General features: G+C 35.6%; 3 protein-coding genes and 1 non-coding gene across 13 annotated transcripts; 3 read left to right on the top strand and 1 right to left on the bottom strand.

Annotated features, from left to right (window-relative positions):
• The first annotated feature begins 20,683 nt into the window (after positions 1-20,683).
• PLK4 (polo like kinase 4) lies at positions 20,684-39,042 on the top strand. Of its 3 annotated transcripts, none has more exons than XM_057706778.1 (16): positions 20,684-20,934; positions 21,594-21,689; positions 22,443-22,538; positions 22,620-22,734; positions 25,716-26,739; positions 27,480-27,580; positions 29,722-29,858; positions 30,728-30,832; positions 31,203-31,305; positions 32,574-32,723; positions 33,610-33,743; positions 33,839-33,930; positions 34,081-34,228; positions 34,996-35,136; positions 36,389-36,495; positions 38,430-39,042. In XM_057706778.1, the coding sequence occupies exons 1-16, from the start codon at positions 20,905-20,907 to the stop codon at positions 38,530-38,532; spliced, it is 2,682 nt and encodes an 893-aa protein (XP_057562761.1). In that variant the 5' UTR covers positions 20,684-20,904; the 3' UTR covers positions 38,533-39,042. The 3 variants fall into 3 exon arrangements, with proteins under 3 accessions (XP_057562761.1, XP_057562762.1, XP_057562759.1); XM_057706779.1 differs by lacking the exon at positions 20,684-20,934 and adding an exon at positions 21,003-21,135; XM_057706776.1 differs by lacking the exon at positions 20,684-20,934 and adding an exon at positions 21,228-21,458.
• A 52-nt stretch (positions 39,043-39,094) lies between these two features.
• Positions 39,095-85,443, bottom strand: MFSD8 (major facilitator superfamily domain containing 8). 7 transcript variants are annotated; one of them, XM_057705598.1, is made up of 14 exons: positions 85,348-85,443; positions 76,125-76,216; positions 71,508-71,551; positions 65,599-65,839; positions 64,679-64,792; positions 63,920-63,922; positions 62,955-63,023; positions 62,734-62,878; positions 61,962-62,017; positions 57,726-57,834; positions 54,855-54,989; positions 51,688-51,791; positions 51,353-51,600; positions 39,095-48,298 (listed from the first exon to the last, which is right to left on the bottom strand). In XM_057705598.1, exons 1-14 carry the CDS (start codon positions 85,410-85,412, stop codon positions 48,092-48,094), a joined length of 1,632 nt encoding a protein of 543 aa, XP_057561581.1. In that variant the 5' UTR covers positions 85,413-85,443; the 3' UTR covers positions 39,095-48,091. The 7 variants fall into 7 exon arrangements, 5 of the variants coding, with proteins under 5 accessions (XP_057561581.1, XP_057561576.1, XP_057561578.1 ...); XR_009048770.1 differs by lacking the exons at positions 62,955-63,023; positions 63,920-63,922 and having other exon boundaries at positions 39,095-41,613; positions 45,164-48,298; XR_009048771.1 differs by lacking the exons at positions 62,955-63,023; positions 63,920-63,922 and having other exon boundaries at positions 39,095-41,398; positions 45,164-48,298.
• Positions 85,444-85,622: 179 nt separating this feature from the next.
• Positions 85,623-126,379, top strand: ABHD18 (abhydrolase domain containing 18). Of its 2 annotated transcripts, XM_057706065.1 has the most exons (13): positions 85,623-85,903; positions 99,417-99,525; positions 100,167-100,251; positions 103,397-103,497; positions 104,809-104,887; positions 105,245-105,329; positions 106,903-106,930; positions 114,613-114,751; positions 116,846-116,935; positions 117,618-117,719; positions 120,923-121,301; positions 121,779-121,941; positions 124,132-126,379. In XM_057706065.1, exons 2-13 carry the CDS (start codon positions 99,434-99,436, stop codon positions 124,181-124,183), a joined length of 1,395 nt encoding a protein of 464 aa, XP_057562048.1. In that variant the 5' UTR covers positions 85,623-85,903; positions 99,417-99,433; the 3' UTR covers positions 124,184-126,379. The 2 variants fall into 2 exon arrangements, with proteins under 2 accessions (XP_057562048.1, XP_057562047.1); XM_057706064.1 differs by lacking the exons at positions 85,623-85,903; positions 99,417-99,525; positions 100,167-100,251; ... (1 more) ...; positions 104,809-104,887; positions 105,245-105,329 and adding an exon at positions 105,703-105,775 and having other exon boundaries at positions 106,913-106,930.
• Positions 114,815-114,951, top strand: LOC130835396 (small nucleolar RNA SNORA42/SNORA80 family). Its single transcript, XR_009048885.1, has one exon. It is a non-coding gene; the product is annotated as a small nucleolar RNA SNORA42/SNORA80 family (small nucleolar RNA).
• Positions 126,380-129,739: the final 3,360 nt, after the last annotated feature.

The following is a 129,739-nucleotide window of genomic DNA, read 5'->3' as shown; positions in this document are numbered from 1 at the left end:
TTACATAAATTTGCTTGGCAGTGAGGGGTCTGAGTAAATTGGCAAACTTTTTTAACCTTCCAATGATATTGATTCTGAAAACAACAATAGTAGTTTGCTAATATTGGAAGTGTTGTCAGAGAATAACTTGGCTTTATATTGGAAGAGAAAACCTAGCAATAAATGAATTAGAAGACTTTAGAAATTTTCAGTACACAAAGAGGAGCTCCCTGCCTAAGTTTCTCCTGACCTCTTTTTGAGAACTGCTATTCAAGGTGAAAATGTGTCAAATCACATGTTGGAATAAGAAAGCAACTGAGGTCCTCTGGTCTAGATTACAGCATTTGGTGCTGAATCTTCTAGTGCTTGAACAATTTGTGAGAATAAGAAGGATAATAAATCCTCAATCAAGAAAAATATACCCCCATGTAGTTTAAACTTTCCAATGAAATGGAAATAAAAATACTTTCAAAGTCTAAAAGGCTGAGCAATTAGCAGTTCATTCCTTTTCATCTCATATGTTGTTTCTACTACCTCTCATTTCCTTTCAATAATATTTTAAGTCATTTTTCTAGTGGTTACCCTAAGGATTACAACCAACATCTTACACTTATAATAATGTAGTTCCAATAATTATTAACTTAGCTTCAATAGTATACAAAAAAAACCTACTCCTTTATAGCTCCATCTCTTCTTACGTTGTTCCTGTCACAAATTATCTTTATACATGATGTGTCCATTAATATAGATTTATTATTATCACTTATGCATTTGTCTTTTAAATTATATAGGAAAAAACTTAACGAAAATGCAATATTATATTTTATACTTAACTATGTAATTAACCTTACCAGTATTCTTTATTTCTTCATATGCTTCAAATTACTCTCTAATATCCTTTCATTTTTTTTAACAAAAGGATTCCCTTTAACATTTCTTTTAGGCAGTTCTATAACCAAAACTCCCTCAGATTTTGTTTATCTGGGAATGTCTTGTTTTCTTATTTTGAAGAATAGTTTTGCCAGATATGGAAGTCTTGGTTTACAGGATTTTTTGGGGTTTTTTTCCTTTTAGTATTTTAAATGTCATCACACTATCTTCTGGTCTCCATGGTTTCTAATAAAGAAATCAGCTGTTAATCTTATTGAGGATCCCTTCCTTGTGGTGATTCACTTCTCTCTTGTTGCTTTCAAGATTTTCTCTGTCTTTGGTTTTCATTAGTTTGGTTATAATGTGTCTTAGTGTGGATCATTTTAAATTTATTCTTGAAGTCTGTTAAGTTTCTTGGGTGTAAAGGTTCATGTCTTTCAACAAATATGGGAACTTCTCAGCCATTATTTCTTCAAATATTCTTTCTGTCCCTTTTTCTCCTCTACTTTTGGGACTTTCATTATGCATATGTTGGAATATTTGATAGTCTTCCACAGGTCTCTTAACCTCTGTTCATTTTTCTTCATGTTTTCTTTCTGCTTCTCAAACTGGATAATTTCAGTTGACCTATTCAAGTTCATTGATTCTTTCTTCTCCCTGCTCAAATCCGTTGTTGAAACTCTCTAGTAAAATTTCATTACAGTTATTTACTTTTCAGGTCCAGAATTCACATTTGAATCTTTTTTATAATTTCTATTTCTTTATTAAGTTCTCTATTTGTTGAGACATTCTCAACATTCTCCTGGTTTTCTCTAGTTCTTGGTGTATGGTTCTCTTTAGTATTTGGAACATACTTAAGACATTCAATTCTTAACCCTTTGTCTACTAAGTCCAATGTCTGGGCTTCCTCAGACACTAGGACAGTTTCTGTTAATTTTTTTCCCCCTGTGAATGGGCCATACCTTGTTTCTTTGCATTCCTCATATTTTTTTTTGTGGAAAACTGCACATAGTAGTATTACAATGTGGTATGTCTGGAAATAATATTCTCTCACCACCCCCCTCCTCAGGATTTATTGTTGCTGCTTATGGTGGGTTGTAACAACTGTTGGTCTAGTGAATTTTCTAAATTATTTTTGTAAAGAATATACTTTTTTCTCAGAAGTATATGTTTCTTTAGCTTAGTGTTCAGCTAATGCTTTGACAGATTTCTGGATGCTGGAGCCAAAAAGACAAGATAAAAAAAGGATTCTTATGTTTTTTCAGATTTGAGGGCACTCCTTCAACATTTAGCCAGGCCATATAAAACACCACTCTAGCCTTCACTTCCTGCTTGCGCTGAGACTAAAGAGCAACCAGTATTGAAAGGCTAGGGTCTTCTCAAGTATTTTCTATGTGTCTTGCCCTGGTCATGAGGATGACCTTTGAGATTGCCTGGAATACAAAAGAAATTTTGAAAGGCCCTATTACCCCAAAGTATCTTATTCCCAGTTTGTCCTCTGAGGCTGTGTGACTACTGTGCAACTACTGCTTGTCCCAACTGTTATCTTTTGCCACAGCAGCTTATTCATTTGTGGCAGTGGTTTGTTAATCTGTCTCTCAGTGCATTTAAGGGATGCCTTCCATGGAGCGAATTCTCCACCCAGAGAGAGTTCCACATTGGGTGAAACAAAGGCAAACATCTATGTGCCACAGAACCAGAAGACAAGTCAAAACAGACAATCAAAATTCTGAGAACAAGGTCTGTTCTGTTCCCTCTGGGACCAGGAACCCACACCAAGAACACAGGTTGATGCCTTCAAAACGAGGACCAACCTGGGAACAGAGAAGTGTGGCAAAGGTAACTTAAATGCCACAGAGCTCTAATATGTGCTTCAGTCACCCTTTTCCTAATAAACCATTCACTTCATCACTATAAACCTTTGATTATCTTCCAGAGTTCCAATAAATTTGATCCTGACCGTTTTGCCAGTTTTGTGAGTGTTTCTAGGGAAGGACAAAACCCTAGAGTTTGCTATTCCACCATTTTCACTGACATTACTGGTCATACCTCTTTACCTTATTTTTTTATTTTTGGTTTTAGCAGTCACTCCAGGGATCACAATATATATCTTTAACTTTCAGAGTCTATTTGGAGTTACTTTTGTACCACTTCAAAGAACCTTGCAAACATACTTAATTTACTCCCATTTCCATTTACTCTATAATTGTTGCATCTATGTGCAGCATAAAGCTCAAAATAAAATGTTTTGCTTTTTACTTTAATTACTGATGTAAACTTTAAAGAAAGTAAGAAAATAAAAGTGACAGTTGTTTCTATTTACCCACATATTTCCCATTTCTGGTGTTCTTTATTCCTTCCTGACAATCTGCGTTTCTATGTGATATCACGTCCACTCAGCCAGAAAATGTTCCTTTGGCATTTCTTGTAGTGCAGGTTAGCAGGTAATGAATTCTCTTTGTTTCCATTCATCTGAATTAATATTTTGCTAGGTATAGAATTCTGAGTTGATAGGGTTTTCCTGCCAACCCAGCCTGAACACTTAATATGTCAATTCACTGTCTTCTTGTTCCTTAATATCTCATGAGAAGTCAGCATCATTTACATCATCGTTTTCCTGCAGTAGTATATTGCCTTTTTCTGACTGCATTCAAGGTTTTCTCTTTTTCTCTAGTTTTCATAGGTTTGATTATGATGTGCCTAGGTGTGGTCTTCATGGTATTTTTCCTGCTAGGGATCTAAAGAGTTTCTTGAATATGTGTACTTATTAATGTATTTCAAAAACTTTGGGAATTTTTGAGCCTTTTTTCCTCCATAAAAAAGAAACACTCCACCACACATTTTAAAAATTTTGTTGACTATTGGATATTATCAGTCTCTCTACTTTAGTATATCTGAAAAATTTTTACAGTAAAGAGGAGAATTAAATCTTCTAAAAAATAAGAGTGGGGGTGCTCTTACACATTTCACAGGTCAGCATTACCCTGATACCAAAACCAGACAAGGATGCCAAAGGAAAAGAAAATTACAGGCCAGTATCCCTGATAAAGAGAGATGCAAAAATCCTCAATAAAGTATTAGCAAACTGAATCCAAAAATACATTAAAAGGATCATACACCATCATTAAGTGGGATTTATTCCAGGGATGCAAGGATGTTTTCAACATCCACAAATGAGTCAATGTAATACACATATTTTCTTAAGAAAATGAAGGATTAATATCGTATGACCATCTGGGACTTCCCTGGTGGCACAGTGGTTAAGAATCCACCAGCCAGTGCAGGGGACATGGGTTTGATCCCTGGGCTCAGAAGATCCCACATACCACAGAGCAACTAAGCCCTGTGCCAGAACTACTGAGCCTGTGTCCTAGAGCCTGCAAGCCACAACTACTTGAGCCTGTGTGCCACAACTACTGAAGCCCACATGCTTAGAGCCTGTGCTCTGCAACAAGAGAAGCCACTGCAATGAGAAGCTCATGCACCACAACAAAGAGTAGCCTCCGCTCACCACAACTAGAGAAAGCCCACATGCAGCAACGAAGACCCAGCACAGCCAATAAATAAATAAATTTACTTAAAAAAAAAATCATGACCATCTCAACTGATGCAGAAAAAGCATTTATGACAAAATTCTCAACACAGCAGGTACAGAGGGAACATAACATAATAAAGGCCATATATTGACAAGCCCACAGCTAACATCGTACTCAAACATGAAAACCTGAAAGCTTTTCATCTAAGATCAGGAACAAGAAAAGGATGCCCAGTCTCGGCACTTTTATTCAACACAGTATTTTAAGTCCTAGCCAGAGCAATTAGTCAAGAAAAAGAAAATGCATCCAAATTGTACAGGAAGAAATAAAACTGCCAGTATTTACAGATGACATAATATGTATCGAGAACCAGAGGCTCCAACAAAAAACCTTTAGAACTAAGAAAAGAACTCAGTGAAGTTGCAAAATATAAAATCAATACACAAAAATCAGTTGTGTTTCTATACATTAATAAACTATCAGAAAAAGAAATTAAGAAAATGATCCCATTTACAACTGCATCAAAAAGAATAAAATGCTTAGGAATAAATTTGACCAATAAATTTAACATCTATACATTGAAAACAAGACACTCACTGGCAGAGGTGAATGAGCCAAACAAGACTGGCTGAGACCACTGATGAGCCTTCTTCTGGAGATGGACCCTGAACATATCATCACTTCATAACTAAAGGAAAGTAGGGTTGTTAACAAAAACGAAGAGGGAAATGGCTGCTAAGTGGGGAACCTATAGTATACCCAGTAGGGAGATATTTTGTTTAATGGAGTTCAGTTGCAGAACATGTTAATTGGACATGTGTATGTAAAACACATGCAATATGATAACCAAATGAGCAAAGTGGAAACAAAATTATGAGCCATGTGTACTTTAATTCAGCCCTGTCTACGTATTATCATTGAAACCAAGGCTAGAAACAACACAAGTTTAATGAGGAATGTTAAACCATGAAAGGTTGTTGGCAGTGGTACCTTAGGAAGATAAAGCTCTGAGCTAGCCATTATATCTTGTTAGGCTGGGTAAAAGCTGGAAGATATTTATGAACCTTTACTTTGAAAACTCTAAAAATATAAATATTAAACCAAATGAAAGTAAAAAAAAAGAAAAGAAAACTACAAGACACTAAACAAAGAAACTGAAGACACTTAATAAATGGAAATATATGCCATGTTCATGGATGGAAGAATTAATATTGTTAAAACATCCATACTATCCAAAGCAATATACAGATCAATGTAATACCTAACAAAATTCCAATGGTATTTTTCACAAAAATAGAACAATCCTAAAATTTGTAATGAACCACAAAAGAACCCACATAGCCAAAGCAATCTTGAGAAAGAATAAGAAAACTGGAGGCATCATGCTTCCTAATTTCAAACTATGTTGCAAAGCTATAGTAATTAGAACAGTATGGCACTGGCATTAAAAAAGACACATAGGGAGTTTCCTGATGATGCAGTGGTTAGGGCTTGGCACTTTCACTGCCTTGGCACAGGTTCAACCCCTAGTCAAGGAACTAAGATCCCACAAGCCAAGCAGTGAAGGAAAAAAAAAAATCATTGGGACAAAATCAAGAACCCAGAAGTAAACCCACACCTATACAATCTATTAATTTATGATGAAGTAGACAAGAACATAAAATGGGGAAAGGACAATGTGTTAATAAATGGTGTTGGCAAAACTGGGCAATCACATGCAAAAGAATGAGACTGTTCCACTATCTTACATCATACACAGAAGTTAACTCAAAATGGATTAAAGACTTGAACATGAGTCCTGAAACCATAAAATTCCTACAGGAAAATGTAGGTAGTCACATGCACTCCAATGTCCATTGCAGCACTGTTTACAATAGCCAGGACATGGAAGGAACCTAAATGTCCATCAACAGATGAATGGATAAAAAAGATGTGGTACATATATACAATGGAATAATACTCAGTTGTAAAAAGCAATGAAACTGGGACATTTGTAGAGACATGGATGGACCTAGAGACTGTCATACAGAGTGAAGTGAGTCAGAAAGAGAAAAACAAATATCGTATATTAACACATAAATGTGGAATATAGAAAAATGGTACAAACCAACTGGTTTACAAGGCAGAAATAGAGACACAGATGTAGAGAACAAACATATGGACACCAAGTGGGGAAAGCGGGGAGGGTTGGGGGGGAATGAATTGGGAGATTGGGATACCAAATAGTACACTCTAAATATATGCAGTTTATTGTATGTTAACTGTATCTCAATAAAAGTTCTTAAAAATATTTAAAAAAAAGAATTCTATTGATAACCAACAACAACAACAAAAAAGAAAATGTAGGTAGTGAGCTCCTCAACATAGGCTTTGGCGATGATTTTTTTAATCTGACACCAAAAGCAAAAAGCCAAGAAAAGAAAAACAAGTGGCAAAACATCAAGCTAAAAACCTTCTGCACAGCAAAGGAAACCATCAACAAAATGAAAAGGTAATCTATTGAATGAGATAAAATAATTTCAACTCATATACCTGATAAGGGGTTAACATCTAAAATATACAAAGAATTCACCAAACTCAATAGCAAAAAAAAAAGAAAAGAAAAGAAAAGAAAGAAAAGAAAAAAAGAAAGAAAGAAAGAAAAAAAACAACCCAGTTGAAAAACGGGTAGAAGATGTGAACAGACTCTTCCAAAGAAGACATACAGGTGGCCAACAGACACATGAAAAGGTGCTCATCATCACTAATCATCAGGAAAATGCAAATCAAAATCACAATGTGATACCCCACTTTATATCTGTCAGAATGGCTGTCATCAAAAAGACAACAAATAACGTGTCAGCAAGGATATGGAGAAAAGGGAACCCTTGTGCACTGTTGGTGGCAATGTAAATTGGTGCAATCACCATGGAAAACAGCATGGAATTTCCTTAAAAAACTAAAAATAGAACTACCAATTCCACGTCTGGGTATTTATCCAAATAAAAGCACTAAATCAAAAATATATATGCACCCCTATGTTCACTGCAGTATTATTTACAATAGTCAAGATATGGAAACAACCTAAGTGTCCACTGATGAATAATGAGATAAAGAAGATGTGGTATTTTACATATATAATAGAATATTATTTGACCATAAAAAAGAAAAAGTCTTGCATGAATTGATAACATGATGGACTTAGAGGGCATGATGCTAAGTAAAACAATTCAGTAAATCAGAGAGAGAGAGACAAATACCACATGATTTCTCTTATATTTGGAATCTAAACAAAAAATGAACAAACAAAAACAAGGTCATAGATATAGAACACAGATTGGTGGTTCCAAGACGTGGGTGGTGAGGGTAAGAGAAATAAGTGAACTATTTTTTTGTTGGTTTTTTTATTTTGTTTTGTCTTGTTTTAGTTTAACTAAAACAAAAATTTTTTAAAAAGAAAAAAAGAATAGGTACGGAAGGGACAATGGGTCCCTCCAATATAGGGGATACTGGAAAGTGCCTGAAAGGAAGGTATCCTACACTCTGGACCATGGAAGGTAGGGTCAATACCCCATTCCTGGGGTCACCAGCTTTATGTTGCAAGCAGCTGAGCCCCAAGAATATTCAGAAACCCCATTCAGAATCCTTTAGGAGGGACTTCCCTGGTGGTCCAGTGAGTAAAGACTCTGTGCTCCGAATGCAGGGGGCCCAGGTTTAATCCCTGGTCAGGGAACTAGATCCCACATGCCTGCCGCAACTAAAAGATCCTGAATGCCGCGCAGTGCAGTGAAGATCCCACATGCCACAACTAAGACTAGGAGTAGACTAAATAAATAAATAAATAATACTGAAAAACAAAAAAAACCTCTTAGAAAAAAAAAAGGGGGGGGGAGGGGAGTGTTGGGGAGGGTACCAAGAATATATGGCCTTAAGACTTCCAGTAGCCAATCTGACAAGTTCTTATGTGAAAACATCAGGCTTTTGCCATGTCCACACTATGGGAATGATAAGTTTCATTTATATTTGGTGATCTCAAGTAACAGTTTTGATACACTGGAGTTAAAAATGTAAGCTGCAGTACATATAATGATCCCGTTTCTTTAAGTAACAGGAAATATATATATATTTTTTATATATTTGTATAAAAATAGAAAGATACATAAGGAACTATTTCAAAGTTAATATTAATTACCTAAGAAGGAGTTACAACTGAACAAATATTTTCAAAGTAATAGTATATTACATACAAATTAAAATGAAATTTGAAAAAACAAGCTGGTGCTAGAGAAGTCTGAAAACCTTTCAGACAACAAAGGTGTACTTCCTTCTGTATCTTCCTTGCATCAAAAGGGGTATCTGTATTTAAGTGGCTGGGGAATTGTCCCCATAGTGCCCCAGGTTGGGAAATCTTCCTACAGGAGGAGACTACGATCAACCACGCCAAGTTGGGATGGGATTTTAAGTTGCTGGGCTGCAGGAGACATTCAGTGTTTTCCTAAATGTGGTCTGTGAAGGACTAGAGAGTCTGGGATAGCCTTGGGAAAGGGGAGTTATGAGCCTGATAGCCGAACTTCTGGGACCCCACTGTCACTGTCTGTTTTGCTTATTGGAATTTTCATTAAGCTTAGGATTCAGCAGCAACAAAAACAAAAAAGTTGAAAATTTCTGATACCAATGAAAGGGACTTTGAAGTCAAACAAAATTTATTTAATCTCCCTGGGTCTTAATTTCTTCATCTGTGTAATGCAGATAAACCCCTACCTGCTAGGGCTGCTGTGAAGATAAGATGAAATAATGCAGTTAATAAGCACTTAGCACTTAATAAATGGTTGCAAAAAAGAAAAAAGCGTTGCCTACCTTGGGGCAGAAAATGGGCTTGGAACATTTTACACTATACCACTGTCTTCAACATTCCCTGTCACCTTCAGACATAATGCATTTCAGAGACCTGGGGTAAACTGTCACCAATGTGCGCTCTGAGCACCTATTCATCCTGTGAGCTACCATTCTCTGTTTGAAAAAGTCATCTTATTTTGCAAGGTTAGGAACCTAAATTCTTATCAGCCTGGAGGGAAAGAAGCATGACAGAGACCTCTGAAGCTCATGTTTACTAAGCATCACAGTGGAGAAGACCACTTCTTGCATTCTAGGCCAGGAAAAAATGTGAGGCCATTACTGAACCAGACCGCCCCAGGCAGTGTCTTGATCAAAATGGGACAATAAATACATAGAAAGGCAGTTTGACATAGTGGTTCAGAACCCAAACGCTGAAGCTAAACTCCCTGGATTCAAATGCTGCCTTGACACTTACTAGCCATGTGACCCTGGTGAAGTTACTTGATCTCTCTATGCCTTAGTTTCCTCATCAATAAAATAATAACCATGGCATATGGTTATTGAAAGGATCAGATTAGTTAATGTATCTAAGGCACTTAGAATATAATAAGAGCTATAGAAGGGTGCTACATAAGAGCATATATGCTACATTCTCCATACACCTAGGTATATATAACTAACCAACGGCAGCAGTTTTTTCCAATAAATCTGTTTAAGGTCTCTGTATCCTTCTCAACAAAGACACTTCATGTAGTTGTTAACTGATTAGCTCATCAAATGAAAACTATTTTCACATCATAAAGTCAACTGGAATATTTGAATACAAGCAGTGGAGAAAGTCCGTTTACCCATACCAGTTTTCTACACCATTTTCTACACAAGAGTAAAATGTATCCTGATTAGAGGCAAATGATGCCATGTAAGGGAGACTGGCACTCAGGCCTGGTGGCCTGTTGTGTGGACACAAATGCTTTCAGCTGTCTGAGACAGCCTATTCATATCCTGGGACAAGTAGCCATGAAAACTCACTTTTGCCTGTCCTCATTCATCATTTGCTATAGAAAAAGAGCAGCTACTAAGCCACAGAACACACACAAAAAAATTAGTCTCATAAAATCACCATGGTCCTGCTTGAAGAAGCATGCACATTTCAAAGTCATCCATGGACAGATACACATAGGTGAAGGTGAGCCACTTGAGGACATCTATTTCAACTACAAGCATTTACCCTGAGTACACAGCCCTTGTGAGGTTAAAGAGAGAGAAAAAGAGAGAAAGAGAGAATTATGTTCAACATAAATATTTAAAAAATTATAGACTATAGAAGGTAGAAAATGAAGGTTTCCTACAATCCTCACATTTATTCATAATTCCTATATATAGCCAGTAGACAGATACATAAAAAGATAAAGTACTCATCTCTTGACTCAGGCTATCTCAGAGGGAAACGAACTGTCCTAAAAAACAACATAAGATATTTTTTCCAAGTTTTATTGAGAAATAATTGACATACATCACTATAGAAGTTTAAGGCAGAGATGCTCTTAAAATAGCTTTCTCAGATCTATACCTCATTGTTCTTTACATTGTTCAGAATACTAGCATTGTTTTGTATTCTTTTTAATTGCAAGGAAAACCAAAAGTTATGTATTGTTCAGAATACTAGCATTGTTTTGTATTCTTTTTAATTACAAGGAAAACCAAAAGTTATATACACAAAGGAAAAAGGATTTTATGTCTCAGTTGGGAGCCAGTAATAGTTACTTAATTATAACTGAATATTGAGATAAACAAAATTTATGAGGTAGCTACATTTGGAAGATGACATTAGATGAAGTAAGGACAGAGAAGGATGAAAGTAAAAACAACTAAATATATAATTCCTCATCCACAATAGAAAACAGATTTAAATCTAAAACTAAAAAAATCAATGAAGAACATAGCATGTTATTTAGTAATACTGAAGATGGTTCCATCTGAGGAACAGAAATGGATGTTTTTGTATGCTTCTTTGTTTGTTAGTAACATGTGATATGAAACATACGTGTGTGTTTTACACCAGTATCAGCATATCAGTAGTGATGCTATGGGGTAGAAATGGCTGGAGGCACTCACCTAGGCCCACACTGAGGCCACACACAGACATTTGCACTTTCAGAACCAATGCTGTGGCTGGACCAGCTCTTGTGGTTCTTAATATGATTGCAAGATGCCTTTAGCAATAAACATCAGGAAACTGAAAAAAACAAGGTATATGACTCACAGGTCCTGCATGGTACACAGCACTCCTGGGGCCAGAGAGTGAGGTCACTGGTAGAGAAATTTCTCTATTGTTCTTGTAACTTTTCTAAAAGTTTGAAATTATTTCAAAATAAAAAGTTTGGGGCAAAAAAATGCCTTGCAAAAAATATTAAAATAAGTTCTCTAGAAGATTAGGTGCCTGGTGAGAAACTGCTTCCTGGTTCACAGCTGGCTTTCTCACTGTGTCTCCACATGGTGGAAGACGCAAGAGCATTCTCTGGGTTCTCTTTTATATGGGAACTAGTCCCATTCATTAGGTCTCCACTTTTATGGCATAATCAGCACACAAAAGTGCCACCTCCAGGGTTTCAGCATATGAATTTGGAGGGTCACAAATATTCAGTCTACAGCAAAATTGTGCACTGTTATTTAAAAGTGGACTTAGATTAGTTGTCAATGTATACTGCAAATTCTGGGGAAAACACTAAAAAAAGGTTAAAAAAAAGTATAACTAATATGCTAAGAAAGGAGAGAAAATGGAATCAAATAAAACGATCAATTGGTAAAAAAATATATATATATATAACTAATTTGCTAAGAAAGGAGAGAAAATGGAATCAAATAAAACGATCAATTAAAACTAAAAGGCAGGGATTTCCCTGGTGGTGCAGTGGTTAAGATTCTGCACTCCCAATGCAGGGGGCCTGGGCTTGATCCCTGGTCCAGGAAACTAGATCCCACATGCATGCTGCAACTAAGAGTTCATATGCCACAACTAAGGAGTCCTCAAGCAGCAACTAAGGAGCCCATCTGCCACAACTAAGACCCAGTGCAACCAAATAAATAAATAAATAAAAATTAAAATATAAATGTTAAAAAACTAAAAGGCAGAAAAAGAGCAGAAGACAAAACTAGGAACAAAGTACAAAGGCAACAAGTAGAAAACAGCAACAAATATGGTAACTATTAACCCAAATATATCCATAATTACTTTGCAGCTCAATGGTCTAAATGCACCAATTCAAAGACAAGTGATTGTCAGAGCGAAAATCCAATTATATAAACTTATGTACAAGAAACCCACTTTATATATAAAGACTCAGATTAAAAGTAACAGAATGGAGAAAAATATATTACACTAATACTAGTCAAAAGAAAGCAGGTTATATTAATTTCCAACAAAGCAGACTTCAAAGTAAGGGAAGTTATCAAGGATAAAGAAGGGCTTTACATAATGATAAAGGGGTCAACACTCCAAGAAGACATAACAATTTTTAATCTGTGTACACCTAACAATAGAGCATAAACTGTGAGACAAAAACTGACAGAACAGCAAGGAGAAATAGATGAATCTATTTCTTTCAACACCAAGTCAAGAGACTTTCAACACCACTCTCTTAGAAATGAACATATCCATTAGGAAGAAACCAGTAAGGACAAAGCTGAAATTAACTGTCATTTAAAAAAAAAAAAAAGACTCCCTGTAAGCAAAAGTCTAGGACCAGATGGCTTCACTGGGGCATTCTACCAAACATACAAAGAAGAACTTACACCAATCCTTCTTAAACTATTCCAAAAGACTGAATATCAGGGAACACTCCCAACATCATTCTATGAAGTCACCATCACCCTGATAACAAAACCAGACAAAGATGCTACCAAAAGAGAAAATTACAGGCCAAAATTGTTGATGAATATAGATGCAAAAATCTTCAACAAAATATTAGCAAACTGAATCCAACAACACATAAAAAAGATCACACATCATGACCAAGTTACATTCATCCCAGGATGTATTCAACATATGCAAATCAATCAGTGTGATACACCACATCAAAAAAAGAAAAGACAAAAACCACATGGTTATCTCAACACATGCAGAAAGAGCATTGGACAAAATTCAACATCCATTCATGATAAAAACTCTTACCAAAGTGGGTATAGTGGGAACATATCTCAACATAATAAAAGCTATGACAAACCCACAGCCAACATAATACTCAATGGTGAAAAGCTGAAAGCCTTCCTGCTAAATTCTGGAACAAGACAAGGATGTCCACTCCCACCACTTTGATTCAACATAGTACAGGAAGTCCTAGCCACAGCAATCAGACAAGAAGAAGAAATAAAAGGTATCCAAATTGGAAGGGATGAGGTAAAATTATCATTATAGGCAAATGATATGATACTAATATATAGAAAACCCTAAAGACTCCACACAAGAATTACTAGAAGTGATAAAGGAATTCAACAAGGTAGCAGGACACAAAATTAACTTACAGAAATCGGTTGCATTTCTTTACACTAACAATGAAATATCAGAAAGGGAAAGTAAAAAAAAAATCCCTTTTAAAATGGCATCAAAAAAATAAAATACTTGATAAAAGATGTGAAAGACCTATATGCTGAGAACTATAAAACACTGATGAATGAAGCTGATGATCATTTAAGGAAATAGAAAGGTCTCCCATACTCTTGGATTGGAAGACTTAATATTGTTAAACTGGCCATACTGCTCAAAGCAATCTACAGATTTAATGCAATACCTATCAAATCACCCATGACATTTTTCAGAGAATTAGAACAAATAATCCTAAAATTTATATGGAATCAAAAAAGACCCAGAATTGACAAAGCAATCCTGAGGAAAAGGAACAAAACTGGAGGCATGGGACTTCCCTGGTGGTTCAGTGGTTAAGAATCCGTCTGCCAATGCAGGGGACACAGGTTCGAGCCCTGCTCCAGGGCGATCCCACATGCTGTGGAGCAACTAAGCCCATGTGCCACAACTACTGAGCCTGCACTCTAGAGCCCTCAAGCCACAACTACTGAAGGCTGCAAGCCTAGAGCCTGTGCACCACAATGAAGAGTAGCTTCCACTCTCCTCAACTAGAGAAAGCCTGTGCACAACAATGAAGACCCAATGCAGCCAAAGACAAATAAATTTATTTAAAAAAAAGATACAAACAAAACCTGAAGGCATAACACTCTCAGACTTGAGATAATACAACAAAGCTACAGTAATCAAAACAGCATGGTATTGACACACACACAAAAAAGACATGGATCAATGAAACAGAAGAGAGCCCAGAAATAAACCCACACACCTACAGTCAATTAACCTACAACAAAGGAGGCAAGAATATACAATGGAGAAAAGACAATCTCTTCACCAAGTGGTGCTGGGAAAGCTGGACAGCCTCATGTGAATCAATGAAATTAGAACACTCCCTTACACCATACACAAAAATAAACTCAAAATGGCTTAAACACTTAAAAATAAGACATAACACCATAAACCTCCTAGAAGAGGAGATAGCAAAACAGTCCTGACATAAATCATACCAATGTTTCCTTAGATCAGCCTACCAAGGCAATAGAAACAAAAGCAAAAATAAACAAAGGGGACCTAATCAAACTTAGAAGCTTCTGCACAGCAAAAACAAAACAAAACAAAAAAACCATAAACAAATTGAAAAGACAACCTATGAACTGGGAGAAGATATTCGCAAATGATGCAACCGACAAGGGCTTAATATCCAAAATACACAAAGAGCTCATTCAACTCAATAACAAAAAAACAATGCAATCAAAAAATGGGCAAAAGACCTAAATAGACATTTTTCCAAAGAAGACATACAGATGGCCAACAGGCACATGAAAAGATGTTCAACATCGCTAATTATTGGACAAATGCAAATCAAAACAACGAGGTACCATCTAACACCAGTGAATGGCCATCAGTAAAAAGTCTACAAATAATAAATGCTGGAAAGACTTATATGAGGTACTAGAATAGTCAAATTCATAGAGTCAGAAAGGACATTGGTAGATGCCAGGGGCAGGAAGGGGGAATGAGGAGTCAGTGTTTAATGGGGACAGAGTTCCCATTTAGGAAGGTAAATTCAGGAGATGGATGATGATAAGAGTTACACAACAATGTGAACATACTTAGTGCCACTGAACTGTACAGTTAAATATGGTTAAAATAGTATGTTTATTATGTGACTTTTACCACAATAAAAAAAATTTTTTTTTTAAATGCTGGAGAGGCTGTTGAGAAAAGGGAACTCTCCTACACTGTTGGTGGGAATGTAAATTGGTACAGCCACTATGGAAGTTCCTCAAAAACCTAAAAATAGAGTTGCTATATGATCCAACAATCCCAGTCCAGATAAAACTCTAATTTGAAAAGATACATGCACCCCAATGTTTACAGCGGCACTATTTACAGTAGCCAAGACATGGGAACAACCTAAATGTCCATCAACAGATGAATGGATAAAGAAGATGTGGTATATATATACACAATGGAAAATTACTCAGCCATTAAAAAGAATGAAATAATGCCATTTGTAGCTACATGGATGGACCTAGAGATTATCATACCAAGCTAAGTAAGTCAGAAAGAGAAAGACAAATACCCTATGATATCACTTATAGGTGAAATCTAAAATATGACACAAATGAACTTATCTATGAAACAGAAACAGACACAAAGACCTAGAGAACAGACTTGGGGTTGCCAAGAAGGAGGGTGAGAGAGGGAGGGATGGATTGGGGATTTGGGACTAGCAGATGTAAACCATTATATATAGAATGGATAAACAACAAGGTCCTATTGTATAGCACAGGGAACTATATTCAACATCCTGTAATAAACCATAATGGAAAGGAAAAAAATTAAATAAATAAAATAAGCTTCCCCCTCAGGAAACTGGGGGGGGGGGGGGGGGAGAGCAAATTAAATCAGAAGTAAGTGGAAGAAAAGAAACAGTAAGAATTAGAAAAATCAATGAAATTGGGACTTCCCTGGTGGTCCGGTGGTAAAGAATCTGCCTTCCAATGCTGGGGACACAGGTTCGATCCCTGGTTGGGAAACTAAGATCTCACATACCACAGGGCAACTAAGCCTACTGCACCATAACTACTGAGCTCACTCACCTCAACAAGAGAGCCGGCATGCCACAAAATACAGAGCCCACACACTACAACTACAGGGCCCACATGCCCTGGAGCCCACATGCCACAACTAGAGAGAGAAAAACCTTCATGCCAGAAGTAGAGAGAAGCCCGAGCACTGCAACAAAAGATCCCACATGCCTCAACAAAGCTCTCATGTGCTGCAACTAAGATCCAATGCAGCCAAATAAATAAATAAATATTTTTTTTAAAAACCAATGAAATTGAAAACAGGAAATCAATAGAGAAAATCAACAGAACCAAAAGCTAGTTCTTTGAAAAGATCAATAAAATTCATAAGACTCTAGCCAAGCTGACTAAGAAAAAAAGGGAGAAGTTGCTAATATCAGAAATGATAGAGACAACATCATAGGATTTGTAGATCCCATGGATATGAAAAGGATTTTTGTTTTAATTGAAAAGGATATTAAAGGAATACTTGGACCAACTCTAATGCCCACAAATTTGATAACCTAGAGGAAATGAACCAATTCCTTGTAACACACAATCTGCCAAAACTCACACAAAAAGAAATGAATAATCTGCTTAGAACTATATCTAGTAAAGAAATTGAAATAATAATGAATAACCTTCTAAAACAAAAAGCACCAGGCCTAGATGGATTCACTGGTGAATTCTATTAAACTTTAAAGGAATAAATTATACCAATTCTCTACAATTTCCTTCAGAAGACAGAAGCAGAGGGAATACTTCCTAACTCATTCTCTTAGGTCAGGATTACTCTAACACCAAAACCAGATTAAGACATTAAAAGGAAAGAAACTACAGACCAATATCTCTCATTAATACAGATGCAAAAATCCTCAACAAAATGTTAGCAAAATGAATTTAAAAAATATAAAAAGAATTATACACCATAACCAAGTGAGATTTATCCCAGGTATGCAAAGCTGGTTCAATACTCAAAAATTAATGTAATTCATCACATCAACAGATAAAAAAAATCAAATGATCATATCAATAGATGCAGAGAAGTTATTTGACAAAATCCAGTACCCACTGATGATAAAAACTCTCAATAAACTAGCAGTAAAGGGTATTGTCCTTAACTTGATAAAGAACATCTATAAAAAATCTACAGCTAACACCATACTTAATAGTGAGAAACAAAGTCTTTCCACTAATATCAGAAACAAGGCAAGTATGTCCCCCCATCATGCCTTTTCAACATCATACTGGAAGTACTAGCTAATGCAATAAAACAAGAAAAGGAAATAAAAGGTGTACAGGTTTGGAAGGAAGACATAAAACTGTCTTTGTTCACAGATAATAATACTATCTCCTATGTAGGAAACCAAACAAATCAAAAACAACAACAAAAGCTTCCTGATACTAATAAGTGATTATAGCAAGGTGCAGGATACATGGCTAATATACAAGTCAATTGCTTTCCTATTGAACAAGTGCAATTTTAAATTAAAAATACGAGATTTATAGTAGCACCCAGAAAGATGAAATAGGTGTAAATCTAACACAATATGTACAAGATCTATATGAGGAATACAACAAATCTCTGATAAAAGAAATCAAAGAAGAATCAGATAAATGGAGAGAGAGTCCATGATCATGAATAGGAAGATTCAATATTGTCAAGATGTCAGTTTTTCTGAACTTTGATTTATAGATTCAATGCAATCCGAATTGAAATTGCAACAAGTTATTTTATGACTATCAACAAGCTGATTCTAAAGAATGGACAGAGAGGCAAAAGACCTGGAACAGCCAATACAATATTGAAGGAGAACAAAGCTGGAGGACCAATACTACTCAACATTAAGGGTTACTAAAAATCTACAGTAATCAAGACACTGTGATATTGGTGAAAGAACAGACAAATAGCTCAATGGGAAAGAAAAGAGAGCCCAGAAATAGACCCACAGAAAAATAACCAATTAATCATTGACAAAGGAGCAAAGGCAATAGAATAAAGCAAAGACAGTCTTTTCAACAAATGATAAAACAACTGGATATCCATATGCAAAAAAAAAGAATCTATACACAGCCTTTACACCCTTCACAAAAATTAACTCAAAATGGATCATAAACCTTAAAATAAAACTATAAAACTTCTAGAAGATAACACAGGAGAAAACTTAGATTACCTTGGTTATGACGACTTTTTAGATACAACACCAAGGCACAACCCATGAAAGAAATAATTGATAAGCTGGACTTCTTTAAAATGAAACACTTTTGCTCTTTGAAAGACATTGTCAAGAGAATGAGAAGACAAGCCACAGTCTGGGAGAATGTTGCAAAAGAAACATTGATAAAAGACTGTTATCCAAAATACAAAGAACTCTTAAAACTCAACAATAAGAAAACAAACAACCCGATTAAAAAAATAAGGCAAAGAGTTCAACCATTACTTCACCAAAGAAGATACACATACAGATGGCAAATAAACATATGAAAAGAGGCCCTACATCATATGTCATCAGGGAAATGCAAGTTAAAACAAGATACAACTACACAGCTATTAGAATGGCTAAAATTGAGAACAATAAAACATCAAATGCTGGTGAGGATGTGGGGCAACAGGAACCCTAATTTATTGCTAATGGGAATGAAAAATGGTACAGCCACTTTGGAAGACAGTTTGGAAGTTTCTTACAAAACTAAAACGTACTTACCACATGATCCAGCAATTGCTTTCTTTGGTATTTACTGAAAGGAATTAAAAACATGTCTACAGAAAATCCTGCAAGTGGACATTTACAGCAGTTCTACTCATAATTGCCAAAACTTGCAAGCAACTACGATGTCCTTCAATACGTAAACGGGTAAGTAAACTGTAGTATATCCAGACAATGGAACATTATTCAGCATTAAAAGAAGTGAGCTATCAAGCCATGAAAAGACATGGAGGAAACTTAAGTGCATATTACTAAGTGAAAGAAGCTAATCTTTAAAGACTAAATTCTATATGATTCCAACTATTCAACATTCTGGAAAATCCGAAACTATGGAGAAAGTAAAAAGATCAGTGGTTGCTGGGGGGTGGGAGGGGAGATGAAATAAGAGGACAGAGGTTTGTAGGACAGTAAAAGTATTAATTATATTTTAATGGACATATGTCATTATACATTTGTCCAAATCCACAGAATACACAACACCAAGAGTGAATCCTAAGGTGAACTATGGACTTTACAGGATTATGATGAGTCAGGTAGGTTCATCCTTAATAAAAATGAACCTTTCTGGTGAGTGATGTTGATAATCAGGGAATCTATGCATGTTTGAGGAGAGGGCATATATTGGAACTCTCCATATCTTCCACTTAATTTTGCTGTGAACCTAAAACTGCTCTAGAAAAAAAAGTCTTTTTTTTTAAAGTCGATATAATTAACAGAATAAAGAATAAACACTACCACCTCCACCCCCACCCCCCAAAAAACCCTCATAATGACAGCAAATTACAGGAACTTCTGAAAGTTTAACAGCAAAAGCAAGTCTAATTGGAAAACTGGACTCGGAACCCACAGCTCAAGCATCATGACTTATAACTTTACAGAAGGATTTCCAGAAACGAAGGGAAAAGTTGACTTTTCCCGAACAGTTTTTATAACAGTTTGCAGGCACTCAAACCTAGCTAAACTTGATATATCCATTAATGTAGAGTAAAAGAGCTTTCCATTTAGAAACTGACCTAAGTTTGTGGAGTAGTTCTCAGTTTGTTACACATCTTTGATGGATACCGTAATCTCATCTGCATAAAGTGTATCACACCAACCTTAGAGGTCTTTTTTGATCAACACATTATCACAAGTGTGTGAGAGCTCTTAAATGTGAGTTATTATACAAATACCACTATAATTCATAAAAATTTACGCAAATACATGAGTCCATTTTCTTAAAGCGCCGTATCCATTATTACAGTTATGAAAAACTGGAGTAAGCATAGGCTGTCAGGTAATGATTTTTTTTCTCCTATGCTGTTCCGTCAAGTTTAAGCATTTGCAATTTAAAAATTGTTTTAAACCCTTTACAGAACTGGAAGAAGTAGCTTTTCAGACCGTGAAGAGATGAACTGATGAGCTGTAAATATCTCATATTTCAGGATACCTTTTTCACCCGTCTCGTGCTGGTCTCCCAAAACCCGAAACACCAACACTTGCAGCCAAGCCTCAGGCCGCCGCAGCACTTCCGGCCCTCGGCACAGAGGCGAGCGGTTAAGGAGGCTGCCACGCATGCGCGTCCCGGCGCAGCCTCTCCGGAGCCGCCCGCCTCGTTACGTCACCTCCAACCTCGCTCGGACGGCAACCGGCGGGAGTTTTTCAAAATGGGAGCGCGGAGGCGCCGCCCAGGCCTCGGAAGGTGCCCGAGAGACCTTTCGGTGGCTGTGCTGTCGTCGCCGGGAGCGGCGGCCTAGAGAGCCGAGCCTGATGGGCGCCAAGACCCGCTGGCTGCTTGGAGCGCTGCCTCGAAAGGACTGCGTGAAGGGAGCTAAGCCAGGGAGCACGGGCCGCGGCCTGGAAATATGGCGACCTGCATCGGGGAGAAGATCGAGGTGAAGAGGCTCGGCAGTCCTCAGTAGGGCGGGTGGGAGCCGGCGTGCCAGGACTCGAGACCCTGGCAGGAAGGGGAGAGGGTGACGCTAACGGCTGCAGGGCGGGCGCCGAAGCGCTCTGGGAGGGTCCCAACCGCCGGGGGCCCGGCTGTTTGAGGGCGGAGCGGCCCGCCCCTCGGAGACGCGGGGGCGGTGGGACAGGTGAGCGCTCGCGGCCCCGCCCTTCTGCCCCTAGACCCTGCGGCTTGTCGTCGGCGCTCCCGCCGGGGCTGCCGCGCTAGAGCAGGCAAGGCTGTCTCCCCCTTCTCCAGGGGGATGGCGGTTACCTCCGGCGGGAGCTGCGGCGGGATTCCGTTCGGGCCCATACCTCTCAGGGGTTGGCTGGAGGTGGGAGGAGGGTGCTGAGGCTACGCTGAGGTTGAGGAACCAGATCATTAGGGAGCTCTATCAAGAGACCAGCCTGGAAGCTCAGAGACCCGCAAGGCGTCAACATGTTGTCCACCCCAGACACCTGCTATATCGAGGTGTAATATCTGCTTGAATTTTGAATGCAAATTCTCCTCTCGATCTATTTTATTCTCTTTTTCCAGCCCCTTCCTATTTTCCTTGCTTTCTACTTCGAAAATCATCACACGTATTCTTTAATTTTAACTTTTAAGGATTTTAAAGTTGGAAATCTGCTTGGTAAAGGATCATTTGCTGGTGTCTATAGAGCTGAGTCCATTCACACTGGTTTGGAAGTTGCGATCAAAATGGTAAGAATATATTAATCAATTTCTCACTTCTATTTTGCAAGTAACTAGAGAGGTTTGCTACTTGAGATGTTAGAAACTACTTACCTGCCAGCCTTTTCTTTATGGTGTAAGAAACCCATTGCTTAGGCAGAAGATGGTAGTTCCAACAGTTGAACTTAAGGACCTCTTAGGAGATCCTTAACCAAGCTTAAATAAGTGTTTTATCTTTACTGATATTCATTAGATCTGGTATCTGTTCTAATTATGAATACTTGGGAGTAATTGGTAGAAATCAAAGAACAAATAAGAATTTGTTTATAATAAGAAAAATACACTTATGCATAGTTCTGTATTACACTGTAACCATTAAATACTGTTCTTGATTGTTAGAAGTCAGTCTAATAGGTGTAGCATAAGCAAATTAAGAAGCACCTAAACCAATAGGAAAAGAGAAGTTTTGTTTCAAAGCTTTGCTAAATTTTAGTTGTTGTTATTATTATAGATATGATAGTTGAGCTCTGAAATTCTTTAAGTTGGTAGAGTGTGTTAGAATGCATTGGTCAAGCTTATTGAATGTCTGCTCTGCCAAGCACTCTGCTAGGTGTGTGGAGAAAATAGACACCAGAATAATTTGATCTCAAAAAGAACTTCATAGCATTTTAAAGGACTGGCTTCAGAATATTTTAAAGTATACTTTCTCTTTTCAGAGTTAACATGACAGCTTCACATCTGAAAGTTTATCATCAACATTTAAACCTCTCGTGTTATTTTTAGATAGATAAGAAAGCCATGTACAAAGCTGGAATGGTACAGAGAGTCCAAAATGAGGTGAAAATCCATTGCCAATTGAAACATCCTTCTATCTTGGAGGTAAGATACAAATTTTATAAAAGTGGCCAAGGGCATTGAAACTTTCTGTATTATAATTTATTATGCCCTTTTACATTTCAGCTGTATAACTATTTTGAAGATAACAATTATGTATACCTAGTATTAGAAATGTGCCATAATGGAGAAATGAACAGGTATCTAAAAAACAGAAGAAAACCATTCTCAGAAAATGAAGGTAGGCTGTGCTTCTTTTTTTCTTTCTTTCTTTTTTCTTAAAAAAAAATTTTTTGGTAGATATGAATTTTACTCTTTGTAGTTTTGAAGAATGTACTATTTTATAATATTTAGTTTATAATACTTTATAATATTTAGTAAAACTGTTTCAATTATTACTTTAGGCTAGAAAAGGAGATTTTTTTTTCCCCCCCAAAAATTTAAAAAGCTGTTACTTCATATAAATAATTTCAGGCATTCAGAAGTAAAAAGTAGAAGGAGAAATTTGCTATCCATCTTTTCCCAAAACAACATTTTAAATTAAATCATTGGTCATAGTTTAATGTTTATCCTTTCAAATCTGGAAAAAGGTTTTCAGAATGCTATTGATGACTATAAAGTAGTTTCTAAGTCAAACACAAATATTTCTTGAAACTGTTTATTACAGAAAATGTCAAATAGTTAAGTTGAGAGAGTAACATATTGAGCCCCTGTGAACTTAGGGGCTTCCAAAACTATCAACTCATGGTCAAATTGTTTCATCTGTACCTTTCTTGTTCCCCCAGTTCCTCAGAGTATATTGAAGCAAATCATAGACATCTTTTTATCTTTAAATGATACAGACTTTAAAACAACAAAAAAAAAGTAAGCACAAAGTCACTATCACACCTAATAATTCCTTACTATTCATAGTCAGTTTCAGCTTCCCCAGTTTCTTTCATTTTTTTAAATAATAGATGACATCATTTACTTATTTACATATTTATTTATTTAGCTGTGTTGAGTGTTCGTTGCTGCACGCAGACTTTCTCTATTGCATTGAGCAGGGACTATTCATTGCAGTGTGTGGGCTTCTCATTGCAATGCCTTCTCCTGTTGCGGAGCACGGGCTCTAGGTGCGCAGCCTTCAGTAGTTGCAGCATATAGGCTCAGTAGTTGTGGCTCACGGGCTCTAGATTTCAGGCTCATTAGTTGTGGCGCACAGGCTTAGTTGTTCCGACCAGAGATTGAACCCGTGTTCCCTGGATTGGCAGGCGGATTCTTAACCACTGTGCCACCAGGGAAGTCCCTTCCCCAGTTTCTTATAAGTAACTTTTTTACAGTTCAGATCAGGCTCAAGTAAAGTCCATATATCATTAGACAAGTGATTGTTTTCAAATTATCTTACCCTGATAACTGAGTTTGCAGGAGAAGACTGAAAGCTAAGAAAGCTGGTTGTTGATAGGCTTTTTGTCCATTTGATTCTACATTTAACCCATTTGGAAAACAATTTGGTCATATGCGTTAAGAGTTAAGGAAATGTTCATATCCCCAGGCTGAAAATAAGAACATAATACATAATAAGAAAATAAATTCATATACATATTGATGAGTACTGGATTTTTCATAATACTGTATTATGAAAGGCCTTCTTAAATAAGGCAGAACTTGCAAAAGATAGGAAGGAAATGAATTACCAGTTTGACTAATTAAAATTAAGAATGTGTGTGAGAAAAGATACTGTCAACCAATTTAAACGTTAAAGATAGGAAGAAAATATTTGTAAAACAAATGGCTGGCCAATTAATATTTAAAATATAAGGCATGCCTAAAAAAATTGAATAGGAAAGTGGACAGGGGATATAAGCAGACTGTTCACAGAAGAGAAAGTATAATTGGCCAATGAACGTATGAAATGATGCTCAAAATCAATAGTAATCATAAGAATGCCAACTAAAATAATGAGTACCATTTTTTTTTACCCATCGGATTGAGACTACCTAATTTTACCACAAGGATGTGCTTGAAAATAACAGCCTTTTGGAGGGTGATGGGCAAGGTATTAAAATACTAAATTTTTTCTTTCAACCCAGTGATTCTACTTCTTGAATTTACCATAAAGAAGCACTCTGTATATATGCACAAGAAAACAAGCATGCACAAGAATGTTTATTGCTATATTTTTTATATTCTTGAAATGTCAGAAATGACCCAAATATCAATAGCAATTTAATAAGATGGAGATCTATGTGTACTGACATAGAAACATTTCCAAGAAATATTGTGAAGTGGCAAAAAAAGTAATAAACTATATTTTTATACCATCTTTTATTTTAAAAACATTTATTACAATGTATTTCTATAGATGTAAATGTATGTAAGCACACGGAAGAAAAGTTTAAAATAATATATATAGGACTTTCCTGTTGGTGCAGTGGTTAAGAATCCACCTGCCAATGCAGGGGACATGGATTTGAGCCCTAGTCCAGGAAGATCCCACATTCCATAGAGCAACTAAGCCCATGTGCCACAACTATTGAGCCTGCGCTCTAGGGCCCTATGCCACAACTACTGAGCGCATGTGCTGCAACTACTGAAGCCCGTGCACCTAGAGCCCATGCTCCACAACAAGAGAAGCCACCACAATGAGAAGCCTGCGCACCGCAACAAAGAGTAGCTCCCGTTCGCCACAACTAGAGAAAGCTGGTGTGCAGCAACAAAGACCCAATGCAGCCAAAAGTAAATAAATACATAAAAAATAAATCTTTTTAAAAAGTAAATAAAATAATACATATAAACTGTCAATAGTTGTTACTTTTTAGAGGGTTTGGGAGAACATCAAGGGAACTTCAGGTTGCTTTTCTTTTTTTCTCTTCTTTACAATTTGAATGTATTTATGAATTGTTTGTTTAATTATAAATATTTTCTGTTAATTTCTATGGACTTCTGGTTACCCTAGTCACTCCCAATTCCTAATAAAATTAAGCTTCCCTTAACTGTGTTTAGAAAACTCATCAATTGGAAAGGATAAAGATTAAAAGGAGGGCCTAGTTGTCTTAAAGGGAATAATTGTTAAAGAATATTTTGAAAGTAATCAGAGTGGTATTTTGGCTGGTAAAACTAAGCCACAGACCAGTTTACTAATTACAGTATTGGCATATGTACTTCAGTTTCATAATGTATTCTAAATACAGAATCTTCAGGTTTTCTAAATCTTAAGTTTTATTTTTTGCATCCTAACAGCTCGACACTTCATGCATCAGATCATCACAGGAATGTTGTATCTCCATTCTCATGGTATATTACACCGGGACCTCACACTTTCTAACCTGTTACTTACGCGTAATATGAACATCAAGATTGCCGATTTTGGGCTGGCAGCTCAATTGAAAATGCCACATGAAAAGCACTATACTTTATGTGGAACTCCTAATTATATTTCTCCAGAAATTGCAACCCGAAGTGCACATGGACTTGAATCTGATATTTGGTCCTTAGGCTGTATGTTTTATACGTTACTTATTGGGAGACCACCTTTTGACACTGACACAGTCAAGAACACATTAAATAAAGTAGTATTGGCAGATTATGAGATGCCAACCTTTTTGTCAAGAGAAGCCAAGGACCTTATTCACCAGTTACTTCGTAGAAATCCAGCAGATCGTTTAAGTCTGTCTTCAGTATTAGACCATCCTTTTATGTCCCGAAATTCTTCAACAAAAAGTAAAGATTTAGGAACTGTAGAAGACTCGATTGATAGTGGACATGCCACAATTTCTACAGCAGTTACGGCTTCTTCCAGTACCAGTATGAGTGGTAGTTTATTTGACAGAAGAAGACTTTTGATTGACCAGCCACTCCCAAATAAAATGACTGTATTTCCAAAGAATAAAAATTCAAGTGATTTTTCTTCTTCAGGAGATGGAAGCAGCCTTTATACTCAGTGGGGGAAACAAGAAGAAACCAGTAATAGTGGAAGGGGAAGAGTAATCCAAGAGGCAGAAGAAAGGCCACATTCTCGATACCTTCGTAGAGCCCATTCTTCTGATAGATCTGGCACTTCAAATAGTCAATCTCGAGCAAAAACGTATACCATGGAACGATGTTACTCAGCAGAAATGCTTTCAAAATCCAAAAGATCAGGAGTAGATGAAAATGAAGAAAGATACTCACCCACACATAGCAATGCTAATATTTTTCACTTCTTTAAAGAAAAGACGTCCAGTCGTTCTGGATCTTGTGAAAGACCTGACAACAATCAAGCACTGTAAGAATAATTCTATCAAAAGCATTTTACTTTTTGATAAACATTGTATTAGCACTAACATGAAGCTGTATCTCACTAAGGGGGGGGGTGTACATTTTTTCTAACCTTGTCAGATGTTCCTGGGGCACTTCTTAACTATGACTTCTATTTTTTAATAGGAAGAGAATCAGGATGATGATGTTGAATTATGGTTAAGAATCTCTTAAAATGAGTGTGTGTGCTCATGAATGTGTAGTATGTGTTTACTACTTGGGAGTTTTTAATGTCGTTTTTAATTTTATATGAAGCAGGTCTCCAGTGCAGTGTATCGTATATTGAACAGGTCTGATCCCTAAAGTACTCTTAACAGTAACTATATATACCCACACACAGACACACACACACAGAGAAAGAGAAGCTGAGCCTAAGTGATGAGTAATCATATTATTGACTGCTTCTCACATGAGGGTAGTTTTTTAGTGACTCGTATTTATTTTTTTCTTCTTCTGATCTTTGATTTTATGCTTAAATTACAAGAGGATAGTAGCCATATCAAAACACTGTCAGTGTCATGGGCATTTTGGCATGGGAATTTAGCTCCGTGGACACTAGTTATGCAAATGTTGGGTTTTACAGTTAATCTAAAAATTTTTAGGTATTCATATCAGAAGAGAACCCTCTTTTTAAGTATTTTATATCTTATAAAGTTATTACCTGATAATTTTTTATTAGTTTATGGGAATTTTTTTTCCTTTGTTTAGCTCCAATCATCTTTGTCCAGGAAAAAATCCTTTTCCATTTCCAGACCAGACAGCTCAGACTGAAATGGTGCAACAGTGGTTTGGGAATCTACAAATAAATGGTGAGTTTTTGATGGACTATTTAATAAAAAATTAATGACTTGGCCACTTACCATGCACTGCAATTTTCTCGTTGGGTTTTCTTAAGAAAATAATTCATTTTCAATAAACTATGTTACAATAATATAATAACTGTTAACACATTTTGAGTATTTACTGTGTCAGCCTCTGTGCTTAATGCTTAATATATATTATTAACTTATTAAATTCTCACAAAAACCATATGAGGAAGATACTATTATTAGCCCAGTCTTACAAATGAGGAAATTGTAGCACACAAAATTTAATTTGTCAAGCTGCACTGTCCCTAAATAGAAGAGACAGGAGTCTAACCTAAGCAGTCTGGCTCAGAGACTTTACTTTTAACCCTTCTGCTCTTGCAGCCTCTCTGTAATAAGTACCTACTATCGGTGCCTATAAGATAATCAAAAGATGGTTGACTTTAAGTAGAAGGTGATGTGGACAGCATAGTATACCAACAGGACCTTGCATACACTAAAGTACATAGCTACTAAAACCTAAATGTTTTTAAACAGCTGTCATCCAAGTCATTATTTTATTTACAAATATAGAGTTTGAGAGTTAAACATCCTCATTAATGAACATGACAGATTAACAGAAGGTGGGTTGGAAAATAATTATGGAAAAAAGAGAATAAAAAAGAAACATATGGGAGAAACATATGGAGAGGAGGAGACAATTTTTTACTGAGTATCATATTACCTCAGACAAAGTGCATAATTTGGCTGTAATTTAAGCAGAGACATGTTAGGTCACCTCAAGAGTCTATTTTTTTATGTATGTTAAAAGAGCCCAGAAGGGAATTAAGCTTCTCATGTATACTTGTCAAAGAAAATAATCCAAGTTTATGTTTTTTAAAACTACAGAACTGCCATGTGCTTAATCTTGCACTTCACCTTCTATTGTGTTTATAGATACTTTTATTTGGTAACATGGACATGTCTGAGGTGACCTTGTTTATAATACTCTATTAGTGCTGCTGCAATTTTAAAGTATATTATTTGATATAAGATGTTTCCTGTCAAAATGGGAGTGGGGGGGCACTTAAAAGTCATTTAAGGGGAGAACTGAGATACAGATTTTTAGAGTTTAACATTAAAAGAATTGCCTCACAGAGTTTTATATAGTCTAATAGTCTAATCATTTTAAGGGCTTTAAAAAAAAATAATGTTCCCATGTGAACTCTAAAACTATGTAAAATTTAAATGGGTAAAGTTCAACAAGAACTTTTTTTAGAAATGTGGGTCCAAATACATTTGTAATATTAAGTATTAATAATATTAAAGCTATTTCATATATTTTAGTGTGTTTTGGTTCTAGTTGCATATTTTGTAAGTAAAGATGAAATAGTCCTTAGCTTAAAGAGAGTAAATTTACATGTTATGGGAACTCCTCTCAAATTTGTATTTATTGCAGCATTGGCAGTTGCTTGTTTAGTATTAGTAGGTGACCCTAGTTGACTAGTTTTTGCTTTCACTGAAAAATTAATTTCATATTAATATCTTTTCTTTCTTAGTCTTAGACTAAAGGTATTCCTTTGCAGGCTGCCTTAAAATGTCCTTTTAAAGTCACTATTTTATTATGCCATATCTCTTCTTTTTTTTTTTTTTTTTTTTTTTGGCTGCACTGCGAGGCTTATGGAATCTTAGTTCCCTGACCAGGGACTGAACCCAGACCCTCGGCAGTGGAAGCATGGAGTCCTAATCACTGGACTGCTGGGCAATTCCCTTATGCCATATCTTAAACTGAAAAATTATAAGCTTTTTTTCTAACTAGATTTCTTTTGTTCCTCAGAGAGAAAAGAATGCTGTTGTAACCAGCATGACATTGTTTTGTGTAGACTTCACGTTTTAATTATTCACTAAATTGCCTTATTCTATGTATATTATAGCTCATTTAAGAGAAACTACTGAGCACAACAGCATTAGCCCAAACAGAGATTTCCAGGGCCATCCAGATTTGCAGGACACATCAAGAAATGCCTGGACTGATATAAGAGCCAAAAAGAGCCCTGATGCTTCTGATAATGTGCATTCTGCGAAACAGTTGAATACCATGAAATATATGACTGCACATCACTGTAAACCTGAGATAATTCAACAAGAATCTATTTTTGTCTTAGATCCTTCTTCTGAACAAAGCAAGACTAGGGGTATGGAGCCACCACTGGGGTATCAGAAACGTACATTACGAAGCATTACATCCCCTTTGACTGCTTACAGGTTAAAACCAATCAGACAGAAAACCAAAAAGGCTGTGGTATGTCTATTATTTTTCTAAATCACTGTATGATATTTTCCTGAGTATATGGTTTCTGGTATCAAACATGATATTTTTTCAGTTCCCTATAATGTCTCTCCCTGTATTTGTGATATGTGCTTAATAAACTCACTTAAAAGAAAAAAAACTGGGTGTTTATGGAAAAATAGCTATTATTTCCTTCTGGGTGTACTTTAAGGATGATGAATTGATACTAAGTTTTGAATTTTAAATTATTGATAATGAAAAACATGTAAAAGTATTACTGGCTAAATACTGTGTTAAATATTATTTCATTTACAATCCTAATCACTAAATTAATATTTAATATTATCATTTGCTTTTGTTTTCATTGTTTCTACATTTAATCTAGTCTCAAAAGGATAAACTAGAAAATATAACTTTTTTGGACATCTGAAACTATTTAAAGAAAAGGAGTATGCACAAAATTAAGTATAGGATCTTTTTTTTAATGTCATATGCATTGTGAATGATGATTTTTGTTTTTTAATTCTGTCTGCATCTGTTTATCCCTTCCTTGTTTTCCATTTTACCCAGTCTTGCCTTTATTTGGTGTGCTATTGTCTTTTCAAAACCCTTAAATTCTCCACCCTACCTTCTGCTTTCTTTCTGCTCACTGGTTATCATTTCACACTTCATTATACCTTTTTACCTTTGCTCCTTATGTTTCACAGTTGTTCTCAAATATACTTGTGGTCCAAACTATTGCAGTGAAGCAGCTATTTGATTTTTCCTTTAATTTTTGTTTCTGCCATGGTTAAGTACTTTTCTGTTAACTAATACATATGTCAGAACTGTTCTGGTAAATAAGAGAATTGTTATTGATTTTAGTTTTGTTTTTTTTTTAGGTGAGCATACTTGATTCAGAGGAGGTATGTGTGGAGCTTCTAAAGGAGTATGCATCTCAAGAATATGTGAAAGAAGTTCTTCAAATATCTAGTGATGGAAATATGGTAATGTGGATTTACTTTATTATCTTATAGCTTCGTGTCTTAAGCATTTAGCATTCTATTTGTCCTATAATGATATTTAAAAAACAATTTTTAATCACTTTTCCTGATATGATAGTGTCTCTGGAATTGAGAAACTAAAGTAGCATACTACATATATTTAAATAAATTTCTGTGGTTTAAAAAATAAAACTAGTAACAAAATGTAAACTTTAGGCTTAAGTTTAAAAAGCAAAAAAAATATTTTTAGAGAATATTTGGCATTTTCAATAAAAATAACATACATGGCAGCTCTCTTTATAATTTTAGTAACAAAATATAGTGCTCTAACTTAATGGCATATAATTAGAATTTTTAAAAATTTTTTTGGCAGATCACTATTTATTATCCAAATGATGGAAGAGGTTTTCCTCTTGTTGATAGACCGCCTTCACCTACTGACAACCTCAGTAGGTACAGTTTTGACAATTTACCAGGTATGTCAATTTACCAGAGAATAAATTTAGATAATGGATTTATATGTACATTATACATGTGGATATCATAAATTGTAAATATCTTGGCTTCAGTCAGGATGCAGGTTATATTCTTATAACTTTATATTTGGTGAGATGTCTGTACCTTACTAATCCAATGTTTAGTCATGTTCAGTGTTATAATGGTATTTTATTCTTTTTAAGTAAAAAGTAACTCTGGAATAATCTGGCACAAACATAATTTGTACATTTGTTTAGTTACAATTTGTCTAGAATCATGTTAAAAATTCAACTTTAAGTATCTGGATTTTAACTTTTGAAATCATTACTGTGCTACATAATGACCACTTGTAATTGTGGTTAACCAAATTTGACTCCCAGTTTAGCTTCTGGATATTATGAATTGGGAAATTAAGTACTGAGTAGTAAGACTTCACTAAAGTAACTTAGAAACAAATAAGAGAACCTATCTAATCTAACCCTATTAGAAATTAAAACAGGTAGACAAGGCTATTAAATACTATAAGTGACCATAGTTATAGGGAACTGCTAAAATTTACTATTGTATGCTTTACTAATATAAAAAGCACTACATTTCTTTTCCTAAAAGTCATTTGGTTCTGATATCTCAGGTAGAACTTTTTTCATTTCATTTATTAAAACTTTCCTGGAGTCATTATCTTACTTTTCATGAGGAGTTAGTGATTCAGAGAAAGAGATTTTTAAAATAATCATGATACTAGGACTTCCCTGGCACTCCATCGGTTAAGACTTCGCCTTCCAATGCAGGGGGCTCGAGTTCGATCTCTGGTCGGTGGGTTAAGACCCCACATGCCTTAAGGCCGAAAAACCAAAACACAGAACAGAAGCAATGTTGTAACAAATTCAATAAAGACTTTAAAAATGGTCCACATCAAAAAAATCTTTAAAGAAAGAAAGAAGGAAGGAAGGAGGGAGAGAGGGAGGGAGGGAAGGAAGGAAAGGAAGGGAGGGAAGAAAGGATCATGATACTAATCATCAGATTTTATTATATACTTCTTGGGAATTTTATTATACTCTCTCTAGTTTTCATTACAATAGTAGACTTAACATCTCTAAAATATTTTTATTTTGGTAATGGGATTATTAACCTTGGGTAATTGGATTATTAACTTGAATTTAACTTCAATTTTTGAGGAAGAATAGAAATAAATATTAGACTGTTATGGAATTTATGTCAATACTTTATTCCCTAATGTTAGGTAACTTTTTTTCTTTGCTCTCCCTAGAAAAGTACTGGCGAAAATATCAATATGCTTCCAGATTTGTACAGCTTGTAAGATCTAAATCTCCAAAAATCACTTATTTTACAAGATATGCTAAATGTGTTTTGATGGAGAATTCCCCTGGTGCTGATTTTGAGGTTTGGTTTTATGATGGTAAGTGCCATTTAGAAATGGTAATTTTTTCCCTTTAGTTTGTAACTTAGTAGTTGTGGATTTGTTTGTTTGTTTAATTCAACACAGTGGGTTTTTTGTTTGTCTTTTATGCATTTATTTTTTGGCCGCACAGCACGGCTTGCAGGGTTTCAGTTCCCCAACCAGAGATTGAACCCAGGCCACAGCAGTGAAAGCTCAGATCCTAACCCCTAGATCCCTAACCAGGGAACTCCCCAACACAGCGAGTTTGTGTGTGTGTGTGTGTGTGTCCATACATAAAAATTATACAGCACAGTATACTATATGTCACATGTTAATCAGAATTTATATATACTTTCTTGTTAATTTATTCTCTAATATATATATTAATTCTCTTTCCCCTTTTGGCTCCAATTTAACAACATTCTGATTGATACTATAAAAATATCGTGAAATAACCAATATCCTGTTTCTTATTAGAAACTTAAATGGACATATACCAAATTTTTAGAATAATAAATATCACAAAAGGATATGGTTGAACCAAAGAATCTTATTTTCTAAATCTATTCTAAAAAGAGTTTTTAATCTGTAAAGTTTCCTCTTTTAAGGGATACATAGTACATACACTCACACAGTACACATGATTATAGCTGTCCTTCACTTATGTTTTTGTAGTGGTTTTTTAAAAATATAAAAGTATCAAACTTAAGCCAGATATATGCAGAAAAGAAGAATGGCCTGTATTTATTGAATACTACTTTGAGAGCCTCATTTTATTAATGGCCAATAAGTGAACGTAAATGATACCTTGATCTGGGAGCCATTGTGCATGGGGGTGTAGTAATGATTATGAATCTAGGAATAGCTAAAGAAATGCTAAAGTATTTTCTGCTTAATTTTTAAGGAGCAAAGATACACAAAACAGAAGATTTAATTCAGGTGATTGAAAAGACTGGCAAATCTTACACCTTAAAAGGTGAAAGTGAAGTTAATAGCTTGAAAGAGGAAATAAAAATGTATATGAACCATGCTAAAGAGGTATGTAGCGACTTTTAGTAGGTTTTTTTTTACTAATTAATAATATTACAAATGACATAGATGAGGTAATGACAGAAAGCACTCTTTTGAAATAGGGCCACCGTATTTGTTTAGCACTGGAATCCATAATTTCAGAAGAGGAAAAGAAAAGTGGAAGTGCTTCCTTTTTCCCAATAATCATAGGAAGGTAAATGTTTGAAAATTTATTAAATATGGCTAAAATGTGTAGAAATCTTTTTTTAAAAAAACAGTTTAGTGTTTACATTATGAACATTCTTTTGTTTTCTGTAATTTGAAAGCTTTAAGGGAATATATTTGACATGTCTTTCTCCTTCAGAAAACCTAGTAGTACTAGTTCACCTAAGGCCTTAACACCTCCTCCTTCTGTGGATCCAAACTACCCAATGAGAGAGACACCATCTCTGAATAGAATGGTCATAAATAGTGCTGCCTCTCCAAAACAGGCACCGATACTTAGTCCTTCTGTAAGTAAATATATGTTACTCCTGTACTTTAAACTCTTCAGTGATTACGTAATGTCCTTGATGTAAAACTAAAACACCTTACTGTGACCTTACTATCACTTACCTACTTTTCCAGCCTTATCCTGAGCTACTTTACCCCACACTCTCTGTGCCTAGTTCTTTGATTAAGCCAAACTCTCAGGGCCTTTTCACATATTGTTCACTTGACATGGTACCCTTTTCCTGAACGCCTTAATGGCTGATTGTTTCTCGTCCTTCAGGCCTCAGTTGAAATATTAGCTCAGGTCTAACCTGACTCCTCTGTGGAAAACCTAAATATATTAACATTTATATTGTTTTATTTTTACTAGTAAAATATCATGATAGGATCATGGTTAAATAAATTTATATTTTTACTCAATGAACTATCATGCCAATGAAGACTATATAGCATTATAGTAAAATGCAAGATTAAAGAAATAGATCTCTGTGTGTATGTGTGTGTAAGCATGTACCCACATACTATACTCACATACATACTATAATTGCAGCTATGAAAATTTTACCTTGGGGGAAAAAAAGACAATGGAAATCTAGCAACATGAAAACAGCAATTGTGTGATTTTTTTTTTTCCTATTCTATACTTTTCCAGTTTTCTGTAATGTGATTATATTTTTTAAATTGTTTCTTAAAAATTAATTTAATGAAAATCCAGTCATCGTGTACTTTTGCTGAAGTTGGTTTATGAGAGTGCTGAGGAATAATATCTTCCTTTTACTGTTTGTAGATGGTTACAAATGAAGGACTTGGCCTTACAGGTGCAGCTTCTGGAACTAACAGCTCTCCTAGTAGTCTAAAAGATTGTCTCCCTAAATCAGCACAACTTTTGAAGTCTGTTTTTGTGAAAAATGTTGGTTGGGCTACACAGGTGAGAAGTTTTTAGGAAAGTGAATTTTCTAAGTATGAAGTAATTTGGTTTCCACAGTGATTAGACAGTTACCAAAAATATATATAAATCAAAGATTTCTCTTTGCAAGAAAGTTTTTACACCTTTTTTTGCATTGGGTGTATCATTAATAATTTTCATTTTTTATTTGTATATAGTTGGAAAACTAGATATTGTTGATAACAAATTGCCTGCCTAGGTCACCTAGGCCTGCTTTTTTCATTTGTTTTTAAAGTAGAGATCATGATAATGGCTTAACATTAGGTGCAGAGAATGTAAGTTTGTTTTAGAACGTATTGGTAATCTATATTACTAGAGTAACTTTAATTTGGCAGAAAATTATTTTTGCATTTAAAAGTTCGGTCTACATTGAGTTTCAAACTTAGAAGAATTTTATGTAGGTGTAAATCTATATTTGTACATTATCTGAAAGCTTGGATTTGGGAGACTTTTGAGAATAGCACATGTGATGTTTACTTAGCAGCAAAGCTTAGTCCTTTATGGGGTTAGGAAATAAAGGGAAAGGAACTCAGCATTTGTTGAGTACCTGCTATGTGGTACCATGTTTTCCACATACACTGTCTCATTATTTCCCAAAATAAAACCTAGTAAAGTTGATGTTATCTCCTTTCATAGATAGTAAAATTATGGCTCATAATGGATGGTTGCCTTGCACATTCCTACTAGTTAGTTTGTAGAATCTGGATGTAAACTCAGGTCTATTTGATTCCAATGTCCATGTCTTCTCTGTACTCTGTTTGGAGTGGCACATTGTAAATATCAGTGACTGAAGGAACAAATTTCAAAAGCAAAGATGTAACATTCTCAGGCAGAATAGAAACTCTTGTGGCCTAAGAACAAGGAATAGAGGGAAATCCTAATTTAAGAAAGTGTTGCTTGGTTATTTCCTAAATCTGTTCTTGGTTAGAAATATTATGGGAAAGGAAAAAAAAAAAAAAAAAACTTGCTCAGATATCCTAGTGGAAAATGAATGGGAAACAGAATTTATGTAGATTAATTTTATTTATGATGTTCCATCTATTAAAGGAATGATCTGAAAAAGATATTAATATTCTCAAATATTACTGCCATCACAGCCCCCAATTTGTAGTTACCTGAATGGGTGGTTTTGTTTTTTTTTTAAAGTATCTGAAAACCTGTTAAACATGAGTACCTTTTAAGACCTTCATATCCTCTACTGTATAGTAATTTTGCATGCTTATTACTTTTCTAGTTAACTAGTGGAGCTGTGTGGGTTCAGTTTAATGATGGGTCCCAGTTGGTCGTGCAAGCAGGAGTGTCTTCTATTAGTTATACATCACCAGATGGTCAGACAACTAGGTAAGTTCTTAAAATACTGGTTGAGATTCAGCTCTTTGCTCTAATTTTGTTTTCTCTATATGATGAAATAAATGACTTAATAAATTTACTATTTTCATGGTGACAAAGTTCATATTATTCCTTTAGTTTAACTAGGTTGGCCCTTTTCAGAAGTAATGGACGTCTAAGTTCAAAATAATGTACAGTTTACATAAAAGAACATAGAAACAAGGAATCTTTCTTTTAGAAGATAACCAGATTATTTTTCCCAAATGAAAGGCTGTATCCCCTGGTCTAATGTAAAGTGATTAATGTTTAAAAGACTTTTTTTTGAATGTATATATTCATTCTAAGTGAGGGTGTGTGCCAGGCTAATAGGTATGCCTCCAAGGAGGATCTGGCCATAGCAAGAATAAGCAGTGGTTTGGTTTCCACATTTCAAACCATAACTTAACTAAACAGAGGTAGGGTGTTGACGATACCAGTACAGACACGCTACTTTTTGAAAAGTGCTTATTGTAGAGAAAATACTTGGGACAAATATAAATTGGGGATATCTACCAACTGTTTTTGTGTGTATATATGTAGTGCCATCATTTAAAGAACTCATATAGTGAGAGGTTTTGTTAAATCAACTCTTTCAAAGCTCCAGAAAGTGGAAAGATACAGATATAAAATGGGTAGAACCCATGTTCAGATGATAAAAGTTCAGATTTTACTTGTCATGGTCATTTGAAAATTAATATTTAATAGAAATGTATTTATAATATGTTTAGCTTAGTATTTTATTTTTCTTTCTTCTCTTTCTTTCTTGTCTGAGTTGGGTCTTCATTGCTGTGTGCAGGCTTTCTCTAGTTGCAGAGAGCGAGTCTACTCTTCATTGCGGTGCTAGGGACTCTCAGTGCAATGGCTTCTCTTGTTACGGAGCATGGGCTCTAGACACAGGTTTCAGTAGTTGTGGCATGCAGCCTCATTAGTTGTGGCTCACTGGCTCAGTGGTTGAGGCGCACAGGCTTAGTTGCTCCGCAGCATGTGGGATCTTCCCGGACCAGGGATCAAACCCATGTCCCCTGCATTGGTAGGCAGATTCTTAACCACTGCACCACCAGGGAAGTCCCTAGTATTTTCTTTAGGGCTTTCAATTTAATGAGGAATCCAGATTTTCAGCTTGCTTTAGAAATTATAAAGTCCATTCAAGTTTTTTGATCTAATTTTCTTTTTATTATTTAAATACATTTAGAAATTGGTCTATTTTAAAAGGAAACAGGGACTTTCCTGGTGGTCCAGTGGTTAAGACTTCACCTTCCAATGTAGGGGGTGTGGGTTCAATCCCTGCTGGGCGAGCTGGGATCCTACATGCCTCGAGGCCAAAGAACCAAAACATATAACAAAAGCAGTATTGTAGCAAATTCAATAAAAACTTAAAAAAAATGGTCCACATCAAAAAAATCTCAAAAAAAAATAAAATAAAAGGAGGACTTCCCTGGTGACACAGTGGTTAAGAATCTGCCTGCCAATGCAGGGGACGTGAGTTCACATATCGAGGAGCAGGTAAGCCTATTGCACCACAACCACTAAGTCTGTGCTCTAGAACCTGCAAGCCACAGCTACTGAAGCCCATGCACCTAGAAGCCCGTGCTCCACAAGAGAAGCCACCTCAGTGAGAAGCCAGTGCACCACAACAAAGAGTAGCCCCCACTCGCTACAACTAGAGAAAGCCCATGCGTAGCAACAAAGACCCAACACAGCCAATAAATAAATAAATAATTCTAAAAAATAATAAAAATAAAAGGAAACAAATTGAGTATGCTTAAGTATTTAATAAATTTGGATAATCTTTCTGAAATGCCTTTTGCCATTGAAGAATTACTGGAAAGTATAATATGCCTTTGGTACTCATACAAACCAAATGACTAAGTTATGATTTTATCTTTTTTCTCTTTTGTTTCACTTAGGTACAGAGAAAATGAAAAATTACCAGAATACATCAAACAGAAATTACAGTGTCTTTCTTCCATTCTTTTGATGTTTTCTAATCCAACTCCTAGTTTTCATTGATTAAAGCTCCTTTTAGGTATATAAGTTTAATAAATAACATTTTTGTTGGCTTTCAAGTAAAATGACTTTTATTTTAAAAAACTTCTTCAGAAAGCCTTTCTATAAAAGAGAATTTTAATCTATACCATAACAGATGTATTCTGATGAGAGAACAAAGCAGAATGAAATTTGAGTCACTTACAAAATGTAGTGGTCGTAGACTAAAATAGGACACCTAAATTTACTCTTAGAACATATACCCCTAAAATTACTGTGTTCAATAATTTGTATTGAACAATCTCTTAAAGCAAAAATATAAATGGTATGTGGTATATTTGTGCTGTTGTTGTTTTCCTTACTTCTTAGACATGTTAAGAATCATGGAGTTTCTGAATTTTGAACATGTAAATAATGTGTATTTATGTTATAAGTAACATATGTAAACATGTAATTTGTTTTATATTTATTTTTGTAGCACAAGTTTGTGATGAAACATTTCCACAAATGCATTTTATTAAAAAATAATAAATACAGTGATAAGTTACTTTTTTTGATTTATTTATTTAATTTAAAATACGTTACATAGTAAACTCGTTTTTGATTTTTTGCCTGTTTAAGAAGAGCCAATTAAATTTTTTAAATTAATTTTTCAAATGGTAAGTACATTGTTTCTCTACGTTTATCTGAAAATATCTGTATATGTTAATGATATTTTAATTTTAATTTTAACACTGAAGAACTCAACAATACAATTAATTAACATGAGGAAAAAATATTTGATAGTGGGACAGCCATTCTTAATGAAATACTCAAGGTAAAAGAGGTAGAATGAAACTACTTAAATATGATAAAGACTATTACTGTTTCCTGCTGGTTTTTATAATCAGACAAATATTGGAGCCAATACCATTAAGTAGTCAGGAATACCTAATGTCACAATTACTCAACATTGTTTTGGAGGTTGTTGCATAAGGCAATGAGAAGAAAAATAATAATGTGTAACATAAATTGCACAGTTAATAAGAAAAAGACAACCCAATAGAAAAATGGACAAAAGATATGAACAGATAATTCACAAAGGAGAAAATTCATATAATGAATCAAAAGAAAATATACTTAACCACATCTATTGTTGGAGAAATACAAGATTGAAACAAAAATCATTTCCCTTTATCAAAGAGATTGGTGAAAAATAATAATAGTGCTACAATAAGCAGGGCATTCTCAGGTATTGTTGATTAGAGTGTAAATGATAAAGCAATTTGGCAATATCTATTAGAATTAACATTTTAATACATAGGTGATCCAACTTTGGGGAGGAAAATTATGTAAACCCTTCTCAGGGATAAAAATATGATTAGAAATAAGAATTTCCTCTTAAAAGTAGAATTAAAGGAATTCTTAGCTTAATTTTGAAAGCTAAAGACAAATACATTTTGCTTTGACAGAATTTAGGTGTATTTTTTTTTTTCATCTCAGTCTTAATGTGTATTTATGTTGCAGGTATTTCTCCTATACATACTACATAGCTGAATTTTTTCAGTCCAATATAATAAGCTCTGTAGTCTACTATATTTACATTTATTATCATTTCTGATTTATTTTCACTGTTTGTCATTACAGTTCTGTTGCCTTTATTTCCCAACTGATTCTGTTTCCTACTCACCATACTTGTTTGCTTTTATTTTCCTTTCCTCTTTTCTTTCACATTGAGTTTCCTTTCATATGCCTATTTAAATTTTCTTTCAGCAGATTTTTCTTGAATTAAAAGTTTTAGAATTTGTTCTGTTGCATTGCTTTTGGTTTTCTTCTTCAAGGACTTCTACTATAAGTATGTTAAATCATCTGTGCCTAATTTTTATATCCATCACTTTCTCCAAATCATTTTTATCTTTATTTTAATTTTCGTCCATCTTTAATTTCCCTTATGAGTTATCTAAGGCATCTTATTTACTCTTGTGTTCCAGTTTGTTCTTCATGTCTGAAATTATTTCTTATTTCCTGAGCTCTGCCAGCAATATTTTCATATCTTCCTCTTATTTCTCTAGTTCATTGGGAAATTTTCCCATTTCTCAGTTTTTCAAATTACAATTTGTCATTTTAACTTTCCATTACTTCATAATTTCTTTCAGCTCAATTTATAATACGTTCCATCTTTATATGTCTCATGGGCATGTCTATCTGACGTGCCTTTGTTGTCTATGAGAACATTAGTTCAACTGCACTCTTTTCCTGTTTCTCCTCAGAATTTAGTCCAGTAAGTGACATCTGCATCACTAGCTGTACATGTCAGAATCCTAGAACTCATTCTTAACACCATCCTTTGCCTCATCTAATCACCAGTTAATCCTCTCAACTCTACCTCTAAAATACATTTTATATGCTTTTAATTCCTAATTCCACTGTCAATTCCCTGATTCAAGTCACCAGCATCAATCATCTGAACTACTGCAATAGCCTCCTGCTTGTCTCCAAACAGCTACTCTTGCCTCCTGTATCACTCAGGGTTTTTAGTTGCAAACATCAGAATCTAACCTAGTTAGTTTACACAGAGAATATATTAAAGGATATCAGCTCACAGACCCTCTAGGAGGAATAGAGATTCAGGCTTTGCAGCTAGAAACAATGGCTGAATTACAATGCAGGAGCTGCCCCAGAAAAGACACCTTACCACCCCTGCTCAGCACAGATCCCACAGCCATGCTGATGAAACTAGGAGACTAGGTTCTGGGAGCTCTGATACTGCTTTCTCCAAAACTTAGCCACTGAACTTGCTCCCGCATCAAAGTCAATTGTGCTCATGTTGCTCACTTCCTCCTCTTGCTCCTTATGAAGTCTCACGTTGGAGGCATGTACTGGCAGAGCCAGAAACAAGCACATGCCTTGGCTGCAAAGGTAGATGAGAGAATGAATGCATCATGGCTTCTATCTAAGAGGAGAGGCTCAGTTGTGAGAAATTCTCCAAATGTAGAAGAGTCGTCAGGAAATGAAGAGTGGCCACATGCGTGATAAATGTCCTCCACATCCATTCGAATTCATACTTCACACTGCAGCCAGCTCATTCTAAAACACCAAGCTGTTCATGTCATTTCCTTACTTTAACTGTGGAAATTTAAAAGTACAGATATAACAGGATAAGTAACCTCCATGTGTCTCCCACCCAACGTCAACAAATGTTTTACCAATCTTGTTTCATCTAGCCTACTGATATCCTTCCCCCACTGGAGTATTTTGAGGCAAATCCCAGATATCATATAATTTCTATCATAAATTCTTTAGTATCTTTAACAGATAAGGAGCTTTTAAAAGCATAACCAGGGACTTCCCTGGTGCCACAGTGGTTAAGAATCCACCTGCCAATGCAGGGGACACGGGTTTGATCCCTGATCCGGGAAGAGGGAAGATCCCACATGCCACGGAGCACCTAAGCCTGTGTACCACAACTACTAAGCCTGTGCTCCAGAGCCCTTGAGCCACAACTACTGAGCCTGCGTGCCACAATTACTGAAGCCCACGCGCTGAGAGCCCGTGCTCCACAAGAGAAAAGCCACTGCAGTAAGAAGCCCGGGAAGCGCAACAAAAAGTAGCCCCCACTCCCCACAACTACAGAAAGCCCGTGCGCTGCAACAAAAACCCAACGCAGCCAAAAGTAAATAATTTTTTTAAATAAATTTTAAAAAATGAAAGCATAACCAATAACAAACATCTCAGAATTAACAGTAATTCCATCTCAGAATTAACAGTAATTCCTTAATATCATCTAATGGTGAGTCCAGTTTCAAATTTCTCCAGTTATCTCAAAAATACCTTTCTACATTTGAGTTAAGATCCAAAATAAGATCACTACAATGCATTTGACTTATATATCTCTGAAGTTTCTTTTCACCTATGACTTCTGATCTCTCAACTTTTATTTTTTCCATGCCTTTTTTTTTTTAATTTTAAGAAACTGAACCATTTGTCTATAGAATATATCACCTTCTGGGCTTAGATGATTACTTCCTAGAGGTGGCATTTAGTCGTATCTTTTGTATTCCCTGTAAACTGGCAGTTTATATCTACAAGCTTGTTTAGATTCTGACAATTTTCTTTGGCAGGAACACTCTCAGAGATGGTGCTGAGTGCTTCCTGCTGCATCAAATCAGGAGGCATGTAATGCTTACCCACTTTTAATGATGTTAAGAATGATCAGTGGGTTCAGGCGTTGTCGGCTTCATCCATCCTTTAGAAAGTTCATTAATCTTCCACCTAGTAGTTTTATCATTCATTGATGAATGTTGCCCATATCATCTATTATTTCACTAAAGGATGCTAGGTGGAGGTTTTTCTAATTCTATTATTCCCTTTGTATTTATTAGCTTGGATTATTCTATAGAAAATAATTTTCCCTCATCAATATTTTATTACCCAAAGTTTAGATTCAGGAAAGACAGAAGAGATACCCAAGTCTTTATTTTCTGGTTTTTAGAATAAAGAGCTAAAGCCCTAGCAACCTCCAAAGGTGACCAATGAGTTTTTTACTTTTAATATCATTATGAACTCATAGATTTTCACATATTTGATGTGCTTAAATCAGCTGCAGATATCATTTTCAATGCTTTAATTGTCTCATTTTTGGCTAGAATAAGTCCCTTTATTTGATTGCTTGTCCTGTTGGCAAGACTGGCCACAAAATGGAGGCTGCCTAAAAATAAAGTCAAACAGAGGTATGTTGAACTAAAAGAAAAAGACAGAGTCCTGATGACATTATTTGGACTCCTAGCTCCAATCATGCCTAAAGTTAGAATACTAAAACTTGCCACTTGAGAAGTCCTAATGCTTAGGGCCTAAAGGCCTTCCATTGTCCCTCTATAGCCTCAACTAACAGGACTCTTTTTCTCAATCACTATACTGCAGCCACCTTGTACCTATTTTTAGTTCTGGGAAAGCTCCAAGATCTTCCCACCTCCAGGGCTTCTCCATGCCTTCTGCCTGAAATGCACTTGTCCTACTCTTCATCAATCTAAACCATTCTCATCCACCTGGGCCTTAGTTAATCATTCCTTCCTTAGAGAAACATTCCTCAACTTTCCCATTTAGGTCAGAGCGCCCTCATAACTCCCGATACTTCTGTGTCATCACTCTTCCCTCGAGCATAATCAACTGTATAACCATTTGACTAATGTCTGACTTTCCTGCCAAAATGTAAGTCCCTTGAGGGCAGGGGCTCTGCATATTTTGTTTGCTGCTCTGTCCCCAACAATGACATGGTGATTGGCACATAGCTGGGCCCCTTAAATATATCTTTAAAGTATGAATAAGTAAAATTTTAAGGCTTAAGGCACATATATAATAATCCTGTTTATTAGAAAACATACATTCACAATGTAAAATATGTCAAATTACAAAGAAGTCTGGAATAGTAAAAAACGGTACCCCAAACCTCCTATAAAAACAAGTTCATCTATTGTTGAACAAATAGGTAGATAAGTAGTTTAACTTCTCCAAAACAAAAAATTATATACAGATTTATTTCACTTCTCCAGTTCACTCCAAGAGAACTGGAGAGTTTATTTTAAATGTAGCCAAGTTCAACAAGGTAACATGGAAATGCTTTGTGAAGTTATAAATCCCTTCAAGTATGAAAATCATTCTTTCTTCTCAAGTATAAGTTTAGGTTTTTCAAAAACATCTTTTCTTAAATACTTTTTTAGCAATTTTTCATACCTTAAGGTCTCCTATCATAAGTTTCAATTTATACTCAACTTGTTAACTCAAAATAAACTTGTCTGAGGTGATTTTTCCCTAGACTTTACTTCCCTGATCTCTCCTCACTCCATGTCACTTCCTTATCTTCCTTTGGGCTAAGATGTGTGTTGGTGTAATCCCCCAGAGAAGAAAGTACTCTCAGTAAAAAGATGGGGGCAGTCATTTTTGCAAGGTTACAGTTTATCTGAATTTCATTCAATATTTTAAACCTTTAGGAGTTGCCAAAGGCATATGGGAGCGTGGGTTGCCTTTGCCTGGTAATGTATCCAAAGTGCCCATCTGGTGGATGGGTCGGTGCCACGCATTTCAGGAAGTCTGTTTGTGTTCTAAGGCTACTGTACAAAGTACCACAAACTAGGTGCCTCAACACAACAGAAACTTATTGTCTCACAGTTCTGGAAATCTGAAATCCAGGTGTGAACAGGGCCATGCTCTCTCTGAAACCTGCAGAGGAGAATCCTTCCTTGCCGCTCGTAGCTTCTGGGGTTTGCAATTGAGAGGGGGGCAGGACAGGACCAAGCCATACCCAGGGACCTGGGAGGGAAGGGAGGCCAGGAGACCAAAACCTAAATACTCAACATTAGGCAATGACTTAAATAAAATTGGAGTGAATTATGGACCCACACACACAAAAAAGGTTGGGAAACTTCTCTGTGTCATATTCTTCCATGGGAACAGTCTAACTATTGCTATTATGCTAAGATAAAGGTCCCCACCAGTGGGCTTCAAATTCTGTTTCTCAAATATTTCTGCTAATAGGAGTCACTGGTGTAGGTAACTTAACTTACCCTACAATTAGCAGTTAATTAACTGCAACTTTATGGGCTATTTTCATCACTATGAAAAACACACTAGTTAAGAATGTAGACTTTGAAGACAGACTGTTACTTAGATAAATAAGTACCTTAATTTCTCTGTGCCTCTGTTCCTTCATCTGTAAAATGGGAACCATAACAGTTTCTTCACTCTGTAAGATGACTATGAGAATTAAACCCTGCATTACACGTTACCTGTAATATGGAAAGCACTCTATAAAATAGGTTGCCATTATCATTTTCCTCACTACCATTACTGTTGTTATTTCTACCATGCATACTATCGAAACCGAGAGTGGCATTTATGCTTTAGGATTAGAAGTTACCCAAAAAATGTAAGACAGAGGAAGGAGCTGCAGAATATCAGAGAAGAAGGCTCACAGGACTTGACCAAAGAGCCAGAAACCTGGCTATGGCCCTGAGAAATCTAAATGAAGCAGAATCTTGCTACGGGGGTGGAGAAAAATGAAAATCTCTAAAATTTAATCATAGGATGATTTCTGTCAGCTTAAGCCTTCTTTAGAGCTGGAGAAGTTGGATTTAAGAGTATGCAAACCTCAAAAGCAAAAGAACAAACAATTTGACTTAAAAATGGACAGAGGATCTGAATAGACATTTTTCCAAAGAAGACACACAAGCAGTCAATAGATACATGAAAAGGTGCTCCACATCACTAATCCTCAGGGAAATGCAAATCAAAACCACAAGGAAATATATCACCTCACACCTGTTAAAATGGCTATCAAAAAGATAAATGTAACAACTGTTTGCAAGTATGTAGAGAAAGGGAACCCTCATGCACCATTGATGAGAATGTAAATTGGCATAGCCACTATGGAAAACAGTATCGAGGCTCCTTAAAAAATTAAGAATAGAACTAACGTGATCTAGCAATTCCACTTCTAGATATATATCCAAAGAAGATGAAGGCAGGATCTCAAAGAGATATCTGCACTCTCATGTTCACTGCAGCATTATTCACAACAGCCAAGATATGACGGACAACCTAGGTATCTATCAACAGGTGAATGGATAAGGAAGATGTAAGTGTGTGCACGTGCGTGCGTGTGTGCGTGTTTGTGTGTGTGTGTGAGAGAGAGAAAGAGAGAGAGAATGTTACTCAGTCATAAGAAAGGAGATCCTGCCATTCGTGACAGCATGGATGGACCCTGAGGGCATTATGCTAAGTGAAGTAAGTCAGACAGAGAGGGACAAACACTTTATGATACGGCTTTTACGTGGAATCTAAAAGAGCCACACTATTACAGGCAGAGACTGGAATGATAGTTGCCAGGGGCTAAGAAGGAAATGGGGAGATGTTGGTCAAAGAGTACAAACTTCCTGTTATAAAACAAAGAAGTTCTAGGGAGCTATTGTACAGCATGGTGATTATAGTTAATAACACTATATTATATACTTAAAATTTGCTAAGAGAGTAGATATTAAATGTTCTCGCCACAAGAATGGTAATGTGACATGACAGAGGTGTTAGCTAATGCTATGGTGGTAATCATTTCACAATATGTAAGTATCAAATCAACACGTTGTTTACCTTAAACTCATACAATGTTATATGCCAATTATATCTCGATAAAGCTGAAGAAAACAAACAAAAGACAAAGATAGAAGATAACCACCCACAGACGAAGGAGAGAGGCCTCCGAAGAAACCAACCCTGCTGACACCTTGATCTCAGACTTCTAGCCTCCAGAACTGTGAGGAATAAATTCATATTATTCAAGCCACCCTCCCCCCAAAAAAGTACAGCAAACAATATAAAGTGCACATTATAGTGTTTACTCTCAGATTTGAAAATATTTATAACTTTGAGTAGGAAACATTTGGAAAAATATTTAGAAATATTTTTGCATTTTGGGGTAATACTGATTATCCACATAGATAGTTCTGTACTAGTCCCTTTTAGCAGCATTCAACTTATGTGAGGTAGTCATGTATACACAGTGTGACTTAGCCAACTTCTAGTAAACTCAGTAAACTGTTAGATTAAAGCCATTTTACCTCAAATATTTATTAGCCTGACTATACTGGGGCTGTCATGGCCTATCCAAAATTAAAATTCTGCAGTTCTGAGTAGCTACGCAGGCACAGATGGAAAACCTTTGGGTCTTCCCTACCACTACTGACAGAGAAAAAATAAAATATTAGTTTTTCTCTAGAATTTAAGGGAATTAGAAAGTGCCAATAATTTTAACAGTTTGCTATTCAGTTTATACATACAATAACAGATATCTGGCTTATGTTTCTAAAGTGAATTATTTATTAGGACCGGAAAGAAAGAAGTAATGATTCCAACTACAGGTAGTAAAATCCAACTTAATCTCTTAATCCTCTTTAATGCTCAAATATGAGCATTATTCACACACATCCGTTAACTTAGGGGTTACTTAGTAACATCCTGAACTAAAATAAGATGGAAAGCATAGTATTAAAAATCATGACTTAGAGAAGCTAAGGGAGGATGGCAGGCATGGTTAAGTGTAAAATTTAAGTCATGATTTTATTTCATAAGGAAAACTTGATAATAACAGAAAATGCATTTTTTAATAAATAAAAAGGAGATACCTTTGAATAAAAGTACCTCTATTTAGGTAAATAATTTCTATAATTGCATTCTATTACAGGTAATTCATACAGAATGCTCCTTATGATTTCACTGCACAGATATTCTCTCATTTATTTTGATGACGCCTCTGCAGTTTGCCTTAAGAGTATAACTTCACATTTATAGACCACTGTCTATTCACTCATGACTTCATGCTGCCCCTCCCCCCACACAAATGTCATATGAAGACTATTTCTTTTTTGAGATAAGGAAACTATTGCTATTCACAATGATACAGTGAATTCCCTATTTTATTCTGTATATGTTCCTGTTATGGCGCATATATAATATCTGCAACCTGACTTTAGGAAACTAACTGTTAGCAATTGCCTAGCAGAGCCTTAAAAGAGAAAGATCCGCACAGCAAGTACTTTCCACCACAGCCTTAGCGAGGTTACTCTTGAATCCTTCCATGCCTTACAGAAAAAGCAATGAGTCTTCTGTAAACCGCACCCAGCAGTGCGATGCTGAGCACCACCATTCCACACACAAGGCTGAAAGCCCACCGTGGACCCCAGGCAGTGTATACTTGGCTGATGAACACGGGCCCAAGAATCCGTGCTGCACTTCCAGACGCTGTTAACCAGCCCATGTACACACCCTGTAGAGGGAGAAGCAGATTGATATTCAGATGCAGTTATTTTAAAAGCAAGGATGATGCTACTATTACCAAACTATGACAAACTCACAAGAGTTGCTTTCTCCATGTGTTATTTTTAAATTAAATATAAAGTGCCTCTCTATAAAAACAGCAAAGCATGAGCAATAAACTTATTTGATATACTGTTTAGGAAAAATAAAAGTACTGTAAAAGAACATTGTCTGCTGAAATGATTTATAAATTTACCTTTACAGGCTAACATTTATTTTGTACTTGCTATTTTCCAGAATCTGTCAGGTGCTTTACATATACTGTTTCCAACATTCACAAATTTCTATGACTGGTATTATTTTCACTTAACAAATGTAGATGCTAAAGCTCAGAAAATTCGAGTAACTTATCCAAGAGATATGAAGCCCTGTTTGGCTGACTCCATTGCATTAATTTCCACTGTACCACAATGTCACTGCTCCAACTACTGCATCCAAAACTATAGCCCATATAATCTACCCAAGAATGTGCACTGCAGCGTTACTTTTAATATCCTCCAGTTGTAAATAACCTGCCTGTCAGTTGTGGATTAAGTAAATAAATTATAGTACATTTAATAAATGGAATGCTAGGAACTTCCCTTGTGGCTCAGTGGTTAAGAATCCACCTGCCAATGCAGGGGACATGGGTTCCATTCCTGGGCCACGAAGATCCCACATGCCACAGAGCAACTAAACCTGTGCACCACAACTACTAAGCCTGCACTCCAGAGCCGTGAGCCACAACTATTGAGCCCACATGCCACAACTACTGAAGCCCGGGCACATAGAGCCCATGTTCCGCAACAAAAGAAACCACTGCAAGGAGAAGCCCACACACCACAAGGAAGAGTAGCCCCCACTTGCTGCAACTAGAGATAGCCTATGTGCAGCATCGAAGGCCCAACACAGCCAATAAATAAATTTACTTCAAAAAATGGAATGCTAAACAGTTGCTTAAAAGAATGTAGTCTTATACAGAATAAAATCTTATAATGAGAATAATACCTATACACACTGACATGGAAAGAAGGCCATGGTATGTTAAGGGGGAAAAAAAATCCAAGATGTAAAAAAGGTTTATATACATGAGATATAATTCATTTTATCTTTTTTAAAAAAGGCATGAGGGTGGATATGTTTGAAAAGGTATAAAGAATGTCATGAAGGGTATAAATGAAGTGAACTAGTGTGATGGAGGTAAGGGGAACCTTCCTTTTCTGCTATATACATTTCAAATTACTTGAATTTTGTTACAACCATCATGTATTGTTTTTGTAATTAATATGCTTTTGAAAATGTGAAATGTGAAAATATAACTTTATAGGTTAAAAAACCCAGAAATTACCAAAATGTTTTACCTATTATTATAGCTTAAAAATACTAATATTAAAATTTTTTTCTTTGCTTTATTTCAGTAGAGAAACATTAACTCTACCTTGAAAATGTAAAACTATCAGTTTAATTTTTAAAAAGAGGAAGATACTATTTTCATTTTGTTGCCATTTAAATAACTGCTACTGAAAAGTCAGAACTAAAACCTGGAGATAACCTAAATGTACAATAATAGGAAAATGACTGAATAAATGATGGTACACACATAAGATGGAATATGTCTCCATTAAAAATAATTTCCTAAAAGAAAATTAAATGTCATGGGAGAATATTTATAGCATATTGTTTTTTTTTTTAAAGTAGATTACAAAATAGTATCAATGATATAATCCTATTTTTGTGTTAGACACACACATCTATGCACATATACAGAGATAAAAGATTGCAAGTGGAAGTATATCTCACCAAACTGTTGGTAGTAATTGTCTCCTTGATATTTTTCTCCATTTTGCTTCTATACTTTTTCTAATTTTTATATAATGAATATGGAAATTCTTACAATAATAAATAATTTTAAAATATACATAATTGCTGGACACTTTTCATACTGTTGTGTTTTCATCTCTTAGTAACTGTCCCTAGGACCACATGAAATTATGTCTAGATCCAAGTTTGCCTGTCAATTTTGGTTTGCTGGGACTTCTCTGGTAGCACAGTGGTTAAGAATCTGCCTGCCAATGCAGGGGACATGGGTTCAATCCCTGGTCCCAGAAGATCCCACATGCCGCAGAGCAACTAAGCCCACGTGCCACTACTACTAAGCCTGCACTCTAGAGCCCGTGAGCCACAATTATTGAGACCATGTGCCACAACTACTGAAGCCCACACGCCTATAGCCCATGCTCTGCAACAAGAGAAGCCACTGCAATGAGAAGTCAGTGCACCACAACGAAGAGTAGCCCCTGCCTGCCGCAACCAGAGAAATCCTGCATGCAGCAACAAAGACTCAACATAGCCAATAAATAAATAATAAATTTATTTTTTAAAAAATTGGTTTGCTAACTGCTGCCTAGTTTAAGAAAGAGCTTCTGAAATTTATGCTTCAGATAATTTTTTCTATGAAAATGACTTTACGCTCATAATCTAAGTTCAAAGCATCCTTAGTTCTAACAAAGTACTTTTTGTTAAATTTCAGCAAACAAATCCTGTATTTTATGAAAGTTGTGCAGTGTTTAAAATTAGAATGCTGTGTATGATAAAAATCACCTAAATCAGTTTGTGTAAAAATAGAGAATGGTAGGGACTTCCCTGGTGGTGCAGTGGTTAAGAATCCGCCTGCCAATGGAGGGGACACAGGTTCAATCCCTGGTCCAGGAAGAGCCCACATGCTTTGGAGCAATTAAGCCCGTGTGCTACAACTATTGAGCTCACGTGCCACAATTAATGAAGCCCATGCGCCTAGAGCCCATGCTCCGCAACAAGAGAAGCCACCGCAATGAGAAGCCTGCACACCACAATGAAGACTAGCCCCTGCTTGCCGCAATTACAGAAAGCCTGTGTGCAGCAAGGAAGACCCAATGCAGCCAATAAATAAATAAATAAATTTTAAAAAAATAGAGAATGGTAGCAAAACATGTGAGTGCTTACAAGTATATCTCATACAACTGCAATGTCATGCAAACTCACTCACCTGAGGTTTTGGTCCCAGGATTTTTGAATATAACGTATAGGACATGACGTTGCAGGATGGATAGCCTATTCCAATTAGCACAGCTGATGTGAGGAACTGGGCGAGATGGATCATGGGGGTGTAGAGGCACCAGGTTTGTTCAACAGGGCAACCAGTTGGTCCTTCATTGTGATCTTCTCTTGGAGACCTCCAAAGAGTAATGATTATTTCTCCAAATGTGGTATTAGGGATTGAATTATTATGTAAATCTGTAAACACAAAATTAGTACAGCGTATTACCTGTTAATTTAAATAAATAACAGGGACTAACATCACAGAATTATGTATAGCCGTACCTTCCCACTGTATTTTGGGAAACTGATTTCCCCAAGGTAACAAGACAAAGAAGCCAACCCATATAATTGTGAGTCCTCCCAGGAGAATAGCACGCTCGCCAATCCTGTTAAAGAACAGAAACTCTGTAATTAAAAAATGAAACACTGTATTATAACAGTTTCATTACTTTTAGAATTTTTAAAACTATAAATAAAATAATACCTTGATACTTTAAGTGATGTACTAATTAAAACGAATGTAAAATATAATTTCCCGCTAAAAGGAACCAGGACTCCTTTGAAAACTGGCTGATTTCAGGTCCGGGACAGAAAATGCATAAGGTAAGCTTGGACATCTTATCATACCAGAAAGAACAGAAGTTATCAGTGACTACTAGGTCATGATTAGAAGGACTCAGAGGGAATTCCCCAGAGGTCCAGTGGTTAGGGCTCCATACTTCCACTGCAACAGGCAGGGGTTCAATCCCTGGTCAGGGAACTAAGATCCCACATGCCACACAGTGTGGCCAAAAACAAAATGAAACAAAACAATAAGATGAACAAACAAAAGACTCAGAGCCAATCCGAGGAAGCTGGCCAAAAATATGACAACGTGAACACCAAAAAGAACAGTAATGACAATGTCTTGAAACACATAAAAACGTTACCCATAAATTCATGTTATGTTAAAATAAAACACTATTGGTCACTTTTAGAAGATGTTAGGGAACCCACTAATTATTTTAAAAATCAGTTAATAAAGGAAAGGATCACCCTTGTCTTTCCTACAAAAACTGTACCTCAGGATAAACAAATAGGTGGTGATGGAAACATTCTCTTTCTAGAAAGTGTTCCAGCAAATAAATAAAGGAATGATAAAGTCAGCATTTTGCAATGATCTACTGATAAACTGATGGATCTAGGGAATGGTCAATTGCCACTTACATCATAAAAAGAGATAAACAAAATTGTACATCTCTTTCTCCTGATGTAAGCACATACCACCACCTATAAAACATTCTTGCCAAAAAAAGTTGAACTCAAATCTCACCAAGCTTCTAGATCTAAGTACCAATTTTCAAGAAATATATTGGGGCTTCCTAGGTGGCGCAGTGGTTGAGAATCCGCCTGCCAATGCAGAGGACACGGGTTCGATCCCTGCTCCAGGAAGATCCCACATGCCACGGAGCAACTAAGCCCGTGCGCCAAAAAAAAAAAAAAAAAAAAAAAAAGAAATATAGTAAACACAGGAAAATATTAAAAAACAAACAAAGACACCACAGGGATTTATTCGGCAAGATTCAAAATGTGGGAAACTATAGGGCAAACATCCTGGTTGCTTCAATTTGTAAGGGAGAGAAATGAGGAGAGATAGAAGAGATGGAAAAGAAACTTACAAATTAAAGAGATTTAAGAAACATAAGAGTCTGAGTCAAATGAGTAAGCTGTGAAATAAAAGAAAACAATAAAAAACAAAACAAGTTAAAAAAAATTTTGAGACAGTGGAGAACATTTGAATACTCTCTGGATATTTGATGCTATTTAGAAACCACTGTTAATTTTTTTAGATGTGATCATGCTGTCATCATTAACTTTTAGAGATAAATACTGAAATATTTATGGAAGACATGAAATGATGTCTAACATCAGCTTCAAAATAATCCAGGTAGAGGGGATCGGCAGTGTGGAGTAGGTGGAGGTACAGATGAGTCAAGACTATCTAAGGTCACAATTGTTGAAGCTGGGTAATAGATATTAAACATTCAGTACATGATTCTCTCTATACCTTTGTATATGTTAGAAATTTTCTGTAACAAAAAATGAAATACACAAACAAAATCAGAGGCTCCTAAAACAAAACAAACCCAACACTTCAAATCACCCTCAGAACACCTACATTGCTTCACATCTTTCCAACCTCATTTTCTCCCAATTGCCATTTCTCTCATTCCGCTCTGGCCAAAATGGCCTTCCTGCTTGTTCCTTAAACATATGAAGCTCGGTCCTCCAGGGGAACAGAGTTCCAGGCCACCGCATGGCTGTTCTCTGACTTCACTGAGGTCACTGCTTGGATGCAATTTCCATTTGAGCTGCCTTCCTTAAGCAGTCTTGTGGCTCTCTCCCAACCCTGCCCTTGCTACCTTTTATTCTTTTCCTTTGCTCTATTCTTCATAGTACCTCTCATGACCTGATTTCACATTTGTGTTTATTAGCTTTCCCCTCAATAGGATACAAGCTCTTTGAAGGATATGAAATTGGATAATCTGTAAGAATGCCTATCAGCAGGACCACTCTACTTCTGTAGCAAGATGCAATGCATGTACTATTATTTAACTTTGAATATGAATCTATGTCTGTGTCTATATCTGTATCTTGGCCCCTCTACTTGGCTCTGTAAGGATAGTAATCTTCGTAGTATTCCCCATAGCACCTAACCCTACACACTGACTCAATATTTGTTAATTGATTTTAGAACTTTATTAGAGTTCTAAATTATTGTTAAAATATTTTAGGAATAATTAAATTGTTAGAACTGTCTGAATTCATCAACTAATGTCCCACTCTAGCCTATATGAATGAACTTAGTTTTATACAAGCATTTTCTTTAGTGTGTTCTTTACTGTTATACCTTTACAAAATGCTTCTTTAAAAAAGTGTTCTGTAATCAAAGTTACTATTAACTTTGAGAAATGCTACATACTGTATTTGTCATGATGGTGATAGTATATGTACTGAAGATTTAGAAGTTTTAGAGTAAAGAAGTTTGGTGATTTGGGTCAGAATTTCCCAGACTTAACCATTAAGTCTGGAAACCATTAATGGTTAACTTAACCATTAAGTATTTCTTGTTGAATAACATATACTACTGCAGAGCAACAATGTTTTATGAAACACACTTATAGAAATACTTTAAATAAAGCATAATATACAAAAGATACATAAGAAGACAGCTATTCACTTTGTAAAATACCTTGCTTTACCAAAGAATGCACTACATGGTATAGAAATATGCTCCCTTAATAAATTTTAAATCTGTTTGCAAACGTTCAAGGACTAAAATTCATACATAATGAGAGAAAACCTTTATATTATTTTACTACTTTACATTCATTTACATCGTTAGCTCTGTTTCATGTTTCACTTTAAAAAAAAAGGACTTGAAATAAAACCAAAGACACTTAACTTACTTTTTGGAAACTGATTTTATCCCCATGAAAATAATAACTGCCTCCACTCCAACAGCAGCAAGTATTATGCCATTATATAACACAGCTTGTTCTCTGGTCCAGGCATACATATCCATTGTTAACGGAGTAACAATACTGAGGAAAGCAAAAAAGAACTTATTTAAATCATAGTCGTTGTTACTTAAAGTTGAAATAGAAAGATTTAATAACGATACCAACACATTCAAGAATCTGCATCCACTTTTGCAGAGACATGGATGGACCTAGAGACACAGGTGTAGAGAACAAACATATGGACACCAAGTGGGGAAAGCGGGGAGGGTTGGGGGGGAATGAATTGGGAGATTGGGATTGCCATATATACATTACTAATAAGAAAAAAAATACCAAATTATACACTCTAAATAAAAAAAAAAAATCTGCATCCCTTTTAACAATGATACCAGATCAACATAAACAAAAATTTTAACACATTTTAAGGACATTTTGTTGTAACATCTCAAGCTACTAAATTTGGCTGTTTGCATTTTTATTTTTTAATGTTTATTGTTAATTACATAAGTAACATATCCAACATTGCAAAAAAGTCTGAAAAACAGGAGAAGGAAACAAACCAACCATAATTCCTACCATTCTAATATGATTTAAAAAACCATGGTTGTATTTTGGTTTAAATTGGTCTCTTTTCAATGAAATAATGTTACTATGATTAAGTTATTGGAACCTTCTGGGATTTTTTTTTTTTTTTACTCTTCCTCAGTCTCTTTCATATCTATCTTTGAATGTACATATTTTTCTCCCTACCTCTGAATGCTGCTCTTCCTTTATATGACTGTCTCCTTCTTTGCCAAGCTTCTTTTCCTACTTTCTATCTCCTTCTGTTAACTGGCTACAAAAAGGAATTTTTAAATATTTAAAATATTCATTCTTTTAAAAACAATCACCATTTTTAATTTTAAAATCAGATGAGCTGCTTTGGAAAACAGTTCAGTGCTTTCTCAATAAGTTAAACATAGAATTATCATATGATCCAGCACTTCTGCTTCAGGGTATATCCCCAAAAGAACTGAAAGCAGGGACTCAAGATACTTGTACACCAATGTTCATAGTAGCATTACTAACAACAGCCAAAAGGTGGAAATAACCCAAATTTCCACTGACAGATGAATGGATAAACAAAATTGGTATATACATACAATGGAATATTATTCAGCCATTAAAAGGTATACAATTCTGACACATGCTACAACATGGATGAACCTTGAAAACGTCATGCCAAGTGAAATATGCAAGATACAAAATGACAAAGGTTGCAGGACTCCACTTATATGAAGTACCTAGAATAGGCAAATTCATAAAGAAAGAAAGTAGAATAGAGGCAACCAGGGCCTGGGTGAGCGGGAATGGGACTTATCGATAAATGGGTGTAGCACTTTGGTTTAGGATGATAAAAAGGTTCTGGCAACGGGTGGCGGTGACGTTGCACAACACTGTGAATGTATTTAATGCCACTGAATTGTATAATTAAAATAATTAAAATGGTACACCTGAAATTAATACATTATTATATACAAATTCGGCCTCAGTAAAAACAAAATAAAATATGGCAGAAGAGCTCTAAGAATCATAGCAGACTAAAAGTTTAATACATATCCAATAACATGGTTCAACATGGATTAATGGGAAATAAATATACCAGAGAATAAATTATATCCTTAAAACTGAAAAAAAAAAAAGTTAAAATCGTAAGTTTTATGTTCTGTATATTTACCATAGTAAAATAAATGCTCCCAAAATCAGGTGAGCTAAAACTTTCATATATCTCAATAACTAAAAAAAAGAAAAAATCACGTGGATCTGGCATAAAATGTACTGGCATAAAAATGTTACAGTATATTCATAAGTGAATAAACCAAGTTGTCAAATGATAATATCACATTTTCTATGTCAGTTTAATGGACACACACACACACACACACACACACCCCCCTCAATACTTACAATTGTATAGAAAAAAATGTTCAAAAAAAACCCACACGGTGAAGTATTAGCAGTGGTTACCTCCAGGGAAAGGAGTGGATGTGGAAATACCGTTGTAGTGTTTGGAATATTTACAAGAACGTACTATTTTAATAATAATATAATGGAAAGGTATTTTAAAAATTAAAAATCCATATGATAGGAGACTTCTCTGGTGGTCCAGTAGGTAGAACTCTGCGCTCCCAATGCAGGGGGCCGGGTTCAATCCCTGGTCAGGGAATTAGATCCTGTGTGTATGCCACAGCTAAGAATTCTCATGCCGCAACTAAAAGATTCCTCATGCTGCAACTAAAACGATCCCATGTGCTGCAACTAAGACCCGGTACAGCCAAAATAAATAAATAAATAAATGTTAAAAATAAATAAATAAATATTTTTTAAAAAGCCATATGATAACTAATGGTCAACAAAGCCTACCCAAGGCAGAGGTTTTATAACATACTAGCTTTTTTCAGAATCAGGGCTTAAACAGTGTTAACATTTCTCGACTAAACCCAACACATAAGTAGGGTGCTATACAGCTTAAAGTAAATTAAATTAATACACAAAGTTTTGTAACTATATTTATCATAAAACTCAGAGGAAAGGGAGAAAGACTAGTGAAACAGACCCACTAATAAGGAAGTAAGATAAGGTGGTAAGATTACAGGCAGAGAATTAACTACATTCAAGTTAAAAGGCAAAACATTTATATATGCTTTTTACATTATGATGAGAAAAATATGTCTTACATAAGGTTTTTGAGAACATCTATATGTCTGATTAATATCGCATTAAGAAATACAGGTTATTTACACAATCAGATTTAGATGAAAACAGCAAAAAACTTACGTTTCAAAAAGGGCAAAGATAAATAGAATCACAAAAAACAGAACATTGGTGGCCACAACAGCAACTTGATCAATACTTCCTTGGGGGAACTGAACTTCATCTGTACTTGCTAGAGTAAACAGAAGAAAAATTATATTACCTACACTTCTAATTCTTACGACACTAAAATAGTGTAAAATTTATATGTAGCAAATTCAATGACTAAACATTTAAAATCGCTTTTTTAGGCTTCAAAGCAGTTTAAAAGTAACAGAATTTACATGACAGAAATAACTTTTAAATGGCATTTAAAGGTAAAGTGATATTTTCTTCCCAGGACATACACTTCAATTCCGTTACCTACAGGACATATTCAGATTTTCTATTTGGCATCTCTCAATCAAAAATAGAAATGTATGTTCATAGAGTTGTATAAAATGATCTCATATTAAATACATTGGCTTTAAATTTCAGTTGCAGATTTTTTCTACCTTACCTGAATTTTAAATTTACAAGGATTTCATGAAGACCTCAAATAGTTTATTAAATCAGTTCTATGATTCACCTCAATGGATATATATTTTGAATTTCAACAGTATGTGGAATTAGTATTAGTAAATATCCTAATTTTTTAAACCACAATTTTTTTTAAGTCCTGACATTATCATTTATATTTCTTGCAAAGAACCACCAAGATTTGATGGTGGTTTTATAAATTAGGAGGCAAATGAGTTAAGACATTCATTTATCTTGAACTAAAGAATTAAGTAACACTCAACATAAGCTCTATCTGATGTAATTGAGAAATGCAAAGTCATATTTTGATACACACACTTATATACATCCATCATGCTATTTTATAATTTACCCACTTATTTAGAGTAAACCAGGTAAGTAATACAAGAACATATTCATTTTATGTTATCTTTAAGTGTATGTGTAGCAGAAGTGGGGGCAGGGGGTGATTTTCCTAAGACAGTAAGTTGCTATAATTTTTTTCATAGTGCCTGCCTTTATATCTCAAGATTCCTGAGAAGGAGTTCATCCTCCAATAATAAGTGAGATTTGGAAGTAGTCTGCTATACTTGGGAGCAATTAAGCACCTTGGACACTCGACATTGGGTTATGACCTCCCTTTCACACAAAGAAAACCAGTCACCTTTGTCCAGTTCCTTTTCTAGGGTAGACTCTGATCCCTATGGGCCTTGAATTATTTTGGACAGACCTCCTTGATTCGCAATCACCACCTAGAAGCCAGTCTTTTTTTTTTTTTTTTTTTTTATTTATTTATTTATTATTTTGGGGGGGGTACACCAAGTTCAATCATCTGTATATCCCCGTATTCCCTCCCTCCCTCGAGTCCCCCCCACCCTCCCTCGAGTCCCCCCCACCCTCCCTGTCCCAGTCCTCTAAGGCATCTTCCATCCTCGAGTTGAACTCCCTTTGTTATACAACAACTTCCCACTGGCTATCTATTTTACAGTTGGTAGTATATATATGTCTGTGCTACTAGAAGCCAGTCTTTACTCCTTTGAATCAAGTATCAACATTGCCCCAAGTTATACTAGAGTTTTACTTCATATGTGATTAGTTTTCTGCAGCCTCCAAACAGTGCTAGCTTTAGGAGACTCAGAAATGTTGCATCCTGAACTGTGGGAACTGACTAGGTATCCTAATGATAAGAATTTTAAGAAAACACTATACTAATATATTGATTTAAAAAAAACTGTGTAATTGGGAATTAAATCCTATCCCATGAAAACATCTTTAATAATAAGAACAAACCTGATATATTTTATCTAAACATTTATTGAAATTTAAAAATGATCTTTGTTTTATAAAAATTATTTTGAAGGACCTAGAAATCTTATGAAAGAAAACAGATCTCTCTTTTTTAAATTGTCAGTTGTGTTTTAGAGCAGTGCTGTCCAATAGAGCTCTGACATGATGGAAATGTTCTTTCTCTGTGCTGTCCCATACAGCTGGCTACTAGTCACAAATACCAATTAACTGAGCACTTGAAATGTAGCTAGTATGGGAGTTCCCTGGAGGAGGAGGAGGAGGAGGAGGAGGAGGAGGAGGAGGAGGAGGAGGAGGAGGAGGAGGAGGAGGAGGAGGAGGAGGAGAAGAAGAAGGAGAAGAAGAAATGTAGTTAGTGAGGTAGTGTAAATGAGGAATTTCTTAAATGCAATTAAGTTTAAACAGCCAAAGGTGACTAGTGGCTACCACACTGGACAATGTAGCTGTATGTCTTTGCTACTCAAAGTGTGGTTCACAGACCAGCAGCATCCACTCACATGGCAGCTTCTTATAAATGTAGATTCTCCCTCCCCAGGCATACTGAAACAGACTCTGCATTTTAACAAGGTTCCCACGTGCTTTCTAAGCATATTAAAGTCAACAAAGCAAGGACCCATATGGTTTTCCCCTTCAACTTACTAAAGATTTTGCTTGTGTATTTTCCCTTTCTCAGCCCCTCAACCTCACCCTTTTTAACTTGCTCATTCTCTTTACCTTTAAGAAGGTAAAGAGTTAGGTCCTTTAAGTTAGCATCCTATTTTACACCTTTTCAAAAGAGTAGCTTATACCCACTGCTGGCGCATCCTCATCATCCTTCCTTCCTTCCTTCCTTCCTCCCTCCCTTCCTTTTTATTTTGAAAATTTACAAACCCATCCTAATCCATCTATGCCCTACATTCAACAATATTTTGCCACACTTCATTCATCTACCCCTTTCTTTCCTCCTTTCTCTCACTCTGTTGCTGTAGTGTTTTTCACAGGATGACCCCCGAATTACTATCTCTAGCTTTGATCTATACTGCCAAAATTACAAATCCCTCTGGGATTTTTTTAGCTGTTCTCGGGTAGCATTATATTTGGCTTGATCCAAATTGAAATCATCTTATCTTTTCAGCCAATGTTCCTTCTTAAATTCTCCCATTCTTTCAGTTATCTAGAATCAAAGCCTAGCAGAGGACTTCCTAGGTGGCGCAGCGGTAAAGAATCTGCCTGCCAATGCAGGGGACATGGGTTCAAGCCCTGCCCTGGGAAGATTACACATGCCACAGAGCAACTAAGCCCATGTGCCACAACTATTGAGCCTGTGCTCTAGAGCCCATGAGCCACAACTACTGAGCCCATGTGCCGCAACTATTGAAGCCCATGCACCTAGGGCCTGTGCTCCACAAGAGAAGCCACTACAGTGAGGAGCCTGCACACCACAACGAAGAGTAGCCCCCGCTCGCAACAACTAGAGAAAGCCCATGTGCAGCAATGAAGACCCAACACAGCCAATAAATAAATTAAATAAATAAATAAAAATAAATTTATTTAAAAAAAAAAAAAAAACCTAGCAGACATCTTCAACAACACCTTCCATTCCTTAACATTCCCTATCAAACCTGTCAAGAATCTTGATTTTTTTTTTCCTTTAAAAGCTCACATCTCATCCATTCTCCATTCTCGGTTACTGCTGTACTTCAGGCCTTCACATTTCTGGATTAGCCTCACTTGGAATCTGACTATCATCATACTTCTCCTTTGTTCAAAATTTGCTATAGCTCCTCACCACTCTGCTCTCCACCCGACTACTTTTAACTTTACCTTCCACTGGTTTTGTTATGAAAATTAAATAAAATGGTTATCAAAGAATTTAGCAAAATAACAGTATCTTTTTCAAAACTTTATCAGCTCCCAAGGGCAAGGACTAAATTGCATTCTTTTGCACGGGAGGACACTCCCCAAGGAGGACAAAGCTAGGAGTACTTAAATAATGGTTTATTTAGTAAAACATACCTGCTTATCAGACTGGGTACCTATTTATGAATCAGAGAAAGACCTAAAGGATGAAAATGGGCATTTGTAGAGTATACCAAAAGAATAAAAATACAAAAGAGAAACCATACTTATTCCCATGATTAAGTGAACAAAGAAATACTTGAAACAGAAAGATACATTTGGTAGCAAAAATACTGAAATCATTCCAAAGATTTCAAGAATTTTAGGATACTGGCTTTATGAAAACAAGATGAAGTGATTTTTAGCAATGGTTTTAACCTTGCCAATTCTGCATACCAAATCACTGATATAGGTATGACTTTTTAAAAAAAATCAATTTAGCTTAACTTTCACCTTTGAAGATCTTCCCCAATTACCCAATTGTCCTCAGAGACAAAATTCAAGTTATTATCAAAGAGATAGAATCATTAGAAACATTTTGTAATATTACAGTAATTGAGTTAAACAGGTTAATAGTACCTTCTTCAAAATTAATATTTTTACACTGTCGTCCTGAGTCATCCACACGATGCTCTCTTAAAAGAAAAACATAAATATCATATCCGTGAAAGGCTTAGTATAATAAATAGATAAATGATTTAAATTATACTAGCTTTCTATTTTTTCACATTCTGATACAGTTTCTCTTACTGCCTTCTGAGTAATGAAATTATTATGAGATATAACCAATAAAATTAAAAAGATACAAGTTACAACTATGTTATCATACAAAATGAAAAAAATACTCAATTCATCCAAAAGCACACATGAGCTATCTTAATCAGTATTTGAAATTTTTCAATGATTTTTAACACGAGTTATAAACATTTTTGGACTCTTGGATAAAACACTCCAAATAAATATAAAGTAACAAAACTTCTGTGGTTTTATAAAATTTCTTCTAATATATAAAAGATAAGAAATACATATTAAGAGTAGCTTTTGTATCTAAGATTGATACTAATCATTAATCTACTTAAAATGTTGCTTTCATGTCATTCCCCTACTTAGAAACCTAAAATTAGTAAATCAAGACTAACTCTTGAATCTTCAAAGACCTTATAATCTGTTCTTATTCATCATTTGATATTTTAGTTATCAGTACCACATGTGTTAGTTGATCAAAAAATACAAACACAACTAGAGACATCAAAAAACAAAGACATCACAGAAATAATAATTCTCCAATAATGATAATGCTTATTTAATCTCACAATCTACAAGAGTAGTTTTATCATTTCTATCTAATTACCTTAATATAGTAAGGATCAGAATAATATTTAAAATTCCCAGGAAGGCGCTAAGTAAAACTGGTGCTGTGTACATGTTTATCTGCAGCTTAATGGTATTCCACATCACGCCCTTTTCTCCAATGAGTGCAAAACAAGTCTGAAAAACTTATTAAAATAAAATGCATACAGATTAATTATTATATGGGAGGCACAGGCTAACATAAATGTGAAAAACATTTACCACAAAATTGGAAGTAACATATGGAATCATCCATCTGCATCAGACATCTCAACAGGGGCAAGAAAATTGCTCTTGGTGGGGAGAGGCAAACAATTTACTCTTTTTCTGTACAAAGCATAGATATGTATACAGTACATAAAACACATACAATATAGATTTGCGGTATTAAAATTTTCATGGGATGGAGTGATTAGGGAAAAATGTCTAAAAAGCCTCCTTAGGGAGACAATAATAATGTAAAAAAGGGTGAGAAGCACTGATGTACAGGCATTCACAAGGGATTATACCTAACATAACGTCAGTATCTTCTTTTTTTTAAAATACATCTCTGTACGAAATTTAAATTATACAATTTCTTCCATAAGTAAATTATTAAAGTTTAATCAATTTCATTATGAGAAAATGTCAATATTTTAAAATATTACTGTGTATATGGTACTTAAATTATATATATTTAATATCATTTCCAATTTGGATCTGTGGCAAAAATCAGACTGGGAAAGTATTGGTGTGCTCTCCTGATTTAGATTCTATATCTGGCTCTGCCAGGACTTTACATGTAACCTTAGGGTGAGGATTAAGTAAAATACTGCCCCTAAAGCACTCAGAACAGCATCTAGCACATAGTAAGCAGTCAATAAATGGTCGTGCTTATTGACATGGTTATTATTGGAAAAGTCATCTAATCTTTTCTGGCCTACATTTACTCATCTTTAACACAAAATATTTTCGTGAATAAACTTTAAAATGCTTTTTAGATGGCCAAAATATTTACTGAGAACCTAAGCCTATACCAGGTACTGTGCTAGACACTGAGGGTAGAGTGGTAAGTTTAAAAAGACCCAGACTATGCCCTCATGTACTCTGTAATAAGGCAATAGGTTCAGCTGTTCTAGATTTCTGCTTATATTTTATTCTAGAATACTAAACTAAAACACTAGATTTTAGTGAATGATGACTTAGACTTTCTTTTGTTGAAGAGAAGAAGTAAGGGAAACTGGAGTGGGGTTGGGGTGTCAATGATGAAGTAAACTGAGCTGGATTTAAATTGATGCCACTTATAAGTGCAATATGAAAAGCATGGCTTTTCAATGTTATTCTAGGCATAAAAAATTTATTTACTGATTTAGCAGAAAATTAATTGGCCTTAGGGAAATACTAAATCTCATTAATTTTTTTTATTTCATCTAAAGTATGAAAGCTTGGAAAGAAGAAGAGACAAATAAATCTTTTTTAAACTCTTTCATTTTCTTAAACCTTAGAAAAGTCTTAACGGTGTGGGCAAAAGGGGAAAGAACCTCCTATAATTTTCCTCAAATCCTTCAGTTAAAAAAATTTTATTTCTCATATAAACAGGAGAAAGAAAGCAAACTCTTGCTGAGATGTCAAGCTACATGATTATCTGACAGAATGTATACTTTGGAATCAGACAGTTAGGTTTGAATCTCATATTTGCCATTTACTATCAGGGTGACCCTGGATAATTTACTTAGGTTCTCTATGCCTTGGTGTCCTAATCTGTACAATGGGACTAATAACATTTAATTTAGGGAACATGAGTTAATACATATAAAGAGCCTAACCTCACTGCTGGATCAAAAAATAGCAGTTTCCCTCCTTTTTCCTTCAGCTATGAGGTTTTATACTTGGATTTCCTCTAACATTTGAACCTCAAAAGTTTTCCCAATTCAAATCCAAAGTAATGATAAGTGAATAACACCTACCTGGACCTAGAATAAAACCTAATGCTTGACATGCACTTGTGTTTGCCATGGAACTTGTTCTTTCCTGAAGAGAGGTAGCACCAGCAATATACGATCTAATAACAGCTACATTTCCTAAGAAAAGACACAAGAACACAAAGTTAAAGAAAATATTCTCCAGTTTATAAAATTCAACTTAATTTGGCTTTACGGAGAAGAAATATTAACCTACAGCATAGTCACTGCTTCCTCTAAAGCGTATTTAGTGAACGAATGTTATCAATTAATGGAAAATATTACTCTTAGTAATATGAAAACACAAAGATGTGAATGAACGAAAAAATGGCATTACAGGAACCTTAAACTTTTTTCATCATTAAATATCGAGAAAGCACTGAGTGAATGGCATACTACTAATTGCTACATTATTTTAAAAAGAGATGTGCTACACACTCTGCATGTTTAGGAAAAGAAATCCTAAAAATTTAAGTCAACGCAATTTGCTGAGCACTTATGTTGAAGAGACTCTGCTAGAGGCTACAGAATATTTTTAAAAGTGATAAATTGTCTCTAATTACACTGTTTACTAGCTAGTTGGTGATAAGGGATGAAAACAGTATATAAGCAAATGCCAGAGACATGTTGGAGAAGGGAAAGATCTGTTAAGGGGTAGGGTAGCCTAAGAAAGCTTCATGGAAGAGGTGGAACTTGAACTGAATCTTGAAGGATGAAGAATCATGGGAACAGAAGAGAGAAACTATAGGTAATGGGACCATCATGAGCAAAGGCAAAATGATAGGAAAGATATTTGCAATGAGATACCTGTATGCTGCATGTGGTATAGGAGATTGATAAAAGGTAACCCTGGGTGAGAGAGGGCCACAAATGTCAGCATGAATGTGAGTCCAACCCAACCAAAAATATACACGCATACGTATTACCTGCTCCAAATCCCACCAATCCACGAGCAACCAACATGTAGTATTTATTATGAGAAGCTGGAACGTGGACATAAGCATAGAGGCAGTTGGCTGCCACCGAAATGAAAATGGAAACGATAAGAGGTTCTTTCCTTGGTCTATAGTTAGACCACAAACCAAATATAGGTGAAGCTACCATCTGGCCGAGGCTAAAGGAAGCAATAACCCAGCCCAAAAAACTTGCACTGGCAGTCTGATCAATCTGCAGAAAAAAAGTACAATGTTTAAGAATTGTTATCCAAGAAAAGTAAAGTTAAAAATCTAAATACATTTTTTCTGACCATGTAACATGTCTTATTAAAAAAATAAAAACAATAATTCTAACATATAAGCTTTATAACACCATTACTTACAGTAAGGAATTCAAACTTCTGACATTACAATTAATTGTGTTAACAATTCACTATACACAAGGAAAAATGCTTAAGAAGCTTCATCTTTTAGAACAATTATGGACATTCTGTGTCATAAACATCTTGTTAAAAAATAATCACATTATATACTTAAGAATAACACCATAAAAATCACATGCCATCCTTTAATTTTTATAAAGTAAATATAATTATTTACCTTATGTTACACTATAAACTAAACAGCCATTAGCACCGTGAATCTATTTATTTTAACTGGGCACAGTAATCAAATGCTTAAAGAGCTGGGACAAAGTGAGAGAATAGCACTGACATATATACACTACCAGATGTAAAATAGATAGCTAGTAGGAAGTTGCTGCATAACACAGGGAGATAAACTCAATGATGGGTGATGACTTAGAAGGCCAGGATAGGGAGGGTGGGAGGGAGTCACAGGAGGGAGGGGATATGGGGATATATGTATAAATACAGCTGATTCACTTTGGTGTACCTCAAAAACTGGCACAAGAGTGTAAAGCAATTATATTCCAATTAAGAGCTTAAAAAAATGCTTAAAGATAATAATAAAATTTCTCTCATTAAACCTATTACTAATTCTTCCTTTCAGCATAGGTAATCCAGAATTCTACCAAAGAGGATTTATATCTCATGAATACCAAGGGAAGAACCAAATGATTAAAACTCAGAAAATACTTTCAGAAAACAGAAAATTTTAGCTTACAAAAGGGACTTACAGAACAAATCAACAGATTGGGTTTTTTTTTTTTTAATACAGGAGGTTATGTAATAAATTTGGAAAAATAAGAGCCATTAAATTTTAGGACATAAGTTTAAACATATATAGATTAAGTGATAGAACAACTTAAGGAAAACCATGGCCTTTTCTTTTCCAAAGATGTGTTTAAAAAGCTGAAAATGAAGATATTTAGGTACATTTTTGTTTGTGTGGAATGAGAAATAAGAGTGAATAAGTACAATTTCATGTCATGTAAATTTAAAAATTAATTTTCAAAAAAGCAATGAAAACAATTTTAATATTAAACATCTAGTAGTTTGAAAGCAAAAGGATAAAAGAGCCTTCTAAGGATATCAATTGACATAGTCAAGAGTCCGTTTTGTGGACAGAAGTGAGCTGACTCTTGAAGATGGCTCTAACAGTTTTAACAATATTTGTTATTTTAATTGGATACTATTCTTTACAATGACTAGAAAACTGGAATCTGCTAGAATTCTGCTAGAATTGTAAGAGGAAAGTAAAATGGTTTGGAAGATATAGTTTCTATACTGCCAAAGAAGGTTTCAGTTCGGTAACAACTGTTATCTGTGCTCCTTTGTGTTTCTCTCTCTCTTACAGTAATAACAGTATATTATTACTATAAGTATGTTTCTGATCCACTGGCCACCTCTAATGATCTCCTTCATATTGTTTTCAGGATAAAATCTAAACTGCTAAAAAAAATTTTTAAATAAATAAAATAAAATATAACTACTTATAATGAAAAACTAGCTCAAAAGCTGGCCACTGTCTCTCCTCTCTAACCTCATCTCTCTGTATGTTCCCCCCCACCAGTTCTAACTTCCAGACACACAGAACTTTCTGAAGTTTCCAAAATGAGTCAAGCTCTTTGCTTCCAGGCCTTTGCACAGGTTCCTCTACTGCCCCTTCCATCAGGAATGCCTTTCCAACCTCCTACTCCCTAGCTCTGACCATTCCTTCGGGTGACCAATGTCTGCAGACCTTCCAAACTCAGCTCAGATATAACTGATTTTGGAAAATCTTCCAGGATCTCTTTAGTCTGGATCAGCAACATCTCCCTAACCTCCATGTCTGTCTATCTGTGTCTGTCTGTGTGTATGTCTCTGTACCCCCCCCCGCCCCCGACGCCTCCTCTGTCTCTCTCTCTGCCTCTCTCCCCTGTGCACGCGCGCACACACTCACACATCACACTCTTAGACTTCCACCCCCTTGTATGGTAATTATCTGTAAACTTGTTTGGTTTTGCACACTTCAGTGAAAGTTAGATCTATATCTTCTCTTAAAAAAACAAAACAAAACAAGACAAACCACAGTACGTAGTATTGAATTTCAACACATTCTTCTCTAAATATGTTAATAATATTGACAAAGTCAAAGTTCTAGATGTAAATTTAAAAATTAATTTCCAGAAAAGCAATGAAAACAATCTTAATGCTTTGCTATGGGAGCTGAGATGTGTTCCAAGCCTCCCCAACTATTTACTTATAGATTATTGCTTATTCATCCAATTAACAGTCACTAGGCCTTCTGTGTGACAAAACCTGTGAGAGGCAACAAACTGAGTGAACACAGTTCCTGCCATCAAGGAGTTTCCAAACCAGGTTCTATTTGTCTGATTCTGAAAAATCCTGCATTTTTGAGTAGCCGAGGAAAAAAAATAGCATGCTTTAATTTAATAGATTAATTATCTGTCAAATGAGGATAACTTCACAGGTTGTTAGGAGAATTATTTAAGCCAATACACGCACAGTGCCTAGGACCATGTCTGCCTATAGTATGCACTAAATGAATGTTACCTATACAATAAAAAATTAATATTTCTTAGTATTTTGGTTGTACTGATACATCAATTTTATTATTATATTTTATTGTAACATGCATGAGTATTCCCACTGTGTCCATGGCTTACAGATAGTCTATCATTCCAATTCAAAATCTGGGTTTAAGAATGTGAATTTTCCTAGAAATCAATCACAATTCTGGGCAACACAGCCTAAGGAATCACTGGGCTGACAGCTGTCTATCGGTCAGGGCCAGAAGCACCAGTCAGAGATTCACGGTAGAGCTGAACTCCTTTCAGACAGATAACTTACTGTTTGGGGGTTTTGAGGGGTTTTTTGGCCTAGCTTTTTATCTTTATCACAGATGACTTTTAAGCTAAGTAATATTTGATAACATATTATCATAAAAGAGATGGTGGCCTTAAATTAATAATGAAAATTTTGATAAACAACAAGGATCTACTATATAGCACAGGGAACTATAGTCAATAGCTTATAAAAACCTATGATGGAAATAAATCTGAAAAAAAGAATATATATACGTGTGTGTATGTATGCGTGTGTGTATTTATATATAAAACTGAATCTGTTTGCTGTACCCCTGAAACATTGTAAATAAACTATACTTCAATTAAATAAATAACATTAAAAAAAAAGAATGAAAAATCTTAAGGCAGTAGGTAACATGGCACTGTAGACTCAGATTTTGGTTTCAGATAGGCTTGATTCTGCCATTTGCTAGCTGTGGGATCGTGGGCAAGCTAGCTAACTTCTCTGAGTCTGAGTTTCTTTATCTGTTAAACAGGAGTGATAACAGCCACCTCAAAGAGTGGTTAAGAAGATCAAAAGATGATTCAGATGAAAGATTTAGTATTGTGCCTGGCACACAGCAAGCTATCAATATTATTATGGAATAACCTGAGAAAATTAACTCATAAGATTTTGGGTGAAAATGTTATATTTGTATTGCCAAAGAACTAGTGATACGTTCGTGTGCTCTCAATAAATTTACCTTTGAAGAGATTTCAAATACCTGGAGAAAGGAGTGTACCTTTTCAAAATTCAACTTACTATGCTGAGTAGACCTAATTTTGTAAATACCTTTCTTTTGAGAATTGTGAGGTTAAACTAGATACAGGGAAATCGTAGAAATCAAGAATTTTGATACATGGAAATATATATTTTAGCACAGAAGATGTTGCTCCAGAACTGTAAAATATTCTGTTCCAATTCTAATAATTCTGCCAGTATGGAAAGAATTCGTAGTGTCATGAGTAATGATTTCATGTAAAATAAATTTTTAATTAGTTTACATTAATTTTCAAAATGGCAATGAAAATGTGGCACTAAATCACTGAAAAGTAAAATCTGTATTTTTTTCCCATATTTCTTTTAAAAGACAGCATAAGAAAATAGCATTTTTAGCATTTTTAAGTTAAAAATTATAAAAACTAAAAAATCTAAAATGAAACATGTCAGTAAATTTCTTGTATAATAGGTGTAACTTTTAAACCCTAACTATTCATCAAATATGTCTAGTATTTTTGCCATCTAACCGCTCTAACAATTTAGTAGAGAAGTGAGGTAAACTCTCTGTAACAAACACACTGTTACAACACTCAGTGATAAGTGTTAATGATAAAGGGATATGGAAGCACGGAGGAAAACCTTCTAACGCAAACTGGGGTGAGGGACAGTAAGAGAAGGCTTTTCTAAGGAGGTGACATTGGAGCAAAGCCTTGAAGAATTAATAAAAAATAGTGGAGAAGAAGGGAGGAAGGGAATGGCAGTGGAAGGGAGAGATGGAGGGAAGGAAAGCACTCCAGGAAAAAAAGGAGGAAAATGTGTAAAGATCTGAGGACCTTAGGTTCATCCAAGTACATGTATATATACTCGTAACAAATTACTGGCTATAGAGCTAATATGGGCCAAGGCTCAGGATCTAGGCTGAAACACACACACACACACACACACACACACACACACACACACACACACCCCTCTGGAGAAAACCAAAATATAAAAAGCAAGCTGATAAAGAAATACACACAAAATAATATAAGGATAAAGAGTTAAGAGTAATGTCATGGAAACTAAGAGAGGATTTCAAGAAGCAGAGAGAGGACAACAAGATCAAACACTATCCAAATGTCACCTAAGTAAGTACTGAAAAGTATCTACCATTTGGTGAGCAATTAAGTCATTGGAGACCTCACCGAGAACAGCTCAGGGTGGCTGAGGAGTTCATCAGGCTAAGGAGTGAATAGGAGTTAGGAAGTACAGAGGAACTCTTTCAAGAACCTTAACTGAATTATAGATTATGTCTCCAGTTTAAATGCTGATTTTTAATAAATTCATTACTGGAATTTTAAGAGAGTACTGACAGTTATACATCAAATATATATATTTAAAAGGTAGAACTGACAGGACTTGATGATCAATTGATGTCAGGGTACCCACCAAACTTGCATCTTCTTGTCACCCCCTCCTTCCCATCTAGTAACCACAGCATCAAAATACATATATTGTCTATTCTTTTCACCATGTCACCTGACAACCCAAATTAATTCTATCAGAAAGCATGAAATTATTCCATAGCAGTATCACTTATGCATGTAAGGAATTCAGACTATGTCTAGCTTAGTTTCCTTTTTATCAGGGAAGGGGTATGCATGGGATGGGAAATTGGCTAATAAGTAGGTGACCATACGTCTACATTTGCCCGGGATAGTCTGGATATAACGGTATTTTCCTGCTAAAGTACTCTTTACTTCAAGAGTGTTCTGGTTTGCATAATAAAGCATACAGTTACCTTACTTATAATCCTCTTTTGAGGAATTATCTCAAGTTATTCTAGTAAAGATTAAATCAGAATACCAAAGACACTCTCTAGAAAACTCTTAACTACATGAGTTATTACTACTATAGCTACTTTAGAGAAGAATAAAGTGTACAAACCTTTTGGAGATACGGCCATATTGACATTATCACAATAGAAAATCCTGTGAAGAGGAAGATTCTGTTATTTATACTTATAATAATTTCATCACTATAGGTACAGTTTTTTGAACTATAGCATGGACCTTAAAACGTCATTCTGAATTTACAAATTTATGACCACAAATGTCTAATTTATCAAGCAATGGGGTTTTATTTATCAGAAGGAAAATAAATATTAAAGGCTTGAAAAAATATATATATATAATTATAGTCCCTCACTATAATCAACATAATAAAAGCAGAGGACCTAGTTCTCCTCATTCATGTGCCTTTGCTATAAATGAAAATTACTGAGAGCTTTGTTAAGCTTTTATAGCAGAAATGAATGAAGGAAAGGCTACACTGTTATAGAGGAATTGTTAGGCTTCTAATATGTGTTGTTTGGGAGAGATAATTGACTGTAAGGAGGACGAAGGAGAAGGAAAATGATCTTTAAAGGGGGCAGTGGCCATAAAGAACTAGGACTTCTCAAGATGGGCATACCTTAAAGAAAAATTATCTCTGCTAGCCTTTATTGCTTGAGAACTGTAATGATAAACTCTAATGCTATTTGTCGATTTTAAACATTAGACACATCCAATCAAAATTCTCTCAAGGCTATTAAAAAAAAAAAAAGACAGCTCTATTAAGATAGAATTCACATAGAATTCACCCATTTAAAGTGTACGATTCAATGGTTCTTAGTATCCCAAATATGTGCAACCATCACTATAGTCAATTTTAGAATATTTTAGTCACCTCAAAAAGAAACCCTGGACCCTTTAGCTATACTCTGTTATCCTCCATCCTTTCCCCAACAACCCTAAGCGACCGCTAATCTAATTCCTGTCTCTATAGATTTTCCTATTCTGAAATTTCGTATGAAAAGAATCACACAATATGTGGTCTTTGGTGTCTGGTTTCTTTGCACAATGCTTTCAAGGTTCATCTATGCTGTAGCATTTTCGGTACTACATTCCTTTTTAAAAGACTGTTATAAAAAATAACTTAGCTTCATTTTAGTGTATTTTGAATTAACACGTTGACTTTGATGAAAAGTGGGTTGAAAGAGTCAACTAATATTTGAAAATAAGACTACTATTACACAATCAAGAAACTTGTAAACAGGGACTTCCCTGTTGGTCCAGTGGTTAAGAATCTGCCTGTCAATGCAGGGGACATGCGTTGGGAGTCCTCGATCAGGAGGATCTCACATGCCGCAGAGCAACTAAGTCTGTGCACCACAACTACTGAGCCTGCGCTCTAGAGCCCGAGAGCCACAACTACAGAAGCCCGCGAGCCTAGAACCTGTGCTCCACAACAAGAGAAGGCACCGCAATGAGAAGCCCACATACCACAATGAAGAGTAGCCTCCGCTCGCCACAACTAGAGAAAGCAGCAAAAAAGACCCAACGCAACCAAAAATAAATAAATAAATTTATTAAAAAAAAAAGAATCCACCTTCCAATGCAGGGGATGTGGGTTTGATCCTTGGTTGGGAAACTAAGATCCCATATGCCACGGGGCAACTAAGCCCTCATGCCACAACTACAGAGACAGCCTACTCACTCTGAAGCTTGCACACCACAACTACTGAGGCTGCACGCCACAACTAGAGAGAAGCCCGTACTCCACAACTAAGACCAGAGGCAGCCAAAAATAGAAAGGAAAGAAGGAAGGAAGGAAGGAAGGAAGGAAGGAAGGAAGGAAGGAAGGAAAACTTACAAACAGGTAAAATGTTTAACATGCCAATCAAAATCTAAAGTTAAAAAAAATTTTGCTGATAAATTTGAAATTATTACTTATGTTTTAGATAATTGAATAATAAAAATTAGAAGTGTTTTAAATGAAATAAAAATCTGTTGTAGAGATTGTTACCTAAACAACATTCATTTGCCCCCTTCCTCCTCTCTGATAGAATCCTGGTTGTATTCAGGTATCTAGCACTCCTCCTCAAAGCCACAGGCTTTAGAGGATACTGTGTCCACCCCAAAACCACAGGGTAGATCCCACTATCCTAGCTGATGATGGGTTTAGAAAATAACAGATAACCCAGTTCTGACCAGGGAGAAACGAGGGGAGGTCTACTTTGGGACCTCCAGGAAATGACTCCTCATCTGTTTGGAGGTTTAAAAAGTAAATCCCTTTCAATCAATAAAAATTACTGTGGAAGGATATGATGCTTAGAATTGCTGCTGCATCCCTCTTATCGCCTAAGAATGAAGGCAATATGCAGAAGAGGGCAAAACCAAAAATCTAATCCAGAAGCAGAGCCAGTGAACTTCACCTGGAGTTGTCCCACTGTGCATATCTTATAAGAAAAGATAAATTACTGTTCAAGCCAATTTGAATCAACATTTTTTTCTTGATACTTGTAGAAAGCATAATAATAGACATACGATCCAATAAAGTGTTGAAAATATCCTTTATTTTGTACTTTTCTTTAGTTTTAGCTTTATTTAAAATCTATTTTTACTCAATGTTGAATCATAAAGAAGACTGGCAAGTGAGAGAGAACAAGAGGGTGACCTGAGATAAAGAGAAAGGATATAAAAAACGATTTACTCAAATGACCTTCACTAAATTCATTTCAGGGAAAGAAACCATTTGTAAAATTAGTGCCGATGGACTTAGAGTCCACGCTTGGAAAAAAAATTGATTCCCTAAAACATTCCTTTATAACCTATCACAGTATTGAGAATTTCTACATATTTTCATTCCTTATCATTTTAACACAATCACAGTTCTTAATATCAAAAATTTTTTCCTCATAAAGGTTAACTTTTTAAGTAAATATATTTTCAGAAATAATGTTAACAGGTCAAAATACATCAAGCTATACAAATTAAGATTCTTGCACTGTAGTATTCGTGTGTCAATATAAAAGTTAAGTGAGGTACACAGGCAACAAAAGAAAAAAACAGATACACTGAACTACATCAAAATTTTAAAATTCTGTGAATCAAAGGGCACAATCAGCAGAGTGAAAAAAAAGAGTCCTGGAATGGTTGAAAATATTTACAAATCATATATCTGATCAGGGGTTAATATTGAGAATATATAAAGAACTCCTACAACACAACAACAACAAAAACAGCCTTATTTTAAAAACAGGCAAAGGACTTGAACAGACATTTCTCCAAAGAAGATACCAGATGGCCAATAAGCACGAGAAAAGATGCCTAACATAAATAATCATCAAGGAAATGCATATCAAAGTCACAATGAGCTACTACCCCATTAGAATGACTACTATTAAATAAACATAAAATAAGAGTTGGTGAGGATGTGGAAAAATCTGAACCCTGACTGTTGATGGGAATGTAAAACGCAGCAGCAGCTATGGAAAAAAGTATGACAGTTCCTCAAAAATTAAAAACAGAATTATCATATGACATAGCAATTCCACTTCTGAATATATACCCAAAAGAACTGAAAGCAGAATGTTAAAAGAGATATTTGTACACCCATGTTCACAGCACTTATTTGTAAGAAACAAGATATGGAATCAACCCAAATGTTCAGCAATAGATAAATAGATAAACAAAATGTGGTATATACTGAAGGGGATCAGATCATGCTACCCCAAAACACGCTGCTTTGGCATATTGATTATTTTGAGCTGAAGGCAACTAACAAACAGCAGACACAGAAGGGCTCTCTGTCCTTCCTGTTTCTGCCTAAAAACAGGGCATAAATTTCCCCTGAGATATGTCCTCTTCCAGTACCAGGAAGAAGAAAACATTCTTATCACTGGAGATGGAGCATCGATGCTGAGATGAGCCTGCACAAACAAATCTTACTCAAATAACCCTCATCCTTCATTAGTTTCCCCCCTGTATTTCCTAGCCGCTTTTCCACAATTTACCATCCCTAGAAGGCCAATGCCCTTCCTTTGTCTAGTCACTTCTCACAATTACAGCCCTTCTAGTCACAATTACAGCCCTTTGTTAAACTAGTATATAAGCCCCTGAGCCTTACCATTTCTTTGGGGTTTTCACTTCTTTTTGATGAAGCCCCATGTGTCACATAAAAATATTAACATCAAATAAATTTTTATGTTTTTCTCCTGTTGATCTGCCTTTTGTCAGTTTAGTTTATAGGCCCCAGCTATAAAACCTAAGAAAGTAAAGGAAAAGTTTTCCCTCCCCTAGAATTTATACAATAGACTATTTTCAGCCTTAAAAAGGAAGGAAATTCTGACACATGCTACAACATGGATGAATCTTGAGGACATTACGCTAAATGAAATAAATTAGTCACGAAATAAAAAATACTGTATGATTCCATTTCTAAGAAGTATCTAGAGCAGTCAAATTCGTAGAAACAGAAAGCAAAATGACTGTTAACGGGCTGACAGGAAGGGGAAATGAGTTGTTTAATGGCTATAGAGTTTCAGTTTTGTAAGCTAAAAAAGTTCTGGAGATCAGTTATACAACCATGTAGAGACAGTTAACACTTCTGATCTTAGAAATGGTTAAGATGGTACATTTTATGTTACATGGTTTTTACCACAAAAAAAATAATCTTTAAATGACATTAAAATATTATATTTTATATAAAGTTTTAAAATTATGTATAATTTCTAATACTTACCTACACTGCTAAGAAACATAGTAACATACAGAATCCTAATAGATCTCCATCGGCTCCTATAATGCTCCTCAGTTTCTATAATATCCCATTCTCTAGGTATAAAGAAGAAAAAAGTAGTATAAAGTAATCTCATTACATGCAAATCTTTTTGTGGTACAATTTTATTTTCTCTCTCCTAAAGTCATGAAAATTATATGACAGAGGTATAATTTACCAATATTGGTTTTTACTACACTAATTCATGTACAAGTAAGTATTATATCTTTTAATTTCCATGGATTGTATTTATGCATTATTGTGCATAGAAACTTGGGAGACATGAGGTAGCTTAAAAAGGCAAAACATTTTGTGAACCAATTATTTTGCTATTGTTGGCATGCTACAAACTTATAAATAAAGCATGTTGAAATTTGCTAAACTGACAAAATGAATAAAGTACATCAGAATAAATAAACTAAACTAGCTACCAACCATTAGATCTCCTACAGGTGGGATATACAACTAGTAACTATGAAAAGATAATAACTGTCACCATTATGACATGCTCTACTTGCTAACAGCAAATTAACTTTGCTGTAGGAAGCTATTTTGGTTGGGTACTTTCAGCAAAATGAAAATAAAAGTGACACCAGGAAGGTCTGATGAGACCTAAGACATTTCTAGCCCTGGGACCTCCTGAAACATTTGCCTTTGCTCCAACACAGGTTACCAGATAAGTTCTGTTAGTGGACCAGAGAGGCCAAGGCCCCTCCAGACTGGGTTGATCTTTCATATAAGCCTTGACCTGGATTAAGGGCAAGTACATTAACCACACAGCCTACCTCTGTCAGGTGATACATTAGTATGTGTACCCATTACATTTTCACATATGCACACAAAAAGAGTTAACAAATTTACCTTAATATAAGCATTACGTTTTCAAATAATTAAGATAAGCACAACAGACAAAATGCCATTTTATGTTCCAAGATTATTTTCTAAAATAGACTTAGGTCTGTTAGTCTTCAAAAGAGAATCTTTTTTTTTTTTTTCAAATATGATGCAATTGGGAGTGTTAGAGAGGGAAGAAAGAAGAGAAATAACATTTATTAGGTCTATTATGTGCCAGATATATTAGTTCATGATACATTATATACAAAGCGCTTAACACTGTATATGCTGTTCCACAAAAATAGACTGTAATATCCCATACCTGAAAAAGAGCAGAACCCCAGATGCTCATATTTGCAAATCAATATATTGAAATTTGGAATACATAATACAGATATAGTAAGTCCCCTATATACAAACCTTCAAGTTGCGTACTTTCAAAGATGAGAACGTGCGTTCACATGTCCAATCACGTAAGTTAGTTCACGTGTCTGGCATACACTGTAACATGTATGCATCCTCTACAAGTGGCTGTGCTTTTGTGTACTTTACTGTACAGTACTGTATCAAGTACAGTAGTACGGTATCTTTATTTCAAGCCCAGGATGTCTGGAAGCAAGGGTAAAAGCAGTGGTGATTTAGCTGGTACAGCTAAGAAGTGCCAAGCAATAATGATGGAAACAAAAGTGAAAATAATTGAGAGAGTTGAGCAAGGCAAAAATATGGTAGTTGTCACTCATTCTTATAACATGAATTGTTCAACCATCAGCATGATTCTAAATAAGGACAAGATCATGGAACATGTGAAGTCTGTGTGCCAATGATGTCGACAATAATATTGAAGAAGCGTGGAAAAGTGATGAAGGAGATGGAGAAACTTCTCAGTGTGTGGATGTAGGTTCAGTATCAGCGTGGAGTCCTGCTCAGTTTAATGCTGATTCAAGAGAAAGCTAAAAGCCTTTATGAAGACTTGAAGGCGAAACACGGCAAAGAATCAGAGGGTGTATCTTTTGATGCCAGCAATGGCTGGTTTCATCAGTTCAAGGCTAGAGCCAACCTTCACGAGGTAAAAGTAAGTGTCAAGGCAGTGAGTGCAGAAATGGTAGCTGCCCAGGAATTTCCTGAAACACTCTGAGAAATTATCGATGAAGGCGTGTATTCACCCAAGCAAGTTTTTAATGTGGCTGAGAAAGGACTGTACTGGAAGAGGATGTCACACCGAAGTTACATCAGTAAGGAAGCTATAAAGCAGCAGAGACAGGCTAAGTCTGTTGTTGGGTGGCAACGCTTCCAGTGATATGAAGCTTAAGGCTCTCTTGGTTTATCATTCAGAGAACCCAAGAGCCCTTAAAAACAGAGCCAAGGACTCTCTTCCTGTTGTGTATAAGAGTAACCCCAAAGCCTGGGTTACACAGGCCATTTTCCAGGATTGGTTTTTCCACCACTTTATTCCCGAGGTAGAAAAACATTGCTTGGAGAAGGACATCCCATTCAACATTTTTTTGTGGCTCAACAATGCTCCAGACCACCCCCCATTCATGGACGACTTTCATCCCAGTGTCAAAGTAGTGCATTTGCCCCCAAACACTACATCCCTCATTCAACCTGGACCAGGGAGTTATAGCGCCTTTCAAGAAATATTATTTACATCACACTTTTCATCAGGCAGTAAAGGTGAGTGACGAATCAGCAACAACCTTGTGACAATTTTGGATGGACTAAAACGTCCACAAGGCCATAAAAAACATTGACTTTGCTTGGTGTGAGGTTATGGTCGTCACCATGAATGGGGTTTGGAAGAACCTTTGCCCACAGTTTGTTTATGATTTTCATGGATTTGAGAAGGTGGATGAGGAGTCCAAAAAGGTCTTCAGCAACTCAGTGACCCTCAGTGAGAAGCTGGTGCTAGAGCTGCAAGAGGATGACGTCACTGAACTCCTGGCTGTGCAACATGAGCTTCCTAATGAAGACCTGATGGAGCTGGAGGCCCAGAGAAAGGACAGCAAAGAGAGACAAGAGGAAGTAACTGAAGAATGGAAGAGATTCACGATACAGGAAATGGCAAGGGGATATTCTTTATGTGAGGAGGCACTGTTAGTTTTTGAGGCACAGGACCTGAACATAGAATGGTACATGAAGGCTGCAGCAGTCGTTCAGAATACAATCCAGTGCTACCGTGTCATCTAGATGAGAGAAAAAGAGCTACTACCCAGACATCACTGGATTGTTTTTTTAAGAAGGGAGATAGAATTGAATCCAGCAAGGAACCAGAACCTGTGCCATCAACGTCAGGCGTGAGTGAAATCGCAGCTTGCCCTCCGTCTCCTACTGCTGACGATCCTTCAGCTCTACCATCTCCCACCTCCTCTCCCTCGCCCAGTCAGTGACTCTTCTTGCTGTTCACTCGATGCCAGCCCCTGTATGCCAGCTGTTGTACTGTACAATTATTCTTTTCAAGGTACTGTACTGTAAGGTTAAAAACGTTTTATTTTTTGTGATTTTTTTAATGTATTATTTGTGTGAAAAGTATTATAAACCTATTACAGCACAGTATTATATAGTCGATTGTGTTAGTTGGGTACCTAGACTAACTTTGTTGCACTTATGAACAAACTGGACTTGGAACTCATTTGTATCTAGGGGACTTACTGTAATTACATATCAGCAAAAGGTATACACCATTCAATCCCACAGCACTGATTCTGGGATCATTTTAAAGTATTGGATTACTATTATAATTTTAATTAACTCATTATTATTTTCTGGAGATCAGAAATCTAACTGATAATCACAAATAACTATCACTAAAAACAAGCCTGAACATTTTCAAATAACCAATTTGCTCAGATCTTATCTAAGTTAGGGAACCCAGAGAAGTAATAATTTGATTCTGAAAAAAAAATGTAATAAAATTGTTTGAGTGACTTTGACTTGAAGGTCAGTCAAAAATCTTTCTTCTTTTAATGACAGCTATTAAATATTGAAGGGATGATAGAAAATCACCATTTACTCTCCATGTAATAATGGATGAAAGAGAAGATCATCAGTGAATCCTAAAATAACTGGTTGAAAGGTCACAAGTCCTCAAAGTATCATTCCTCTGTCGACCTACTAATCAAAAGATGGAAAATGAGCCTTTGTAATTGAAGGATAGAAGTTATCCTCTTAACCAAGCAGTCAAGCTTGGCATCCCCAACAGCAGGATGGCCTGGCATCCAATGACTCCTGATATAATACATTGGGATGTTCTCAACATAAGCCATGGGATTTTCTTGCCAGAAATGTTTGACCAGGATCTACCCAGAAATAGTCCACAAATCCAGAATGTGAGATGTCCCAAAGAAAACAGAAAACTAACCTAGACTTATCAGAGGATTCAATGATGGGAAGAACAGAAAGAGAAGGTCAGGGGACAGTTTTAGGTTGGAGGAGTCTAAAAAGACTATTTCTAGCTGTGGTAACAGTGATATAGCTGTGTAAAAGAATGTCTATGTTTTGAGGAGATGTAGGCTGCAGACTAAAATATTTAGGATAAAGTGCCATAATGTCTGCAACCTACTTTTGGGTAGTCTGGCAAAAGAGGTGGGGGTGTGTGTGTGCGTGCGTGCTTGAGCACACGTGCGCATGTACAGAGAGATTTGAGCAGTGTGGAAAAGGCTAACAATGACAGGGTAATCAGGTGTTTATTGCACTTTTTCAATTTTTCTATAGATTTAATACGTGTCAAAACAAAAATTTTCCTTCTTTTTAATTCAAAGAAGTATAACTTTGGTGAAGAAATGTATCTTTCTTCCTTGTTGGAGACACTAGGAACATAGGAGAATATCGCTGTCCTTCAATCAAGTTACCATTTTTATTACATTTTCTTAACCTTGATGATTCAGCCAACCATGTCACATGGTTGAGAGTAAGTTTCCAAATCAACCGATGCACAAAAAAGAATGCTGCACTTCCAAGGTGATTTGTTTAACATTTTGATTCCTTTCTATTATCACTGCTGTATTCTGGTATTAGTTCTCCATTTGAGATTCTTCTTCAAGTAAAAATGCAATGCTGGGACTTCCCTGGTGGCACAGTGGTTAAGAATCCACCTGCAAATGCAGGGGACACAGGTTCATCCCTGGAAGATCCCATGTGCGAGGAGCAGCTAAGCCTGTGTGCCACAACTACTAAGCCTGTGCTCCAGAGCCTGTAAGCCACAACTACTGAGCCCACCCGCCACACCTACTGAAGCCTACATGCCTAGAGCCTGTGCTCCGCAACAAGAGAAGGCACCACGAGAAGCCTAGGCACTGCTACAAAGAGTAGCGACTAGAGAAAGCGCATGCACAGCAACGAAGACCCAACGCAGCCAAATAATAAATTTAAAAAATAAATAAATTTATTTTTAGAAAAACTGCAATGCTAAAGGGTTTGTCCTGTCCAAAATTTTCTTTAGAAACTATACCTCAAATGATAGCATGCTTATCAAAGTTGTGACTTAAAAACTATGAGGAATACACAATATACTGGAGTGAATTGATAACCAAAATAAGTTAGATAAAACTTAATAGGAAAAAGTAAAAAGTGCCAAATTTAGGTTGAATAGGTCAAGATCTAATACAAGCATTCTTGGGTAAACATCAGTACTTTACATGCAAAAAAAGACTCTGGATTTACTTGCAAAAAAAAAATGGGTTTACTGAGGGGAAAAATAAAATTGTACTTTTACTAGAGAGAGCATCAGTGAACTACTGAAGAGCAAAAAAGAACCCATATTGAACGAGGATATGAGAAAGGAGTGTGTGGTCACTGACAGAACACTGTAATGGTGTAAAAGTTATAGAAATTAAAAGTCAGAAACAAATTGAGAATGTTCTATAAAGGTATCTTCTATACAACCATAAGTCCTAATAATATTTGTTTTACAGAGTCTAGGCTAAAGTTGCAAAGAAAAATTTTAAGCACCTTTAATACTTTAGGATATTCTAAGAGAGGGATCAGCAAACTACAGTCTACATAGGCCAAAACTGTTTTTGCGTGAGCTAAGAATGGTTTTTACAGATGAATATTTGTGATAAATCTCATGACAGAAAACATTAACTTTGAGCTCTAATTAAACAAAATGCCACCCCCCCCAAGAATTCTATTCCTCTCATTATTAGATTTGTATTACAAAAAAATTATACTCTTTTATTATTACTTTTTAATTTCATTACTGCAAAAATTTGTGGAAATTTATTTTTGTTCTTGCTATCTAAGTTCCTACATAATAATTTTGATTTTGCCTCTTGGCCTGCAAATCCTAAAATATTTACCATATGGGCCTTTACAGAAAAAGTTTGCCAACCCTGCTCTCTTAAACTTTATGGATAGGGTCAGTGGGGATTATCGAGGACTTGATGAAAGGTTGGTGGTGAATTAGACTCATGTTTTTGCAATTTACTCAAAGTGAACAGGGCTTGCCAATTAGTTTTACATATGTTCCCTTTATGTTTTTAAGGACAGTACACTTATTGAGTTATTCTCAAAATACTCCCTTTCTATTTTAAAAATGCTAAATCTAGAAATTAAATTCAGATAGGCAGAACACCTGAATTTAAATGGACCCTAATGAGCATCAATTACTTGGACGTAATTGAAGCAGAGTAAGAAAAAAAAATTCTCTTTTCAGATTTATTTGGGCAAAGTGATAGAATGTACCATAAGACTACATCTAACCATCACTCAAGGATCCTGAAATCTATCTGAAACTAGGAAGAACTAGGAAGAAGCAGAAAAGATGCTGAGAAATCCAAAAATCACAAAGTTCATGCACGCAAGCTCATGCACTTGATGAATACAAGAGATCTTTAGCTTTCAGTCAGAGCTTCCATGTTCTAACTACCTACAATTCTATTAAGCTTAGATACATGGTTTTCAGAGCCACAGCAAACTAGAAGTCCTAAAGAAAAATTGGGAGAAGAGAGGTTTTGCAGACAGCAACAAAAACAGAGGTTGCCAACAGATAACAAAAACATGATGAGGAATAGTCTCCCAGAAACAGAATAGGCAGAAAAATGAAAAACAGACGTGAAAAGTATAGCACTGTAGAACAAATCAGTATAGAAGCACATAGTCCCAAATGCCTTATTAGGTCTGGATGATGTCACTCTATTACAATATATTTCAGCAGTGACATTCATTTTAATGACGTCAAGAAAAAACATAAAAAAATTACATTCCATATATTCTGTTTAGTAAATCAGGGACCTGAAAAATACATTTTCCAAACGGTTTCAAACTGATTTTTTTTTTTAGAACTTTTATTGAGATATAATTGACATACAATAAACTGCATATATTTAGAGCATACAATTTGGTAAACCAATCTCCCAATTCATTCCCCCCCAACCCTCCTCGCTTTCCCCACTTGGTGTCCATATGTTTGTTCTCTACATCTGTCTCTCTGTTTCTGCCTTGCAAACCAGTTGATTTGTACCATTTTTCTATAGTCCGCATATATGTGTTAATATACAGTATTTGTTTTTCTCTTTCTGACTCACTTCACTCTGTATGACAGTCTCCAAGTCCATCCATGACTCTAGAAATGCCCCACGTCTAGAAATGACCTGACAAATACATTTTCCAAACGGTTTCAAATTGATTTTTAAAAAAGATTTGGTGCTCATACACAAAAATAAACTCAAAAGGATTAAAGACCTAAATGTAAGGCCAGATACTATTGTATAAAACTCTCAGATGAAAATACAGGCAGAACACTCTCTGGTATAAATCACCAAGATCTTTTTCAACCCACCAACTAGAGTAATGAAAGTAAAAACAAACGGGACCTAATTAAACTTAAAAGCTTTTGCACTGCATAGGAAACCAAAAACAAAATGAAAAGACAACCCTCAGAATGGGAGAAGCAACTGCCAAGGGATTAATCTCCAAAATATATTGTACAAATGGCTCATACCACTCAATAATAAAAAAAAAAAAAAAAAAACTCAATCAAAAACTGCATGGAAGACCTAAATAAACATTTTTCCAAAGAAGACATACAGATGGCCAACAAACACATAAAAAGATGCTCAACATCATTAACTATCATTATTAGAGAAACGCAAATCAAAACTACAATGAGGTATCACCTCACACAGGCCAGAATGGCCATCAACAAGAAATCTACAAACTATAAATGCTGGAGAAGGTGTGGAGAAAAATGAACTCTCCTACAATGCTGGTGGGAATGTAAATTGGTACAGCCACTATGGAGAACAGTATGGAGGATCCTTAAAAAACAAAAAATAGAGCTACCATATGACCCAGGAATCCCACTCCTAGGCATATATCCCAAGAAAACCTTAATTTGAAAGGATGCATGCACCCCAATGTTCACTGCAGCCCTGTATACAATAGCCAAAACATGGAAGCAACCTAAATGTCCACCAACAGAGGAATGGATAAAGAAGATGTGGTACATATATACAATGGAATATTATTCAGCCATAAAAAGGAACAAAATAGTGCCATTTGCAGAGAGGTGGAAGGATCTAGAGATTGTAAGTCAGAAAGAGAAAAATACTGTATGATATCGCTTACATACGGAACCTAGAAAAATGGTAGTGATGAACTTACTTGCAAAGCAGATATAAAGTCACAGATGTAGAGAACAAACTTATGGTTGGGGGGGCGGGGGCTGGGGATGAATTGGGAAATTGCGACTGACATATATACATATATATACAACTGTCCTAGACAGCTGAAGCTTACCTGTGAATTTATTAATCTACTGTAATAATTATGTATGTTTAAAATAAAATAATAGTTAAAGGTTTTCCTAAAGGTGAAAACACATATCGCATAGTAAGAAATAAACTCTAACAATTCTAGGGTCAAAATAACCAGAATAATAAGGGTCAAAATACACTTCATCCCTTAAATGCTTAAAAATTACCCTTCGTTTATACATTTGGCTTAGGACAAAGGTGAGCTCCTCTTACGTTTACTTGCAAAAAAGTATCAAGAAGTTATCACGCAATTAGTTAAGTGAATACTAAGACCTGTATATTCAAGTCTCGAATAAAACCGTGTGAAACGTACAAAGTAATCAGTTCTGAAAAGGGCCAAATGCAGTGGCTTGGTTGCTGCATCAGGGTTGGAGTGAAAGTAGAAGGGGCAGTTTGCGTTTCCTTCACCAGGACCCGCCGGCTCGAGGCGCCCGGCGGCGTTCTCGCAAGTGGGAGCGCATCTCCCAGTCTCGCTCACCCTGCCGCCGGCTCCCGCCACCATGGCACCCCTCATTCGGCCCACAAGGCCTCACGCAGAGAAAGGGGCCAGTCCCAATAGCGCAAGAGGATGAGGGGGCCTTCCTCCAACATCCGCTCACCTGCTTCCGGGTGTCCTGTCTCCTAGGAGCGGCTCCTGCTCAGCCTCTACCTGCAAGCTCGCCATAGTGACAACTCCCACACGGGTTGAAGCGAACTCTCGCGACACCTCGTGCTCCCTCCCATTCCCAGCGGCCTGAAGCTGTCAAAACAGGCCTGCAAGGGCGCGTGCACGCCCGGCGACCAGAATGGGCGGAGCGCCCCAGGGCAGAGGCGGGGTCGCGCAGGAGGCGGGGCGGTGCCGAGAGGATGATGGGGTTAAGGGCGGGGCCCTAAGTCCTTACCCTTCTGGCGGGGTCGCCGCCGCCTCTCGGCCTCCGGGGACGACGTGAGGCAGAGTCGGGGAGGGCTCGGGGGCGTGTCCAAACAGCCAACGCGCCCAGGGCTAGTCCTCCTCCCTACGCTGCCCTGGCAGCAAGCCCTCGCTTCTCGATTCCTGGAGAGGCTGCTGTAGCTGTGGTTGGGGCTTAGAAGGGAGGCGAGTCCCGAGAGCCTGGGGAGCCGCGGCGTGGGAGTCTCGGCCCGCAGGACAGCAGGCGCCCGCCAAACGGCCACTGAGTAAGTAGCCGGTCCAGGCCGCGCTTCCCAAGCCTCTTGCCGCGCTTGCCTACGTGCCAGGAGGCAGGGACTGAGAGCGCAAGGCTTGGCGGGAGATGCGGGGGTCCCGGCCCGAGTGAGGGGGGCTGGCGGGCTGTCCCTTCCTTCCCCCTGGGGAAGATGGAGGTGGCTGCGCGCTGTGGTGTTCTTGCTCGGCTAACTACAGAGGCACCTTACCCGTAGTGCCTTATTAGGACCTGGAATGAAGATGATCTGCAGATTCGAACCCACCGCCTCCTGCGTGGACAGGGGGCTTCCGCCTTGCAAGATGCCACTCAGCAGAGCCTGCTGCTGTAACCTGGGGGTTAGAAAAGGCACAGCACCAATTTGACAATGACCAGCTCTTCTCATCCACAAGGAAAATGACATTTTTGGAAAATATGTCGTGGGTTGTTTTTGTTTGTTTTGAGTAGATCTTGGTGCTGTTTCTTTCCAGGTTGCTTACATATTGACATCTTACCCCTACAAACAGGCTTGTAAGCTCATTGGTAGCAGTAGTCATGTGTGTCACAATTACTGTTTTATTAGCACTAGATACATTCTTATGTGATTTCATTTGATCACAACTGTCCTATGAGGTAGGTATAGCAGACACATTTCTATTTTACTGAGAACTAAGGCCTAGAAAAGTTAATAACTTACCCAGAATCACCCAGTGTGAAAGTGGCAGAGTTGGGACCCAAGTTCATTTGTTTTTGATCAATATTTATGAGAACTTATCCTATGCCAGGCCCTATACTAGTTATGTGTCGTATGGTATATGCCATCACTTCTGATCTTTGTCATTTGTGACCTTGTGTGTATCCTGTTAGATACATTCCACTGGTGAACAGCTAATCTTGAAATGTGTTTTCTACTAGTTCAGAGTTATCTTCTAAATCCAGACCTGACATTGCCTACTTGGATTCAGTCTTGCAAATTTGTTTGTAACAGCTTACAAAAACATATCAGATTCCTATGATTGGTTCCAAGAAGGTACATGGGTAAAACTAGTAATTTTTTGTCATAATGTTGCTTTATTGTATTTTCAGCTTCTTGTTTAATCTCTGGAGTCTAGCACAGTGTATGGCAATACACATATATTTGACAAAGGAACTTTTAACCAGTACTGCACCAAGCAGAATAGTTACCAAATAAATATGTGTTGAATGAATACTTATTGAATTACCTTATTTCATCCCTACAGCAATCCTCTGAAGTGGGATTGTCTCAAGCATACAAGGAAATTGAAAGTATGGAGATTAAATAATTTGCCTAGGGTCACACCTCCAGTTAGCAACAAAGTTAGAATCCAAAAAACACAGGACTCTGACTATAAAGCCTGTGCTTTTCACCACCAGCCTTCCTATGAAAAGAATGTCAAAAAGAATCTTTTCCCATGTCTCTTAAAATATTTCAAAACAAGTAATCAATTTTTATATAAATGAATTTGCTCTTATGTATTAGGTGAGCTATTATTCCCCTTTTATAGTTTAAGGTGGCTTACTCAAGGTCAGACTGCTAGTGGAGAACCTAGGTCTTCTGACACTGCTATTTTCCATCGTTGCCTCCAAGTGATGACTTTAGATGGCAAAAGTACATGGAATGAATGCATGTACAACTGGTGAAATGTAAATAACCTGTATGTATCGTACCAATTAAAAAAAAGAAAAAGAACAAATCATTTCTTAGGAACATACAACACCCAAAGTAAACATTTAAAAAATTTATTTAAAAACCTGATTATTTCTTTTAAAGCCCATGGAAAAGAAGAATTAAATTTGAAAAGAGATTCGATTATTTGCTAAATGTTCCACATAAGCTTATGAGACAGTCCACCTGTTCGATTTCTGTAGATGACTGCTTAGAATAGAACAGATAGCAGATAGCTAGAATAGATACCCCTCCAAACAAAGTCCCTGTGTTCTTACTATTCTCCAGCATGAGATTAAAAGGAATTAAATTTGTCGAGGTAGAGTAGTAGATTTTAATAGTGGGTATCTGGTGTATCTAAACCCTACTATAAGTTGCTACTTAAACTTGTATTGAAAATAAGTGATTTAAAAGTGAAGTTATAAAATAAAAATTAGGTCTGCATTTTTGTGGAGTTAAGTTCTTGTACATGGTGGTATTTTTTAAAACTTTCATATATGCCTTTGAGATACGTATCAACTATATGAGCATAAAAGTCCAGAAACAATTAGGGTTGCATTAAAATGCTTAAGTACCAGAGTGATAGGCGATAAAAGTACTAGATGGCATAATAGACATTGAGTGTCGTTTTAGCAATAGAGCTCATTTCTAGGAAAGACTTTTCATTCCTTGGCACTGTACTAGAACTTCTATTTTTGTTTCACTTTGTTTTTCTTTTTTGCTTCACTTTGTTTTTCTTTTTTGCATTGGCTGTGTAAAAGTATGGACTACAGTTGTGTCAGTTTGTCTTGATACACACTTCAAAAGTGGGTCCTGTTTCTGCAGAAGCTCACTGGTGTCAGTCCAGCTTAATGTGGGGGCTTTAAAAAAAGTATCTGATGTGGCTCCAGATGGTGCCTCCTCTTGGTAAATTGGAGTTATCTTTACCCTGGGCTTGGATTATAATCTGTTCGTGGGGGCACTGGATAGCAGTTAGCCCTGCCTAGAAAGATCTGCATGTTTAGAGCAGCCCAGAAAACCGGGTCTTTTATGTTGTTCCTGTGACTGAAGTGGGATTAAAAAGATCTGTGTAAACCCAAACTCCCAGAACCAAGATTATCATAAGCTGTGTGTGTGTTTGATTTGCTTTCTATTCCTCATTGATCAGTTGTTTACTGTCAGGTGAATGTAGCGAGGAAAATGCTGGCTCTAGATTTGGAATGCTGACTCTTATGGCCTATATTACATAAAATTAAAGTAATTTGGAAGCTTTTCTAGTATAGGGTTGAAAATTAGAAATGACTAAACAATTTAGGCACCTGATACAGAAATTTACAAAATACTTGAAGAGTTCATTTCTCTCAGGTCCTTTCCTGTACTGTGCAACTTTGTAGTTTTGCATATTTGTCTTAGCTTGTTTATCTATTACCAACCCAGAAGAATATTGTGTAGAAAAATGGGTTGTCTCATGAACAGCTTAGTACTTTTCTACTGTAAAACATGAGTGTTGGAATTTTACTCTTTTTTACACTAACATGGAATATGCATATTGCTGTTGAAGCCATGGATGTTACAAAGAAAGATACTGACCCCCCATTCTTTTCCTGCCACTGTAGAGAAAATAAGTAGTCTATAATATTTGCAAAAGATAATGAAGTGCTGTGTTGTAATGACATGCCATTGTTGTCCTGCAGTTTAATAAATGTACATGAAAATGTATCAGTGCTGGTTTTTGAACATTTCCAGAAAGACCCAAGTGAAACAGGAGGGAAGGGGGCAGGGCACAACCGTTAAAAGAATGACATAGCCCAAGAATGACACAACATAAACTGTTTAGAGCCAGATAGGTCCAAGATGGTGGACAAGTCGACTTCCACTAGACCTTGAGACTTAGTATACGCTCATTGTAACACAACAGCAAGCTAAAAGACACACTCACAGGTGCCATGACAGTTCCAACTGCCAACCATAAAGGTCAAAAAGTGGGCGGTGGCCCAATTTCTGGAAATCCCCACCCCTTCCCCCAGATAGCTGGAATACTCCTCACACTTATTAGCCTATGAAATTACTGACCCTATAAAAACTGACAACCACCATACCCAGGTGCCTTTCTCACCTTCTGAGATGGCCCACACTCTGCCTGTGGAGTGTGTTTCTCTCTAAATAAATCCATTTCTTCCCTATCACTTTGTCTCACACTGAGTTCTTTCTGCAATGAGACTTCAAGAACCTGAGTTCTATTAAGTCCTGAGACCATGGGATCTCAGTTAAAAGACCATGGGTTCAAGTCTCAATCTGGGTTGCACAGTTTCACAAGGAGTAAAATAATTAAAATCATCATTCATCACTCAGAATTTTTCCCTTATGCTGTAGAACCCCCCTGAATAGAGTTGCATATCTTCATATATAAAAAGAGTTGGTCTCTTATTTGAAATATAAAATACTAATTCAGAATTTTGTTACTTGGATGAAGAATAAACTGTTCCGTTTCTGCCACAGCAGGGTGTACTCAGTTCAACTCTGATGTTAATCACCCACAGATTAACACCACAGGAATTAGTGCAGATCCCACCGGTTAAAGGTTCAGTCCTCCATGTGCCATTGCTTCCAATGCCAGCCACACTTTTGACTGACTTAGCTATAGATTTGGGGCTTCCTGTGACCCCTTGGATCAATAATTTGCTAGAACAACTCAAAAGGACTAAGCAAACCACTATACTATACTTCTTCTAGCTTCATTATAAAGGATACAGCTTAGCAACAGCCAGATGAAGAGACAAATGAAGCAAGTTATGAAAGAGAATGTGAAGCTTCCGTTCCCTTTTACCCCGGAGTCAGTACGCATCACCCTCCAACACATGTTCATTAACCAAGAAGCTCTGCCATGCCTCAGTGTCTATAGAGTTTTTATTGGGGCCTTGTTGATGATTGACTGGATCCTTAGCCATGTGATGCAACTCAATCTCTAGCTCCTTTCCCTTGGAGGTCAGGCTGGTCCAAAGTCAGCCCTCTAATCAAATGGTTGGTCTTTCTGGTGACCAGCCAGAAATTATCTTGAATCTATCTGGGGCCCCACCGTCCGTCACCTCATTAGCATAGAGACACTCCTGTCACTCAGAAAATTCCAAGAGTTTTAGGAGCTCCACGCCAGGAACTGGGGCAAAGACCATTCTTTATTATATCACACTGACATTTACCCTTCAAAAACAAAACAAAACAAACAAAAACACCTGGTCAAGCGATTTAAACATATACTATTCATACTTACTTGATTTTAATAATTGCACTAGGGACTTCCCTGGTGGTCCAGTGGCTAAAACTCTGAGCTCCCAATGCAGGAGGGCCTGGTTCAATCCCTGGTCAGGAAACTAGATCCTGCATGTCTCAACTGAAGATCCTGCATGCTGCAATGAAAATCCCACGTGCCAGCAACTAAGACCCAGCATAGCCAAAAAAATAAATAAATATTAAATACTACCCTAATAATAATTGCACTAAATTAGAATATATATATAACGAGAACAGCATTTCAGAAGCCAGTTTGCTTTTTTTAAATGAATTAATTTATTTATTTTATTGGCCATGTTGGGTCTTTTTTTGCTGTGCACGGGCTTTCTTTAGTTGCGGTGAGTGCGGGCTACTCTTCGTTGTGGTGCACGGGCTCCTCATTGCCATGGCTTCTCTTGTTGCGGAGCATGGGCTCTAGGCGTGTGGGCTTCAGTAGTTGCAGCACATGGGCTCAATAGTTGTGGCTCACGTGCTCTAAAGCGCAAGCTCAGTAGTTGTGGCACGTGGGCTTAGTTGCTCCGCAGCATGTGGGATCTTCCTGGAGCAAGGATTGAACCCATGTCTCCTGCATTGGCAGGCGCATTCTTAACCACTGAGTCACCTAGGAAGCCCCCAGTTTGCTTTTTATCATTTGTTTAGTGAGTAAAAAACAGAATACTACCAAAAAAAAATACTAAAATGTAAGGTTTCTATTTTGGGGGTTTTTGTTTGTTTTTCTGGGCAAGTGTTTTTGAGGGAATGGAAATATATAAACATGATTTAGACAAACTTTCAAGAGCTCGCTTGCTTATAAACAAATGTTTATTCACATCTGTGGGTTTTGTTTGTTTTCCTCCTGGTAGGAAAAGGAGAAGCTGGTAGTTGTCCCCTCTGGCATTGAAAGCCCTCAAGGTGTCAGCCCAGACATCTTACTCAAAGGCTGAGATATACAATTGGTTTCTCCAAGTGTTACAGTCTCTAAGGTGGCCCTCATGATCCTGTCTTCTGAGGTTTACTTCTTTGTGTAATCCCCTCCCTTTGAGTGTGGACAGGACCTCTGATTTGCCTTCTAACCAATAGAATGTGGCAAAGATGATTGGATGTCACTCCCATGATTATGTTATATTATATGGCAAAGTTGATGGGATGACACTCCCACAGTTACATTAAGCACTCACTCTGACACTCCTGTAGGCCTTAAAGAAGTAAGCTGCCATGGTGTGAACTTCTAGGTGATAAGGAACTGTGAATAGCCGCTGGGAGCTGAGGCTAGCCTCTCGATAACAAACAGCAAAATATTGAAGCTCTCAGTCACATAGCTGCAAGGAAATGAATTTTGCTAACAGCTTGAATGAGCTTGGAAGCAGGTTCTTCTCCATTCAAGCTTCCAAATGAGAATGCAGCCCAGCTAACACCTTGATTGAAGCTAGATGACCCCTTGAAGCAGAAACCCAAGTAGCTTGTATTCTTGGAACTAATCCTCAAGAAAGACCAAGTGAGAAGACTGGTGGAATGGGAGGGGGAACCAACTAGATTCAAGAGATTTGTTTTTCAAATTCTTTTATTTAAAGTTCTTAGTGAAGCCTTCAGATGTTAAATTATGCAGTGGTGTTTTTTGCAAAGAATAATAGAGCCTTGAGTTCTGTTCTAGGGTCAATCAAATAATGAGCTACTTCTGCTTACTGAGAAAGTTGAGGGAAAGTGTCAGTTTACGTACTCTGAAAAATTTTGTAGAGAAACTATCAAATTAACTCCAATTTCTAAAATTTTTTCATATTTTTTGTGGTAAAATACACATCACAAAATTTACCATCTTAACCATTTTTACGTGTACAGTTTAGTGGTATGGGGTTCAATCATACTGTTGTACAGCTGTCATCACCATCCATCTATAGAACTCTTTTCAACGTGCAGAACTGAAACTGTATAATCATTACCCACCTCCATTTCCCCTTCCCCTCAGCCCCTGGTAACGACCATTCTGCTTTCTTTTTATGAATATGGTTGCTCTAGGTTCCTCATAAAAGTAGAATCATACAGTATTTGTCTTTTTGTGACCAGCTTGTTTCACTTAGTCTAATGTCCTCAAGGTTCATTGGTGTTGTAGCATTTGTTAGAATTTCATTCCTTTTTAAGGCTGAATAATGTGTCATTGTCTGTGTGTGTGTGTGTGTGTGTGTGTATACACACACACCACATTTTGCCTATTCATTGATAGACACTTGGGTTGCTTCCACTTTTTAGCTACCAAATTCTAAATTTTAAGAAGACAGAGAGAACATGGCTAATTAAAAAACTAGTGTTTATTTTAGGTAGAATACAAATTTTAGGTCTACCCTGTGACATAATGAATTCTCTAAAATCAATACCTGTATGTTATTTATGCCATTTTATTGGATTTGGATAATTTACAATCATAATAAATATAGGGTTTTATAGTTGTATCTTTGCATTTGTGACAATATTGTGACATTTGTGACATACCTATGATTTATTTGATTTTTTAACTCTGGGGTGAGCAAATTATGACCTATGGGCCAACCTACCTGTTTTCGTATGGACTGCAAGCTAAGAATAGTTTTTACAGATGCATTAGTACTCAGTTTGATGATAGAGGTACCAACCATGAACCCCTATTAAGCAAAATCCCAAGTGACCTCCAATGAGAAAAAGGAATTTAACATTTTTAAAAAATTGAATTTAACACTTACTATAGTGTGTTAGGGAGTTCTCTTAGATGTGGTGCAGTGAACTGGTTTGATTATATAAACATTTAAGAAAACTTGTAGAATGGATGAAAAACTAATTTTTTAAATTAGTGGAATGGTAAAAGCTCTTTGCTATGAATCTGATAGGTTAAGGGTTAAAATCCTAACTCTATAGAAAATTATTAAGAATCTTGGAAGTCAACAATCAGTCTTTACTGGATAAATGTTGATAATAGCATGACATATTTCCTGCTCATTTGACATCCTGTTCTCCAGACCCTCAACTGTTATTTCAGCATGTCACATTTTTTCACATCTTCCTTTCTGTATTTGCGTATCTTCCATCTGCCTGACTAATCTCTGAAGACTCAGTTGAAACTTTGATGTTTCTATACAACCTTTCCTGCTCTTTTGCTACCACCTTTAACTATTATCATCACAGATAAAATATAGGTTGTTCATTTTATGAAAATAAATCTAATTATACTTATGATTTCTACTTTTAAGTTATACTTCAGTTTATAAAAAATTTACACAAACAGCAACAACAGCAACAAACTGTAGTGAACTCCTAAATCTTTACTTGGGAAAGTGTTTGCAAGCTTTACCTTTCTACATCATCTCTGTAGTCTCTTCAAATGTTCAAGTAGCCTTTCATTGTAGCTCTTTGATGGTGGTCCAGGTCTGGATAGTCATACTTCATAGCATAATTCTTATCGTACTTGGACTTTGAGTTCACTAGGCAACAGCAAAAAATTTTTCAGCAAACTATGTGTTAATGTTGGAATACCACATAGTTGTAAAATATGTAGAAATGTGTAATTAAGAAAAGCTTGAAAATAGTATATAATTTCATAACAAATCTTTAAAAATCGTTCAGTCATGGAAAGCCATTTAAGAGGTCGGTGCATTAAGGTAAAGGGATTCTTAGTTTTTTTCACCCCTATAAGATTAAGTTGAAAACAAAAGTTGATAAGTTTAAGTAATAACACATAAAGGCTTTAACCATTGCCATAAAAATTAATGAACAGGAGTTCCCCTCTCTGATTAGCAATGCAAATCAATTGAGTAGAAAAAATTATGGAAATCAATTTTTGAAGATTATCTACAGTTCTCCTTTAACATTAAATTTTGACTGTATTTATAACAAAATATTTACTATACTTTTGTAAAGTGGTTAAAGAAAGCTAGAAAATGTATTTTATCATCATTTGTAAGTACAAACTATTTAGAAGCTTACGTCATTCAGTTCTGGATCAACTTTCAAAGTGACTATTGAAATTCTTAGAATGTTTTAGGGAATTTGAGTACATAACAGTTTTTCAGATTGATTGTTGCTTTTGTCCTCATTTTAAAATGGAATTGATTTTCCTCCCATAAACTATAATAAATTGAATAAAGTCTACAGAAATCCTATATGATTGATATTTGATAGATTCATTCAACACATTGATATACTAACATTGCTATAGTGATATGGTAATATCTTGGTACAGTAATGGTGACAGAAGCTCTGTGTGGAATCCTATTGGAATTTCTTTACATTTAAAGGTACTGTAGAACTACTCTTAAAAACCTTAAGAAAAAATCATCTTTTGGACTTTTAAATTTAAATTAATAGACTTTATTATTTATAACAGTTTTAGGTTTACAGAAAACTTGAGCAAGATAGTGCAGAGACAGAACGTCCAGGGTGTCAGTCATACTATCATCTCTTCTGAGTTTTTCAATTTCTGCTGTAGAATATTAAAATTATTTTCAATATTAAAAAAAAAAAAAAAAGGATAGTGCAGAGAATTCCCATATATCCATCCCTTCTACCCCTACCCTGTAGTTTCCCTATTAGCATCTTGCACTAGTGTGGTACGTTTGTCGCACTTGATGAACTCAATACATTATATTAACTAAAGTCCATAGTTTACCTTAGAATATACTCTCTGTGTTATACAGTTCTGTGAGTTTTGACAAATATATAATATCCCGTATTTACCAATTACAGTATCATAAGAGTAGTTTCCCTAAAAGTCCTCTCTGTTCTTTTGTCCATTTTTTAATTGGGTTGTTTCTTTTCTTATTTTTGAGTTTTCAGAGTTCTTTGTATATTTTGGATACATATTCTATCAAATAGATGTTTTGCAAATACTGTCTCACAGTCTTTAGCTTGATTTTTCATTTCTTAATGGAGTTTTGTTTTTTTTTTTAAAGATTTCTTTAATTTTATTTTTATTTTTGGCTGCACTGGGTCTTTGCTGCTCTGCATGTACTCTCTCTAGTTGTGGTGAGCTGGGGCCATTCTTCGTTGCGGTGCGTGGGCTTCTCATTGTGGTGGCTTCTCTTCTTGCAGAGCACAGGCTCTAGGCATGCAGGCTTAGTTGCTCCGCAGCACGTGGGATCTTCCTGGCCCAGGGCTTGAGCCTGTGTTCCCTACATTGGCAGGCAGATTCTTAACCACTGTAATTAATGTAGTAAGTTACTCTAAAATATTACATTCTTACCATAAACCCATCTGAAGTATCTGTTAGTGTTCTTAAAGAATTATTTGGCTTCTCATTGATTTTTATTGTTTTTTTTTTAATTTTCTATTTTATTAATTGCTGCAATAGGATTGGTAATGATCATTGAATACAACTATCTACAAGGCTAAGAACATGAATATAAAGTCTGACAACATAGGACTGGTATAATTTACAAGAGTTAGAGGCAGAAAAGAAAGAGAAGGTATAAAGTACACAGATTTCCTCAGCTTTCACAGTCAGTGATAGAGCTATCATTTAAGGATTAGAGGTATTAAGGTTATAAACTTAAAGTTATAAACATAAGCAGTAAGAAAAAATATCGACTACAGTTGGGTGGTGGGGAGAAGGAAGCAAATATACCTTTCATTAATTTATCATCAGGAGTTAATAAATACTATATAGAACATGGAAATCCAGGTTTGAATATTACATAGAGTTATAAGGATAATCAATAATATTGTTGCTATTATTAGTAAGTATAGCACTTAAATTTGCAAAGCGCTGTTCAAGTGCTTCATGTATAGTAAGTCATTTATTTTTCATACCAATCTGAGGTAAGTACTGTCATTATCCCTATTTTACAGATGAGTTACAGGAAGGATAAGTGACTTGCTCAAAGTCATATAGTAAAGGATTCAACCAAGGGAGTTTGCCTCTAGAGTATATGTTTTTAGCCATTATGAAATATTGCATCTTAAATATATCGCTTTCAAATTTATATACACTCAAATGTAAAACAATTAAGTATGAATGATAAAAAACTAGTCAATAAAACAAAAAAATAGAAAACAAAAAATTATCATCATAATAAAAAATATGCATAGGTTAAACTCACCCATTAATAGGAAAAATGAGGTAGGCCTATATATCCTGAACTTGAAAGAGCTTTGCAGATATTTATAAATAATCAGGGTGAGAAAGAACTGTCAAAAAATACAAATACTGTAGTTGATCTCTTCTGTGTTTAAAAAAACACACCAAAATCCCTAAAATATGTGCACGTATATAAATGGATAGAACAAGGGCTCACAAGCGTACAGCACGCATAGCTGTTACCTTTTGGGAGGAGAGGAAGCTTAGCAGAAATGAAGAGAGACTTCTCAGCTTTACTCTGTATATTTTTATATTGTTTGAATTCTGCCAAAAATGTGCTACATAACTCAAGTAAAAATTTTTAAAGTGTATATAGGTGATAAATAATGTCAACAAGAAAAAGGTCAGGAAGAACAGAATTTAAATTGTTAGCACTCAGTATCTCTGAAAAGTAGAATTAGAGGTAACAGGAAGCTTGTTTTTCCCTAATTTACTATATATACTTTGGTATCATTTGAATTTTAACGTTACAGTGAACATTTTTTAATTATAAAATAAAAAAGAAGAGAATATGTGATCATTTTCACTTGTCTTCCTTCTTCTGTAAATTATCTGTTCCTGTGCTTTATTCATTGACTAAATATTAGTTTTTTTAAACAAATTTCATTGGAACATAGTACGTGAGCAGACTTTAGAATGTATATGATTTTAATGAGATTTGCAATTTAAAGATTTGGCAGCTCCTTTTTGTCATGTTGATCTTGGTTTAAATGTTACCTCTTTGGGTAAGTGAGGCTTTTTTGGACCATCAAAGGAGCCCTCTCGTCTTTATCATGTTGCCTTGTTATATTGTGGTAATAGTGTTGTCATCATCTACTCTTGCTTACTTTTTTTCCTGAAAATAGTTTGTATTCTTCCACTGAAGTTTAAGATCCATGAGAGGAAGAACGTGCCTGGATCATCTTGTAGCACAGGGCCTAAAATAACTCTTGACATAGAGTGAGCACTTAATAAATACTGTTGCAGGATTTTTTATTAGGCCATCCAGTAATGGCTGAGCTATGGTGAACAGATTAATGTTAATTCATAGGAATCTAATAATCAGAATACCAGTTTATAGTGGTAGATGTGAATAGTGTAATAAACAGAGCTGGATGTGCATTATGGGCTTTTCCCAGCATTATTATGCAAAGAGCAAATTTTTATCAAGTAAAAAATGAATAACACATGGATATTGGGAAAAGAGGTGGGCAGTATTAAAAAATACTAGATACTATATTCTGGCTATTGATTATATTGCCTAACAAGTACATTATCTAGTAAATGATTCTTGGTCCTGAGAATTGTGAGAGGCAGTATGAATGGCTTGGTTTTGCTGGTCCAGTCATAAAAATAATAAAATGCCAGCCCAGTTGATGGTAGATTAGATTGTACACCTGTGCAAACAAAGAAGAGCATTAAGGTAAACTTGTAGTTTGTTACAAGTCAAAAAGTAAAAATGTAAGACATAAATGGTGGTTCCCCAAAAAACATTCAAAGCAATAGGTAAGTACTTATTAAAGCTCACTGATGGAACTGCAGTTTCCAACTTCCCATTTTTCTAAGTAGAATAAACCTTGAAGCTGAATTAGAAATGTTTGGGAAATATAGATAAATGGTACATAAGTAGTAGCACTGTTTGATTATTAGTTTTCATGCACAGTAGTGTGAAAGACAAGCAGTGTAGTACAGTAGATCTTGAGCCACTGCCTAAGATTCAATCTTAGCTCTTCCTCCCGCTTGTTGTGTGACCTTAAGTAAATCACCTGTCCTCTCTGTGCCTCAGTTTCCTTGTCTTGGAGTACTATATCTTTCTTCATAAAACTGTCGGAAGGTGTAAACAAGAACATATGTGTGCATGCACATGTATGTGGGTGTGGGTGTAGTTTTTAAATGGTGCCTGGTGGATAAAACAGTACTATATACATATTAGCCACTCCTGTTGTTATTCAACAAATGTTGAGTATTTACTGTCAGTCACTGTGCTAAGGATGGGAAGGTCCTGCCCTAGAGGAATTCATATTTAACTGAAGCTCAGGGCTCTACTTCATCTTCTTTACTTTCCATCCCAGTTCTTTTTTCCTTTATCTCGTATCTTATTTCCAAGAGAATAAATTTAAGGTTCTAGTTTAATCTCATTTTTTAATTTCCCCCCAGTTTTATTGAGATATAATTGATATATAATGTTGTATTAGTTTAAAGTATACAACATAATGACTTGATATAGGTATATATTGTGATGTGTTTACCATAATAAGTTTAGTTAACATCCATCACCTTACATAGTTACAGTGTTTTTTCTTGTAATGAGTACTTTTAAGATCTTTAAGATAAATAAGTCATGGAGATGTAATGTACAGCATGGTAATTGTAGTTAGCAATACTGTGTTGTATATTTGAAAGTCACCAAGAAAGTAGATCAATCTTTAATTTTTACCTGATATGTAAAGAGATGGTAAGAAAATTGACCTGCCTGGTAAAATAAAATGTTTTAAAGTCATTTAAATTTTTGTTTTATAGATGTTTGCTTGCTACTGATGGGTGTGAGCAAGTTAGATATTCTATACCGGAGACTTCTCCTTACAAAACTTTTTATCAGAGGATGGGGAAGGCCAGAGGATCTCAAAAGGTAAGCATTTTTTCTGAATGCTTGTTCTAAATTTGTTGTTTTAGTAAATATGTAAAACTTCATCTCAGATATAAAGTCCTTTACTATAAATATAAAGTGATTGGTAAATTAAGCATTAACTACTATATAAGAAAAGAAATTATTTCCTTTTCTCTCTTTTCTCTCTAACTATTGCTCTTAAGTTTTAACCCATATAATCATAAATTGAACTATTTTAAAAGTAATTGACTTAAAAATAAAGAGCTCTCAGACATAGATTTTTAACTTTGGTAATTTTTATTGATTAGAGATTTCAGGAACTGAACTTTCTTGAGTAACTTGAATTCGTAATGACTACAAAATTGTGATATACTGTAGCTCATGGAAATATTTGGACTTCTGAAAATTAATTTTCAGGATTTGTGCCTTTAATTTTGAGTCTTGCATGTGTTAATTACTTTTGGAAGAATGATATTTCTCATGTTTTTTTCTGAGGCAAAATGTCAAGCTTGAAAAAACCCAAAGCCTGATTTTTTCTTTAATTATTAAAATTAAATTTTAACATAGTTTATGAACTGGACTTGCTAATTTTTAATTACTTTTCATCAGTCTCAATATAATGAGAATAGTAAATTTTATCCTTTCCCCTCTTCCCATAATAGACTCTTTGAATTCAGAAAGATTATTGGAAATCGAGAAAGATGTCAGAATCTGGTTTCAAGTGATTATCCAGTATACATCGATAAGGTATTCACATAAAAGAAATGCAATTATAGAAATTCAGGTTTTATATAACTGTGTGGCAAGCGTGGGTTGAATGTTGGAGTGTAATAGCAATAAACTCTAAAACATGAGTACCATATAGATTTTTCATTTAATATTTTTTAAAATGATGTTATGTATCTTAACTGAATGCTTATAATAACTATATGCATGTGTAAATGGGAGCATATATTTAATACTTAACTAAATACAAGAAAATATTTAGGGATGGATCTTTCTGAGCCTCATCTTTTATCTTTAGGCTCAAGAGAGTTAAGGTATTCAGTATTTCAGAAGAATTACAAGTAATACAGAAAAGTACTCTATGGAGAGAATCAGCACATGAGAAGTTTTTAGTGAAACAACTGTTAAATAACATGAGGGAAATGTTATGGGTTATAGTTAATTGCTGAGAGAAGGGTAGAAAGAAAATGGTTTAAAACTAGAGAATATGAGAAAATATATTTGAAATAGTTTTGTTTTAAGCAACCATGTTTTTCTGTAAAATATTTCTAAGTTTATGTAATTGGATACCTGAAGTGTTATCGGGGAGGGGCTGCAAATGGGTAGGCTTCACATCTCTCCCTGCCTTCAACCAAAGTAACTCTACTTTCATCTCTTTTATATATTGGTTATCTTTAGAGATTTCATTTTTCAAAAGACTTTCACTGCTAAAAACAGGATCTTATAAACTGGAAATCCTTCCTCTATACCATTTAGCTGTTCCTTTTGTATCTTCTGAATTTAGAACATTTCTCCCTCAAATTTTGCTAAATATTTCCATTTTCTCTGTTTTTTATCTTTTAAAAAATCATAGGCTTGAACACACTTAAAACATACCAAGTAAAGATCAGAACTCTAATTTCTTCCACTTCCCGCCGGCTAATTCCATTTTCCTCCCAAGGAGGAATTACTGTTAGGATTTTAGAATGCTTTCTTACAGATGTCCTTCTTCTCCCCCACCTTCCTTCTCTCTCTCTCACTCTCGGTTTTTAAAGATTGAAATATAATTCAAATACAGAAAAGTCACCCTTTTAAAATGTATACTTCAGTGTTGCTGTTTGTTATTATTACATTCCCAAGATGTGCAACTATCACTGTCTAATTCCAGAACATTTTTATTGCCCCCAAAAGAAACCCTGTACCCATTAGCTGTCACCTCCCACTTCCCCAGCCTCCCAGCTGCTGTCAGTCACTCATCTGTTGTCTCTGTGGATTCACCCAATCTAGAAATTTCATATAAATGGAACCATCCAACATGTGGTCTTTTGTTTATGGCTTATTTCACTTAGCAAATTTTTAAGGTTCAGCTATGTTGTACAATGTACCACTGCTTCATTCTTTTTTATGAACAAATAATATTCCCTTGTATAGATGTACAACATTTTGTTGATCCATTTGTCAGTTGATGGGCATTTGAGTTGTTTCTACTTTTTAACTATTATGAATAATGATGCTGTGAATATTCATGTACTAGTGTTTTTGTGGATATATGTTTTCACTTCTCTTGGGTATATACCTAGGAGTGGATTGCTTGGTCACATGGTAACTGTATGCTTAAATTTTTAACAAACTGTCAACTGTTTTCCAAAGTGTACCATTTTACTTTCTCACAAACAGTGTATCATGCTTTCAATTTCTCCACATTCTTACTAATAATTTCTACTTGCCCTAGCCTTCCTAGTGGGTGTGAAGTATATTTTATTGTGATTTTGATATGCCTTTCCCTAATGACTGTGATGTTGAGTATCTTTTCGTGTGCTTATTGGCCATTCGTATATCTTCTTTAGAGAAATATCTATGAAAACTTTGCCCATTTTTAATTGGGTTTTTCGTCCTTTTAGTGTTGAGTTGTAGCTTGCTTAGTTTTTAAATCTATATTATATATGGCTCTGAAAATGTTTTTTTCTTAGCAAATTGCCATTTATCCCAACACTATTTGTTGAATTAGTATTCCCTTTCACATTAGTTTGTGCTGTCTCCTTTGTCAAATAATCAATCCTTCTAAAATAGACAAAAAGAAAACTTTAAACTATAGGAGGTGCAAAGATGACTAAGATGTAAGGATTTCTTGGATTAAAAATTTCATATTATACATGTTAGGTCTCCTTACCATTTTCAATAAGTCCAATTAAAATATTCATTTTAGAACTAAGGTCCATGAAAGGATCCTAAAATTATTTGGGGGAAGAACTCAAGTATATGTTTGGGAAGTACAGTCAGATCAGGAATACCTGAAAACGAAGAGCAATAAGTAAAAACTAGTTCAGCTATATATCAATGGGTATTGTAAGGCACAGCATGTTCAACACAGCCTGATATTGGTTTAGAAATAAAAGATATGCTAATAAGACCCCATAAATGATTGAAAATAATTTGCCAAAATTTAGGGAAACTTACTTCATGATAAAGTAGTAGTTTAAGTCATTTACAAAGAAAATGTGGATCATTTAATAAATGATGTTGAAACAACAGGTTAGAATTTGTGTTCTTAAAAAAGGTTCATATATTTAGCCTCCAAAAATACAGTTTTTTGTTTCTGGTTTTTATGAAAATATGTGATGCTTTGCTGCTAATTTAATTTTAACTATTGGCCTAATAAAGTTTTTTTATTTAAAGAAATAACTATTTGAGGTGAAAAAAGTTTAGGTGTTGAATATTAGCAAATGCCTTTGCTATATATGTAAATATTACATTTCTCCTTATTTAATGTGTTGACATGACTCATTACATTAATAAATTGCCTGAAAATGAGCCATTATAACATATATAATGTCAACCCTTATTTGATTGTGGTAAACTATCATTTGTTCGTAAATTGTTTTTATATTTATCTTTATATTGTTGAATTCTTGTCACGAATATTTTGTTTTGTTATTGTATGTCGTTGTACAAATGAGGTTTACTTATAGTTTATTTTCCCACCTAGATGGAAGGAAGTAAAGGACATAGAAGGAGATGAAATGTGTGTAGGAGCCATGTCTTTAGAAAGCAGAATGGGGCAAAAGGATACATAGTAGGCAATTAAAAAAAAGTTTTAATTGAATAGGACTTTTTAATAGAAAAACATCTATGATAGACCAAGATATCTTCGTCCTTGTGTGTACATCTTGGTTTTGGTTTTTTTTAGATTGAAGAGCAGTCAGACTGTAAGATCCTAGATGGACACTTTGTTTCCCCCATGGCCCACTATGTGCCTGGTATCATGCCAATCGAATCTGTTATTGCAAGGTAAGAATTTTTATGCAGTAAGTTAAAGTAGTAGGTTGTTTATGTTCATTTATACAATTACGATAATATCAATGCCATATTATTTCAAATTACTTATTAATTACAATAATTATTTAGCATTTTTCCATTAAATGTGGGATGGGAGAGAATAAAATATAGAGTTTCAGATATACATGTGAACTGAAGTTGTTATCAGCTTAATCTTCAGAATATCGAGAAGCAGGACAGTGCTGGAAATGATAAATAAAGCAGAGTTGTTAACAAACTACCAAGTTTTGATTATGAGAATGAAAATGAAGAGTTAGTTTTCATGAGCACAAAACAGAAATAGTCACTAAACCATCCTAAATTTATTTGTCTCTGTTCTATTCAACAATTTATTGACAATAGATAAATTACAATATTTTCCCTTGCCCAGGCAAAGTAAGCTCAGAATTCAGGTTTATGTTGCCTGAGAATGCAACCACCTAAGGTCAAACCTTGAGCTGACAGAGTGCAGATTCTACTGTCATGAAAGTTCCAAAATGTCAACTGCTAACAGTTAAAAGGAGATGTAAATCAGTTTGGGAAGATAAAAAAGTTGCGAAGATGGATGGTGGTAGTGATTGCACAACAATGTAAATGTACTTAATGTCACTGAACTCTACACTTAAAAATGATAAAAATGGTAAATTTTATGTTACATATATTTTACTACAGTGGTAAAAAAAGAAGTCATAGTGGAAAAAACATTAAATGAGAGAACCAAAATACCACAATAAGAAGACGACAAATAGAGAAGACTATGTTTTTTCTGGCATGGTTTGCTTTTACCTACAAACATAAAAGTTTTAATACATAAGATCCTGTCATACACTCCAAGTTGAGAAAAAAGATAACATGAACTATGGCATTGGTATATCAACATCTTGTATAGCCAAGCATTATTCTTGCAAGGAGAAAAAGCGAAAAAGCGGAGCCATCTAAAGAATTGCTTTTCTAGGACTTAATCATATATATCGATGTCTTTACAAAATAAGAAAATTTCATTATGCGTAAATATATAAAGTTGTGGTATTGACTAAGGTAAAAATGATTACAGTAAATTCTGTGCTTAGATTGTAATTGAATATTTTAATACTGTAACACCAAGCAAATTTACAATATCTCTGTTGTCATTGGGCAAACATTAGCTTAATCAGTCAATTACAGTATGAATGTCAAAATTCTGAATGATCTTTTCTCCCAAATAATTTAATTATAACGCTTTTAAGAATTCCAAGTGTGTATTAAAAGCCTTTTAGTTACACTGATGTGTTTTATTTTAAATAGGTTCCAATTTATTGTGCCTAAAGAATGGAACAGCAAATACAGACCTGTATGCATTCATCTCGCTGGAACAGGAGATCATGTAAGACTTTATTTTAACACCTCAACCCCTAATTTGTTAACGTACTGTCCTTAACAGATATGGTTGTTATATATATTTTAATTTAATTTAATTTTAATTTTATATTACAGTTGATTTGCAATGTTCTGTTAGTTTCAGGTGTACAGCAAAGTGATTCAGTTACACATACACATAACATCTCTTTTTTCAGATTCTTTTCCCATATAGGTTATTACAGAATATTGAGTCTAGTTCCCTGTGCTATACAGTAGGTCCTTGTTGTTTATCTGTTTTATATATAGTAGTAGGTATATGGTAATCCCAAACTCCTGATTTATTTATTGCTTTCCTTAAGTATGTCATCTTTTCTTTCCTCAGCATTACTGGAGACGACGAACACTAATGGCTCGTCCTATGATTAGAGAAGCCCGAATGGCTTCTTTGCTGTTAGAAAACCCTTATTATATCCTTTTTTGATGCCTAGAAATCTTTTCTCTTATTTATTTGTTTATGGCTTTAGTCATCAAAAGGAATGATAGAAAATAACCAGCTTTTCTAAACCAGTTAAATTTAGTCAGTTCAGAAAATGCTTGAGTTAACAAGCAAGAATGAAAAGAAGTGAAAAATTGTTTCATGCTCTTTTAAAAGGCAATTTAAAGATTTTGCTTCTATTGTGTAATGAAGATAAACTGTACTTCTGTTTCTTTTGAGATTTATACTGGATTTTAATGTTAATAAGTCAAGTGTTTGACTTATTAAGAAAACCCTCATGTTTTAAATGCATTTACACTGAAGTATCAGTTGAGGTTTAGAACAGTTCTTAACTTAATTCTCAAGATGACGTCAGACTATTCCCAGAAGAAGAAATGAAACTGATGCACAGATATAAAGAAATGTTCAGCATTGCTGGTAATAAGAGAAATGTAAAGTTAAAGCAACAATTACAAAAGATTTAAAAAATAAAGCAGTCGTCATGATGCTATTGTGAAATGGGCACTCTCATCACTGATGACTGTGAAAGCCAGTCCAGCCATTTGGGAAAGCATTTTTACTATATGTGTCAGGAGCCTTTAAAAGTCTCACATCCCTTGACAGAGTGATTTTGATTCTGGAAAGTTTATTCTAAGGCTAAACTATTAAGAAAAGAGAAAGTGATAGGAAAGAGAAAAGATATTTAATAGCTTATAACTTATAATAGTAAAACATTAGAAATAGTTTAAATGTCTAACAATAGAAAAATGGTTAAGTGAATTGTGGTTCATAACATTGGAAAGTTATACAATTGGTTATTTTATGTTTATTTCTTTACCGCTTACTACCTGTATGACCTTGAACCTGTTAGTTAACCTTTTAGAACCTCAACTTTTTCTTGGTAAATGGAAATAATCTCTTAGGTTATTCAGAGTATTAAATAGTTAATACTGTCTAGAACAGTGCCTGGTAAATAACAAGCATTCGGTAAATTTTGGCAGTTAGTTCTTATTAAGAAGTTTACAATAATGAATGAAAAGTGTTTATAATGCAAAAATAGGATATAAAACTATGGTATGGTATAGGTATGCAAAAAAGCTAAAACAGAAAATTCATTAAAAAACTGTGCATAAGGGAAAATGTTGGAAAGAAATACACCAAAATATTAATATGGTTATCTTTAGTTAAAATAGTTTTTCTTCTAAGGTGCTTTTCTGTATTTTTAAGATTTTCTATAATAAATAAAAAAGCCAATAAACTTCATTTTAAAATTAAGTTGAAGGTTACAGAACCCTGCTAAATATACTTGAAAACATTGAATTGCACACTTTAAATGGGTCAATTGTATGGTATGTGATTATATCTCAATGAAGCTTTTTTAAAAAGAAAAATAATTAAGTTGAAAAACCTGAGAACTTCTAAACAGTGTATTTGAGGTAACTGGAAAATAGTTATTTCTACATTAAATTGTCTTCAAATTTAACTATTTTGCTTAAGTGAATGTGCTTTGAGACACAGAGTGTATTTAATTATTTTAAAACTTTCTCTTTGACCCACATTCTTAAATGGCTGCAGGAAACCCAAGGACCAAATGTAAGTGTGTTACCTTCATTTTCCAGTCTTTATACTGAATTTTCAGCAATCTTAAAATTTTTGGTAGGCTAACCATTTTTAATTTTAATATCCAGGTGTTACTGGGGGAAATTTTCTGTTATAAAACCGTAGTAGGTGTGATGTCTTAAATTGTTATTTTAAGCTTTTTGCAATGTCTAATAAAAAGATAAATAAGAAATTTTAATAGGCTGACTAAAGATATATTGTATTTGTAAAACTGTAACCAAAGAAATAAGACTTTACCTTTTTAAAGTACATTTAGTTTGTGAAATTAAACCCTACTCATTATTCTTGCAATGCATAGTATAGGTAATCTGAAGATAAACTTTCTTTTTCTTGTCTTTTAAAATGATGAACAGGTTTTTTTTGCATTTCTGTAATGTATATTGTGTTTGGTTTTGGTTCATTCAGTAGATATTAACCCTAAATACTGGGAAGATAGCAACAAAAAGACAAGGTTCTTACTTTCATAGAGCTTATATATCTAGTATGGGAGCTAGATAAAAATAAATGAGACAATTTCAGATATTTATCAATGCCATAAAGAAAATGAAGCAGGTAAATGGGATAAAGAATAATAGAGGGTGGTTTCATGGTTGGAGCAGTATTAGATATAATGAGAAGGAACTTCCAAGGTGAAGACCTTGAGGAAAATTAGCCCTAGAGAAGGAAGACTGAATGAAAAGGCTGATGTAAGCCCAAGGTGGCAGAGTAGTACAAGATGAGGTCAGAAAGGTAGGCAAGGGCCAAATTACAATGAGCCATCATGCTTTGAATTTTACTGTAAGTGCAGTCAGAAACCTCTAGAGAATTTTAAGCAGATGAGTGATCTGATTTATGTTTTTAAAGGCTTATTTTGGCTTACTGGGGCAAGAGTAGCAGTAAAATAGCTTCAGATAGGAAGCTATTGCAATGATGCAGGGGAGAAAAGAGACTTTAAAGTGGTAGCAGTGGAGATGGAAAGAAGTTCTAATGGATTTGAGATATAATTTGGAATTGAAATGGTAAGACGTTAATAAATTGGATATTGTGGATAGGAAATGTTAAATGTTAATTTAACATGCCTTGGACATGTTAAATTTGTGATGTCTGTTAGCCCTGCAAGTAGAGAAGTGGGAAGATGGAAAGTGCTGGAGAGATAGAGTTAGAAGTCACATGTTCATTGTGGCATAACATTGTGTTCATTAAAGTATAGATGAAAGTGCGGTGGGGTGGAGGCAAACCTGTATCCTGCAAAGGATAATTTAGAATATACTTTTGAAATCTTAATGAAAAATTAAAGTCCAAACTAAATAGTTCAAGAATTCTTACTCTGGAGCCAAGCTATACATTCAGAACTAGGTGTGTCATTTTTATCCTATCTATAGGTGGTTAAAAACCAAAAGAGGTTATTAAGTTATGAGAGGCATCATGGGTTGAATAGAAAGACTAACTCTGGAGTCATAGACATATTTTGAATTTAGAACTTGTCATTTGCTAATTATATGGCCTTGGCCTCTAAGTATCAGTTAACTCATTTATAAAGTGGGAATACTGTATAATTTCTTCCCTGAAGAATTGTTGAGAATTATAGTGTCTACAAATTATCCTATGAGATATTATGTACCCAAGAAATATAATAATGTTCCAATGTATTTTGTTTTTCTCGAACAATTCATCCTAAGAAATGGCTTGCGATTTAAATAACAACACACAATTCTCTCTGTTTCTTTCTCTCTCTCTCTTTCTCTTTCTCTCTCCCTCTCTTAAAGGCATCTAAGCCTGTTTTCATCAAAAGTGTTTAAATAATTTGAGACTGAGTCCATTGTTACAAATAACCACTGTCCCAGAACCTACATCAGTAACTTCTATATAAAAGAGCCAACTGAAGTGGAACTAAGAATTCAAACTTCTATACCAGGCTAAAATAAAAAATCAGGAGAACCATGTGATCATAAATAAAAAATTGTAATGAGGGTGAATGACTTTTTTATGCTGAAGCATGAATATAATCTATTTTGACAAAAGATAGCATGGTTTCCATAAAGAAAAACATGCTTTATGGAGTTAGAGCTCTAAGAGGATGTGGTAGGACAGTGGACATAAGCTCTTTAGGGGCCAGAATTCTGTTTTTCACAACCTGCATTCCTATGGCACCTGATTGTTTGCATATAATTATTCTACATAGGCGTATAATAAATAACCATTGACAAAAATGAATTTCTGTACACTTTGGCAGGATTTCATATAGGAGCTAATTATGTGAGTATGTCTTAGTATGAATTAAATTTTGAAAAATAGATTATAACTTGGACACAGTAATAAAATCATATTTTCTATCATTATATAAGAATAGTTATGGATTCTAAAAATATGTATTTAATTACTTCATATAAGGAAATGTGCGTAAAATCAGTTTCTAAAACAGAAAGTTTCAGTTGAATTGGTGTGTGTTTAAATTAATCAAAACATTTTTTAAAAAAATTTATTTTTCTAATATATTCATAAATTATACATTTTGTGAAAATAAAGTTAAGATTTTGGTAGTATGTGAGCCTAGTATTAGGTTGAATTCTTTTACATTGCTATTTATTTTATTTTTGTTGTTGCCTTGTTTTTTTTTAATATTTTAATTTTATTGGACTATAGTTTATTTACAATGTTGTATTAGTTTCAGGTGTATAGCAAAGTGATTCAGTTATACATGTACATCTATTCATTCTTTTTTAGAGTCTTTTCTCATATAGGTTATCACAAAATACTGAGTAGAGTTTTCTGTGCTTTACAGAAGGTCCTTGTTAGTTATCTATCATATATATAGTAGTGTGTGCATGTTCATCCCAAGCTCCTGATTTTTCCCTCCCTCCCTCTCCCTGCCCCACATTTCCCCTTGGGTAACCATAACTTTGTTTTTGATATCTGTTTCTGTTTTGTAAATAAGTTCATTTGTATCTTTTTAAAATTAGATTCCACATATGAGTGATTGATATCATATGATATTTGTCTTTCTCTGTCTGACTTCACTTAGTATGATAATCTCAAAGTCCAACCATGTTGCTGCAAATGGCATTATTTCATTCTTTTTTATGGCTGAGTAATATTCCATTGTATGTATGTAACACATCCTCTTTATCCATTCCTCTGTTGATGGATATTTAGGTTGCTTCCATGTCTTGGCTATTGTAAATAGTGCTGCAATGAACATTGGGGTGCCTGTATCCTTTCGAATTATGGTTTTCTCCAGATATATGCCCAGGAGTAGGATTGCTGGATCATGTGGTAGTTCTATTTTTAGTTTTTTTAGTTTTAGTTTTTAGTTCCATACTGTTTCCATAGTGGTTGTACCAATATACATTCCCACCAAGAGTGTATGAGGGTTCCCTATTCTCCACACCCTCTCCAGCAGTTATATTTTGTAGACATTTTGTTGATGGCCATTCTGACGTGTGTGAGGTGTTACCTCATTGTGGTTTTGATTTGCATTTCTCTGATAATTAGTGATGTTGAGCATCTTTTCATGTGCTTTTTGGCCATCTGTATGTCTTCTTTGGAGAAATGTCTATCAATAGATCTTCTGCCAGTTTTTTGATTGGGTTGTTTAGGGTTTTTTTTTTTTTTTGACAAAGAGCTGCATGAGCTATATATTTTGGAGATTAATCTCTTGTCACTTGCTTCATTTGCAAATATTTTCTCCCATTCTGTGGGTTATCTTTTCATTTTGTTTATGGTTTCCTTTGCTGTGCAAAAGCTTTTGAGTTTAATTAGGTCCCATTTGTTTATCTTTGTTTTTATTTCCGTTACTCTAGGAGAGAGATCAAAAAAGATATTGCTGGACTTCCGTGGCAGTCCAGTGGTTAAGACTCAGCACTTCCAATGCAGGGGGCACGGATTTGATCCCTGCTCAGGGAACTAATATCCCAATGCTGCACAACATGGCCAAAATAAAAAAGATATTGCTGCGATTTATGTCAGAGAGAGTTCTGCCTATGTTTTCGTCTAAGAGTTTTATAGTATCTGTCCTTACATTTAGGTCTTTAATCCATTTTGAGTTTACTTTTGTGTATGGTGTTAAAGAACATTCCAATTTCATTATTTTACATGTAGATGTCCAGTTTTCCCAGCATCATTTATTGAAGAGGCTGTCTTTTCTCCATTGTATATTCTTGCCTCCCTCATCATAGATTAAATGACCATAGGTGTGTGAGTTTATTTATGGGCTTTGTATCCTGTTCCATTGGTCTATATTTCTGGTTTTGTGCCAGTACCATACTGTTTTCATTAGTGTAGCTTTGTAGTATAGTCTGAAGTCAGAGAGCTGGATACCACCAGCTCTGTTTTTCTTTCTCAAGATTGCTTTGGTTGGGACTTCCCTGGTGGCTCAGTGGTTGAGAATCCACCTGCCAATGCAGGGGACATGGGTTTGAGCCCTGGTCCAGGAAGATCCCCTGTGCCACAGAGCAACTAAGCCTGTGCACCACAACTACTGAGCCTGCACTCTGGAGCCTGCAAGCCACAACTACTGAGCCCAAGTGCCACAACTACTGACGCTTGCACTCCACAAGAAAAGCCACTGCACTGAAGCCCACGCAGCACAGTGAAGAATAGCCCCCACTTGCCACAACTAGAGAAAGCCTGCACACAGCAACAAAGACCCAATACAGCCAATAAATAAATAAATAAGTAAGTAAATTTATTTCTTTAAGAAAAAGATTACTTTGGCTATTCAGGGTCTTTTGTGTTTCCATATAAATTTAAAATTTTTTTGCTCTGCTTCTATGAAAGATGCCTAGGTTCAGTTTTTTACATCGCTTTTTAAGTTCTATTGTAATTATTTTTTTTAAGAAGGGACAACTGTAAATTTTTTTTCCTTATATCAATAGTGGTAATTTAATTAAAAATTAACAGTATAGAAATATTTTCCCATACATATTTTAACAGATTTCAGTCCTATCAAATAAATAAGATATTCTTTTCTGGACTTCAAAATAGTTCAGTAGTTGAAATTCAGTGAAGATTGTAAGTTGTAGAGCAGATTCAACTTTTTTTTATATAAATTTATTTATTTTATTTGTTTATTGGCTGCGTTGGGTCTTTGTTGCTGCGCGTAGGCTTTCTCTAGTTATTGCAAGTGGGGGCTACTCTTCATTGTGGTGCATGGGCCCCTCATTGCAGTGGCTTCCCTTGTTGCAGAGCACAGGCTCTAGGTGCATGGGCTTCAGTAGTTGTGGCACACGGGCTCAGTAGCTGTGGCTCACCGGCTCTAGAGCACAGGCTCAGCAGCTACAGCACATGGGCCTAGTTGCTCCGCAGCATGTGGGATCCTCCTGGAGCAGGGCTCGAATCCATGCCCCCTGCATTGGCAGGCAGATTCTCAACCACTGCACCACCTAAGAAGTTCTCAGATTCAACTTTTTTAAAAAATAAGTTTTTTTTTTTTTTAAGCTCTTTATTGGAATATAATTGCTTTACACAGTTGTGCCACTTTCTGCTGTACAACAAAGTGAATCAGCTATATTTTTACATATATCCCCATATCCTTTCCCTCCCGCGACTCCTTTCTACCCTCCTTATCTCACCCCTCTAAGTCATCACCAATCATCCAGTTGATCTCCCTGTGTTATGCGGCAGCTTCCCACTAGCTATCTTTTTCACATTTGGTGGTGTATATATGTCAATGCTGTTCTCTTACTTCATCCCAGCTTCCCCTTTGCATGCCCCCCCCCACCCCCACCCCATGTCCTGAAGTCCATTCTCTGCATCTGCATCTTTATTCTTCTTGCCCTGTCACTGGGTTCATCAGTACCATTTTTTTAGATTCCATCTATGTGCGTTAGCATACAGTATTTGTTTTTCTCTTTCTGGCTTACTTCACTCTGTATGACAGACTCTATGTCCGTCCACCTCACTACAAATAACTCAATTTCATTCCTTTTTATGGCTGAGTAATATTCCGTTGTATATATGTGCCACATCTTCTTTATCCATTCATCTGTTGATGGGCATTTAGGTTGCTTCCATGTCCTGGCTATTGTAAATAGTGCTGCAGTGAACATTATGGTACATGTTTCTTTTTGCATTATGGTTTTCTCAGAGTTTATGCCCAGTAGTGGGATTGCTGGATCATATGGTAGTTCTATTTTTAGTTTTTTAAGGAACATCCATTCTGTTTTCCATACTGGCTGTACCAATTTACATTCCCACCAACAGAGCAGGAGGGTTCGCTTTTCTCTGCACCCTCTCCAGCACTTATTGTTTCTAGATTTTTTAATGATGGCCATTCTGACTGGTGTAAGGTGATACCTCATTGTGGCTTTGACTTGCATTTCTCTAATATTTAGAGATGTTGAGCATCTTTTCATGTGTTTCTTAGCCATCTGCATATCTTCTTTGGAGAAATGTCTATTTAGGTCTTCTGCTCATTTTTGGATTGGGTTGTTTGCTTTTTTGATATTGAGCTGCATGAGCTGCTTGTATATTTTGGAGATTAATCCTTTGTCAATTGCTTCATTGGTAAGTATTTTCTTCCATTCTGAGGGTTGTCTTCTTGTCTTGTTTATGGTTTCTTTTGCTGTGCAAAAGCTTTTAAGTTTCATTAGGTCCCATTTGTTTATTTTTGTTTTTATTTCCAGTATTCTAGGTGGTGGATCAAAAAGGATCTTGCTGTGATTTATGTCAGAGTGTTCTGCCTCTAAGAGTTTTATAGTGTCTGGCCTTACATGTAGGTCTTTAATCCATTTTGAGTTTATTTTTGTGTATGGTGTTATGAAGTGTTCTAATTTCATCCTTTTACAGGTAGCTGTCCAATTTTCCCAACATCACTTATTGAAGAGGCTGTCTTTTCTCCATTGTATATTCTTGCCTCCTTTGTCAAAGATAAGGTGCCCATATGTGCATGGGTTCACCTCTGGGCTCTCTATTCTGTCCGATTGATCTATATTTCTGTTTTTGTGCCAATACCATACTGTCTTGATCACTGTAGTCTTGTAGTTAGTCCAAAGTTAGGGAGCCTGATTCCTCCAGTTCCATCTTTCCTTCTCAAGATTGCTTTGGCTATTCAGGGTCTTTTGTGTTTCCATACAAATCATAAAATTTCTTGTTCTAGTTCTGTGAAAATGCCATTGGTAATTTAATAGGGATTGCATTGAATCTGTAAATTGCTTTGGGTAGTATAGTCATTTTCACAATGTTGATTCTTCCTATCCAAGAACATGGTATGTCCCTCCATCTGTTTGTATTGTCTTTGATTTCTTTCATCAGTGTCTTAGAGTTCTCTGCATACAGGTCTTTTGCCTCCTTAGTTAGGTTTATTCCTAGGTATTTTATTCTTTTTGTTGCAATGGTGAATGGGATTGTTTCCTTAATTTCTTTTTCTTATTTTTCATTGTTAGTGTATAGGAATGCAAGAGATTTCTGTGCATTATCTTTGTATCCTGCTACTTTACTGAATTCATCGATTAGTGCTAGCAGTTTTCTGGTAGCATCTTTAGGGATAAGTTTTAGGTTATTAATATTTGGAACAATGTTAGCAACATTCCAATTCCATCAATTTATTCCGTTGTTTTACTTAGCTATCTGGTCCTTTAAAAGAAAAACATGAATTCTGGCTGCCTGTTGTAAATTTGCATATATTAAAATGTAAATACATAAAATAAATAATTTTCTCTTTTGTTTTGTGAGGTTAGAAGGTCCAGCTTAAAAAATGTGTCTGACCTTTTTGTGATGGGAGGAGCCCTTGTTTTAGAATCTGCAGCTCTCTTGCATTGGCTAGAGAGGGAGGGTTATGGACCTCTAGGAATGACCGGAATATCCATGGGAGGACACGTAAGCATTTTTATTTCAACTGATATTTAACTGTGGTTATGTTTATAAGATCTAGGGAATCGAGCATGGTAATGGATTTATGGTGCGTCCTCCTCTGTGGGCCTTTCATAGTGTACTCATGCCAGAGGAAATTGCAGCCTCGAACCATTGCCCAGTCTCCTTACCTGTGGGCTGTGAGCACTGAAGGGGGTTGTACAGTGTGGGAGGTGGGGGGAAGATCTAGGGAAGCTAGTTATTTAAAAATTTACTATAGGTATAGAATTAATTTTAATTTCAGTGAAAGCAGAAACGGATTCTAAACTTCCATTCCAATTACGAAGTAATGATATTTTTTGTATGATTTATGTAGACACTGATTATACTAAGTACTTACTCTACAGTTAATATCTCAGGTATTGGATTTCATATTTTATTAAAAGTTGATTATAAAACTTAACTTTTTGAAGTCTCAACTATAAATGCCTTATTTTGCTGTTAAATTGGTGGAGATAGCTAATTTGGAAAACACTTTTCATCTGTCTCTTCTCTTCATCCCCATACCATCAACCTATTTTACCTTTGCTTTTAGAGTGTACTAAAATGGCTTCCTAATTGGTTTCTCTGTCTAGTCTTTTCTCTCCTTAATCTTTTTTCTTGAGTTTTTCTCCACACTGTAACTAGAGTAGTCTTCTTAAATCTGATCTCTGCTCTCTCCTGCTTAAAACCTGCCAAAGCTTTTGCTATTGAACTGGGCACTAGCTGTGCATGCAAGGTGCTGGCATCCCTCTAGTGTCCCCTCATTCCCTTTCATCTAGTCAAGTAACAGCTTGCCCTTCTGCTTCCAGATTAGAGCTTACTTCCTGTGAGAAATACTTCATTTCTCAATAACACATACTTAATTCATTGTACTATGATTACTTATCTAGCAGTCTGTTTTCTCTATAAAGCAGTTCATTCACTGAGGGCCAGGAACATGCTCTAGTTCATTTTCTGGACATGTTAGTCATACAGTACATTAAAATATATATATATGTTCTGTAAGTCATTTGAATTATAAAATTAAGTTTAAAAACTTTCTCAAACTCAAAACAACTGCCAAAGAGTGAAACTGATAAAATTAGCCTTAAAAACTCAAATTCAAAACAACTAAAGACAGTGAAACTGAAGAGTGGGAAAAGATTTCTTTTCCTACCTAGTAGTGTTTCCAGTGTTATGACCTAGGTCAGGGTGTTATAATTGTCAACTGGACTACTACCTATTACCTGGTTTCCCTACCTCAAATCTCACCCTCTCGAATCAATGTTATAAATTCTGTTTAGCTTCATTGGATCTTCTTTGACAATAACACTCCTTTGCTCAGGTCTCTTTATTGATTCCCCATTATGTACAGAACATTGGGACCTCTAATCTGATCCTGATCAGTCTTTCTAGCCCTACCTGTCTCCCCTACCCCACTGGCCACATGTGCCCTATTAACCAGCCTAACTGAGGTATATTGGCTGTTTCCCTACCAGACTCTGTGTTTCTCACCATCTTGCCTTTGATCATACTGTCTCCTTTATATGGAAGACAAGACCCCATCTTTAATTTCCCCTAAAAAACTCAACTATTTCATGAAGTCTTCTCTGATTCCACTAGCCAAAAATAACATTTCCCTTCTCTAAACATATTACATCATTTTATATCAGTTATCTAATCTGCTTTGACATCTTTCAGTCAGCCTCAAAAGTGTGAGATTTTATAGTTATGATTTTGCTCTACCTGAGCAGGTCACTTACATAATGAGTGTGCTTAGCCTACTGCCAGTCATATACATCCCAGCATGTTTGCTCTATATTTGCTCAGTAGAAAGTAGCTTTCTGTGATGGGTCTTAAGGCACTTAAAATTTTCTAATACATTTTATTGCTTTTTTAGGGGGCAGTTATATATCATTGTTGGGTTTTGTTGTTTGGGGAATTTGGAGAGGTTGCTGGACATTCCCATGAGTGTTTAAGAGATTTCGTGTTCATGTTTTATCTCACCAATACTATACAAAGTACTTCTTAATATTAAATATTTGTCATTTTAGTGAACGTAAACTTTAAACTGAATCTTTCTATGTTATCACGTTACAGATGGCTTCCTTAGCAGTGTCCAACTGGCCTAAGCCCATGCCATTGATTCCATGTCTGTCTTGGTCCACAGCATCTGGGGTCTTCACTACGGTAATTTAATTGCAATTAATATTTAGATAGTTATATAGAATTAAAGGTAATTGTTTTCAGGGTTCCCAAAATCACCCCCAGGTTTGGTGATTCACTGGAAGGTATCACAAGACTCAGTATATAGTCGTACTCACAACTAAAACTTAATGCAGCAAAAAGATGCACCACAAAATCAGCCAAGGGAAAAGGCACACAGGGCAAAGTCCAGAGGAAACCAGGCATAAGCTTCCAGTGGAGTCTCTCAGGATGTGTTTAATTCCTTCAGCAATGAATTATGACAATATGTGCAAAGTGTTGTCCATCAGTGAAACTCGTTAACTGATTTGAGCCTAGGAGTCCAGGGTTTATATCAGGGGTCAGTCACTTAGGCACCCTCTACCTAGCATGTACTAAAATTACAGAAGGAAATCAGGTGTTCACTAGAAACTACATTGTTTGTATAAGCAGTTTAGGCACAGTGACCCACTTTATCATTTTGAAAGTTTTATATCAGGGTAAAGAACTGTTTACTAGCCAAGTTACCAGGCTCTAGTCAGGGGCCAACCTTACAAGCAGACTTGTTTAAAGATAGGAAATCTCAAGTCTGCTTTGCTAATTTTTTTGTGCACAGTAATAATAATAAAACTATTGGACAACATGCTTTGTAGGTGTGATTTGATCTTAATTTAGTTTGTCATTTCAGGGCGTGCTAAGTAAATCGATTAATTGGAGGGAGCTAGAAAAGCAGTATTATACACAGACAGTTTATGAAGAAGAAATTATTCACATGCTTGAATATTGTGGAGTAAGTATTTTTAACTTCCACAGAACATTGCGGGGGTGGGGGGGGATGTTGATTGTGTTTAATGATTCACAGTTTTTAAAAGAATTGCAGTTTGGTTTTATTTATTTATTGACTGTTCCTCGCAACTTGGATTTTAGTTCCCCAACCAGGGATTGAACCAGCCCTCAGCAATGAGAGCACAGAGTTGTAACCCCTGGACTGCCAGGGAATTCCCTGAATTTCAGATTTTTTTAAAGCAATCCTATTTTTTACTTTATAAAATTCTTCATTTTAAAATAAAATGCAGAAAATCATGCAAAGCAAGTGTATAGTTTGCTACATTTATTAAATGGCTAACACATTTGTAATAAGTCAAGAATAGAACTTGACCACCCAGCTAACACATTTGTAATACATCAAATATAGAACTTGACCACCCAGCTCAGAACTTAGCACCCAAACCAGAAGCCACTTTCATGTGTCCTAACCAAAAGGCCCTTCTCCCCCTACTATTTAGTTGTTTTCCTGATTTTTATAGTGATTACTTTCTTCTATCTTTAAAATAATGTTATCATCCACATAAATTATTAGAGAAATGAATTGATTCCCTATTGCCCTGCTAAGGTGACCAATTCTTTTCAGAAATTTTTTTTTTCATGAACTTTAAAATTTTGCACATTCAGTTTGAAAGTTACTGAGAATGTCAAGAAATCTCAGGGAAAAAAGCAATCTTTCTACTATCAGTGAGGACCTTTTATTTATAATTACATCAATATAAAACACTCTTGTAGGGGAATTCTCTGGTAGTGTAGTGGTTAGGACTCTACACTTCCACTGCAGGGGGCACAGGTTTGATTCCTGCTGGGGAATTAAGATCCCGCCTGCCACGAGGCTTGGATAGGAAAGGGGGACAGGCGGGCGGGGCAGAGACTCACTCTTGTAAAATAGGTCTATTGTGCAGAACCTCAAAGGGTAGTTAATTACTTGCCTAAGAACTTTATTACAAAATAGCTCTACCTGTTAGTTCCTTGTGTTCCACTATACATGTAATCAGAAAGATATTTGTATTTGAGAGCTTATGAGAAAATTTAACGTGCATTTTTTAAGGGAGGTTCATAAATTTTTGTTGTTTGAAGTGGCAGTGTATTCTTATCCAGCACTTTTCTCTGTGACTTTTAGTGATTGTATACAAGAGTCCTTTTGTCTCTAAACTAGTTCACAGTAATGAATATTCAAGAAATATCAAGACGGCTTCTTTTTTTTTGTTTTAAAAATTGTGTTTTGCCAAGCAAAAGAAGTTAAATTTGTTGATGTGCTACTCTGAATAATTCTAGAATACTTTGATTTTCCATTTCCTGATGTCACTAAACTTCCTTTCCTTCCCTTTTATATTTCTGTGATCTAGATAGCTTTAGTGATTTGTTCTGCTAACCAGGTTGTTGTGGGTTTTTTGTTTTATTTTGTTTTGTTTTTCCTCCTTTCCTTCAATCCATTTTTCGTTCTTTTATGTTTTAAATAGATTGTGTGGTCATATAGTTCAAGCATCAAAAAGTATAAAAAGATATATAGTAAAACGATTCCTACCCTTGTTCCCAGTTTGCCTACGTCCTATCTCTGTCAACAAATAACCCACTATATTATTTAGTATTTCAGGGAATCTTTCAAACCAAAAGAAATGTTTTTCTCTCTTCCCTTTTTTTATGGACAATATACATATGTTTCCTTTTTCATTTTCACTGCTGCATAACAGCCTATTACATGGATGGATGTACCATGATTTATTAACCAGTATCCTGTTGATGGGCATTTATGTTGCTTCTCGTCCTTCACTATTAACAAACAGTGCTGCAATGAGTGACACTGTACATACGTCATTTCACAAGTGTAAATTCCTAGAAATGTTGTCACTGAGTAGAAGGGCATATGCAGTTGTAATCTTAGATTTTGTCTAATTCTAGTTGTGTGAATTTACACTACCAGAGGAACATGTGTGTCTGTTTCCCCCGTTAAGTTCACCAATTCAGTGTGTTATCAGACTTACATGGTTTTTGGTCAATCAGATAGGGAAATTTGGTATAGTTTTTTATTTAATTTACTTAAGTAGGGTGGTGTGGTCCAGTAGTTAGGACTGCATGCTTCCACTACAGGGGGCATGGGTTCAATCCCTGGTTAGGGAACTAAGATCCTGCATCCTGTGGCCAAAAAAAAAAAAAACAAAAGAATTTACTGAAGTATAAGTGAAATTGCACCTGTTTGTAAGTTTAAGAGCAATTTGTATTTCATTTTCTGTGACCTTTGTGTGTATGTCCTTTGCTTATTTTTTCTATTGTGGTTTTGGGCTTTTTATTCACTTCTGGCTCTTAATCAGTTAAAGCAGATAGCTCTTTCTTATATAAGTTGCAAATATATTTTCCCAGGCTGTCATTCTTTTTTTTTTTTTTAAGGATTATGTTTATTTATTTATTTTGGGCTGCATTTGGTCTTCATTGCTGCAAGCGGTGTTTCTCTCTAGTTGTGGTGAGCGGGGGCTACTCTTTGTTGTGGTGTTCAGGCTTCTCAGTGCGGTGGCTTGTTGTGGAGCACAGGCTGTAGGTGCACGGGCTTCAGTAGTTGCAGTACTTGGGCTCAGTAGTTGTGGCTTGCGGGCTCTAGAGCGCTGGCTCAGTAGTTGTGGCACACGGACTTAGTTGCTCCATGGCATGTGGAATCTTCCCAGGAATTGAACCTGTACAATCCTCTGCATTGGCAGGCAGATTCTTAACCACTGCACCACCAGGGAAGTCCTTGTCATTCTTTTCTTTTGACTTTGCTTTTAGTATCTGATAGTTTATTTTTCTTAAGTTATATTGTATATTCAAGTCCTTAAACAGTATATTCTTTTGAGATTTTAATAGTTACTATTTTTTTCCTTGATAATTTTTAATTTTTCTTAGTTCAGCCTGAGAAAGGGATTTGGAGTGGCTGGTGTATTACTGCCAGGATGCACTCATAAGAATTTTAGAAGTTTGTCTGTATGAATTTGGCTACTCTAGGTACCTCATAAAAATGGAATCATACAATACTGTCCTTAAGACTGAATAATAATCTAATGTATGTATATACTACATTTTGTTTATCCATTTATTCATTGATGGACATTTGTGTTTTCTCTTTGTTTTAACAAGGTTTTTAAATACAATCCTATTTTATATTAAATGACATTTTCTTTTCTTTCATATATTCAGACAGATTCTTTCAAAATGGGACAAGAGTTCGTGAAACGCTTCCCTAGCAGCGCAGACAAGCTAACTAACCTTAATCTGGTTTCTAGAACTTTAAATTTAGGTATGACGGACCAAGTTGTGTCCCAAAAATCTGCTGAGTGCCATAGATCTAGTAAAACATCTATCAGTGCCACATCAGAAGGACTCTTGCTGCAAGATGCCTCTAAGATGGAGTGCTTCAGTCAAACACTTTCAACCAACAAAAGTAGTTATACGAGTTGTGATCCTCAGTCATACCACCTACTCAGTAAAGAACAAAGAAGAAACAGTCTTCAGAAAGAATCTTTATTATTTATGAAAGGAGTTATGGATGAATGTACTCATGTAGCAAATTTCTCAGGTATTAATTTTTATGTGAAATTGAGAGTATTTGCTGATGACATGAAAATCATGCTGATGATATGTAAAATATTTGAAATATTTTTAAGGATGCTTTATAAGATAATTTCATATTTTCAAGAATATATTTACTGTTGGCTCCACAATGTGTTTTCTAAGATAAGTTCGTTATTTAAATGTATCATATTTAAATTTCATCCATGAATTTCTAAGCCCATTTTATTATTTCATTAAAAATATTGAGTTTTGTATCTTCTTTAGAATATTCATCTCATTGTATTAGAATTGAATATTATAATGTTATGGTATAGTATAGTTGATGTTTAACTTAATAATCAAAAGTTTTAGTTTGACAAATGTTTTACTTACTGTGTTGTACGGTGTATTTTATTTTCCAGTGATTACTAGTATTTATATAAAATTTTTAGAGCTTCTTAAAAGTGTATATGTTGCATCTTAAAAAAAATCCTGTACCTAGTTCCAGTTGACCCAAGCCTCATCATAGTGGTTCAAGCCAAAGAAGATGCCTATATTCCACGAACAGGAGTTCGAAGTCTACAAGAAATTTGGCCTGGTTGTGAAATCCGATATCTAGAAGGGGGTCATATTAGTGCTTATCTTTTTAAACAAGGACTCTTCAGGTAAGATGGTTGGTCTAACAGGTGTCTATTTGTTGTTTGTTTGGGAGATTTTTTTTTTTGGCTCAACAAATATAAAGATTGGGTATTTTTATTATACATTTTAGCCCTCTTATTTCCTTCCTGACTCTTTGAATTCTCACATTGTGATACTGTCTTGTCATCTTATTTTCTTTTCCTTATATAGAACCAGGAAATAGCATATGATAGGAAGGCTTTATTGTGTGGTTTTACCCTCTTCAAATATTAAAATAGTCAGGTGTTTTAGGGTGTAGGAAGGAACACTAGGGTTGGTAAAACTTGCTCTGGCTCATCATGAGTTTTTCACTCCACTCTGATGTTCTTCTCTCAGAATGACCTGAGCATCTGTCATCTTTTTCAGTAGCAGTGTTTTTCAGTAGCAGGTGAATATTGAACCTTAAAAGAGAAGTGAAATACTGGTTTTATTGTTAATAACCTTATATGTCTCTGGTATTTGTTAAAACTTATAAAAACTTTTTGCTATTATTCTAGTTCTTTGATATGCTGGTTTACTTCTACTTCTATTCAGATTTGATTGTAATAGGTATCATCGGAATATTTATCATTAATGATTAAATTAGTTCACATAAAGTGCTTAGACCTGTGCAGTGTTCCAAAACTGCCAGCTGGATAATACAAGTGTGTGTGTTTTATGTTTGACATGTTTTAGCTCTTTTTAATCTAAGAAATAATTCTTTGTGTGTTATTGCTTATGTAATTGAATTTATAGATGTCATCTTTTTGAGGTACAGACTGATTCTTCAAGTCTGTAATATCCTCAAGGATATAGTAACCCTTTCTTTTTATAGTATGATCGTTAAAAAAATACTCATTTGTAAAGCATTTGAGTCCCTGTTAGTTGGTGAGTGAGCAGACTACTTATCCAATACTCAGGTGAGCTTCTGGCATAGCAAAACTAAAACAAAAACAAAAATTGTGAGTGCTTAGTGTTGCTAGGGTTGCTCAGGAAGAGTCTAAAGTTCTGTCACACATGTGAGTGCAGAGAACGCACATGCTTGTTTTGGTAAATCATTGTCAAATTTCTTTTAGTCTTTTATGTGTCCAAGTGGGAGTGTGGCTGAGAGGCATTAGGAAGAATAGACATAATCAAAGTCAGCAGTAAAAACTCATAAGTGCTAATTTGAAGGCTTCGTTTGAGAAAAAGATAAGTGTTAGCTATCAATGTATGCCAGGTACTAGAGCAATTGCTTTATATGTTATTTTTAACATCCCCTTTACACAGAAACACAAGAAACCAAAAAGATTAAACAACTTGCTCAGGTAGAGTAACTACTAAGCTGTTTGGCCTCTCCTACTCCCCGCTAGTCACTTCAAAACCTAACAAAGTTTAGATGACATTGGCATAGTAGAATTTTACAAATTCAGTCTTTTCATTCACTGGATTTAAAAGTAAAACAAGCCAGTCCTTTATGTGCTCTAATAATTTGGGTTAAGTTATTTAGAACTGATTGATAATACAAGTGAATAAGAGACTATTCAAATGATTTCAAATGCATACGTATACCTTTACTAACGCTCCTCATACCATGTACACAAGCCCAGATTGCAACCTTAGGCCTCATTGTGTAAATTTTTGAGCCAAATACACGTAAGTATGATACAAAGCTTTGTCTTTCCAACAAATTGGAGATAACAGTCTGTAGCAGGTACCAGTTTTAAAGTTAATCTTAATATATTAAAATACATAGTGAAGTTAATGTAGGAAACTAAGGCTTTTAAATTCAGTCGCTATATCATAATCTATGCAGTAGATTGAATATTACATTTGAAAAGATATATAGCCAGTTAATTTTCAACAAGTACCCGGATAAAAAGAAACCAGTTCCTTTTCATTTTGTCATTTCATATTTTATACATGAATGTAAACATATATATCATATAAATTTAAAGGCACAAAAAAGCCCTTCACAGGAAAAGATGGCATTTATGAACCATCAGCTGGAAGTACATTTGAAGTTTTCCAGTAGTGGTTGAAGTTACATAGATCCAAACGCTCACCCTCACATTCCTGCCTGTTCCACAGCTATTGATATTTGGAGAGGAGGTCAGGTTGCAAGACACAGGTTATTTGGAAATAACTTACAGTAAAAGCACTGCCTGTCCCCCTTTTTTGCTAATTACTTGTAGTTTTTCTTTCATATTTAATTTTAGGCGAGCCATCTATGATGCATTTGAACGCTTCCTCCGTAAATACGCTAACTAATGGGATCACTGTATGTAACCAGTGCAGCCACCGTGTTTCTTACGAAAGGAGTTTCATCCTTTGATGCTGTGAAGAACAAGCAGACAGCACTATATTCCTAATTGCTGTCAATTTGGTCTGGAATTCAGTGTTACAGATCAGTCAACTGTACTCTTTAAATACATTTGAATAAGTGTAAACCAATATTTGGATGAAATAATGTTGAACTATTTTGTTACTATTTGTGGGAATCCCATAATATCAATATCTAGTCTGTTGTTACTATTTATGAAAACTTTAAATTTTTAATTATGAATAGTTTATTAATTTAAAATAAATAGAAACCCTATTGGTTTTTAAAGAACTGCTAAATCAAACTTAGTTTGTAATATGTCAGCCTGTGTTGTATATATACCCTTACATGACCTTTCTATTATTGACTTGATTTGAGAAACATGTATATTTTTTTTATGGATTTATAATCTTATTTTCAACTTTAGTTTTCTGCCATGGTACTTATCATGTGTAAAATCAGTGTTAACTTTGCATACTAAAAAACCCTGATTGCTTTGTACTTAAGTAATTTTTAATACTTAAATTGAATGTGAGAATGCATAAGACTTGGCTAAACTTAAAACTTTGCCAAATATTAGGTTAGAAAAAAATGCCAAACATATTTCCTCTACTTGGAAAATTTCAATTCATGAACAATGAAAATAATGAAAGACTTATTGCGTTTAATTAATAACTGTTTCTTACCATTTTCTTGTATACATACTCTGAGTCTGCTAAACATCTAACTTTAGGCCAACTGCGTAACAGCTTTGGTTTTTTAATTTCAGAAATTAATGGCCACATATGAAATTGATTTGTCCCATATAAACTTTATTTTACAGAAAAGATATAATAACTAGTAACTTTTAAAGTGGAATATTATATGGCTACACTTGGTGCTTTCTTTTTATTTTATTTTTTAATTTTTTTGGCTGCACCGAGCGGCCTGTGGGACCTTAGTTCCCCGACCCATGGATTGAACCCCGGCCCTTTGGCAGCGAGAGCGCAGAGTCCTAACCACTGGACTGCCAGGGAATTCCTGGTGCTTTCCTTTTATGTTAAATTTCTCAAGCCAAGAGCTAAAATGTTTTTAAAAGTAGAAAATATTTTGGGTTTGGAATAAATATATTTGAGTTTTATTTGTTTGAAATATGTGTTGTCTGTGGGTTATTTTAAAATATGTAGTCCTGGTCTAGTAAGGATATTTGAATTATAAGGTGCCTTTGTAGGCTTTTTAAAGGAGATTTTATTTGTCCCTCTAATGCCTCCATCACCTTAAATTTTAAAAATTATTTTTAAATGCTTAATGTGAAGTCACTGATGGCATACAATATTGTAAATTGTGTAAAACTACTTTGACATAAGAACCAAACATGGTTACAGCCATTTGAGCTATAGCAATTTTACATGTTCAGTTTAGAACCTTTATTTTTCACTGAAAGTATGGTATCTCCTGAAGTTCTCCAACAAAATACCCTTTAAAGATAAAATAAAACGTTGTTAACTGAATTACAAGTATTTTCTTATGTGTGTAGTGAGGTGATTGAGTGAATGCTTTCTGAGCAATGGCTTTAGTAAAACCAGTACTTTATTTTTCATATAGATATTTCCAACTAAGCAATAATGTACTATGGTATGTAACTTTCTGTTGGTAAAAGAATGAAATTTCATTTCAGTTTAATTAACTCTTAGGCATAACTAATTTCTCCCAAATTAATGTGAAAGAAGGTATTTTTAAAATTTCTTCTCTTATCCATATGTTTTAAGAATATATCCACACAACTACCTAAAGAAGTGCTGCCTGCTATTATTTCCAAAATTTTTGAATTTGGAAACTCTTTAGATTGGGCACGCACTCCCCAGTTTGCCATAAGCCACTGGACCCTGCGCTCTTGTATCAGATGACTTCACTACTTTGTGTTTCCCACTTAGCCCTGAAGACGTCTGAGCTTGAGACCTCAGTTTAGATCTGTGGTTAAAAACAGTTTCTGAATTTTATGATTTGATAATGTTGTAAGTACTATTAAATCATTTTAGCACATGCATTTTAGATTGTTTCTTATGAATGTAAATTTTAATGTGGTGCTTTCTCTTGTAAAGATTATTGAATTATTAACTCTATAACTGAAATTTTGTACATTTCCAAATATTTTTTACTTCACAATAAAAGTCTAAAAAAGTTAATCACTTATGTTCAAGAGGTATTATTCTAAACACAGAAAACCCATGTCATATTTGATTAATATAGCCAAACTTGAACCAAGTGTGTTTTCCTTCTTAGTAATGTTATGACTCAAACAAGGCAAGGCAGATATAAGCAAAGGAGTCTCTAGCAAAATAGTATTCAGTATCTACAACAAGAGCCAAATTTTCCCCTCAAATATGTGTGATGTCAGGGAAACCAGCATTCTGACAGACCAATCTAAATGTTGTGTAACTCACTATTAGATATTATTATATTTACACTAGTAAATGTACTGCAAACAATTAAAATCTAGAGATAAGAACTATAGGACTGGAAATGGGGCTCCTGAGCAGAGGCTGCTGTAGAAACTCGGTCTGGAAATAAAAGAAAGATTATGGCAGATTAGACAAAGGGAAAAGAGGTACATTTTGATCATCTTGCAGGAATAGAGTAACCTAATTCTAGAAATATTCTTATAGGCAGAATCCTAAGAAACCAATGACTGTATGAAGGGCTTTGAAAACAGTTTTAACCGGAAAATGTTGGACCAAAAGCCCAAAAGGATTTTCCTCAGGACTGAAAGAGCTAATTTGCAGATTCACCAGATTGTGTTAATTAAGAAAAACTGTATAAACAACTATAAAAAGTTTAATCCGTGTATAAACCTGTGACTAGCTGGGGTAAAAGTTTTCCTATATACAGTATCTGGATAAAGTACCTATGTAAAGTACCCACCACTTTCTGCTCTTAAGTGTCGTCAGTAGATTTACAGCATCTTCTTGGAGCTTGTGAGAAACTCAGAATCTCAGGTGCCATCCCCAACTTACTGAGTCAGAATCTGCATTTGAATAAGAGCTCCAGATGGTTAAAATACACATTAAATTTTGAAAAACACCCTTCTAAGTTCAGTGGTTCTCAAGTTTTAGCCTGCATCAGATCACCTGGAGCCTTGTTAAAAAGCAGATTTCTGGTCCCCACTTCCCAGAGCTTCTGATCCAGTGAGTCTGGGGCAGGGCTGGGGAATTTGTATTTCTGACAAGTTTCCTAGGACACTGATGCTGTTATCCAAGGGGTTATGCTTTAAGAACGTAAGAGCCATGGCTATAATTGGATCTCATGTCTTGGCTGTACATTAGAGTCACCCGGCGGCAGGGGTGGGGGTGGGGAGGGTGGTATTCCCTGGAGGTCCAGTGGGTAAGACCCCATGCTCCCAGTTCAGGGGGCCCGGATTGGGTCCCTGGTCAGGGAACTAGATTCCACATGCATGCCACAACTAAGAGTCCATATGCCACAACTGAAAGATCCCTCATGCCGCAACTAAATATCCTGTGTGCTGCAACTAAGACCTGGCACAGCCATAAAAATAAATAAATATTTTTTAAAAATAATAATGAAGTAGAGCAATGGCAATAATAGAACAAATTATTCTTACTGGGAATGTGTTTTGGTACTCCCATCTGGATACATATGAATTTACCTCACAAAAAATGAGAGCAGAACTCAGACTTAAAACCAATTAGTAGGGTCTAGAAATCTTTAGTTTTTTATTAGTTGTTTTATCTTTACACTGATACGTAAACACATCCAAGAGTTATTGAAATAATATACAGTATGCAAAGAGAAAAGGATATATAAATATGCATAGAAGAAATTGGAAGGATATAATATACAAAGAACTGTGACTATTTCTGGGGAGTGAGAATAGATGGGACAACTTAAACATTTCGGTTAATGACGTTTAAAAATTTTACCATTGCATGTATGATTTCAAACATAAAAAACAAACACAGGGGATTCCCTGGTGGTGAAGTGGTTAAGAATCTGCCTGTCAATGCAGGGGACATGGGTTCGAGCCCCAGTCTGGGAAGATCCCACATGCCACGGAGCAACTAAGCCCATGTGCCCCAACAACTGAGCCTGCGCTCTAGAGCCCATGAGCCACAAGTACAGTGCCCACATGCTGCAACTACTGAAGCCCATGCGCCGAGAGCCCATGCTCTGCAACAAGAGAAGCCATGGCACAGAGAAGCCTGCACACCACAACAAAGTGTAGGCCTCCCCCCCGCCCCCACCACTCACTGCTACTAGAGAAAGCCCGCACACAAAGATGAAGACCCAACACAGCCAATAAAAAAAAATTACTTAAGAAAAAAAAACCACAGTCATTTTTGTTCTTTTCTTTGAGATTAATGGTTTATGATAAATTTCTAGGAGTGGAATAATTAGGCTGAAATACCCAAGAATTTCTATGGTGCAAATCTTGTGCCAAATTGGAAAAGATGCTTTGAATGTTGCAGATGCAGCACACCTTCAAGTGTTTATTATTTCAGCACACAGTCTGGAATTCTGATAAACATTCTTCCTATAAAAAAGTGACAGAGCCTTTTCCACAACATAGTTGATCTGCCCTGTTTTCAGCCACCTACCTTCTTACAGCAGGTGAAACTCAGATGTATTAGAAAATGCATTAGAGAAGTAAACTGATATACCCATTTTATTTTATTTTTATTTATTTATTTGGTTGTGCCAGCTCCTTAGTTGTGGCTTGCTGGCTCACCGGCTCCTTAGTTGCGGCATGCAGACTTCTTAATTGTAGCATGTATGTAGGATCCCTGACCAGGGATCGAACCCAGGCCCCCTGCATTGGAATCTAAACCACTGCACCACCAGGAAAGTCCCCTAATGTACCCATTTTAAAAAGCTTCCTTAAAACCATGACAAACCCATCCATAATTTAAGATTAAAAAAAAAAAAGGCAAGCTGCAGATTTGGTTTTACAATATTAGATAATACTAAGAAAAACCTTAGAAAAGAATATATATTTACAAAGTAAAATGTTACAACATTGAAAACGTTCTTTATACCCTCAAGGAATTGAAAGAAATTTGAGAGTGGTAAAGCAGTCTGATGATAGAACAATCCTGAACTATGTAGAGGGGACAGCTCATTAGTTAAAGAATAAATACTAATCATCTGTAAATAAATTACTTATGGAAATAAACAGCAGAAAGCAAAATTAAGGATAGGTACAGTTACACAGGTAAAATATGAATGCAGAATCACATTTTCTTGATAATATTTTTAGTGCATATTAACCAAGGAAATATTAGATTTTACAGAAATAATCACTATAAAATCAAACACAGCTAAAGTGAAAACAACTTATGAATGTATCAAAATTTCTTGACACAATTTAGAACTGCAAATTTGAACTAGGAAAATCAGTCAAAATAAAGGCCTTCAGGGAGTTCCCTGGTGACCTAGTGGTTAGGATTTCGGGCTTTCACTGCCATGGCCTGGGTTCAATCCCTGGTTGGGGAACTGAGATCCTACAAGCT

Source organism: Hippopotamus amphibius, chromosome 13, assembly GCF_030028045.1.
Source record: "Hippopotamus amphibius kiboko isolate mHipAmp2 chromosome 13, mHipAmp2.hap2, whole genome shotgun sequence".
NCBI lineage: Eukaryota > Metazoa > Chordata > Mammalia > Artiodactyla > Hippopotamidae > Hippopotamus > Hippopotamus amphibius.
The sequence above is the reverse complement of the archived record's forward strand: the minus strand, read 5'-3'. Positions and strand labels throughout refer to the sequence as shown.

Excerpts from the sequence above, each read along its gene's own strand:
- PLK4 (XM_057706776.1), top strand. The coding sequence starts at position 21,426 with ATGTTGTCCACCCCAGACACCTGCTATATCGAG. Across the intron at positions 21,690-22,442 it reads TGGAAGTTGCGATCAAAATG|ATAGATAAGAAAGCCATGTA; the intron begins GTAAGAATATAT and ends TGTTATTTTTAG. Across the intron at positions 34,229-34,995 it reads CACCGATACTTAGTCCTTCT|ATGGTTACAAATGAAGGACT; the intron begins GTAAGTAAATAT and ends TACTGTTTGTAG.
- MFSD8 (XM_057705598.1), bottom strand. The coding sequence starts at position 85,412 with ATGGCGAGCTTGCAGGTAGAGGCTGAGCAGGAGCCGCTCCTAGGAGAC. Across the intron at positions 71,552-76,124 it reads TATGTTTCTTAGCAGTGTAG|GATTTTCTATTGTGATAATG; the intron begins GTAAGTATTAGA and ends TCCTCTTCACAG. Across the intron at positions 51,792-54,854 it reads ATAAAATCAGTTTCCAAAAA|GATTGGCGAGCGTGCTATTC; the intron begins GTAAGTTAAGTG and ends GTTCTTTAACAG.
- ABHD18 (XM_057706065.1), top strand. The coding sequence starts at position 99,434 with ATGGGTGTGAGCAAGTTAGATATTCTATACCGGAGACTTCTCCTTACA. Across the intron at positions 100,252-103,396 it reads ATCCAGTATACATCGATAAG|ATTGAAGAGCAGTCAGACTG; the intron begins GTATTCACATAA and ends GGTTTTTTTTAG. Across the intron at positions 117,720-120,922 it reads ACATGCTTGAATATTGTGGA|ACAGATTCTTTCAAAATGGG; the intron begins GTAAGTATTTTT and ends TCATATATTCAG.